The 144,179-nt window shown below is 39.1% G+C and overlaps 2 protein-coding genes across 2 annotated transcripts in view; one reads left to right on the top strand and one right to left on the bottom strand.

Annotated features, from left to right (window-relative positions):
• EMB (embigin) overlaps nt 1-5,953 on the bottom strand; it is a 9,891-nt gene extending 3,938 nt beyond the window's left edge. The window contains exons 1-3 of the mRNA XM_053457949.1: nt 5,743-5,953; nt 977-1,063; nt 29-221 (exon numbers count right to left, since the gene is read on the bottom strand). Of these exons, the coding sequence (XP_053313924.1) occupies nt 29-221; nt 977-1,063; nt 5,743-5,833 (371 nt within the window). The 5' untranslated portion in view covers nt 5,834-5,953. The remainder of the gene's footprint in view (nt 1-28; nt 222-976; nt 1,064-5,742) is intronic.
• A 22,097-nt stretch (nt 5,954-28,050) lies between these two features.
• On the top strand, nt 28,051-119,557 carry PARP8 (poly(ADP-ribose) polymerase family member 8). The gene is made up of 26 exons (XM_053448074.1): nt 28,051-28,235; nt 29,013-29,067; nt 68,235-68,272; nt 69,190-69,276; nt 71,151-71,221; nt 77,671-77,748; nt 80,694-80,788; nt 81,844-81,904; nt 84,726-84,816; nt 85,306-85,372; nt 85,676-85,798; nt 87,041-87,596; nt 90,500-90,553; nt 90,636-90,731; nt 98,631-98,723; nt 100,442-100,567; nt 101,365-101,430; nt 103,698-103,765; nt 104,642-104,690; nt 106,718-106,830; nt 107,856-107,928; nt 108,516-108,585; nt 109,375-109,451; nt 115,431-115,500; nt 117,082-117,166; nt 118,766-119,557. The coding sequence occupies exons 1-26, from the start codon at nt 28,145-28,147 to the stop codon at nt 118,866-118,868; spliced, it is 2,556 nt and encodes an 851-aa protein (XP_053304049.1). The 5' UTR covers nt 28,051-28,144; the 3' UTR covers nt 118,869-119,557.
• Nucleotides 119,558-144,179: the final 24,622 nt, after the last annotated feature.

Genomic DNA, 144,179 nt, shown 5'->3' with positions numbered 1-144,179 from the left:
ATACCAGCAGTATCTCTTATATACCCACTCATAAGAAGTGTGCCATGTATTCTCAGTGTTGTTATAAGTATAACTGTTTCTGCTCAGTGTTCCATTTCCATGCTTCCAGGTCACGTCACCCATCTGGAAATCTTTCAAGTCAACGAGCAAATAACAATCAAGACTCAAACGTACTGGATTGTCAATAGTTATATTTTTCTTTAAGGCTTTCGAAGTCAGATCTGGGGAAATAAGGTAAATAACAAAGGCAAAAGATGACAAGGATGATAAATAACCTGAATAAAATACTAAAGAAGCACAAAAATGGTCATAGCTTTTGTTCTTCTTTATTATTTTTTGTTGTTAAATGGCTCAATTTAAAAAAAAATTTATGATAATACAGAGTTTCTGCTTATCCATGGACAACGGGACAGGGACATGAACTCTTGGTGAACTTCCGCAAAATAGCAGAGCTTTCGTGTACATCCTCTCCCCTGATTGGAGGAACGGGGAAGTGGGTGAACCCGGAGGCTCTGCCCTTTAGCCTGAGGTAACTTCCCTGCTAAATGGAAGAGCTTCCGGGCACACACTCTCCCCCTTACTCTAATTCCCAGAAAGTGCGGGTGAAAGAGTGTGAGAAACCATGAATGAGAGTGAATGAGGGTGAATGATGACAAATTTCATTTCTGAATGTAAAAAGCCCCCAATTTAGGTCCAAAAAGAAATGGGCAGGAAATGGAATTTGTTGTCCGAAAACAAATTGACCAAAACTAAATGAAAAACTGGGGGACGCTTTGCCCATCTCTACGTTTATTTTATGCAAATATTTTTTACACAGTATTTAGAGAGGCAAGGAACTTTAAATGAAAAACAATGTGAACAAAAGGAAAAAAATACAAAATACACCTCCTGCTATCAACAAAAAAAACAATATAGACTAGTTCTAACCGATGACTGATTGCCATCAATAGCATCGATGGATGTATATTCAATTTACCAGGTATCAATATACTGTGTTTCTCTTCTATGATGTTTGAAACGTGTTCAATGTTGTTCTGTGAAGCATGTATATCTAAATCCGGACCTAAGGAGTAAGATACATAAATTATTAATTTGAACTTTTTTTTGAAACCATGTTTTTATTACAATTGCTTAGAGAAGATCACAGCACATCTCAGGAGCTCGCAGATGCACAATCTGAATTTTTTTTTTTTACATTAGTCTCAAAACGTAATCCAATATTTGTGATTGAAACCAACAAACACATTTTGAAACTTTATTAATAGTTACACTTCATAAATCAATTAAAAAATATATCAAAGCAGACATGTGTGCCCTATTTGTTCTAACAAACCTAATTGCTATTACAACCCACTTAATAAGACTTTTCACTAATAAGAACACACATATACATATAGATATACATTGTGACACCAGTTTGTATACACCCTAAAGGCTTAATCATTTTTATTCAATAAGATTGTAATCTCCCTTTCATTGGTAATATCCGTTCATTCATTTTCTATAGTCTTGTTCTGTTATGACTGAAATGGTTGCCCTTGTACCTAAATCTATACATAGCTTCTTGTTATTTGTTGTTTCTTTAACCCCTTTGTGACAATAGCTGATTTTATTTTTTGTACCCTTCGTGACAATGGCTGTTCTGCTGTGCTCATGTTTAGCTGTAATTTTCTTCTTTCTCATTTACTGAACCTACAAAAGTTTATATAAATATATATATATGTATATATATATATTTGCCATATCCTGAGTATAGTGATACCACCCATGCATAGGTTTGTCAGGTTGTTTGGGGGCTAAAAGGCCACATTTGGGAAGTGTGCATTTTTCAAATTGGAATTTTGACATGTGGTCATCCTTCTGCCATGTGTTATTTGGGACAGCTTTGAAGCTGGCCAATTCAACTTACAACATAAAACCATATATATACCCAGGGTGGTTCAAATCCTGTTATTTTAACCCTTTTCCATGCAATAATTTTACCACCAGCCTTTGTGTGTTTTTTTCCACACACATTGTACTTCAGGTATGAATTTACCTCTCAGTAATATGTCACTGTCAAACAACACCCTAGTATTTGTTCAGCAACATCTCTTCAGTACAGTGATACATGAATTTGTCGGTTTATTTGGGAGGTAAATGGTTATGTGTGCATTTTTTTGGAACTTGGACATCTGGACAGTCCAAAGACATCCCATTGGCATTCAAAATGCCAGTATTTGAACTCTGTCCATGCAAGAATTTTTGTGAAGATATAGCATAATTTTTACGACTTGCTCATAAAAATACACTTTTTATATATATTTTGTTGGAACTGGATGGTGGGAAATTAGTTTTACATGTTACCGTTGTTTTAAAAAAAACTTTTTTTTTTTTTAATTTATTTTACTAATCACATTGTTATTAGAAAGCTGGGCTCCATTGACTTGCATGGTTGAATGCAGTACCTGTATTCAATCTAAAGGAGGAGCCCAGAGTTCTCAGGAGGGTCTGGAGAGACCCTCTTGGAAACCGGTTTATTTTTTTAAAAGACCCCTCCATCTTGCAAGAGGCAAAATGTCTTGCGGTGGTGCTTGTGACCCCTCCTGGAGCAGTCACAGTGCGTCCTGGGGTGGGTTTTTGGTGTCGCTGTATGCAAGACATTTCAGCGACACCGTTGATCGCCTCCTAATCTCTTTTAAATCAGGCATCCACTGCCATACAATATATGCCAGATGTTGACATTTGGGGGAGGGGCCGCACAGGGCCCCTGCTTCCGATCTCGCTGTTGCTGAATGCTTTGACATTTAGGGATTACAGCAGCACCATTTGGGTAAAGAAAGTGATCGTAGTTCGCTTTCTACACCTGTTTAAAGTCATGACGTGCCACGTCAATTGTCGCCAACCGGATGTTTTTCCATGATGTGGCTGGCATGTCAATTGTTGTGAAGGGGTTAAGTTATTTTTAATGTCTGACTGATAGGCCTTCTTAACATGATCATGTTTGCAACACTTCTAATATTTTGCTTCATTAAAATGACATGTAGCAGCATTGCGAAACCACCTAGACGGAAACGCTGCTCATATTGCGTTAAAACACTGCTGCTTTTGTAATATCTTGTTTAAAAAATAAATAAAAATCACAAATTAAAAAAACAAATAATAGAGATAAAAAAATACCCTATACAATCATATTTTATAAATATATATATACAGTATAAATTTAGAAATAGGCTAACACTCTGGATTATTAACAGTGATGGGACTTGTGGTCCACAAACGCAGGTGCACCACAAAAGCAAAAGGCATTTTTGTGAAAATGTATCCTTTTTTTTTTATCTAAACAGTGTTTCTATAGTGTATTATCATTTAACCCATTATTTTCTGTGAGCTTACCCTGCCCTATTCTGTGCGCTGTTGCTAAAAAAAAGCAACAAAAATTAACATTAACGGCTCCCTTTACAAGGGATTGGTGACCAAATAGTTGCATGATAAGCGTCTAAATGCTGCTAGTGAAAGTGGCTTGTCTTTTATCACAAAATTTGTAAATTTCAAGTTTCAAAAAGAGAATGGGCTTGAAGTGCCCTGTGACTTCCAAAAAAACTTCAACATGCTTACAATAATATATTTTGTAGTATTTTTGTCTACTGAGCTGGTTTGAGGTCAATTATCATAGGACCATAGTACAATATGTACTATGTAATATGGGCTATACATCTATTCCTGAAAAAACAATATATGAAACTTAGGGCATGGGAAGTCACCTTGTCATGACCTTAGTGGTGGATTTATGTGGGGAGGTCTCCTAGGCACGTGAAGTGGGGTCTGTATCACGGCACATCCTCATGACATCACACCCCAGCAGCCCATCTTACAAGGACGAACTGAGGAAGAGATACTTTGGAGGCCGTGCTAGCTAAGGCGGATTACGAGACAGATATCTGATCACCCCAGCCTGTCCATTCCACAGTTGTGGAGAATGGAGCCCAATTGCCACTTTATACTACTGCTCTGGGCCTATTGAACCTTCAGTAGAATAACCTGATTCATCGCTTATATTGTTAATACTCCAAGGTGTGCCCAATGAAAGCCCACAAGACTTACCCATTTTTTTAAATGACTGTCTGCTTCCTCATGGTGTGCAACTTTTAACAATGGCCCCTGATATTTCTTCAGAGCCCCAGTTCCCCCTTATGAATGTGGCATGAATGTGAGAATACACCAGTGTGAGATTTATGGCTACTGGACCCTGTACATCTGTATTGGCTGCATCCAATTTCGATTCCTCTGAAAATGTGGATGGCTACCAAATGCCCGAGTAGGGAGTCATAACTTTTCAGTTACGAACAAATATGAAATTCACATATTTATATTTTAGGGTACATTGCTCTTTATGCGTGTAAACACCTTCCCTTAAAATACTAACGTTCTACAAACATTTCAAGTCCTACAAAGGTGTTCTCAAAGGCACTCTCTACCTATAGTGTGTTCTCAAAAGCACTCTCTAACGTTAGTGTGTTCTCAAAGGCACAACAATACATTATAGGTACTGTTTTTAATTTGATTTTTAGAGATTAGCATACCGGGACGCACACCCAGAGACTATGAAATAGGGAGGAATGTTTAATCATGCCAAATCTCCACTCTCACACACCCACTGCCCCATCGCTCCACCCACTCTGCCCAACCCAGATAATTAGCATAATTTAGCACCACCTAGTTATTATGGTGCAGATTATATTACCAAATCACTTACCAGTTACTTGCCATTGAACTCGAAGGCCTTGCCTCTGCACACCCACGGGACTTGCCATTGCCATGTCTGTGCTCAACAGGCTAATGTGCCATCAGGGGCAGGCCCAGGTCAAGAGACTCTTTTAATTAAATTTAATGGTGCCAAAGGCTAGTCCTCGGCCAAGTGGCACCCAGGCAAGAATTTTCTCTTGCACCCCCCATTCTTTTACATAGATGGCAATATTTTTTATACCTAGCAGGATTGAGCAGTGAAGAAGCTGTATAGAGAAGGGTGCAGAGCAATGACCTTTGCCACCCCCCCCCACACACGCACTTATTCTAACCCAGTATACGACACACATATTTTAACCCTATACACTGACATCCACAGTCACACACTCATCTTGCGCTCCCTTAATTTTGGGTTGATTAGAGGGAGATCCGTAATCTCCCCAAACAGTCCTACGTCTGCAACTGACGATTTCCCGTACCTGGACAAGCTCCCAATTCCTGGGAATGTCCCAGAACAAATGGAGACAGTTGGCAAGTATGTTTAAGGATCTCTCAATCAACTATCATATGCATTAAGGTGCAAATGATGGCTGGAGAGAAGCAACATCCATATGCCCTTAATCAGGGGAAAGATGTCATCCAGAATACAAACTGCAAGGAGGCTCCATTCTCCAGGCACATTGAAGGGAGGACATCCTACATAATGTAGGTCACTGGGTGCATGAATGAAACACATAACCCCTGCAATATGTATAACAGATAACTGTTATTATGATGCATAAAATGCATGTGATAAACACATCCATCTGTGACACACACACCACATACATGTCATGTTACCTGCATGTTTCATTGAAAGTTAAAGTATGTTTTCTTAGTAAAATCACCGTCTCCTATATAATTCATATGCATTTTACACGTTCCGCTGCATCATCCACCTTCCAGCGGCATTTCAAGGGCAGAGATAGGACGGGCGATCAGGGAGGGAGCTTGCGGGACAGCAACGGGATCGCTTACCGGGTTTACTGCCTGTCGTTCCTGGGGAAGCCATAGACAAAAGCCCGCAGAATAAGGATACCATAACGGGGCGCACGGGAGACGGCACCATGTTCACAGTCCTGAGAACGGCAGCGGCAAAAAGAGTCGGCACCGGGCAGCAGCGAGGGGCCGCAGTGTGACTCCCCACTGCAATGGATGCGCACAGAGCGATCCACAAACCACGAAACCTCGGTGACTCATCTCTGACGTCACACGCTTCCTTATTGCAAAACGCACCGTGTTTTATTGGGTCACTTTTGCCCTGTACAGCAGTCCGTTTTAATAGCTATTTATTACATGTTTGTTCTTCATGCATGGGTCAATTTCAAAAAATGAATGGGGATTTTTCTTTGTCAGGTTACAGATCAGGCTTGATCTTGGCCAAAAGTGTATATGAACAGCAGGGAATCTGTTGAATTGTGGAATGAATTGTGTGATAAAATATGTAGATTATTATACATCTAAATCTCTTAGACAATGAGATAAATAGCCATGAAGGGGTCCAAATTTAAATGAAATATTATGCTAAAGCCCTGCCCCCTAGCCTCTTGAGCCCCATGTCCCCTTTTGGTCATTTTGGAAAGTATGCACGTTATAGAGAAGTAATCTGTCACTCTAGCGCCCCGTGCACCCTTGCCGATGAAGACTGCATATTAAGGTACTTTGTGAGTACTGCAATATGTATTTTTCAAAATATTAAATATTAAGCATTTACCTTTAGGAGAAGTTGCAGCTCCTGAAGCAGCCAATCAGTGCCAGGAAATCGCCTTAAAGGGGGCGCTTTCTGCACATGCATACAAGGGGGATCTTGGCAACTACTGCAGAGCCAGTGTTGGAAGCTATATATCAGTGAGTATAGCAAGTGGTCCATAGTGTGTTAAAGGGTGGGGGACGAGGCAAATGCATATGGTGGGATTTTTTTAAAAAAATAACTCACATTAACTATTCACTTCTCGGTGAAAAAAATGACGCTTTCAATGTATATATGCACCAATGGAAAAATACACATGTTGAATTTCACAGCACCTGCAATCTAAGAAGCATGCCTACAGTCCACGCTAATACTTGATTTAGTTGTTTTACAGTTTTTTTTAAAAAAGAATTTAGATAACATGTATTGACGTTCATGATAAAGCTGTGGACACCCAAGAGGAAAAACACAATGCTTTCAATCACCTTACTAACCTTTCCAAGCAATTATTCATGGGCAGTCATACATAATTCATGCACCCTTGTTGGCGTGACAATAAAGGTTATACGGGACATCTCATATATATGTTACAATGACCTAAAAACACTTTCTAGTAAGATTATATAATATAAATAATGTTATTTATACAGTGCCTTGCAAAATTATTCACCCCTATTCATCCCTGGCATTTTCCCTATTTTGTTGCATTAAAACCTGTAATGCAAATAGATTTTTGGGGAGTTTGTATCATTTCATATAGACACTTTGAAGATGCTAAATATTTTTAATTGTGAAACAAACAAGAATTTGATGGCGCTATATAAAACAATAAATAATAATAAATAAGAAAAAACAACAGAAAACCTGAGCATGTATGACTATTCAGTTCTCTTGGGGTATATCTCTGTAAGCTCGGCACATCTAACCACTGGGATTTATGCCCATTCTTCAAGGCAAAAGTTCTCCAGCTCCTTCAAGTTGGATGAGCTCCACTGCTGTACAGCAATCTTAAAGCCATACCACAGATTCTCAATTGGATTGAGGTCTGGGCTAGGCCATTCCAAGGCATTTAAACCACTCGAGTGTTGTTTTAGCAGTATGCTTAGGGTCATTGTCCTGCTGGAAGGTGAACCTCCGTCACAGTCTCAAATCTCTGGAAGAGGTTTCACTGAAGACTTTCCCTGTATTTAGTGCCATCCATCATTCCTTCAATAAAGACTCATGGAAGGGAACCAATTAGTTAGATATACATCCCACATACTGCCGGACAGCATTTTATCTGGGTTGGTCCGCAATATGTAAAAATTTTATGTGGAAAACATGGCCGATGCGGTCACCCTTTTGGTGGGCTGGTGGCCAATAGCGACACACTCTTAACTTTACTGCCGCTCCAGCATGAGTGTAGCTCATCACTAGATTTTACTTTAAGTAGATTCATTATTTAAAATACCCATATATCCTGTGTTTTGTTTGTTATTCTTTGTAGTTTAAATGTTCATCTTCAGGTAGCAGAGTTCAATGTCAGTCTGTTGTAGATCCAGCATTATCTAATCTAATGTCCAGTCCTGAAGCTCTCTTCCTTCTTCTCCTTTCACCCTTGCAAAGGCTACCTGGACCAATCAACAACAATTAGTAATTTAACAGCAGGCTAAATATAAGGCAACGGGGAGGAACAATCCGGTAGCTCTTGTAAAAAATAAGTAAATATAACCCCCATGGTATACATATAAGGTGTAATTTTAAGCTATGTACTACTTTATTGTGTAAATATCATTACATAGGATTACATAATTTACCCAGAGATGTATTTGCAGTACCTCTAGCCCCCACTCCACATTCTCCATTATCTAACGAAGACCTGGGATATAATACAGTCTATGGAGTGTAACAGGCCTGATCAGGGAGGTCTGTCCTGTCTCTGTGTCCATTGGCACACCAGGGGGTCTGTTTGCCCAAGAGGACAATCTACCCCAAGTTGCTGCTGTAGTCCTAGGCATTGTCAGCCTACTCCAGAATACGTCACTGAGTGTACCTAACTGTAAAATGTAAAGATTTGGCAAAAGAGACAGGCTCACTTTAACCCCTTCACTTTCCAAACCACTCTCAGTCTAGGTTGACTTATCCCCACACACAGAACACTCTGTGGCAACACAATTTGTGTCGCTTGACTACTCTTATATTTCTACATTATTGCATCACACAGATGGCTACCATTCTTCATATGTCTGATCTTGTTAAGAACAATATTGTCTTATGCATCTTATCAGTGTCATGGCCTAAAACTGGAGAAATGCTCCATCCACCATATCTCTAATATTTACTAATGACACAGTTGGTAGAACGAACAATTTCACCTTCCAGGTAATATTTTTTCAAGAGATCCTTTAATTTCATTGAATGAGCTACGTGTGAACAGAAAGGAAATGTATTTTTGTGCTTATTGAATGAAATCAAATTGATTTAAAGAATAAGACAATAAACTGCCAAGCTGGACTTGCAGACAATTCAATTGAACAAACGTAACACTGTTTTTGGTAAATGTTCTCATGATAAAAGGGTAACTCACACTCTGGGTAAAGAAAGGGAAATGCAGTTTAAGATTTAAAGGAAAACCAACAGGTTTTTTTAATGTGAAAAGGTTTTTCAAACATCCAGGTAAACCTTGTTCATCTTGAAATGGAATGGTTGTTCTTAAGTATAGTATAGTATTGCATGTGACTTTAAATTCCAAAGTTTTAATTTTAAAGTTGAATACTTGAATGTCATCTCCTGAAACACACACAATTACTACCCCTCCAGCCCTTAACCCCTTCGCGACCTTTGCCGGTTCAGGACCGTCATGACATGCAGGTCACTAAATGACCTTTGACGGTCCTGAACCGTCAAAAAGTTAAATAAGCTTAGAAAGTGATCAACGATCACTTTCTTCGCTTAAACGGCGTTACTGTAATGCCTTGATGTCGAGGCATTCAGCAAGGCCGGGATCGGCATCGGGGGCCATGTCTGGCCCCTCCCCGGGGCGTCAACAGGATCAGGAGGCATCCAGCGACACCAAACACTTACCTCTGGGTGGGCTGTGACCGCTCCGGAGAGCGGTCACAGCTGCAGCTGCCGGTGTTCTTCGCCATCAGCAAGATGGCGGTCGCCCTGTAAAAGAAACAAACAAGTTTTAAAAGTTCGCTAGATGGTTTAGAGAACTCTGGCTCCACTTGCAGGTTGAATACAGGTACTGCATTCAACCATGCAAGTCAATGGAGCCCAGCTTTCTAATCACAATGTGATTAGTAAAATATTCAAAAAAAAAAATGGAAAAAAAAAAAGTGCTAACATTTAAAAATAATTATGCAGTGATGTCACTAGATGAACCATCCAGTACCAGCAAAATGTGTAAAAAAATATAAAAAAATAACAAAAAGTATTAAAAAAATAAAATAAAAAAATAAAGTTTATTATTTTGAGCAAGTGCTAAAATTTCTCAAAAATCTCAACAAAGAGTTAAAATAAAAGCACTTCAAATACCCAAGGGGTGTCTAATATATAAAAAAAAAATGGCTGATGGGGTAAATTGGAGTGGCTGAGCTCAAAGATAGGGCATAGGTACAGACTGACCAAAATGGAGAAAAAAAGCGCACTTCCCAAATGTGGCATTTTAAATCTCAAACAACCCGACAAACCCATGCATGTCGGGTATCACTGCACTCAGGAGATGTTCCTGAACACACATTGGGGGGTTGTTTGACAGTGACATATACCAGGACCTGTATATCTATAACTAAAATACAATTTGTGTGAAAAAAAAATAAAAAAAAATTACTATTACAAAGTTTGACAAAGTGTAGTTGTATAATTGGTGCATGGAAAGGGTTAAAATAACAGCATTTGGAATACCCTGGGGTGTCTAGTTTTCAAAAATATATGGTTTAAATGGGTTAAATTGAGTTAACCGGCTTCAAAGATATTCCAAAGAGGAGATGGAGGCAGAATGACCAAATGACCACCTGAATTACGCATGCCCCAAAAGTAGCCTTTTACCAGCCAAACAATCTGACAAACCCATGCATGTGGGGTATCGCTGTACTCAGGAGATGTTCCTGAACACACATTGGGGTGTTGTTAGACAGTGGCATATACCAGGACCTGTATATCTATAATTAAAGTACAATTTGTGTGGAAAAAAAAATAAAAATAAATACTATTACAAAGTTTGGCAAAGTGTAGTTGTATAATTGGTGCATGGAAAGGGTTAAAATAACAGCATTTGGAATACCCTGGGGTGTCTAGTTTTCAAAAATATATGGTTTGAATGGGTTAAATTGAGTTAACCGGCTTCAAAGATGTTCCAAAGAGGAGATGGAGGCAGACTGACCAGATTTGTTAAAAAAGATTTGGAAATCATAAAACGCTTCTTGTACTTATTGCCCTATAACTTACAAAAAACAGCAAAAAAACATAAAAACATTGGGTATTTTTAAACTCAGGACAAGTAGTAGAATCTATTTAGCTAGTTTTTTTACTTGCTTTTTTAGGCGAGTAAAAGATTTTTCAAATAAAAGTCATAAAATTTGTTTTTTTTTCAATTTTTCACCATGTTTTTTTTATTTTTTTATAGTAAATAAGATGATACGATCAAAATAATGGTATCTGAAGAAAGCCCATCCTGAAAAAAACAATATATAACTTATGTGGGTACACTAAATGGGTGAGGAGAAAATTACAGCTGAACACAAGCACCACAAAAGTGTCAAAACAGCCTCGGTCCCACAGGGTACAAAACGAAAAATGAGCCCGGTCCTTAAGGGGTTAATATACATTAAAAAATATGTAAATAAAAAAACCAAAAAGTATTTTGCCTGTCGGAGGCACAGAACTCTCCTTGTGCCTGCCTCCTTTTGTCCTGCCTCCATTCCTGTCGTGTTGGGTGAAGTGGGTAGTGTATGAATGAAACCCTACCAACTTCCCAAATCTAATGTCCAAGAGAAAAGAGAAGAGGTCCAAGTACGATCCAGGGGTGCAACCTGTATGAGACATACAATTACTTACCTCTTAGAGGCCATCCATCGTAGTCAAGCGATGTCCTCAAGTTCTCTTCTTTGGCCTAGGAAACAGGGCCACCCAAACAATAAAAAAAGATTAAAAGGTTTTAAAAAGAACCAAAATGAAAAAAAAATCTGTGAACGACTTGCATTTTAATGATTACACAAGCTGTGTTGTGAGAGCTAGCATGCAAGAGCACGAAACCTCAGTCGAGTCTGGTCAGTTTACTGTTTACGCAACTTACTGCTCAACTTCTTAGTCAATAGAGCCAATAGCCTTTCAATATGTGTGCAATTCATAGTATGACATTTAAACTGTAACTGGTTTGCAGTGCAAGGAGTCAGGGTGGCAAGGTGGTCTTTGAAGTCATTTATATTAATCACCAGTTTTCCCTTTGATTGTATATATACATTTTTTCTGTATGAGGCCCTGATTTCAGTTGAATGCATGAATTAGGCACTTGTGGGACCCCATTCCCATTTGGTGACTTTATTCAACTTTGTTCGACTTGCGGTCAAGTTCATGATTAGATTAGACTGGTATAGGATATTTACTGTTTACTCCAGTCCTCATATGCACAATATTTCTCCCAAATCCATAGACGGATTCATTGATATCCTCTCAATACATTTGGGATATTTCGCTTGCTCCCCTTTGTCTTGCTGAAGATGTGTTTCACTGAAACCATTTCCTACTGAGCAGGGCACCAGGGTGCGCTAATTATCTCTGGACGACTCTAGTGCTGGCTTGCGCGAGATCTCCAGGGGATCTAATGAGCTCTCTGATGCACATATTTGATTGAATACTGTCAGCCATCAAAAAGAATTGCCAGGATTGGGGTGAAAGTGGAGGGTGTGTTTACGTGCCAGAAGCTGCAGTGTTTTTTTTATAAAGAAATATATTAAAATTGTTACTAAGTACTTTAATGTCTACTCGTGTTAGTGATACTGTTGAGCAGAAAACCCTTAAATTATCCCAGATTAGTCGCTTATTACATTTAAACTTGTTGCTCTATCTCAGGCATCACTGTATATCTTGTGTGTGTGTGTGAATGATCCCAATGCCGGGGTACAATTATATTTAAGTGTGTAGCCAGACATGGCCAACATACGTGTTGTGGACCTCTGTTCTCAATTCACTTACTTAGGGAAGAACTTGGGATGCATGCTGGATACGTACAGTCATATTGTAAAGTCATATTTCTGACCTCGTTTCCACTCAGCCGGTGCTTAATTCTCTTGCATCCCACAGTTATTCCCACTCAGCCACCGTCTTTGTGTCATTGGCTCAATCTTCAGTTTTCATGCCCACTGCCAGCTCCAACCTTTAGGCCTTTTTTTTGTCTCAGCCCTCATATCGGTCATCATCAAGTGATGCCACACTAGTGATAATCATGAACATTCCCCTATGTACACGGTTTGAATTTACAATGAGACTGCTTGGTAGGATTTGATGAAAGAAATGATCTCAGAAAGCAGTTGTATCAAGTAAAACACACACAAACCCACTTTTATCTGACTTCTTTAAGTGTATAATCAGTTTCTCCTTCCTGAAAAAAAACATACTTTAACATGTCTGTGACAAGGTAATATCAAACAGCATGTGGCTAAACTTGTTGGGGGCTAAATCCTTCCCAGGATAAGTTCGTTCATCATGTAAAATTTTGCCTTGTGAATATTTTTTTCAGGGAATTTTTCATTGTCATGTGTCACTAAAACAGGCAGCAATTGGCTGTTGCCATGGACACTGTAAAGATTTGACAAAGGTTTGTTTTTGATGACATCTTTAGGTAAAATAATAAAGTGATGGATCTGTTTAAAGACCCGTTTTTAAACGGTCTCTTCTTTTAGGAAGCAGAGGCGAAGATGTATAAATATGGATGCCGTTCTCCATGTCTCTGTGGATTTTTTGCCACTGGGATTGTATGCTTTGTTTAAAGCTATTTGATAAACTCTACACATTGAAACACTCTGTTGTAACAAAAACTATATTTTAAAAATATTAACGAAAACAATTAATACAAAAAGCTCTAAAATATATAAAAAAAAACATTAGTCGCTCAACTGAAATACATTTTTCCGTGACTTTCCCATTACATGTAAATAATTATATATACACCCTGTAACTGTAATTAATGCAAAGCCGCAGAAACCTAGCAGGTTGGTATTTTGGAATACGATCGGTCTTATGCTGCCACCTTGTGACAAAATCTGCATCATAATTTTCTTTAGTAATACAAATCCAAAGTGTGGACTGGCTATCAGGTAAAATGGGCAAATGCAACATTCCTGTGATTTATTGGCCATTGCCTTAAAGTGACAGGCCCAGTTTTTAATCCCAGTCTGATCCTAGCGAGACTGGCCTGGAGAGAGCCCTGACCTAAACCCCATCTGAACACCTTTGGGATAAACTGGAACTGAGATTGCGAGCCAGGCCTTCTAGTCCAACATCAGTGCCTGAACCTCACAAACGCTCTACTGGATGAATGGGCAAAGAACTGCAAAGATGTTCCGCAAACAGAACTGCAAAATGCAATTTCTAAGGGGAGTGGATTGTTAACTCATAACAGTACTTTGCGGTTGGCGCCACCTAGTGATAACTTGGGAAAGGTACCACCTAAAAACTTCAACATACAACCATAGAATATAAAGACAGATCCAAATGATTTGGTCCATTCAGTCTGCTCATTATTTCTGCTTTAACCGTTATTCGGTCCTGGCTTTATGCCTATCCCATGCATGTCTAAATTCCCTCATTGTATTAAACTCTTCTGATGGCAACTGGTTATGTGCGTAATGAACAGTGGTGTATTCTTGTCTAGGCCTAGGGTAGTAGTTCTAGTGTGGGGGAGTCTTCCTTGTTACTGGCACAAATACACTATAGAGTCCTATGCCTAAACGGCATAGGATCCATAGTGATCTTACTCCGCACCTCACATGCATCGCTCTGGGATATGACTTCATAACTATAGCATGGTAGATGGTGGCCATGGAGGAAAAAGTCAAGATATATACTGTATGGTAAAGCTCATCAGATTTAACAACGTGTTATACAGTGGGAATTTAGGCCGTTTTAAGAAATGTCCTTCATGATGGTGGGATTAATGATGCATTACGCAGGATGCTTTTATTCTTTATCATATAATAAACTTGCCTTGTTTGTCCCAGGGCCATCTTTATCTAATGGGGCTAGGGTAAGCTCGCCATGCCCCCAGTCTAATTATGCACCTTTGCATTTTGCGTACTTCTAATGTTGGGGTTCCAGGATATGATGTCCACCAGGAGGGGTTGATTTTTGCAGACACCTTCACTTTCACACTATAGTGATTGTTGAGGGGGGCACGATTTTAACAGTCCTGTAAAGGAGGTGCGTATTATAAACTGCCCTTAATATTGAAAAATAAAGGGGGGAAAAAAAACATTTCTCCTTTGACCCCTTCAGGACCGGCGCCCTCGTACTGCGTCTTCCCATGAAGACCGCGGTTTAATTTCAATACTTTAATTCCGTGTTCAAATCGATCACGTGCACAGAATTGAGGGGGAGTGGCTGCTACGGATACTTATGTTACTAGTAAGCCACATGGGTTTTAATTTGCCTCTTCTGCATTTATTTCCCAAAGGTATACATTGATTCCAATCTATATCTCGGTAATTAAAAGTCTGCACGAGTGACTCTGTTGGTCGCTCGTGCAGACTTTTAAAACCCCAATGCTGCAACTTACCCGGCACATCCCACTGGTCTCCCTCCCTGTTCAATTAATTAAATGTCCGTACGAGCGAACAATAAAGTCGCTCGTACGGACATTTAACTAATTGAACAGGGAGGGAGACCAGTGGCATCGGCAGGGTAAATTGCAGCATTGGGGTTTTAAAACCCCAATGCTGCAACTTGCCCTGCAGATGCCACTGGTCTTTAACTAATTGAACAGGGAGGGAGACCAGTAGCATCTGCAGGGTAAGTTGCAGCATTGGGGTTTTAAAACCCCAATGCTGCAACTTACCCGGCACATCCCACTGGTCTCCCTCCCTGTACGCTCGTACGGACATTTAACTAATTGAACAGGGAGGGAGATCAGTGGCATCGGCAGGGTAAGTTGCAGCATTGGGGTTTTAAAACCCCAATGCTGCAACTTACCCTGCAGATGCCACTGGTCTCCCTCCCTGTTCAATTAGTTAGTATGTGCCGGGTTAAATGTCCGTACGAGCGACCAATAAAGTCGCTTGTACGGACATTTAACTAATTGAACAGGGAGGGAGATCAGTGGCATTGGCAGGGTAAGTTGCAGCATTGGGGTTTTAAAACCTCAATGCTGCAACTTACCCGGCAGATCCCACTGGTCTCCCTCCCTGTTCAATTAGTTAGGGGTTAACTTTGTTTTTTTAAAGGGTTAAGGGGCCGTGCAAGTGAGCCTATTGGTCGCTTGCACGGCCCTTTAACCTATGGATTTCCGCTCCCGTTAACCCCTTCGATGCTGTGTTAGATAACGCAGCATCGAAGGGGTTAACGGGAGTGGAAATCCATAGGTTCGCTGTCAGGGGTTACAAAGACCGTGCGAGTGAGCCTATTGGTCACCTGCAGGGTCTTCCTCTGGCATCAACCAATTGGTTGATGCCAGAGGAGGTCCCTGTAAGGGACCAATAGGCTCATTCGCACTGCCCTGTAACCCGTGACGGCGAACCTGCGGATTTCCACTTCCGGGAACTGCCGCGAAGCCGCAAAGACAAGGTAAGTTAGAAGAGGGGGGGGAATGGTAGACAAAGACGAAGACAATCACGAAGATCTTCGTGGTGTGTGTCTTCGTCTTCGCCTACGTTTTACCGCCGCCGTCTTCTCTTTGGCGTGTCTTCAGAACGAACACGAAAACGCACTCTTCGTGTTCGTTTCCATGTTCGCCCGAAGACGAATGCACAAGTCTAGTCATTATCCTGTCGCATTACACAACCTCTACTGAGCTTCAGCTGATGGACAGCCACCCTGACATTATCCTATATCATACCTTGATAAATTTGGGAATTCATTGTCTCCTTGGTTATGGCACGTTGTTGGGCCCTGAGGCAGCCAGCAGCCCTATATCATGATGCTCCCTCCATCATATTTCACCAATGGGATGAACTATCCATGTGGATATGTTTCCTTTTTACACTATGCATAGTGCTGTGTGTCTTTCCCAAACAACAAAGCCTTAGTTTCATCAGTCCACAAAATATTTTCCCAGTAGAGTTGTGAAGGGTCAGGGTGATTTTTGGCAAAGTTCAGGGTAACAGTGATGTAAAATTGGAAAGTATTGGTTTCCACTGTGTTGTCTTGCCATGGACTCCATGCCTGTTCAATGTTTTGCATATGGAAGACAGAGATGTTGACCAGTAATTCCAATGATTCCTTCAAGGTTCTGTTACTCTTTTTCACCTCATTGAGCATTCTGCGTTGTGCCCTTGGAGTCATCTTGGCTGGGCACCCGTTTCTAGCAGTCACAGTACAATATCATCTCTTTTTGTAAACAATTTGTCTAACTGCGGACTGATTAATATGTAAACTCTTTGAGTTTTCTTTTTTGTGAGGCATGGTTTACATCAGCAGATGTTTCTTGAGCAAACTCCATATGTTTGATTTTTTTTTTTATGTTAAAGTAGCTCTACAACACATATCCAATCCTGTTTCATGGATAGGGCTCCAGGTTTGCTAACTTCTGACTTCAATTAACCTTTGTTGAAATTATTGGCCTAGAGGTTTAAATACTTTTTCCAATCCAAACTGTGAATGTTTGAATGATGTATTCAATATGGGCAAGAACAATACAATAACGTGTGTGTTATTAGTTACGTCAGGTTGTGTTTGTTCATTGTTGTAACTTAGATGAAGATCATACCATATTTTAAGACAAGTTTATAGATAAATACTGGTAATTCCAAAGGGTTCACATACTTTTTCTTGCCACGGCATTGACACATTATTTTCTATACCATTACCAATGTACATAAACACCACAGAATAAAGGAAGCTGCTAACTGGTCCAAGGTATTTTATTTGGGATAAAGTCTACACAATACAGCCCATTGCTAGGAAAGTACCGGCAGAATAAATTGCACTTGTTAGTGAATAATATTACAATAGCTATTGAAAAATAAGTCACCTAACCATTATAGAATGTTTTGCCCCCCCAGGTTCCGCCAACAGTCAGGAGTTGTTAGGGAAGTCCTTGAAGCAGGATCTGTGTCTCTACTGCAACCTGGCTGACCAATGTCCCAATCAATGGGGCTGTTGGTAACTATGCATGCACCCGAGGGAGGTATTTAGGTGGAGCATGACATGAGGCGGGTGTCCCAAAGGTGCGACACAAAGGCAAACTATGCTTTTGCATATTAACAATCATCTTTTTAACTTCTGCTCAGATTCAGGTCTGTTGTGTCTCTAATGCTAGTATCCTTGGGCAAGTAGGTGATAACATATAAGAGCCCAATCAATATGCAACCCTTCAAAGTATATTGTGGAGCAAATGCTAGATTTGGAGCAACCACTACAAAAACTAATAGGAGGCTTGATGATTACTAAAATAACACTCCCAAACTGCCCTTGCTTGATTTAACTGCTCTGTACATTTATACTCTATACTCTAGCCAGTACCAAAAAATGTAAACTAGATTAAAAGTCACTATAAATTCATTTTGCCAGATATCTTGACTGCTTAGATAATTAGAGCTTAAAAGTGATTTCTTTTATAACTTGTATAACATTTTTTCTTGTCATGCTTAACGAACATCAATTTTTATATATTAAGAACCATCTCTTCCAAGTGATACCTAGATACTGTTATATGAGAAGCTACTGGAAGTCTGAGGTCATATAATGAATTATTCTTCTTATTGTCTCTTTTTAGTGAGCAGTTCATCTTTTTCACTTTCAAAGTACAATAAGGTCACACCATTCATCTTCATTGCCTTCGTAAATTTATCACTCAAGATGTTCTAATCTCTCGTCCCTGTAATAAGTTTGGGGAGCTATACATGGCTTCCAGAGGATGTAATTAAGATAAATCTTTCAAAAGGTGATGAAGATTCCATTAGGAAATGTGAGGTCTTTTAAATATACTGCGTTTCAATGAGTGTTTCCATGATACTTTATACAGTTCACAAGGGAGATATTTTAAGGTGTTTTGTTATTAAGAAAGTTAGGGTCATTCATGGTAATTAGTGACACAGGAATGTGATTACCGTGTGTTACACACAGGGCTGGCCGACAATGGAGCCGAGTGGGGCAACCGCTCCAGGCGGCACTTTTGAAGGGGAGGCACTTTGGGGGGGCGGCAGGGACGGAGGGAGAGCAGATAAGGGGGGGAGGAGGAAAGGTAGATAATGGGGGGGTGGCGGGGGGGAGGGTAGATAAGGGGGGGGCTGCATTTTAAAATTCGCCCCAGGTGGCATTTTGCCTTGGGCCGGCCCTGGTTACACATGTGTTAAATTAATTACAGTGTATATGTAAGAAAGCAGTATGTTCAGAAAATATGTTATGTGCTAACCCTATTCTACAGACCAGAAGCAGAAATTAAGTTTACTGCATAAAAAGTGTGGTTCAGATGGAATGTTGGGGGTATGTGAATACGATAGAGTTCCCGTGACCCAAAGGTTCTTTGTGGTGATTGGAGGATCGGAAGAGGATGTAATTGGAAGCTCAACCATCTGATGACCGGGGCAAGTCAACGGAAGCTCCGCCATTTTTTGCTGGGAGCATATGTCTGCGGAGATGTGGATGAAGAATAGAGAAGAAAGAAGAGAGAAAATGGAATTTAGGGAGCCAGAGCACAGAGTGAGAGAGAGAGAGAGAGAGAACAAAATCTCTAACATCCACAAGCTCTGGGATGTCATCATGGAGGAGTGGAAGCTGGGTGGGTTGCTGCTGGCTTGCCCTGTTACCCAAATTGTCGAAATCATGTCCAGGATCCAAAAGCAGAGCTGTGGAAAAGAAGACAGGAACACAGGGCCAGTAGACAAAGAGGTTAGGGAGACAATGAGAGAGAGAAAGTCTGAGAGAGAGTGAGTAAGAGTATGAAAAAGTGTGAAAGTGTGAGATACAGTGAGTTAATGAATTGCAAACTAAAATTCTGCACACTCCGTTTCTCTTTTGTTTGTTTCGCTGGGGGGGGTCCCTCCTCAGTTTTTGACATTTCTACTAATTAACACAATTGGTAAATTTTATTATAATTAGAATTCCTGCGAATCCGAATGCACAAGTCTAAGTAAATCTACTGCAAATCTAGTATAGTATATAAGCCAATGAAAATGGTCGTGACAGTACATGGGCTACTTCACGTGCAGATTCTTAATACCAAATGTTGCCTTTCACAAGTACACATATGGCTATATTTAATTAAGGTGTTGCCACTGTAAGAAATTAAATCTGGTTGTCATAAACTGAAGAACATGGACCTTCTAAGTAATGGAATCTCAGGTGAGTGCACTACTACAGCATAAACCAGAAAAACATATACTTGTGGCTGTAAATATAATCATAGCTGCAGAAACCTAGCATTAAAGGGAATCATCTATGATGTTATGCCCAAATATGTTATAGAAAACAAAATTATTAGTACAAATCATCCCTGTTTATGGAACATAAATCTCAACCAATTAATCTCTTGAGAACCAAGGAAGAGCTAAATAGAGATTTATATCAACACAATAGAGCGGAGGAACTCTATTTAGATTATGTAGTGGCATTGGATTCACTACTACCTCGAAGGTTGGCAAATAAAATAGGATAACTAGACCTTGGGGAAATCATTTACATTTGGAAAGAAAATTGGATAAAACTATAAAGCAGAGAGTTGGAGCTTTCGCTGATACTTTTTACTGGACAAAGTGGAATTTCTTAAGGATTAGTTTGTGATCTTCTACAGAGCAACAGCATATCTGATACTGATTTCGATGTGTAAGTAGTTTATTAAATTAGTGGAATAGAAGCAAGATGAATACAATTGTACGGGAGTACAACTAATCTGAGGGGTACGATATGAGCAGAGTTGAGAACAGACTAGAATAAAACCAAGAAATTCAATAGCAGGTGATAAACTACAGCTCAAGACAGAATATCAGTACAAATCCAATATTCTAGAGCCAAAGAGGTAATCCAGGAGCAAGTCCACAAGAGAGAGAGTTGGCTAAAATGGAGTTAAGGGAAAATAATTGGTTAGAACAATCCAGGAGCAACAGAGTAAGGGCAACAGGACAGCTGATCACTTTCTGAGGATGCTGGGATAGGTTTTATACCTAAACCAGCTAAGTCACACCCCTGACGAACACCTCTAGCCTCTTCTAGTGCATTAGAGTGCTGTTGAAGATAGCTGCAGAGTATATATTTTATATAGTTATATATATATATATATTTATATATATATATATATATATATATATATATATATATATATATAAACAACGCTGCAACTGTAATGTTAATTTCTTACAATTATTTCATTTCAGTTTTTGTAATTGCAAATTGTATTTGACTGCTTTCTGTGCTGTTAAATTCCTTGCCTTTTAGTATAGGCTTGATGACTTTTTAGCAAAGAAGAATATACAGGGATATAATTGGTTATAAGGACAGGATTGGTTATAGATTATTGATCCAGTGAGAAATCACATTGTCATTTTGGAATCAAGAAGGATTGTTTCCCCTTCTTGATGCACAATTGAAAATTGCTTCAAAGAGGGGTTTCCCTTCTTCGTGATCAACAGCAACTCTCATACACTAAGAAACAGGGCATGTGAGTGAAAAGGAGTTAAAGAAAATCACATCTATTTTTTAAATCAGTTGCATATGAGTCATTTGTGTGTGTCATAGCTCTGTTATTATTACCCAATCTACTAGAAAAACATTGTGGCTTCTTATTACACTGCCTGTGGTAAACATGAGAATGGCTCAGTCTTAATCACTCAGACAGTGACACTCTGACCAATGAAGATATATGGAGGAATGGACTTCCTTGGCATTGCCATAGAGAATCAATTCAATGTGGTGTTTGAGCACAGATAAACTCCCCGAAAATATAACATGACTGGCAACAATGGCAGCCTCTAGGCCTGTGGGTAAAGAAAGTTATTGGGGCAAAATTAGATAAGACCATTTTTTGGGTGGATGATACCCTACATAACTGTATTTTATAGTCGAGGAGCAAAATATTTTTCCAGGAGTCTTCCAGTTTGAGTAGAATCATATAATCCTTTTTTAATTATCTGATGAAGTAGTATATTTTTCATTAATCTACCTGGGCACAAGTCAATATTATGTTGGTACTAAATGCTTAGCATACACAATTTTACATTATTAAACTGTAATAAAGAGAACTGTCTGTAGCAGCCTGGTGATTGTCCTACTTGTGTTCTATTCCCTGCATATTATGTACCGACAAAGCCCATGATTGTTCTGTTTAGTACAATGCCAATGTATTTGGAATGTGTACTATCTGTGAATCCCAAATAAAAGGTGTAAAGTGTGTCATTTATTATGTTTTCTAGTCCAGGGATAGAAGAATCCATTTTTCAGCTGATTTTTCTTGAGACTCAAATCTTAAATTCTTGGTTTTGTCTAAAGATTTAGGACAGATCTCTTGCATGTTTAAATTCCTGTTTTAGCCCCTATCATTTCTACTGGGTGGCTGCTCCACTTATCTACTGCCCTCTCAGTAAGGCAAAATAAAATCAAACATTTTGCAGGATTTTATATTCAAGGCCATTTAGGCATTAGGTCTGTTGGAGCCTCAATGCTTTAAAAAATAACAATAAAAGTTTTGCATGGCATCATATCTACTTTGGCTTTTTGGCAATTACAATATGGTAGGGTCTACAAGGACCGCTGTACAGCAGAATATGCAGTAATAAGAACTGGAGCACAGAAACGCTGATAATCCCTATTATGTCCTAAGTATCTTGAAGCCTGGAGTCTCCCCTGTCAGCAGGAGCTCACGTGACTGGCTCCCTGCTTACAGATGAAGTACTGTATAAAGACACACTGCATTATCTTCCGGCAGTGTCGATTCTGACTGCACCGGAAACAAAATAAAAATAATTTACATTGGGTCCATTTAGACCCTACTGGAATCAATGATGACCATTCTACAACAGCAATCAAGAATGCAGTACCTGATCACGGTGAGGTCAACATGACCAGGGAGTAGCGTTTTTTTTCCTCTTTAAAATAATATAAAACATATATTGTTAAAAAATGTACTAAAATGTAAAATAAAAAATACAATTCAATGAAAAAAATAAATATTTATACGGACTCCAGTAATTTCCCCATGACATCATAAGGGTACCCTTCTCTGTTTCCAACCAATATGTTTTAGGAATATTAAAAGATAGTGTAGTATGTGAAGTAGGATTCTGCCCCCAAGAGCATTAAAAGAATGTTGAGTATAACCAGAGCCACAAAACTCCCCTTTCTCACTATTTATCCCCATTTCTCACTATCTACTACTTCTGCCCCTTCTCACTGCCTCCCCCTGCCCCTTCTCACTGCCTACCCTCCGCCCCTTCTCACTGCCTCCCCCTCTGCCCCTCTCCCTACTTCTCATTATCCTTACTTACCTTGTTGAGTCCTGCGGTGGGAGCGGGAGGCACCCGTCTTCCCGCTCTGCCGCGGTGCACACTTCACAGCTGAGCGCCGGAATATGACATCATATTTCGGTGCTCAGCATGAAACAACGGCACCTCAACGAAGTCACGGAGAGCGAGGGGCGCCGATCGGTTGCTGAAAACTTCACGAGCGACCGCTCGGCGCCCCTGCCCGGGACTTAAATTAAAACTTTGGGGTTTTTTTTTGTTGTTTTAACTTTATTTAACATCCTACATGTTAAATAAAGTTAAAAAAACTTTATTTAACATGGAGGATGTTAAATAAAGTTAAAAACAAACAAAAAAAAAAACAAACAATGTTTTAATTTAAGTCCCGGGCAGGCGCCCCTGTTGCCATGGCGCCCTGTGCGACCGCACAGGTCGCCCACCCCTAAGGCTGGCCCTGAGTAGGTCTATTCACTAAAAAAGTCAAGCAGTTAGTTTGACTGACTGCTTAACTCTTTCAGCTATACAACCCAGCACCCTGCTTGATTTATTTTGCTGCTTTGATATGTTGCCCGGCTACTTTTAAGTTCTCAGAAATAACTATTCCCAGGTTCCTTTGAATATTTATGTCCCAAGTGCATTGTTTTACATCTATTAGCACTGAACTGCCATACTCTCGACTATTCTCCTAATTTACGCATTAGTTGTTTGGCTTATTCCACCAGGAATGTCGACTTTGTTGTATTGTCTGCAAAAATATATACCTTGCGTATGGGTCCCAGGACAGATCACTGAGGTTCCACACATGTAACAAGACCTGCCTTTAATTATACATAATTAAATTTAACTGTCTCCTGTGACTCAACTATTACCTTATCCATTTTAACTATTTTAACCTCCAATTTAACACTACAATTTACTTATGCATACTTTATGAGGGATGGTGTTAAATGCCTTATTGAAATAGAGCTAAGCTATATCTACTAGACTTGGGCGCTCGTCAAGCCTTCGTGTTTGTCTTCGGGAAAAAAGTCTTTGTATTCTACAAATATTTGCCCGCTCCCGTGTTCGTTTTTCTCTTCTTTTCTGATGGTTTTCTAACAGGGGTTAATACGGGGTTAACACTGTAACAGATAGCAGCAGCTTTGGCTCCAGGATTTAAAGGTCTGTAATAGGGACTGTATTGGTGGCCTGCAGGTGGCTCCTCTGACATCAACCAATAAGGGCAGCTGCTCTTCGTTGCTTGATGCTAGACAAGCTCCCTACAGGCCACCAATATAGACGCCCTTATGGATCTTTAACTCCTGGCGCCGAAGCCATTGGTCTCCCCAGGCCAAGTTGCTCCTAGGTGTACCTTGCCCTGCCTTTTGCCAGGGGGACTAAAATCTCTGTTCCAACTTGGCCAGGGAGGAATGAGGATTTTAGAGGACTGTGAAATTCGTTAAACTGTGCCTTCCCTGTTTTGTTCCTGTTATGTGGGATTTAACCCCTTGACAACATGTCACAGAAATACATCCCCTTAACGGATTTAATGACTTGATGACAACATGTCACAGAAATACATCCCCTTAAGACAATTGATGTGCCTGGCATGTCATGGGGCTAAAAAATAAATAAATTAAAAAAATAATACAAAATAAAAATAAATATTAAATATTATTTTACAGTCCTAAAATTGGCTCTGGATCATCCCAAAACTGCTGGCATGGAAAGAGTTAAAATACCAGCATTTGAAATTCCCTGGGGTGTCTAGTTTTCAAAAATATATGATTTTATGGGGTAAATTAAATTAACCGGCTTCAATGATGTCTCAAATAACCCATGGAGGCAAGATGACCAGATGTCAAAATTCCAAATTGAAACCTATGCATTAGATGTGCAAATGGGCCAAAAACCATTCTGACAAATTTTTTGATTTGTTTTTGGCCCGAATATTGTTCCCTGTACATTTGTTTGTATTTTTATTTTGTGAACAAAATGTGTTGCCCGTTGCCCACGTCGGGACCTTGAGCGACAGCATTAGAAACGTACCCGGGAATAGTCCGTGCGGTAGCCAGGCCCGAGTTCCATAGTCGCAGCTGGGTAAACCCCGGTCCTAAAGATGGATAATAAAATCAGGGTTCCCAAATGAACTCCCTCTCCATAACCCCCTTTGAGTGTGGCCCACCATGAGCATAGTGTAACCCCAAAAGAGCGACATGGTGGGACAACAGGTGTCCATAGCGATGCAGTTCCAATTGTCGGTGGGCATCGCCACGGTTCCTAGATGCTGAACAATTTATTGGATTTGCAGCTAGGTCTCGGTCAGGTGCATGAAGGGTTTCCGGCCATCTAGAGCCCCCATAGCCGGCTAGTCCATGGGAGTCTGCTTAGGGCAGATCAGATGGGGTTTTCCAGTCACCCAATGCGACTTAGATATAAGAGGGGACTGGGCAGGCAGACTGGAGTTTCCCCAGGAATCCATCAGTGCCTTCCTCCCAAACTTAAACCTACCCCCATGTGTCCTCAGCCTCAGAGGGCGTTACCTTGGCACCTCCCGATCCTTCAATCGAGGAAGAGGACGTCACCACAATCGCCGTCATTTTACCCACACATGATCTGAGGGCAATAGGATGGCTCTTGCGGTGACATCATCTCCTCACCATATAGGAGGTGTTTATTCATACCTGAAGCACAATGTGTGTGAAAAAAACACAAAAATACTATCACAAAGTTTGACAAAAGCTGGTAGTAGAATTAGTGCATAGAACTAATTAAAATACTATCATCTGAAATACCCTGATATACTGACCGGCTTCAAATATGTCCCAAATAGCACATGGTCACAGAATGGCCAGTTTTAATAAAAAAAGGTTTTGAGAAAGCAATATGCTACTTGTACTATTGCCCTATCACTTACAAAAAAAAGCAAAATAATGTGAAGCATTGGGTATTTCTAAACACAGGACAAATAGTAGAATTTATTTAGCATGTGTTTCATTAGCTTTTGTAGATGAGTAAGAGATTTTCCAAATAAAAGTGAGAACAAGTGATAGATGATATGATCAAAATAATGGTTTGTAAAGAAACGTGTGGGTTATAAAATATATGTGTGGGTTCAGTAAATAAGAGAGAAGAAAATTACAGCAAAACACAAGCACTGCAGAAATGTTAAAAAATAATGATTTCACTTGCCGGAACACAGAATGCAGTTGAGTGGCAGATTATGCACATTGCAACTTCAAAGGCATTCATGTGGTTCAGAGGGTCACCTAAGGGTTCAAGGCCACAAGCTAGCACTAATGGTTAAAATACCTGCAAGGTTCTCAGGACAGGCTACTGGGTTCTCTCCCTCTTCTGAGGAAGTAGTTTCAGGAGGGAGCAGGGAAGCAGCCCTTCACCAGAAGACTCTGATTCAAACCAAGAGTATTCCTCACCATGATGATATATTACTTTACTTATAAGCAGGCATATGGAAGTTGTTTATCATATTAACAGCCCAGTTTGTGGAAAACTGGCACATTTCAAGATGCAGCAAAACATGATGCATAAACAAAGAGGCTTGCAAGGAAATTGTTGCACCAATGCAAATGCAATGTTCCACATTACAAGTTGCAGAAACACACGTTACAGCCTGACAATCCAGTATTCCAAGAGTTCTTGTTATCAGCATCCTTATAGGGCCAAGCTCTGTAGAATGTTCCCAGAATAACAGTATTATTTCGGTGTGTGCAAATACATTTGCAAAACTGGCTTCTTCTGTGTCAGTGAGTCGGTGTGCCTACACTCCATATTCCCACTAATACCACTGCTCTCTGCCTGTCTCTCTCTCTGTCGATGTGACTCACAGGGACGCTGTGGGTAAGTATGTGTTGGTGTGTGCGTGTATGGGTGTGTATGTCAGTGTATGTGTATATTGTATGTGTGTGTTGTATAGGTGTGTGTATGTATGTGTGTTGTATATGCGTGTCTATGTGTGTGTTGTATAGGTGTGTGTCTGTGTTATATGTGTGCGTGTATGTATGTGTTGTACGTGTGTGTGCGTATGTATGTGTGTGTTTGTATGTATGCGTGTGTCTGTGTTGTATGTGTATCTGTGTAGTACGTGTGTGGTTATGTTTGTGTATGTTTTATGTGTGTATGTATGTGCGTGAATGTGTGTTGTATGTATGTGTGTGAATGTGTGTTGTATGTATGTGTGTGAATGTGTTGCATGTATGTGTATGAATGTGTGTTGTATGTGTGTGAATGTGTGTTGTATGTATGTGTGTGTGTGAATGTGTGTTGTATGTATGTGTGTGAATGTGTGTATGTATGTGTATGTGTGTGAATGTGTGTTGTATGTATGTGTGTGTGTATGTGTGTTGTATGTATGTGCGTGAATGTGTGTTGTATGTATGTGTGTGAATGTGTGTTGTTTGTATGTGTGTGAATGTGTGTATGTATGTGTGTGAATGTGTGTTGTATGTATGTGTGTGTGAATGTGTGTTGTATGTGTGTGAATGTGTGTATGTATGTGTGTGAATGTGTGTTGTATGTATGTGTGTGAATGTGTGTTGTATGTATGTGAATGTGTGTTGTATGTGTGTGAATGTGTGTTGTATGTGTGTGAATGTGTGTTGTTTGTATGTGTGTGAATGTGTGGTGTATTTATGTGTGTGAATGTGTGTTGTATGTATGTGTGAGTGAATGTGTGTTGTGGGGAGAGCTCCAGTGTCTGCGGCTGTACGTCCAGGAGCTGCAGTTCCAGCGTCAGCTCTCCTCCTCCTCCTCTCTCTGCTGCCTGGTGCTGCCTCTCTACCTCTCCTTCCGTGTGTCTAGAGCTCTCTCTCTCGCCCTCTTACTGTGAGCCGCTGATTATTGTTATTATTCTCTCTCTTTTTTCTCTGCTCCTGACAAGCGTTTGCCTGCGGGGGAGGTTTTCATCAACTCAGTCTATTGTCAGGGTAGGAAATTGCAATCTAAAGACAGCAGCAGCAGCAGCAGAAGCTTCGTCCTCCTTCGGCAGCAGCGACGTCTCGGATCAGCCTCTGCTGCCCGAACGGAACCTGGGGAGCTATTTTTATTCCATCGAATCCTGAAGTGAGGTGTTGGGGGGGATAAGGCTGCTTTCCCAGGGATTTATTTCATGGGGATGTGTTCACGGCAAGAGAGGATTCAGAAGGATATAGACATCGTCATCCAAAAGTGCAAGGCGGAGAGGGACTGCCTGTTTTCAGGTGAGTTAGCCCAGGATGATGGGGTCATTCGGGTCTCTGGCAGCTGCGTGGAGGCTGGGGGTGAAGTGATGGCCATCTCTGATCCTGTGGCTGATCACAGAAGCATCTGCTGACAGTATACTTGGCTGTGATGAGGGGCACGTTGTGTGTCACATCAGCTGTAAATGGGGATTTGCATTGTGTATTTTACAGATCAGCTGACAATATGCCGGCTTCAATAAGAGCATGTACTTGGATTTTATGGTGACAGCTGGACATACACTTGGCTTTAAGGGCCACACACTCTCCACCTCAGCTTCCAATGTACCTGGCTGTAGTGAGGCCATACATTGACAGCTGCTGACAGTGTACTTGGTGTATACAGGGCTGCTGCAAAAATGCACTTACATGTCCCCGACAGCTGTGCATAATCCATACATCTCCCCCCCTGCCCACCCTATATATGTTTTTCTCTCCAGATGCCATCATGGTGGTATCTGCTTATGCGTTGCTGCCTCAGAGGGTTAGATCGGCCCTCACGGTGCTAGATGCATATGTACTAAGCTTGCTGGGGTGCTGTGCAGTTGCATTCACTGACAGATGAATTCCTCCAGTTGCCATAGTATCCTCGCACTTGTTGAAACAGGGGGTTTCCTGCATCTCTAGTGTCCATAACCTGCTGCTTACGTCATCACCGGGTGGGGGCGGATGGGGGGTACCGGGAGCACCGTCACCGGGGAGGGGGGGAGCTGCGCCCGCCAATACATCACCGCTCTGTACTTGTCTTCTCTCTTCCAGATTTCAGATACTCGGATTCCACCTTCACATTCACCTACCTAGGCGGCTCCAAAAGGTACTTCCTGTGACACCAGTTGCTCTGTGTAATGCTCTAGGTCTGGGTTGCCATGACAGCAGCACTTCTCTGGTTACATTTCGAAAGCAAACAATGTATGTAAAGGGTCAGGGAGGAGGAAGCAATACCTGTTTGTGAATACAAACTCCACCTATTTTACCTGAACATATACATCAATCAATAAAATATATAATAAAATATATAATAATAAAATATATAATATATAAAAATAATATGATATATAAAATATATAATAATAATGTAATGATAATAATAGAAACATCTGCCATAGGGTAATAGAGCTATGCTATGATTGCAGTACAGTACATGACTCTTAAAACACACATATACCGTACATACATTTTTCCAGTATATTGTGTATATATATATATATATATATATATATATACAGATATATATACAGTATATTATATATATATTTTTTTATTTGTACTTTTTGTTTGCTCCCACCATTCATCCCATGGTTTGAATGGCATTTTGCTATGCATATGGTAACCGTATGTATTGGCTGATTGTTGTGTAATGCATTTCACTCAGTTCCAATACTGTCTATGATTAATAGTCCTATATACGTTACATTCACAGTTATCATGTAACATTCACAATGTTTTTGGAAATTAATAGCTGGCTGTAGGGTTCTGCTGTATAAGGTGATGCTATGGTGGTGTCTGCATGGGTTAAAATGGACAGAATAACTTTGGATATCATGTTGGATATTATAATACCTATATATATATATATATATATATATATATATATATATATATATACAGTATAAGGATGAGAAGAGAATTTTATATACAACAATACATCTATTAGTTCAAAAAAACTTTGGTAAATGCAGCATAAGCTGATATAGTTTAGATGACGTATACAGATTTTTTAAAAACCTTTAAAAACAATGCACGGGTTACTAATTGGGTTTTCATGCTGTCTTTCAAAAAAAAAAATCACCTTTGGAAAATGCATTACTTATGTTTCACTTAATGTAACATTGAAACAAAACAAGATTGTTTCTTGTTTTGTTTCACATACAAGTAATGAAACATTTGAGAATAATTGCAGTACTAGCCTACAGCTACAATGTGAAATATACATTTGTTAAAGGGACACACTAGCCATCATTTGTACTTTACTGCGCATGATAGCTATGTGGTCCCTTTAAATTCTGATGTTGGTCATGTGACTCTTTTCTATGTTGGTCCAATAAAAGGTATCAAAAAGCCCATATTTTCTAGGACCGATTCGTCTACATCCATTTTCGTTAGGAGAGAGAAAGAAAGACATTTAGCAATAAATTAGATTTATAGGATTTCTGACAAAATTCTGTACATTAATAATTCTATATTTGACTTACATAACCACTTTAACACTGAACACTGATGAAAGAAGAAATGCTTTGAAGGTCCATAATGCCCATTTTATTTTCTGTGTAAATTCCTCTTAATATGTTTGGTTAGTGCAAATATGTTCTGTAGCTGTTGCTAAATAATACTATATACTGCTAAGGAAGATTACTTTACCAAACAGAATGTGACGTCAAACTACTGATCTGCTGGCTAGATCAGGGCTTTTTAAAATGAATCCTTCCTGAACTCCAAACATACCTTCAGTTATTCTATGCAATGCTACGCTTATAATATGTAGATAATGTGCATACTTCACATGAAACCTATACAGCATCCCCGCATGAAAGAATAGTGAAACGAGGGCATGACTATTAAAGACTCAAATAGTGTTTCGCCCTTGGCATTCTTTATAGCATAGGGTTTGCTAATTCTTGTGCACATAAATGTTCCTGTAAAGAGGCCTACAAGTAGTTTCAGCATAGGCAAAGGAGAACTAGCTCACAGCTTTACCCACAAGGCGTTATTAGGTAGACCAGGGAGCCAGTTTCACCTATGCACCCAGTGCCATATTACTCTTGTGTATGTGTGAATGAATGAGTATGTGTGAATCAGTATGTGTGAATGAATATCTGTGAATGAGTTGCTGAATGAGTATATATGAATGAATATGTGTGAATAAGTATATATATATAAATGTGAGATAACATAGATGTGGATGTGTAGGTGGGGCAAAAGATGGCACATGCAGGTTGTTTAGGGGCAAAAATGTCACAGAGCAGCTGTTGGGGGAAAATATTGTACATACATGCTGAAAAGGGATGGCATCTGGTTCCTGGGCAGGTCTATATATACAATCTGGGTGCTGGGGCAAGTCCTGTGGATGAAATCTGTGTGCTGAGGTGGGTCCTACGTGTGTAATCTAGATTTCAGGGCTGTCCTTTAGGATGTGAGACCTATGGTCTATGCCTGCCATTTAAGGTTTCCATGCATTATTCAATTGATCTATACATTCAGTGCTGAGTTTACTTGTGATTTTCAGTTGATCTATACCTGCAAGGATGGGTTTGTTTGTTATTTAGTTGCTCTATTCATGCAATGCTATGATTCATGTGTTATTTATTTACTCTATACCTGCAGATACAAGGTTTATATGTCTTACTCAGTTGATTTATACTTGCAATGCTGTGTTCATGTGATGTTTATTTGATCTTTACCTGAACTACACGAGGGAGGAAAAGAGATGTGTAGCACAGTAAATGAGAGGACAAAGTGACTCTGGGGGTGATGACGGGGGACAGGGCACCAGCAGGGTGTCCCACAAAGGGCTCCTGAACATCTTAGGCCGACCCTGATCACGACTTGCACGTCAGGTCACTCAGAAGACCCTCACCATTCATTTGCTATGCTATCCCCTGAGCAGAGATCTGTAAAAGTTATCCTTCAAGCAATGTTTTAACATAAAAGGCAACCCCTTCTACTTTGTTGACATCTCTGTCCTTTTCTATATAACATCTATCCTGGTATGGTAATATCTATGATGTAAAATATACTTAAAATATACATTTCTGGCAACTAAAAGTCCCAATCATTTCAGTGAAAAAAACCCTTAGGTGTTATTGCCCCTTTAAACGTATATTATATATAAATCACTAGATTATTGTGTCTATAAATAACATACATATACAAGCCAAAAAGTAGATTTTTAACCAATATTTAGAGTTATGGATGCAAGTATTGTTTTAAGTGCTTCCTGTCTCAACTGGTTGCACAGTGTAACCTGAGCCTACGCTGAAGACATGTCACAAGATAATTTAATACCAAGGTACACAGCGTTTCTAGCACTCCTGTTGAAACTTCTACATCGGATTTAATATTCAGAGCATTTTAAAGTGAAACTGTTCAAAATATCACAGATGGTAATTTTTACACCTACATACTACATATTAACGGTTATTTTCTTTTCACTTAAAGGGGCAGTTTAAAGTTTTAGGAAGCCGTAGCGTATTTTGTAATTACTTGAATATGCATTCTACCCCAAAAATGCACATTATGGCAAGTCTGCAGCTGCAGGAGAATGCCTCCTCTATGGTCTGACCACACTATTTGCACCATTTATATCAATGGGAGCATTTTCCATACATGGGGAACACCTTGTTAGACTCCATCGAATGCTTACTGACCCTAAGCTGACTTTGCTCAGCCAAATATATCTCCTGCCTGGCAATTAGTTGGAGGCGGGGAAAGGGGCAAATGCTTATGGGGGATTCTACAGAATTTGCATTTGCAAAGGGTCCACTCAGTTATCATATTAATTAAAGTGGATATAATGGCTGGAGTGTCCCTTTAAATATTGTTATAAAAATTGCCTGTGATACTTGCACTTCACATACGAGCTGCTATCTTGCTTCTGCATCGTATTTTAAACTTCTACTTTGCCCTAAAGGTATTTGTCACAGTAGCTTTACTAAGGGACACCGTAGATATGAATAATGTAGCACCATGGGCTCATATGCTAAATCTCTTGATTGATATGATTTCAGGATTCCAATGCAATATACACAAATGGATCATGGTAAAAAAACAGAAAATGTGCATGCTTTGGTTTCATAACTGGATTGAATTAATACATTTACCCCTTAAATAATGCAATTAATGTAATCTAAACCTTTAGTGTGAGATATTTATGCAATGCTTTACCCACATGTCTTAGTACAGTATGGCTATACTTCCTTTTAGTCTTAGTTTTATGTTATTAGCTCTGCAGTCAATGCATAAAGTTTGAATGTACTCGAGGCTGGTCATATCATTCAAAATGATATGGTCTTATACATGGTGGATGCTACACTGCTAGAAAATGTAATGATAAAAAATATATCCTGTTGTAAAGGTTTATACTGCTATAACACAAAACTATAGCTATGAGATGTAAAAGAAAACAATAAAAGTATAATATATTAGAGTTGTGCATGTGTGTAAATGTTTCTGGTTCTTTCACTCACGCTGTCTCACTCTCTTTCATACTCCCATTCACATTCTCTCATTCACTCTCTGTCATGCTCTCTCTGACTGTCTCCCTGTCTTCTCTTTTGATCGCTTCTGTGTCCCTGTCTCCTTGTTGTGCAGCTCCACTTTTTCTCTTCCATTTTGTTCTTCTGTCTTCTTTCATCATCCACTGCTCCTTGTGTCTTCTTTCTTTGTCCACTTATCCGTGGACATGGCCTCCCGGTGGACATTTGTAAAATGTCACCGAGAGTCCAGCATTGATAGATTCACTGAGAAAGAGATGTACAGAAACACTTTCTCATCACATCTATGTTCATTATTGTGGCACAGCTTCTGAGCCTTCCCTCTCCCCCTGAAGGAATACATTATACACACACTATATACTATATACACCAGATGAATTATACATTTATTATTTAGCAGTTATGGTGTCAAGACTTTGAAGTGTTTTTTTTTTTTTTTTTTTACAAGATTTTATTGAGTTTTCAGAGTATAAACATGATAAAGTACATCAACATCCAATATCATACTTTGACCTTAAGCCTCCCTGGATTTTTTTCAGGGGGTCTGGGTGCATATGTCAACTTGTTACATACAGGATGGAGATTTTAACATATTACACATTTTTGCAGTACTAACATTCAATTATATTTACAGCCATATATTTTATCTATGAATCTATGAATGTCGTACCTCGTGTTATACTCCTCTTTTTATTTTAAATGTACTTTGTATGTTTAGATTCAAACATTGCTGAGCCATGTTGAGTAACTCTTTGGTTGTCTTGTTGCATACTAACGTACTAACATTTAAACATAAACGTCATAACCGAGTTAGCACTACTTATTGTTTGTCTTTAACCTTTAAGGTGCGATACCTCCATTATAACTTGAATCATCTTGGTGCTCACATGAGTTCCTGCAAGCCGGTGTAGTAATGTCCATTATTTTGCGAAGTGGCCAATGAGTTGAAATTGAGGAATTTACGAGTTGTTCAATTTTGTCCAACGCATGCAATTTTGCCTTGAAAACTCAACTCTACTGCTAACTCATAAACACTCAACACCTTTCTCAAATATACCCGATTACACCAAAAATTACATTGGCAATCAAGAAGCACAGTAAACAAACTGAATTTACATATGTTAAAAGTTCCAATTAAGCCAATCATATGTTGTATAGTATCAAATGCTAGGGCTATGCTGTGCGTCTTGGAGCCTGTTTCGGTAGTTAATGACGTGAACAATTTGTGGATGTGTTGGTGATATATTATTTAAGTGAATTTTAGAATAGTACATTTGAATTTTTATTCTACAAGAGACATCCATTATTACATTTTTACTTTCAGTTTCTTCTTTATACTTCCCCTAAACAAAGCCTGCTTGGTTTACAAAACAATCAAAGTGTTTCAAGCTGGTACGTGTTGTTCTACATGATTAACCAAAAGTGCTCCAAGCCTCTTGCATATTATGCAACGAGAAGGGAAAGAAAAGGAAAAGAGGGAGGGAGGGAGGAAGGGAAAAATATATATAAAAAAACAGACAATAAATATAAAAGAATTGTGATAAAAAAAGAAAGGAAAAAATGTGTTTTCTCTATTTTTCATACTAAATGATGGTCCATACATATAAAAATGCTATCACATGGAAGCCCTTTCTGTCCTTAAATAAACAATATGTAATATACATGGGTAAACTAAACATGAAAAAGAGAATTACGGTAAAGCAAGCATACAGCAAAATAGCACAAAAGCTCCTGCCATTATCGTATGGAATACCCGTGTTATAGAAAGAAAATTCCAAATAAACTAGACCAAAAATGATCTATACATTGTGCTAGACAAATTCAGAGATCTGTAGGTAAATATATTTTAGTTACTCACTTTCTGCCACTTCCATCCCCTTCAGCTTTTTGCAAATATCTTGTTTAGGCTAACTCTTTGGCTTCTGCTGGACGTTTTGCTATATAAACAGTGTTCTAATGAACTGAAATCCGTATTTTTCAGTATAACTGTGCTCATTACCAAAAAACACGGGATTTAGTAGATGAAAGCTGCTTGATCTGTTATTGAACTAAGTCTAATGATGTGATATGTATTGGAAGCCCAAATAGCTTTCAAAGTATAGCACAGTATAACAAAAAAAAATCATAACTAGGACAACTAGGCATAGGGGGACAGGTCTAAGGGGACGGAAGCCCCTCTGTCGCATAATAGGGAGCCAATGGCCTGGTTTGGTGAAAACTGGGCTGGTTAAAAGGTAGATGATTTCCCCAACTGGCCCACTAAAGCTATAGAGAACTTGTGTTGTGATTTCCAGGCCAGACATCCTTAAAAAGGTGAAGTGCTGGGTTATGATGTCATATCCCAGTGCTCAACAGTATGGATGGTGTAGCAGAGGGGAGGCTGGAGGGCCTGCCCTAGGTTATTCCTTGGGCAGTGCAAAGGTAAATATGCCATTGCCCGTATGCTAGGATATGGAATACTAGATGCAGGAATCACTGCAGTTTGTGAGCTCGGATATAAGTTGTAGCAGGCGAGAGGTTAACAATTGGTGACCATAGGGACAGTTAGATTATTCTGTTGTGTGGAGGGCACCTTTCACAACCCTTATGTCAAATGCTTGACTGCTTGTCTTGTGTCTTGGTTTCTAGTTAATGTAATAAATGGACCATTTTGGCTAAATTATTCTTTGCTAACTTTGGAACCCAGATCGAAATGTCATTGGCATTGCATGTCTCGGAGTGTCGTGATTATGCATCGTTTCTAGGACCACATTGTGTCTTCATTTATAACATTGCTGTTTTTACATATCCAGAATTTCTGATAGTCTCTGGTTCTCCCTTTTCATAGTCAGCTCCAGAAATGCATTATCCTACCCAACAGATATGACTGCAGAGTATTTAAATGGCAATTTACTTTAGCTGTGCTGCAGTATAACTTGTAAAGCACTTCTGAGCTTTTTATTATGTATTACATTTGCTTTGTGAAATCAGTTGGACAACACTTCTTTTCTTATTTGACATTAACACGTACATACATACAGTTAAAATATAACCAGGAGTGGAGTGACAAGTTGTAAAGTGAAAACAGCCTTAAAGCGAAGCAAGACCCTTTTTTGTTTAGCACAGTATAACATATTCATGTTTTATACAGTACTACTAACAAAACATAAAAAGAGAAACTTGGAACCACAGAAACACACACACATAAATGATAATATTTGTGTGAGGGGCAAACGAATAGGATTAGTGGAACGGAGAACCAAAGACCCAGAGAGGGTCCATTCGGTCTGAGGTGTGCCATGACCGACGTACCAGGTAGGCCTATAGAGGGCCACCGCGTAAATAGAAATGAAAGAAAGGATAGAGAAGAAAAGAGGAAATAAAAGGAAGGAAATTAATAGGGGGGGCAAGGGAGGGCAACGTTAGGAGCTGTAACGTAGCTGTGGAAGGGAGAGGCGTTGGTTAAATAACCATAGCCCCTCCCACAACTACAGGCTAATATACATCAGCCTTCACATTTGTGTGAGGGGCAAACGAATAGGATTAGTGGAACGGAGAACCAAAGACCCAGAGAGGGTCCATTCGGTCTGAGGTGTGCCATGACCGACGTACCAGGTAGGCTTATAGAGGGCAAAAAGAAGAAGACAAAGTTAGTCGCACCATAACATGACAATATGAATGACCAAGCTTATTAAGAGAGTGACGTGAAGGCATTACGCATTCCCGAGTGGTTGTGAGATATAAAGAAGGAAACACGAGGAGTTCCATCTGCCTAGCTTTTAATCACCTGGGCTGGAACTTATTCTTAGACGCTGCTGAGGCTGCCCTGATTATGCGAGCGGGTTAAGGCCAATCCTGGTACGTAATAACCTAACATATCTGATAAACATGACTGACGACAACGGCTCCCTGGGGAAGGGCAAAAGAAGACTGGCTTTCGGTTTCTCAGTCAAAAACCAACAACAAGGCTCCCAGGACTGCAACTGGGCACCAAACTGAGTCGGTAAGAAAAAACGTAATTCGTGTACTTGGCCGGACCGATTCGTTGTCGTACGACCGAGGGACAGAACGAAATGATCAGCAACAGAACACAAGTCCGAGACTTCGGAGATGGCGAAGAATAAGCGTAATGGCCAGTACCTTCGGTCGCATGAACCAACGAAGGCTGACTTACCGTCCCAGTAAAATAAGGACTGCAACTGGGCACCCGGGGACATTGGTAGGAAGAAACAGTGTACTCGGACCGGATTGATTCGTTTCGTGTGACAGCTCGTAATGATCAGAAGAACCGAAGCTAAAAATAATACTAAAAGTATACTAAAATAAAAAAAAAATTGGCAATATCTCTTGATAACAGGAATACCCTACACACATATTTTTCATGTTGTATCCCTTACATATTACCATTTTAATACTGCTGGCTTAAGGGGTTAAGGGGTAATGATTCACCTGGGTCAGTTTGAGCCCAGTTCCAGCCTATGTGTCAGGTTTATACTCCAACCCGCATGCAAAGTCTACAGATGGCTTGTCAGGTAAAGCCTGGCACAGGACCTCAAAGCTACACGCAGGTTCCCTTTCTTCCTTCCCCTTGTCAATCTGTGTTTCTGAACCATTGTATTGCAGTTAACTACCTGCTCTGCTATTTTTTATCTGCACTTAGGGTATTTTCACCTGTGGACACTGAGTGCTGATCACCTGTTACCTGTTTCGTGGGCTATTTAAACCTGGTTCTAGCCTGTATTCCTTGCTCAGTGATACTTTGCCTGTTGAGCCTTTGCTGTGGCCTGTTATATAGTATCTGACTTCTTACCTGTTTACTTAACTATTAATCTTTGCTGCCTGCCGTTGCCATCTGGACAGTCTGTGTAGGCTTCAGGTTGTCCTTCTGTATTGTGCTACTGGCCCCATCTCTTTGACCAATTTCACTTTCATGCAGCTGGACTCCACTATTGTGATTGTGTCCCTGTGTGGGAACCAGACACTATGACTTAGATCCCAAGATCTAAATCTAAACTTGACAGAGCATGTAAACTTGACATTCAGCTTATTCTGCTTATGGTGTTTTAGGCTTCAGAAATATACAAAATAGTTTTTTCTAAAGGAGAGCCCTTTGTGATACAGAGATATGCCACATCTTATATTGTGACATTCCTTTCAATAAGTGTTATCTCTTAAAATAGGATTATCTCTTGCAGTAGGACTGGACTACACTCTGGACATTTTGATGTATTAAGTACATTAATCTATAGTTAGATCAATCTACCATGATATTCTCCAATTTTGTTTCTCAAAGGCCCCCCAACGGTGCAGAATTTCAGGATATATCCAGGTTGTGTTGTTAAAGCAAGACTGCGATGATTAATTGAGATGCCTGTGTGCTGGTGTGAGGAGAATTTTTAATCAGCAGATATCAAGGGAGGAATGTTTTCTTTTCTTTTTGTCATAATGTGGAAATCCATGCTATATATTGAGTTTTGCTGATCACTTATTTTCTCTAAATCTCTTTTTTTATCATCTTTTATTAGTATTCAGATTGGTTAATGGGTGAGTGCAGAATAAAAATCATGAAAGCCTACATGTCGTATCGGATTGGCCAAGTCTCAGCGGTGAAAAGCCGAGTTGTGATATGAAAAAAAAAAAATGTCTCACTGGATTAACAATGCAGTATAAATGACAGAAAATGTTTAATACTAGAATTTGATGTATAGACTGTGATAAGAGGTGGCAAAATCGGGCTTATCTTAAGTAGAGAGCTTACTGTGGGATGTACTAGTAGTTACTACCGTGGTGGCTTGATTCTGTAGACCCTTGCTGCTGACATCAGTAGGCACTCTTTCCTACTCAATGTGAAAGGCCAGTTGTTTTTTTCCTGTAGCTGGGTTATTCGCATTGACTGAATTTATAGAAGTAAAAAATGGCCTTTTAGTAAACTTATGTTACGGTTTTCTGTGTTGTATTTATGCTTTGGAACTTTAGAGGAATGCCTCCCCAGAGCTTCTTCTCTCCACCTACGGGAGCTTGGAGAAGAAGCCAATCTTATTAGGGTTTGTGCCAGCCGTAGGTGGGTTTAATGTAAGTGACATTGCTATACAGTGATACGGTGTGACCTAGCTAGCCAAAGTGCCTTGCCTAGAAGTCAAAAAGCCAGATACCCTGCTGAATTTATAGCGATAAACAAATTAAATAATATTTTTATGGGACACTGCTACCCTGGAATCATGTCAAGCAGAGTCTTCTGTATTAGCTTCTGCAATTTCACTATTTTAAATGATTTCATATTATGTATATATCTTTTGGTTTATATTTTTTTTGACCTGATCATTCTGAACTGTATAACCATTGCCCTTCACAGGCTGTTGATTAATAAGTTGCGAAACTGCCCGCTGCTAAAATTAATAGCAGCCGTGTTAAACGTTAAGGAAGCTAAATGATCCGTCTGATTAACAATGCGCAAGAGCGGGCATGTTGGACTGATCCTGTTCTCTTTTATTTACATGATTCTAAGAGTGGCTTGGGGCTAGTTGGCACCGCATGTGAAAACTGATGTTACCACCATCTACTCCTTCTCCAAAAAAATTATATCCTACAAAATCATACAAATATGTTCTTTATTGTTGAATTACTGTAACTGCCAGCACTGTAAGTAAGGTTATCTATATATCTTTAACCTTTGAGTACCAAGGGATTTGCCTAATTTAAAGTCTTTCTGTCATCAGAAATCAGCCCTGTGACACTCAAATGCAGTTATATCCGACCGCATGAAATACATGGGAACCCCCATACAAAGTCTTAGCATCACACTGAAAATGAGTTTTCAAAAATATAGTGTTATTTTTAAGAGAAAAATGTTCCACTTCTTTGCATAATATGTTTCCCAACAGCTGCATATTGTATGTGTTCTAACTCTTTTAAAACTCCTTTGTATCATACCTCGGAGCTTCATCTTCTGTCGGGTGTCTTTGTGTGGGGGGACATGAGGAGGCAGAGCTAGCATAAGATATAAAGGTATAAATTAGAGGGAGTAGTAATGGATGTCCGGAAAAAAAGTGGGCTGGGAGTGAGCGTTAACAAACTCCGTTTCCCTCTAGAGAGAAAGAGGAAGGTGACCCAGAGAATTCTGGTAAAACCCAGGGAGTTCCCAGGTATGCTTATCATACATCGGCACCCTGAGTAATGAAAGTAAATGGCGGAAAGGATTTCATTAGACACGCAGAAATTCTTTAGCATTGCCATAAAGAATCAACTCAGAGTGGCGTTTGAACAGGGAAAGTCCCCAAAATATCACATGACTGCCTATAATGACAGCCTCCAGGTCTGCAAATAAGGAAGTTTATCGGAACAATAGAATTCTATTTAATGCTTAACGGTCCCCCCACTCAACTTTCCCCTTGATTCCGTACTACTTTTTTCATAACTCTCAACGTCCTGATTTAGGTGGGGCAGTCCCGATTTTCAGGCACTGTCCACCAACCTGCCCCACTGTCCCCTAAGCATCTTGTGTCTACTTGTGCCTTAAAGAGAGAGGGGCATTGAAGAGAGGCTTTCCTGTACAAGCGCAGACATTTTGGGCATGCTCACTTACACTCTGCCCAGTTCCAACTTTTAAGTGCTTTTTGTTTAGAATTAGGCCATGTATTTAGAAGTTCTTGAATCATGAGATCAGTTCTGCTAAATAGATGCTTCAGTTGGTCCATTTATTTACCCCACAAATATCCCAAGGATCAAACCGTATGAGGTTAATGTTAGATATTGCTTCTTTATGATATGGTAACAATTGCTTCCAGTACTTTAGAGAATAGGTGTCATAAATCAGTTAATTCAAATGCATTCTCAGTTTAGTGAATTAACCTAAAGTCTCGGCATCTTTACTTAATAGACTCTGAGTTGTGGGTGGGACTAAACAGACCAATCAGGGCAGGAAAAAATGATGTCCTAGTAAATACCACCCTTTCAGAAGAATGAACATTCTTGAAATAATACAAAAAACGAAAACTGTCTGCGCTTCTCACCCTAACAAAGTTGGCAACAAATATATAAACATAATTGGGCAAAGCATAATTAAGCTCACCCGCCACGTCAAGGAACACTCTCAATAGGGTGAGAACCTACTCTCACCTCCTACGTAGTGGGCACACAAAGCAGTTTATACGGCTACCAAAACCGTATTAATGTGTTGGGGGAGGTGCAATTAAAACTCCTCCCATTAACCCCTGGACAGCAAGCTGCAACCAGACTGATGAGGAGCCAACAACCTCACATATGTGCAAACAGGGAAAAGAAAAAATGTTGGTGCGCTGAGCTGTCCAGGGGTTAATGGGGAGGAGGTTTAATTGCACAAACCGAGTAAGCTTGAGAAGATTTAGGTAAGGAGACTGCTATGAAAATCATTGTACAAAGAGGAGTAGTGTAAGTATGGTGATGAGTAAGAAAGATGAACTGGGCAGCAGCATTGATGATGGATTGTACTGGGGCCAAATGGGCATGAGGGAGACCTAAGACAGAGTTGCAGTAGTCAAGATGTTAGCTAAGTAGTAAGCGAAAAGTTGCATCTTGTTAGAAAGGAGCAAATCTGAGCAATGTGGCAGGGTATGGAAAGGCGAATGAGAGGTTGACACTCATGGTGACAACGAGGCAAAAAAATGTCTGGGGTAGGGAAAATGGTTGCGCCATTGAGATTTGATGGAATGTTTGTGATGGAGGAAGGGAAGGTAATATGCTCAGTTTTAGAGAGAGATAGTTTTAGGAACTGTACAGACATCCATTGAGATGCACAGGTAATACAATCAGTGACACCATCAAGGAGAGAATGAGAATGAGAGCGATCAGGTGAAAAGAGGTAAATCTGCATGCCATCAGCATACAGGTGGTGTTGTAAGCCAAGGAACAAAATTAGTTTGCCAAGGGAAGCAGTATAACGAGAGAACAGAGGGGGTTACTTGGCATTAACAAGTATAATTATGCACAATACTTTTATATGAAGTACACATTTTAATCAAAGCCATTTAACATGGAAACGCAAACCATGGGCATTGAAAGCAATAGCAAAAATATACCCTGTTTTGATCTACGGTTGAATTCAACCTCATCAAACATTCCAAATGTTCTCAACTGCATTTATAATCTGTAAGTGAGTTATTGCTTTAAATGTAGGCACTGAACCTACTTGCTTATATACACTGGAATCCCAGTGCCTTTCCATCGGGGAACACATTATTATGATGTAATATACCGAAAAAATACAAAGTGTGATTAACTGACCGGAGCTCTAGAAAGCATATAATAAAAGAAAAATAATAATTGCCAATGGCAAAGCTAGCTTTGTGTGTCCTCAAGTACACCTAAGGGAGACCATTAAGGACAGGCAAATGCAAACAGCATTTTCATCTACTCTGTTTCAATATATAAACACTGGAAATTATTGGGAATCTTTTAATCTATAGAGATTTTTTCCTTTTTCTTCTTATTTTCCTAATTAGTCACACTAAAAGGAAAACATTAAACATATTAAATATTTGTTACTATGTGTATTGACATAAATAAGAACAATTCGCAATGAACAAAGTGCTTCTGTTTTAATTGGCTTTGTTGCATATTAAATACATATATCTAGGGCATTTTTAACACTCAGTTATAAATGTGTCCCTGAAGAGTTTGTGTGCTAGAGATACCTACATTTGAGTGATTTTTTCTGCCTATGTACCCCAAGGATTTTATTTTTTGTAAAATATTTTAACCCGTCACAAGATGTGAGTGAGGAGCAGGCACAGGATGGAGTCTTGGGACTTGGGGTCTATTTCTCAAGGCTTGTTTTATTCCCATGGGCTCCTCGATTAAATTTTTTTTAAGTATTTATCTACATTTATTTTATTCTGTGTTAATTTATTCCTTGTGGAGAGGTTTTTTAACAAAATTTTGCACGTTTCAGGTGAGGACATGCAAGCTGTCATTTAGCTCACATGCCCTCTCCTGCAAATTGTATACTAGTCAACTGACCACAAAACACTAGACAATGACATCAAAAAATGCAGTCTCAGACAGGATTCATTTATTTTGCTGCCTTAAACCTGCACTGATATAATTCACCAAAATAACAGATTTTAAGGTTGTCTCCAATATATAACATTTTGATTTTTTTCTTTTCCAACTTCCATTTTTTAGGTTGATGCAAAGCCACACTGCCCCATTTTATCACTGTCACTAGTCAAGCTTCCAGCAACTTTGTAAAAACAATATGTCCTTAGTGTTCCCCTAAATGAATTATGCTACTTCCAAAGATCTCTGCCTGTAGTTTTTTATTTCAAGGCTTAAGCATATTGAACGGGCTCTGTTGTACTTTTTAAATAATAGCCATTCCCTGATATAAATCACACGTAGTTTAGAAATGTGAGCTTTAAACATTTTGGAGATTAAAACATTTTATATACTTTGAGATGGCCCTCCATGTCTTGTATTACAGCACATGTTATATATAAAGTGCCAGCAGATTCTGTAGTACTATCACAATGGGAAGAGGATACAACATTCACAATAATAAAAGTAACAATTACATGAACACACATTAGGAAATACCGATACAGAAGGAGAAGAGGGCCCTGATCTTGTGAGGTTACAAATTATTAGGAGGTTGACACGGAAAGTAAATGACAACTTTTGGGCGAAAATAGTCTGATTGTAGGCAGGTTCCATTTACAGTCGGTGGTCTGGAGAACTTAAAGAGAAAGGGGAACAGATGGCTCTTAATTGTAGTGGCATTGGTGTGAAGAGCAGGGAAATGGAGAAGAAGGCCGATGACAGTTGAATGGGATGGAGAACAGAAAAAATAAATTAGAATACCAAAGGATGCCAAAAGAGGATCCTGTGTATAGAACATGATGCGGGGGTCACAATACCACCATCTAATATGTGCACGAAAGTTGCAATATGGAAAAAACCATAATGTTGGAAAGTATGGAACTCAACACAGGCAAAAAATTATATGTTTGGCCACAGCATTGAAAACATCACCGTAACTGTGTGACCACAACACAGATGGAACTGGGTTTGATAAAACCAGAGTGCATATTTTCCAAGTGTAAATCTACACAAGGAATGCAATCCAGAAAGGCAATGGACAGGTGGCTTGTCCTAATATTTATAACTGTATGAAGTTAAGGGGCGTGAGAGAGAAAAGCATAGGAGGTAATACCTTGGGTATTCTGTAAACTGGGAGACATATACCAGGAGCTATTGGGTTAAAGATGGAAATTCTGAAGAGTCAATGAATTCTCTGCTAATCGAAGGTTATATGGCTGGAACATCATGAAGTGGGGCACCAACCAAGCATAATTCACGTGAATAAACCGACTCCATGCCTTTCATGGTAGTAATCCCTCCAACGTGCATACTTAAGCCAGTGAAATTGTCCAGACCGCCTGCAACTCATGGTTTAGCAGACAAACCATACTACGTATATACAGAAATATGTTTATAGCTGGACAAGCCAGAGTGGGCTTGAATTAGTGCCTGATAAGCTAGGCTGATCAGGAGACAGGGAGGAGTATGTTCCATCCTTGTGGATGACAGCAAGGACCTTCTGTATTTAGTGATTAAGCCTAGTTAGTCCATGCACAGTTTAAGGCAAGCCAGACCTGGGGTTTCAGAGTTTCAGAGCATACATACACTTTGCACATGTTTCTGACAGATGGATTAATAATGAAGCAAGGAACCCCATTTACTGTTCAGTTCCAGCTATGTTCCAGAGTGTTTGTTTTGTTGGGTGATATGGGGATTAGGTTATCGTACTCGCCCTGTTTTCCAGCACATATTAAATTCTTACACATTGTTGAAAACCACCTAAAGTTAAGTAAAAAATCCCTGCATTAGAGGTGTGTATACATTTGATTCTTTCAGTTTCTCTTGTTAGTTTATGCATCCCTTTATTGGTATTGGTCAGCCTAGAATACATAATAGTCCTGTTTGGTAGGCTGTTCGGTACCTCTGCTCCCCGGCCCACTAACTTTGTCTGTGACCCCTTCCTGTCCCCTTAAATATGAGGATGCAACAAACAATTATGCCGTGACTATGGCTTTTATGAAAAGGCTTCCTAATTCATTGACACTTGTCACAGTGTTGCCCCACCATAATCTGCCCATAGTTGCTGATGAGCTGATGTAAAGTCCTGCTGTTCACTGTGTGGGGTGTAATATGGAGTAATTAATTCCCTTTTCTGACCATGGTGCAGGGGCTGATCAGCAACATGTAAAATATACATATAGTATATGTGGAAAAACTGGCCGATTTGTCAAGTCTAAGCTTGGCCCTGTCTCATCTTGCATTGCGTCACAGCATTTCAGTGATCAGTAAAGGCACAGTAGCCCCCTTTGTATTCTCCTCTTATTTATCGTGAAACAATACCGGTTACAGGAATCCACAGCCATATTCAAAGACATTTTACTGACATCAAAGAAATTCTACAAATGGAACATTAATCAAAATTATAGTAGCCCAGAGAAAAGGGGGGGGCAGTTAAAGAGAGAAGGCTTTTATTTAATCAATGCCAAAGAATATCAGCAGACAGGGATGGATAGGAAAATACTACAATCTGCCATGTTGCATCCTTCTTAGGTTTACATTCCCAAAAGCACAAATTCAATTGCAGCTGCTGGTATAGAGAGCTAAATTACCAAATCAGAATACAGGAAGCTACGGAAACCGTCGGTTTCAGACCCATGTGGAGATGTGGGGACCTGATATCTGCAGACCGACAGTTTAAACACATGATCGACCAAGTTCTCCTTTAAGGTTTCTTTTCTTTCAACCAAACATTGTTTCCTCCCGTCGTAACATAGAAAAACAATTTCTGTATTTGTGGATAATAGAACAGAAAATATATCTATATACTTCGTGCAAAAAATTACCATTTAAAAAAAAAAAAAAAAAAAAAATCATGTGATACAAGTTACAGCGATCAAATAGAGGGGCCAGTACACTAGTGGGCAAAAAAATGAGTAATGTATCACAGAATATATGTTAAGCCTCATTTATTCTACTGTTCTTGGATATCTAAACCAAGTTTTTTCCCTACAGGGCTATTTTTAGTTTTAAAATTTTCTTCCAGCTCACATATAGTATATCCAAACAGCCACAATATAGATTAGAAATTCAAAGTCTTGGAACAGGATGGTTTTGTTTGTTCACAGTCTCCTACCAGGGAAGATTTAGCTGTGGGGGGGGTAGAATACTTAACATCTCTAACAAGAACAAGAGGTCAGAATCTAAAACTAGAGAGTCAGCTACATACCTGAGAACTTGTGGGTCCCGGCTACACGGAGCCTACCCTTGTGGGTCACGGCCAGGACTGCACACTGATATCAGTGGTAGTTCCCGCCGACATCGCAGGCATTCCCGCTGATGACAAGGGTATTCCCGATGCTGTCAGTGGGCGTTCTGACTGATATCACTGGAAAAATAACACCTTTTAAAGGAGAAATGGGCAGGGAGTGGGGCATGTCAGGACTCCACAACCATGAGGATTCAGTTGTTGATCCGGAGAACTTGAGAAGTGATGCTTCTTCTGGAGCGTTCCCAGGTGGTACAGGCTAATACATTAAGGGAATTTAAACAATCATAAACATAAACATTTCAGCAATCTAAGACAAGACCAAGAGCTGATTATGGTTTAAGAACTTAAAGCAGGAGAAATGGCAGACTAAATGGGCCAAATGGTTCTTATGTGCTGTTAAACTCTATGTTTCTAGTACTGATGGGGTTAGATGAATAATGCTTGTCCTGTTTATCCATTGTACATCGCTAAGGAATATGATTTTATATAAAACAATGAATAATAATAAAAGTCCCAATCATTCAACTGCCAGACAAGACCATATTTTCTTGTGTCTTTGATAAAAGTATTATTTGAGGTTTTATTTTGCCTTTTCTTGGATCAGCATATATGGCTACTTGGAAGGAATGACCCTCATGTAACATTGCATTATTAAGATATTACATTTTGATTCTGTTTTCCCATACTTTACACAATTAGAGTTTTTCATCTTCATAGTTTGAGTATTAAATCACAAACCTTTTCCTTTTTTGTATTGGCCAAAATAGTCAACTTTTCCCTAAACTCTTTACTTGCCCTTAATAATCAGGTAAACGTAAAACACAGTGGAGAAAAATGTAAAAAGCCATCATAAAATCCACATTGTAGGGTTTAGTTGTCCGGAAGATTTAGTATACATTTAGCACAAAGCTTGAGGTTCAACAGTAGACCAATAGATGTACACATTAGCAAGGACCTTTTCACTATAGTTCTCTTCTTCTTTAGCTATTATAATAACTGACTTGACCTAAAGCTAGGGGCATTTGTGTTCTGTAAAATGTTCATGTTCTCTTAACTCCTTCCCAACAGTCTAGCTTTTGCAGGACAGTCTCGATTTTCAGGCACAGTCCCCCTGTCTTGGACAGCTGCCCTACTGTCTTATTTTTGTGAGCAGTGTGGATCAAGAGCTGGTTAAGGAGATTCTCTGATCTCCCTGTCCATCACATAGAGCTGTAAAATCAATGGTGGTCTGTGATGTTGCAGTACAGACCTCCTTCGCAGCTCCCATGTGGCCTCCTTGAGATGCTCTGAAGCTAAGAGCTACTGGAGTGCTTGTCAGGTAAGGTGGGTGGCTGAACACACCAATGGCCATATTTGCTCCTGCATATGACCAGGCCCATTTCCTTCCTCTACCCCCACCCTTTATCATAGCTGTCCTGATTTGGACACCTCAAACATTGAGAGGCATGTAAATCCCTTACTTATTGAGTGAAGTTTGGTAGAAACGTATGCAAAGATAAGAATTATTACAATCGGATATGTCTAAAGCCTAATTTCCTGTGGTGTGTAACCATGTGTACAACTACCCTGTAGCTCATCTCCTCTATCCATTACAGTCTCCTCCACATGATGCGGGCTTCTCAATCTCTCAAGTCTATAGGAATTCATACATCCCATGATGTTCCTCTTTTCTAGGAAATCAGGAAGTGTGCGGGTTATGAGTGTATCACGGTGTACTATGGTCCTAAAAGTCAAGATAATGTGTGTATAAAAACAGTAAAAAAAAGGTGTTAAGTAATCATTCTTCTTCTAAATTCTTTAATTAGGAATGCACTACTTATGAAGATTGTGACCAAGGCTCCTGCGGTGTTGTTTGACAATTAATTGTGTTTATGGCAAACATGGGGTACATACCATTGTTTAAAAGTCAAGTACTGTAGGTAGAACTTGATGGAACCTATCTTTATTTAAAGCTTGCTATGTAAAAATGTATAAACCACTAGTTCTGTTTTCCAAGTCACAAACAAGAAATCATGTGGCCTCAAGCTGTCTTTCTGCACCCTTGCTAGTTTCTAACGCCCCCAAATGTATTATTTTAAATTTATTTTAATGGTACTTGAAGTCAGAGGCCTAATATTCATACTTTTAGATGTAAAAAAATTTCATAATAACGCAGCATATGCCAAACAGCTGTATAAAGAATTATATGCACCAATACAGGAATCATGTTACTGTCCTAGTGGTTTAATTAAACCTGTTACAGTTATGTTGCCTGTGCTCATTTTCTATGCATTTACCCGTGATTTCGGTAAAAATTATTTACTGCAGTCAATAAATCTGCTGTTTGTCGGACGACGGCACATTTTTGTATACGTGCAGTTAAGGCATGTTGGTTTATGATTTGGGAGTACATTCTAGTTTTTTGGCCCTGAACAGAATATCTTCTGTAGGTTTGTATGGGGATGGCATTCATCTTTTTTTCTCCTGCAAGAAGAACTTGGGTGGTATGTATATTGAAATTCTTTAGTCTTTTCTAATAGGTGGACCCGTCATCTAAGTATATAAATTAATATGTTAGGTCATTTTATAGTGAAGTTTTGCCTTCATGAGCATGTTAAAGATTGTATTGAAACCCCTATCCACAGTATTATAGCTGCCACGTTCAATTAGAAGCTTGCACAATGTTATTATTCTGTAAAATCCCCTCGACAAACTCTGTGATTTGGGATTATGGCCCTAAGCGGAGTTTCTGAAACGTGTTTGGTTTGCTCTTCGTACATGTTGCTTCTAAATCATCAGCTGGCAGTACTGATGTTTGGGAAGGACGGTAAACCCTAAGCGGTAAACAGTTATTTCTGTATACAGAGCAAATATGTTTAACTTCCTCTTTATGCAGATTAGCGTTCGGCTAAGAAGAAAAGTGATAATTAGAAAATAAAATATTCTTCTTTGATAATCCTAATTGGCTTTTTACAGCGCTGCAGTGAGATCTACACAGTGATACATATCAGGCTAAAAATAAGCTGTGAAGCCATTCTAGGATCTCATCGTGCATTATCCAGACGTTGTCTATCCTGGCTCCGCACATTTCATATAAAAAGAGGACACCGTCTTGAAACATATCCACAGCTAGTATGTAGCTCAGCCATTTATTGTATTAACACAAATTACATTCAGAGTATATTCGGATGCCCACATGGGTCAGAAGTCGAAATAGGCCCTGGCAGGGATGCTGAGTAGGGCGATGCCTGGCGACATTTTTTAAAAGTGGGGGATGGAGTTACTTGGAGGATATTTAAGGACGAGTGCTGCTAAGGTAGGGGCCATTTGGTTGGCACCTTACCTAGTGTTGTTTGTCCCTCCTGCCCTCCCTGTTTGTTTCGCCGGATTCTGGCGGCGTTATGTCTCGTCCTAGTCGTGGGGTGGAAGCTTGCCATGTATCTAGAAGGTTAATGCTGTGGTGAGAGCATTTGGTGGGACACTTGGTGGGAGTACATATTTTTCTAATTTTAGGGGAAATTCAGTGTCCTGTATGGTGGGGCTGGATATGTGCCAACGTCAACCTATGCCCAGTGCCCTGGTACTACTGCTACTGGCAAATAACCTTTCTTACTCTGAGGGATCAATTATTTAAACTGGTCCAATTTTTGCAAAAACTGAGTCCCATAGCATGCTGCTTGATGTATGTGCATTGGTGCAGTGCTGCTATTGCTCGTGGTCCTGTGGTGCAAAACCAAGTGTGGATCTCTTCCTTAACCTTGCTTAACCTGCCATAGGTAAAAGGTGAGTCCAGAAGGTGTCAGGGACCTCCACCTTTAGAAACACTCACCCAAATATAATTTCCGTATCAAAAAAGCCTCACAATTTAATCCGATCCGAACGGCCGGGAAACAAAATTTATTGCCTGAAAATGAATGCGGCGAATATTAAATGAAAAGTGATTGCACAAGTCTACTTACAACCAAATATTTCCAGATTTGTTCTGTAGATCTCCACAATGATATTACTTTGCACCGCACAAGTATAGTTCACATAGGGCACTGAAGTGTGACAATATAGACCAGTGCCCTACTGTATGTAGGATGTAGGGAGGCTGTGAGATCTAGGCAGGCGTAGGCACAGATCCGCTCGTCCTTTGTGATGAATCATTATCTCCCTGTGTAGCCTTCTGAATCACATTGATAGCCAGTGGGGTGATTGTAAAACGTGTTTAGGGTTGGCTGTCTGTTTCTCCACTAGAGCAGAAGAAGATTTCTGATTTCCCCTGGCCTACCCAATACACCCCATGTGATTTGCATCATAACTATACTTTCAATATCTATGGAACATAACTATAGGAACCAAACCTATAAAATAACAAATAAAGTCATGCCGTTACCTATCTTAATATCTGAATAAATATTCAACGTTGTCCCTTTCAGACCGTACATCCTCACTGCTATTCTCCTGCTTCCAGACTTCATGTGCGTCCTATAATAAAATTTAGGCACAGAGGGTTTGTGCAATCCCTAGATGTTTGTACAAGGATGCTATCACAAGCTTATTGTATATTTTGATTAGTACAGAGATTATTGAAACACTTTATGTAGCAGATTTCTGCTCCAGATAACTCAGTTAAGTACACTTGGGAAGTGAAGGCAAGGAACTCAAATGTCATCAATTAAGTTATTTCTATTTGTTATTTAACATGTTCTTTATTTATTTAAAATGGTATTAGCCAAATACTTGCTATTTTATGTGTTCTTTGTGTTGACAGGATAACTTGTGCACAATTTTTTTATGCTCCATTATTACACCTGATAACTTTCTGGGTTTCATCCTCCTCCACCAGTGATTATAGTGATTACTGGACCTCTGGTAATGCTTTATTCTACAGATGGGTAGATGTAGGTGTTTGGTCCACTCCTCATCAAGGTCTACATGCCTCCTTCATCTCTGCAATGTGGCCAACCCCTCTAACCCATTCAAGGATCCCATATAGAGCAGGTGGAGGAGAACGTTGGGTTGCTAGCCTGAGGTGTCCACTGGTAGGCTGATAATCTTTTACCGGTTTATCGTGGTGGGAGACCTGCGTATGGATTATGCTTTGTAAATTTAATCTAAACAGTGATTTCTACAGACATAACAACATAGTGAAGGACTTGAACTAAAATTATACAGTAAGCGGTAGACATTTCTTAGTGGGTTAGACAGAAGCCGGGCTATGTGTTTTGGGTGGAATGCAGCTGGTGCCAAGCTACAACTAAATAAACTCTCTTCACCCTCTGGCATCCATCTGCCATGTGTGGGGAATTCTTTTTAGTGAGAGGGATTTAGCTCAGTTTGCACGCATGACTGTTTCTTTAAAGCGGAGATAGGCTGTAAACTATAGCTAAAGTAACGTTAACATCTTCAAAATACCAAATGCTGGCGCATTAAAGTGCCTGATAACTCTACATGGTCCACATTAAGATAAACGAATTCTCCATTGTTTTAAGGCAGTGTCCCTGTCGTTAACAACAATAAAAATTAAGAATGGGCTAACCTGATTGATAAATAATGGGGTTGTAGCAATATTTTAGGATATTTTCATACAATAGTTCAGCAGCATAATCTTCTTACCACAGAGAAGGCATTCTGCTGCAGCTCTGGAGTTGCAGTTTCTCCTAAAGGTAATTCATGTATTCTTTACTTCCTTGCAGGTTTAATGGGTGCATATTAAAGTGCTTACAAAGTACCTAAATAATATACATTCATTGTTCAGGAGGCTGCCTGGGACACTGGAGTGTCCCTTTAACATATTTTGAGAGTCACCTTATTTGAAGTAGCCTTATATGTCATTCTAACAATACTGAGCACAGTAGAATTGTGAGCGCTATTGATCATCTGACTGTATGTGACTGTAGCGTTATTCCCTGAAATATATAAACTGCTTATGTCACATTGTCAACACTATATGGCAGTTGTGACAAGTGCACATATGTCCCAGTTTTAAGGCTGTTGGAAGCTGCACGTGTACAATGCCCAAATGCCATGACATCCTAGCAACACACAAATGATGTGGGTGGGCAAATTATGTGTTGTGTCATAAGGTCTTGAGTGTCTCGTTGAAGGGAAACTAAAAAGTAGGTTAGTATTTAAGGCATACAGCACTTCAAACAGAATATTGCATGATTACAGAAATTTAGTTTCACATGATGCAGAAAGAATATGCCAAGGGTAGCCTGCCAGTATGTAGGGTGCATATGCACTCAAACACAATCCAATGCATTACTCAGGGAGGAGGTCTCATGGGCATACCTGGGAACTTCTGGGCTCCTGCTACCCAGAGCCTTCCCTTGCGGTACGCGACCAGGACTGCCCACTGACGTCAGTGGGAGGTCCCGCTGCTGTCAGGGGCGTTCCAGCTGTCGACGGGGGCGTTCCTGACGATGGCAGCAGGAAACACCCCCATTTAAAGGAAAAATGGGCGGGGAGCGGGGCGTGTCAAGACCCCACAAGCCAGAGGATTTGGGTCTTGACCAGGAGAACCGGAGAAGCGTTGCTTCACTCGGCAATCCCCGGGCAAACCTGGAGAGTTCCCAGGTATGCGCATAGGAAGTGCCAGGCAGCACAGGGACATTATTGGAGGCATTTCTGGCACAATCTATTTTGCGAGTACCTGACATATTTGAATAGAAATAGACTTATCATTTGATACACTATCATTTCTGTATTGCTGATTTGCTTCTGTTGTTTCATCTGATGTGAATAGAAACGTTTGATGGGAATAAAATTCTCAGGTTTTTGGGCACAAAACACCCTCAGGGTTAATAACTATAGGACAGACTTGTAATACAATGTTACTGGTGCAATATATGACTTATCTCACTCTAATTATGATTACAATATTAAACTATGGATTATCTGTTACTGGATTTATTATTATTGACATCATCTCCATCATCTTTAAAAATTGAAAGGTTTTCACGTTCAGATAATATTGAATGCTGACTTGTATATTACAAAAAGACTTTCACATAGAGGAATCGATTGTCTAATGATTTGCAAGCTTAACAAAATAGCACCCAATAAAAAAAAAAGCAGACTTTTTTAAAAGTTTTCGAACGTCCTCCAGACATTACCTCTGCACGACGTTACGTATGGGACACAGCCAATGCAAATAGTTTGGGTTGACTCAGCAAACGTGTTTTTCCGAAAAATAGAATAGACATTTCAGGGCATGTTGAACATCTGGCACTCCTTTCAGCGGTGGTTAACTATCATAGAGACCTGAGGTCTCTCGAAATATATATATATATCTATAACAATGATATATTAAATATATGTATATATATATATATATAGATATATATATATAAATATATACATGCTGGATATATCACACTGTAACTGCTCTTGCAGCCTCATTCTGTAAATAGAATTTCTGATGTTCTGCACTAGAACTTTGCAAGGCAACAGCCGGGAAGGCAGAAGAATTGTCTCATGGACCAAAATATTCTTCAGCAGGTTTCAGCAATGACTATGTCTCAGCATTATCTAAGTCAGTGTTATCTATGACAATGAATAGTAATTAGACTTGTGCATTCGTCTTCGGGCGAACATGAAAACGAGCACGAAGAGGCCGTTTTTTTGTTCGTTCCGAAGGAACGTAGAACAGAATACAGTGCCGGCAAACCGTAGGCGAAGACGAAGACTCACAATCACGAAGAATCGAAGATTCTTCGTGATCGTCTTCGTTTTTGCCGCGCAACCGCCAAAATTTCAAACAGGAGTGAGCTGATCCTCGTCTGTCCAATCAGCTCACTCTTGTGACGTAACGCTAAGGGTCTCGTCCAATGCCTGTGCTGCTGTTTTTTGAATTCTGAAGGCGCCTTTATAAGACCAGAGCTTGCCTGAGAGATCCATTCATTTTTCGCTGTGACTGCTTTGGCAACACTGCTGTGCTGCATCCGAGCGTTACAGAGAGATTGTTCTGTTCTGTGTGAGACTGGTAAGCCTTAGCCTGCCATTTCTCACAGTGTACTTCATCCTCACTTCAGTGCTACTTAATTAATATATTTAATAATAATAATTTGATTAATTTAATTTTTTTAAAATTAATTTGTCATCAACTTTAGTGTAAGTGCTGTTGAGTTGACAGTGCACCCAGTGCCTCAGTGGCACTGGGGTGCCCTTGCCCTGGGCTGGCACTAGTGCCTATTGCCTGTCCTGCTTAAATAAATTAAATAGAATTTATAAATTACAATTTAATAGAATCTATAATTTAATAGTTCATTATAATATTATATATATATATATATTTGTCAGTCATATATATATATATACTATAGTATACTAGTGTAGAGTGTACTGTAGACATTCATCTACTAGTGTCTAATTTAAAATCAGTAATATTAATTAATATAATTAATAATTGAATTCATTATAAAATATATATATTTGTCAGTTATAGTTAGTAATAGTATACTAGTGTAGAGTGTACTGTAGACATTCAGAACATCTACTAGTGTCTAATCTAAAATCAGTAATATCAATAATTCTCTAATTCTTTCTTATCTTAATAGTTAATTAAATTAGCTATAAATAAAAGTAATAATATTAATTAATTACTACTAGCGTATAGTTCAGCTAATCTTATTAGTACTGGTGCTGCAGCTCTATAGTTTGTGCTTTGTTTTAGCAACAGTAAGAGACCAAGTCAATTTTTCTTAATTAATCTTTCATTTTATTTCATTTGTTTTGCTCACCTCAGTCCATCAGTGAAGTGAACTTGTTGGGCTAGTGAGTGCAGCCGCATAAGTGCTGTGTTTTTTTTTGATCAGCAAGCAGTGACGTTAACTGTTTTGCAAAGATTTTCTCATTTATTTTACATTTTATTTCAATTTTATTAAAAGTACCCTTAGTGTTTTGCTCACCTCAGTCCATCAGTGAAGTGAACTTGTTGGGCTAGTGAGTGCAGCAAGCAGTGAAGATAACTGTTTTGCTGTGACATTTTATTTTATTTCTAATTCTTTTCAAGAAAAATTGACTGTGACGAGCTGTACTAAGCAAAGCTTCAAGCTACTAGCTGTAGTACTAAAATAATTCTAATCTTCTTTAATCTTAATCTATAATATATTATAAATAATAATATTCTAATTCATAATCTATAATATAAGTAATTCTAATTCTAAATTCTAATTCATAATCTATATTCTTCTATCTATAATACATAATATATAAGTAAATTAGTTCTAATCTATTAATATTATATAACTTAATATTAATTAATAAATCATATACTGAATCTGATTTAACCTCACTTTAGCTTAGTGGGTTTGAGAGCGTCTGCCTAGAGGTAGACTTATAGTAAGGAAATATAGCTTTAGGCTAGCATAGTAGTAGGCTAAGCTCTTAGGCCCGTGTAAATTCAAATTAAAAATAAAATACTGCTAGTTATTAAATAGTTAATCTTGAGTTAATAATTTAAATAACTTTAGGATTTTGGCAGATTGCACACAGCACAGTGCAGTAGTGCATAGTTTTACTTTTTAAGCAGTAGCACTGAAGAGAACTTCCTCTAATTTTTTTGTCTTTAATTCGTTTTTCCTTTTTTTTATTTTTATTTTTTTATTTTATTTTTATAGTTTTTTAAACACTACACTACACTACACTACACTACACTACACTACACACACAACACAAAATTTGAAATGGATCCTCCTTTTGGGACTAAGGAGGGACAAGCTCCATCTACCACCACCACCACCACCACCACCAGCACCACCACCAGCACCACCACCAGTTCTAAGATGCAGCCTTTGCGTCAGTCTAGTCGGCCAAGTAGGCCAAGCTCTCGCTTATCATTTGGGGAAGCATTGCTTGAAGGATCATCAAGTAAAGGAAAGGCACCAAAAGCAGGCAGTAGTAGTGCGGCTAGGCCCACAAGCTCTATGGTTTTTTACGGAAAGCCTAAAGCACCAGAAGCACGTTCAAAGTTAAAGGGTAGCACAAGTAGTACCAGCCCAGTGACTAAAAAGAAGTGCCTTTTGCCCCAAGCAGCATCTTCCCCATCCACCAGCAGCATGCAAGGTACCAAGCAGAGCCAAATTAGCAGCAAGACTCAGAGGGGTCCCAAACCAAAGCGATCTCATTCCTTTGTAGGGAAAACCACCACCACCACCACCCCCACCTCTACCGCCTCTACCACCACTAGTGCTGCGCCTACTGTTCCCACTGGTACCGCCACGCCATGTCCTCCTAGTACCTCTAGCAAGCCACCAAGTCCTTACAAAATTTTTGTAAAGACAGTTAGAGAGAGGGCTACACATAGTGGAACTCCACCTAGCGAGGTAGCAGAGGAGCCTGAGACTGAGAGGCCAAGTGCAGAGTCTATTCTTCCTGCTCGCACTACTACTAGTCACGAGTCTCACGACGATATCAGTCTTAGCTCCAGCCTAGCAGGAATTCCATTCGATCTGGCTAATGAAGAGCTAGACTATGAGCCAGAGGAAGTAGAGGAGATGAGTGGTCAGGAATCAGATTCCTCAGGGAGCAGTGTCCAAATGACTAGTGCACAATTTTCCCCTGAGCCTCCACCTTCTCCGCTACGATCATCACCATCACCACCACCAGCAGCAGCAGCAAAACCTAGCAAATCTAAAGCAATTAGCAGTCCCACTATGGCCAGTACTGTTACCACCAGTCCCACCACCACTAGTTCTGCCTCTGTTCATCCACCCCGAGCAGTAAGAGCAGCACCCAAGGCACACTCCAAGGCTATGCGCGCCCCAATTTGGGAGCACTTTGAAAATGTTGAAGAAGGGCGCTATGGAAAGTGCAAACATTGTGGGAAGCTAATAAGCAGAGGGAAAGTGTCTGGCCATTTTACCAGTGCTAGCATGAAGCATCACCTCAGCACTCAACACAACGCTGTGCTATTGGGGAAAGATGCAGAGGTAAAACTTAGTGCAGGCAGCATAGCTGGTGGCCGTGGAAAAACCCCAACAGCTTCTTCTTCTGAGCCAATAGCAGCAGCAGCAGCAGCAACTAGTGCTGGCAGCCAGAGACCAAGGCAGGTTGGAGCACTGCATGCCCAGCCCACCCTGGAAGAATTTGGGGCATTCCACTCCAAGAGAACGATGCCCAAACAGCAGGCCAATAAAGTAACGCGACTTATTGGTCAGTTCATTGCTGTTGGAGGGGCATCCTTCTCCATGATTGAAGGGGAGCCTTTCAAACAATTGATGGCGGCTGTGGCTCCACAATACACAGTTCCGTCACGTTCCACTTTCAGCAGGAACATTGTCCCCTCGCTGTATCGGTCCTGTGTTGCAGCAGTGAAAGAGGAGCTTTCCAAGGCTGCTGGTCAGTGTGTTCATTTCACTACAGATTTGTGGAGTGCACCTAGCGCCCAGCATGCCTTTCTTTCTTTGACAGCACACTGGTGGCAGCCCGGTGTGTCTAAGGAAGTTGCTGCAGCAGGCTACCGATCATTCCTTCTCCATGCAGAAGTGATGGATGAAAAGCACACTTCCCAAAATATTCTGCATGCGATTAGGAAAATGTTTAGCCTTTGGGTGGGAGCAGAGGCGGGCACCAATGTTGAAGTTGGTTTTGTGGTAACTGACGGAGGTGCCAATATGGTGAAAGCGCTGCGAGATGGTCATATTGTTGGTGTGCGCTGTGCAGCCCACATCATCCATCTTGTAGTGAAGGCAGCAATGTCAGAAGGAACTAATGTGGCAGCAGTAGTTCTGTCCCGCTGCAGAAAGATCGCTGGGCACTTTCACCATAGTGTTAAGGCTAGCCAACTTTTGAGGGAAGAGCAAGAGAGGTCAGGTCTTCCCGTACACTGCCTACGTCAGGATGTCAGTACACGGTGGAACTCCACGTTAGACATGCTAGAGAGGATTTTGGAGCAGCAGAGGGCAATCCATAATCTTGCCTCAGAGCACAATATTGGGATTACCTCTCCATTGAATAGGGAGGATTGGACAGTGATCGCCCAGCTAGTGGCAGTCCTTAAACCATTCAGGGATGCCACAGAAAATTTAAGCTCAAACACTGCCAGTCTGGCCCAGGTAATCCCAGTGTTCTCCCATCTAGGCAGCAAGATGGATGTGTTCCTTGGAAACCGTGAGGCTGTTCAAGGTGGCACTCTACATCCTGACGTAGCAGCCATAGTCAGGAAGCTGAAGGATCTGCTAAAAGTACACCTTCGCAAGCGAATGGAAGAGAGTCCCGAAATGATGCTAGCGTGCCTTTGTGATCCAAGAATTAAGGGAAAGCTAGCTTTGAAATTCAATGTTCTCAGTAGCTACCGGGAGCAATTGGTCAACAAGGTGCGTGACTGGCAGCGTAAAATGGGAATGCTGTCCGAGGAGGGTGAGGTGCAGGAGGAGGAAGAGATGATGTGGTCTGCTACCCCTAGCAGCAGCATCAGCAGCAGTGCCACAAGCAGCACAACACAGCTGAGTGGAGCAGCTGCGTTTTGGGAAGAGGCACTTGGCAGTATAGTTGGACCATCTGACAGAGCTAGCAGCAGAAAGGAGAGTAGTGCTGCTGAAATGGTCAAACTTTACCTCTGTGAAGTTCCTTCTGCTCCTAATGTTGATCCTCTTAGCTACTGGGATGAAAAGAAGAGTGTGTGGCCTGCACTCTCATGGGTTGCGCAGCAGCTTCTATCATGTCCGCCAACCACTGTTCAAAGTGAGCGCGTGTTTTCTATGACTGGAAACATACTGAGTCCACAGCGCTCACGCATGGCACCTCATCTCATGGAGCAGATTGCCTTTCTTAAATTCAATCTGCCCAAATTGGGTTACCCAGCTCTTAGCTTGGAAAGTTAAATTTTTTCTCTCTAATGTTTAAGGTAGTTTCTCCCCCTGGTTGCACTTGCTGCGGTGTGGCAATGCCTGCTACCTCCGCTGGTGTAGCCAATTTACGCTAGGGCCTAGTGTCTGAGCTCTGTAAGTCCGCTCCCAAACGCCTAGGACTGACAGTCTTTGGATGCTTTGCCCTGGGGTGAAACAGGTGAGTGGGTCGTCAATTGCCCACTCATTCACCTTTTTCCGTTTCCAACGCTGCTGCTGGTGGTGGTGCCAGTATCTTTTGCCAGTTCGCTTCCTGGCTGAAATCATGCCTCAGATGTCCCTAATGGAAAGGGTAGTTTCTCCCCCCTGGTTGCACTTGCTGCGGTGTGGCAACGCCTGCTACCTCCGCCGGTGTAGCCAGCTTACGCTAGGGCCTTGTGTCTGAGTTCTGTAGGTCTGCTCCCAAACGCCAAGGACTGACAGTGCTTGGATGCTTTGCCCTGGGGTGAAACAGGTGAGCGGGTCGTCAATTGCCCACTCATTCGCCTTTCCCAATTCTGCTGCTGCTGGTGGTGGTGCCAGTGTCTCTCTTCAATGCCAGTTCGCTTCCTGGCTAGTGTCATGCCTCGAATGTCCCTGATGGTAAGGGTAGTTTCTCCCCCCTGGTTGCACTTGCTGCGGTGTGGCAACGCCTGCTACCTCCGCCGGTGTAGCCAGCTTACGCTAGGGCCTTGTGTCTGAGTTCTGTAGGTCTGCTCCCAAACGCCAAGGACTGACAGTGCTTGGATGCTTTGCCCTGGGGTGAAACAGGTGAGCGGGTCGTCAATTGCCCACTCATTCGCCTTTCCCAATTCTGCTGCTGCTGGTGGTGGTGCCAGTGTCTCTCTTCAATGCCAGTTCGCTTCCTGGCTAGTGTCATGCCTCGAATGTCCCTGATGGTAAGGGTAGTTTCTCCCCCCTGGTTGCACTTGCTGCGGTGTGGCAACGCCTGCTACCTCCGCCGGTGTAGCCAGCTTATGCTAGGGCCTTGTGTCTGAGTTCTGTAGGTCTGCTCCCAAACGCCAAGGACTGACAGTGCTTGGATGCTTTGCCCTGGGGTGAAACAGGTGAGCGGGTCGTCAATTGCCCACTCATTCGCCTTTCCCAATGCTGCTGCTGCTGGTGGTGGTGCCAGTGTCTCTCTTCTCTGCCAGTTCGCTTCCTGGCTAGTGTCATGCCTTAAATGTCCCTAATGGAGAGGGTAGTTTCTCCCCCCTGGTTGCACTTGCTGCGGTGTGGCAACGCCTGCTACCTCCGCCAATGTAGCCAGCTTACGCTAGGGCCTTGTGTCTGAGTTCTGGAAGTCCGCTCCCAAACGCCAAGGACTGACAGTCTTTGGATGCTTTGCCCTGGGGTGAAACAGGTGAGCGGGTCGTCAATTGCCCACTCATTCGCCTTTCCCAATGCTGCTGCTGCTGGTGGTGGTGCCAGTGTCTCTCTTTGCCAGTTCGCTTCCTGGCTAGTGTCATGCCTTAAATGTCCCTAATGGAGAGGGTAGTTTCTCCCCCCTGGTTGCACTTGCTGCGGTGTGGCAACGCCTGCTACCTCCGCCAATGTAGCCAGCTTACGCTAGGGCCTTGTGTCTGAGTTCTGGAAGTCCGCTCCCAAACGCCAAGGACTGACAGTCTTTGGATGCTTTGCCCTGGGGTGAAACAGGTGAGCGGGTCGTCAATTGCCCACTCATTCGCCTTTTCCAATGCTGCTGCTGCTGCTGCTGGTGGTGGTGCCAGTGTCTCTTCTCTGCCAGTTCGCTTCCTGGCTAGTGTCATGCCTCAAATGTCCCTTATGGTAAGGGCAGTTTCTCCCCCCTGGTTGCACTTGCTGCGGTGTGGCAATGCCTGCTACCTCCGCTGGTGTAGCCAATTTACGCTAGGGCCTAGTGTCTGAGCTCTGTAAGTCCGCTCCCAAACGCCAAGGACTGACAGTCTTTGGATGCTTTGCCCTGGGGTGAAACAGGTGAGCGGGTCGTCAATTGCCCACTCATTCGCCTTTTCCAATGCTGCTGCTGCTGCTGCTGGTGGTGGTGCCAGTGTCTCTTCTCTGCCAGTTCGCTTCCTGGCTAGTGTCATGCCTCAAATGTCCCTTATGGTAAGGGCAGTTTCTCCCCCCTGGTTGCACTTGCTGCGGTGTGGCAATGCCTGCTACCTCCGCTGGTGTAGCCAATTTACGCTAGGGCCTAGTGTCTGAGCTCTGTAAGTCCGCTCCCAAACGCCAAGGACTGACAGTCTTTGGATGCTTTGCCCTGGGGTGAAACAGGTGAGCGGGTCGTCAATTGCCCACTCATTCGCCTTTTCCAATGCTGCTGCTGCTGCTGCTGGTGGTGGTGCCAGTGTCTCTTCTCTGCCAGTTCGCTTCCTGGCTAGTGTCATGCCTCAAATGTCCCTTATGGTAAGGGCAGTTTCTCCCCCCTGGTTGCACTTGCTGCGGTGTGGCAATGCCTGCTACCTCCGCCAATGTAGCCAGCTTACGCTAGGGCCTTGTGTCTGAGTTCTGGAAGTCCGCTCCCAAACGCCAAGGACTGACAGTCTTTGGATGCTTTGCCCTGGGGTGAAACAGGTGAGCGGGTCGTCAATTGCCCACTCATTTGCCTTTTCCAATGCTGCTGCTGCTGCTGCTGGTGGTGCCAGCATCTCTTCTCTGCCAGTTCGCTTCCTGGCTAGTGTCATGCCTTAATTGTCCCTTATGGTAAGGGCAGTTTCTCCCCCCTGGTTGCACTTGCTGCGGTGTGGCAACGCCTGCTACCTCCGCCAATGTAGCCAGCTTACGCTAGGGCCTTGTGTCTGAGCTCTGGAAGTCCGCTCCCAAACGCCAAGGACTGACAGTGTTTGGATGCTTTGCTCTGGGGTGAAACAGGTGAGTGGGTCGCCAATTGCCCACTCATTCGCCTTTCCCAATTCTGCTGCTGCTGCTGGTGGTGCCAGTGTCTCTTCGATGCCAGTTCGCTTCCTGGCTAGTGTCATGAATCAAATGTCCCTAATGGTAAGGGCAGTTTCTCCCCCCTGGCTGCCTCTGTTTGCGGTGTGGCAACGCCTGCTACCTCCGCCGGAGTGGCCAGCTTACGCTAGGGCCTTGTGTCTGAGCTCTGGAAGTCTGCTGCCAAACGTCTAAGACTGACAGTGTTTGGGTGCTTTGCCCTGGGGTGAAACAGGTGAGTGGGTCGCCAATTGCCCACTCATTCGCCTTTCCCATTTTTCAATGCTGCTGCTGGTGGTGGTGCCAGCATCTCTTCTCTGCCAGTTCGCTTCCTGGCTAGAGTCATGCCCAAAATGTCCCTAATGGTAAGGGCAGTTTCTCCCCCCTGGCTGCCTCTGTTTGCGGTGTGGCAACGCCTGCTACCTCCGCCGGAGTGGCCAGCTTACGCTAGGGCCTTGTGTCTGAGCTCTGGAAGTCTGCTGCCAAACGTCTAAGACTGACAGTGTTTGGGTGCTTTGCCCTGGGGTGAAACAGGTGAGCGGGTCGCCAATTGCCCACTCATTCGCCTTTTCAATGCTGCTGCTGGTGGTGGTGCCAGCATCTCTTCTCTGCCAGTTCGCTTCCTGGCTAGAGTCATGCCCAAAATGTCCCTAATTGTAAGGGCAGTTTCTCCCCCCTGGCTGCCTCTGTCTGCGGTGTGGCAACGCCTGCTACCTCCGCCGGAGTGGCCAGCTTACGCTAGGGCCTTGTGTCTGAGCTCTGGAAGTCTGCTGCCAAACGTCTAAGACTGACAGTGTTTGGGTGCTTTGCCCTGGGGTGAAACAGGTGAGTGGGTCGCCAATTGCCCACTCATTCGCCTTTTCAATGCTGCTGCTGGTGGTGGTGCCAGCATCTCTTCTCTGCCAGTTCGCTTCCTGGCTAGAGTCATGCCCAAAATGTCCCTAATTGTAAGGGCAGTTTCTCCCCCCTGGCTGCCTCTGTCTGCGGTGTGGCAACGCCTGCTACCTCCGCCGGAGTGGCCAGCTTACGCTAGGGCCTTGTGTCTGAGTTCTGGAAGTCTGCTGCCAAACGTCTAAGACTGACAGTGTTTGGGTGCTTTGCCCTGGGGTGAAACAGGTGAGTGGGTCGCCAATTGCCCACTCATTCGCCTTTCCCATTTTTCAATGCTGCTGCTGGTGGTGGTGCCAGCATCTCTTCTCTGCCAGTTCGCTTCCTGGCTAGAGTCATGCCCAAAATGTCCCTAATGGTAAGGGCAGTTTCTCCCCCCTGGCTGCCTCTGTTTGCGGTGTGGCAACGCCTGCTACCTCCGCCGGAGTGGCCAGCTTACGCTAGGGCCTTGTGTCTGAGCTCTGGAAGTCTGCTGCCAAACGTCTAAGACTGACAGTGTTTGGGTGCTTTGCCCTGGGGTGAAACAGGTGAGCGGGTCGCCAATTGCCCACTCATTCGCCTTTTCAATGCTGCTGCTGGTGGTGGTGCCAGCATCTCTTCTCTGCCAGTTCGCTTCCTGGCTAGAGTCATGCCCAAAATGTCCCTAATTGTAAGGGCAGTTTCTCCCCCCTGGCTGCCTCTGTCTGCGGTGTGGCAACGCCTGCTACCTCCGCCGGAGTGGCCAGCTTACGCTAGGGCCTTGTGTCTGAGCTCTGGAAGTCTGCTGCCAAACGTCTAAGACTGACAGTGTTTGGGTGCTTTGCCCTGGGGTGAAACAGGTGAGTGGGTCGCCAATTGCCCACTCATTCGCCTTTTCAATGCTGCTGCTGGTGGTGGTGCCAGCATCTCTTCTCTGCCAGTTCGCTTCCTGGCTAGAGTCATGCCCAAAATGTCCCTAATTGTAAGGGCAGTTTCTCCCCCCTGGCTGCCTCTGTCTGCGGTGTGGCAACGCCTGCTACCTCCGCCGGAGTGGCCAGCTTACGCTAGGGCCTTGTGTCTGAGTTCTGGAAGTCTGCTGCCAAACGTCTAAGACTGACAGTGTTTGGGTGCTTTGCCCTGGGGTGAAACAGGTGAGTGGGTCGCCAATTGCCCACTCATTCGCCTTTTCAATGCTGCTGCTGGTGGTGGTGCCAGCATCTCTTCTCTGCCAGTTCGCTTCCTGGCTAGAGTCATGCCCAAAATGTCCCTAATTGTAAGGGCAGTTTCTCCCCCCTGGCTGCGTCTGTCTGCGGTGTGGCAACGCCTGCTACCTCCGCCGGAGTGGCCAGCTTACGCTAGGGCCTTGTGTCTGAGTTCTGGAAGTCTGCTGCCAAACGTCTAAGACTGACAGTGTTTGGGTGCTTTGCCCTGGGGTGAAACAGGTGAGTGGGTCGCCAATTGCCCACTCATTCGCCTTTTCAATGCTGCTGCTGGTGGTGGTGCCAGCATCTCTTCTCTGCCAGTTCGCTTCCTGGCTAGAGTCATGCCCAAAATGTCCCTAATGGTAAGGGCAGTTTCTCCCCCCTGGCTGCCTCTGTTTGCGGTGTGGCAACGCCTGCTACCTCCGCCGGAGTGGCCAGCTTACGCTAGGGCCTTGTGTCTGAGCTCTGGAAGTCTGCTGCCAAACGTCTAAGACTGACAGTGTTTGGGTGCTTTGCCCTGGGGTGAAACAGGTGAGCGGGTCGCCAATTGCCCACTCATTTGCCTTTCCCATTTCCTTTTCCATTTCATTATTTTCCTTCTGATACACAACCAACCAAACATAACACACACAATAACACATATAACACATATAACACACAGTGACATCACACATAACACACATACACACACACTTACAATGCACAAAACACAAGGACCTTTTCCTTGTTATTTGCCCTGGCCTTCACTCACTAATAGCATTACATTAACACTATAACTCACACTTCACCCTATAACATTTTTCCATCCACATACCTGCCAACAGACCCAACTTTTTCAGGGACAGTCCTGCTTTTTTCCAGTCCTGTCCCATCTAATTTAGCTAAACTAGGTATGCAAAATGCAAATACACATAGGTAGGTATAGCTCGGTAGGTAACGCTACTATAAACATTTAATAAATATAATCAAGTACTAAATAATAAATCTAACTTTAAAATACATTTAAATAAACCCCTATTTTTTTTTAAAAAAAACATTAAAATTAAATTATTATTATTTAGACATAATCCATCTTTAACCAAACCAGTGCACTGCTACTAATCTTAAACATAACCGTACATTAACCCTAAGCTATTTTTTAGTTCTTGTCCAACATTTTTCCATCAGCATACCTGCCAACACACCCAAGATTTTGGTGGACAGTCCTGCTATTTTCCAGTCCTGTCCAATAAGTAAGTTGGGTTGTTGCAAAGTATGCCATTGTAAATAGGTAGCAAATGTTAGGCATGTAAAGTGGTCCAAAATCAATTTAAAAATGTAAAATATTCCCTATTCTTTTATTAAACATCTATGGACAGTACACCTCGGTATGTGTGTGCAACTCTATTGGTCGTTTCGGCAGGGGGCTCGCCTGCCATCAACGAATGAAGTGCATTCTGCAGTTCTGCAATTCACTCGTTGATGCCAGACCAGCCCCCTGCCGAAACGACCAATAGAGCTGCACACACGTACCTTCACGGCAGCTGCTGCTGCTGTGATGTGTTATTAACCCCGTATTAACCCCTGCTAGGCAACCAGGAGGAAAACGAAGATTAAACGAGCACGAAGAATGTCCGCGAATATTCGCCCGAAGAGAAGACAGGAACGGGCGAATATTCGCGGAATACGAAGATTTTTTTTTCCCCGAAGACGAGCACGAAGACGAACACGAAGAGCCCCCTGGTGCCCAAGTCTAATAGTAATTAGGGTGCCAGTTTTTTTTTGATGCCGTGTTTTACTGTTTCTTAAATATTGCAGTAAAGTGCAACGAAATTTTGTAAAGAACATAAAAAATGCGTACTTTTTAGTAGAGATGATGGATCACATTTAAAGTACTGAAAGGGCTCCACAGGGGGTATAAACTCTTTAACTTGAGGGTAAAAAGATTTTTCACCTTGACTGCCTTTTCAGCTTTAGCTCTAGAAAAATTGACATTTAATTGTCCCGGACTAAATACGGGTCAGGACAAATATATTCCAACCTTAAAGTCTGACCCTGACTTTTGTTTCTGCTCATAGCGAAACTTAACATACTAGAAATTGCCTTTGTTTCAAAATCACTATCTGTTCCGTATGATTTTGATTACCTGACATTTGCAACAATGCACGGTACTTACAACCAGTCATTTTTTTTTAGCCTAAAGGGGTAATCGTGGTCAATTGCTAGTAAAATTAGCTCAAGGACATAAGAGTAAAATTGGCTCTAGGGCCTGACACTGGTTATCAATCAATTACACCCAACAGTGTATTTTACTTTGTAGGTACGTGGGTGTTTTACCGTTAATTTAGCTTTAAAAAAATGTTAAAACCGTTATTGAGCTAAAGTTAAAGTTTCAAAAATATGATATATATATATATATATCTATACAGCAAAAGTAAAACTGTTGTTTTACTTTTGACCAACCATGCAAAATGAGACTTTTTTAAGCCACAAATGCTTATATGAGAAGGGGGTAAATAAACCACAATCTTATTCAAATTGTGCAGCTGTCTGAAGCCGTATTTATCCTTCCCACCTACACGATCCTGTGTGCTTAACCTTCTACTCTATATAACACAAATATTATATAAATCATATTATTAACAATATTTATTTATTCATTTACAAATTTACTGTCCTTTAAACAGAATATACTAACCGATCTGATTATGGAGAAACACAAAGACCATTGTACTATTTGTCAGTTGTTGTGTGCTTTTATTATGTTTTCAGAATGCAGAAGTTATTACTATCTGTTTTATATAGTGCCAAAAACGTGCGCAATTGTTCTACACAAATGTGAATCTTCCAATGTTATAGTGTACGTTTTTTTTACGTGTCTCAAGCACTGCCACCAGACCAGCCTTAAGTGGCCACCAGTCTCACTGTGGCAGTTTGTGGCATCCCTGGATAACGCTAGCCTATCACATGGCAAGATGTGTGTGCTTGTAATCAGAATAGGGCTATGACCACCGAGGTGGCCACCAGAAGACGCCACATTGCCAGCTGCGGAATAAAACTCTCCAAGAACCACTGGTCTCGAGGAACTGAGGGATATGCCCAAAACATAAAATATGGAATATATACCAGGAGAGACAGTTGGTTTAAGTGTATGTTAATTGAAAAATTAACGGTATGTTTCCTAATTTAGAAGGTGGGAGAGGTCTGGAGGTTATGTAGGAATATGGAGTAGAATATACTGTGAATATTGTTAGTCATATGTGTATTTATATGTGATCGTATGAAACCTGTTTGTAGCCTTAGTCACGGTTTTGGCAGAACATCTGAAATCGAGAACCGATTGTACAGAACATTCGGAGAGAGACAGACTATATTGTGACAGTACATCTGATGAAGTGTTATGACATCGCACAAGGTTTAGGACAGCCATATCAATCAATGTACTCGTATAAATGATTTTGCTGTCGTAGCGTCACATTACCCTACTGATGGTATAGGAGACGATGACATACAATATAAACTGCTTTTGGAGATGGAGATTCCTCACGAACCCAAAATAACTCATAAATGGTAGTTTTTTCAAGGATATTTTCCTTGGAAATTTGATTCTGCTTAAATACATGAAACCTTACTGCTGGACTATATTTCAGAAATAAGGAAATAGTAGTATTGTGGAACGCTGGACTGAAATAAATCAATTTCTAAATAATATATTGTTTTTCTTTTCTACTTTACAGTGTTGCATATTCAGTTCATGTCTCTGAGGATTATCCAGGTACAGTGAAACTTTATATATATTTTTTTTGTTAAAAAATACATAAAAAGATGTGTGTCCTTTTGAGATGCTGTGAAATTTACTAGAAGGCAACTTACTCGTGGGCTGCTGGTTCCCGCATGAGGCCAGTGGCTGGAAAGTAAATGGCGACTCCGGGGCTAAATACTCCGGTCTTGAGTTTATATGAGTTTTTCATTTCTTTTTTTTTTCTTTTTTCTTTTAAGTGCATTGGAATTTTCGAGATTTCCCAAAAGATCATGTAAAATAATACTTTGAAAAAGCCGGTTTTGTGCCTTTCTAGCAAATATAGGCATGAGTTGTGTAGCTTGAACTCAAGTTGCAAAAAGTTCCAAGCACATGCGTCAAATCACAAGCGAGACATATGTTAATTCATATATGAGTTTCTTAGTGAGTTGTGACAAGTGATGTCAAGTTATATCAGTTTAGTTAACCCTTAACTGACAAAGTTAAGATTCTAAAATAGAATCTTTGTGAATGACTATTAGTTAACAGTTTAGTTTATTACATAAGGGTTAACATTTATAAATGTTCCCAGTATGCTCATTGGCTTCCTTAGGGTCCATGCTTTCTAATGGTATAGAAGTGTCCATCTTCAAGGGTTATTAAAAGCTACATGAGCTGAATCAGTCGTAAGTGTCTGGGGTATGGTAGAAGACATGTATGCATCGGTAATCTTATTTACGGTAATACAGTCATTTAGTAAGGCTTTTCCATCCTTGTGCCCATATCTGTGGGATTTCAAACTTATTAAAGGGCAATAAGGCTGGTGCATCATATGTTTAAGGAATGTTTAAGGAATTACCATCAATTGGGCCACCAAGTATTTACATTTATAAGATTTTATTTTCAGAAATCCTTATAATTGTCTAACGGAAATTTGAAATCCATGTCTACAGATAACACTTATGTATCAAGTTCTGAAAATGAAGAAGATGTGTTAGTAACAACAGAACCAATCCCTGTCATTTTTCATAGAATTAATGGTAAGTTGAGAATACAAGATAAATAATATCACTGTCAATTTGATTTCCTTTCAAGGAAATAGTATCTGTTAGTGTTCTTTTAGTGAAATGTTAATAGGGGTCCTGTGGATATCAGACTGGTGTATGAAAAATATAATTTTCTTATGTGTTTTTTTTTTTAATTTGTAATTATTTATTCATGCAAGGACATCCACATTGTGATTCAACTTGTAGGTTTGAAACTCAACATTTACAGTTACATGCACTTGCAATCAAGTCATTTATTAGTGTTAGCATGTGAGGGCATGCGACTAACGTTGAGTTAAACCTTATCTGACCCGACAACTTCTTGGTGAAGGGACCCATGAGAGATGTCTATAAGTTAATTGGTTTTGCCCTCAAGATTGCAACTTAGGCTACATATTGATCAGTATGAAACGACCTCACCTACAGTAAATGACGCAATGTTACTCAGAATTCTAGCACATCTTAAATTGATGTAAGAATTTCTAGACAAAGGTTAAACAAACACATAGCACATATAAAGAGGAGTCTAAAAACAGTTTAACACCGACAATTCAACCCTTTCTAAGTCATTACACTATAAACCAGCATTTTAAACTGCATTTTCCCAGTGCGTTCCCACGGTGTTTGAATCAGTTACCCCATGGTAATTTCTGGCAATTGTACCAAGGTTCAATTGAACTTACCACATCAAAGTGATTTAATTGAACAGCTGGCTACAAATGTAACAATTTTAAGGAAAGAGAGTTTTTCCCAGTTAGCAGCATTTACTTGCCTGGCTTCATGCTAGAAATCTTTCATTAGTGAAAACCTACTGTACATATCTCCAAAATATTCCATTTGCAAATGTAAGTTACGTTAGGTTTGTTGTTGCTTTCTTTAAAGAGACAGTTTACTGTCTCTAACAGCCTTACCAAAGAAGAATGCATATTAAAGTACTTTATTAGTACTTTAATATATTTTCTCCAGAAACGAAGAGAAAAAAATGTACCTGGGGTAGAAGCTGCAGCTCTGTAGAATCCTCCAATGGATTTGCAAAGGGGACACCGTGAAAATTTAAAGGGACCACACATTTATATTTGATGTGCACATGATGGCTCCAGTGTGCTTTTAATGTTTGCATTATTTCTTATATGATTTACTTTTAGTGGGAATTGCAAGTTAAACTAACTACAGTCCTCTTGTCATTTTGTTTAGCTACTTGCAGCTCCTACCCTGCTGGATCTTGGCGGTTGATTGTAAATCTGTGACATCTTCTTTTTTATTAATTAATTAAGCAAATAGAAATAGTAGCATTAGAGAAGCTGGAGCCTTCAGTCAAAGGTGATACCTTTTATTGAGCCAACATATGTTATTAAAAGCTCTGAGGTCCTAAAAGCATACGGGACGCTACATTTCTATGTTGGCTCAGTAAAATGTATCACATTCAGATAAAACTTTGCTTTTTGTAACTTGCAACACGAACCTGCAGAATTAAATCAGAACATTAAAAAAAAGTAGGCAAGCAATATGCCGAACAAAAAAACAAACGACATTGACATTTATTCCTTCTCAACATGTTGTTTTGCCTAAGGGTGAAATAAAGTGTTCTAGATGTGGGGAGGGTGCTGCACGTCCTTGTGGTTAAGTAAACCTAGGACATCCTCCTGGGCACTGTTTAAACAATATAAGTAGGAACATTAGTTCTGTTATTCTGCACAAATATAATCTAATTGTGTAAGCTTGTTCTACAGTAATATTATTTCTGTACCTAAAGATGCTGTTGTTGTTTTTTTTTAAATTTAATTCTGTTTTTTTTTTTAATGCACTGCGGAAACTCTTGAATTGTTGAGATACCAAAAGTCTAAACCTTTGGCAAACTTTGTTTCCAGAGTTGAGAAAGTCCAACGATGTCAGCAACTGCTTATCCATAAAGTCAAAACTGCAGAAAGAGAATGGAGAGGTAATGTATGGTAACATATCTCAAACAGAAACTGTCACCCTAACAGCTTAAACTAATTATTATTATTATGACTACCTTTTTTGGGGTTTCTCAATGTAATTGGCCTGAATATATTTTAAAGGTTCCCCTCATGACACCTGAGACTGGTGGCAGCCTGTGGCAGAGCCAGCATTATCTAATCAATATCCCTACTCGTTATAGAAGCTAGGGCAGGGGTATGATAATAGAGAAAAATATTCATGTAGGCCCTAAGAAATGGAGGTTAAGATACACATCTACACATACAAAGTGGCCTTTTAATAGGTATGTGTTCCTTATTCTAATATGTATGGATCCATTGGATGGATTAATTTAACGTATAGAAGGACAGATCCGCTTTACTTTCAGGTTATAGCTTAAATGTTATAAAGCTGTTCACGTAGGTATATGTGTGGGTACCAAAGTATATCCTCTGCATCAATCTTACTGATGTCCTTAGTTCTTCATTAAAGGGGTAGTCTAGTCTTGTTAATCAGTGAATGCATTATTTTTTATTATAGTTATTTTATTGTACGGCACTGCAGGATAAAACAATAAATAATGATAATAATAATAATAATAGTTATAAAATGACACTTCTGTCCGTGTATTTAAGTACACTTCCTGCACATGTGCTTTCCTCATCCCACTGATGACAAGGAAACCGAGCTGCTATTACAAAATGAATATAAGCATGTAAGCATGATGAACGGTGCGTGAATGGAATGTAACGTTAGAGAGCAGCCGCCATGCCATTTATTAAATCAAAATCGTATTTAAATCCACCACTGAATACCCTCTATCAATTGTGTTATTTTTATATATATATGGTCCATTCCTAAAACATACATTTACTTTCCTTCATTTCCAATGATCGCTCACTGCAGATTGTTCATAATTGCATATTTTCTAGGAGGGATCCCACAATATTTTTTTCACACCGGACATGCGCCTTTATGAATTGAGGCCTACTTTGTAAGCATGTGTAGGACGGCCTGTTCAAGGTCTCCAACAAATCAGTGGATACAAATTCATTAATAAAAAACAAAAGAGAAAAACTGGCTTAAAGAGACTTCTGCTTCAAGCCAATTTGGAATGTGACAATATTTGAAACTATCCATGAAATGCTCAGGTGCAGCACGGCAGGCCCGGGAACATGCTTTGTACATGCTTGTGTGCAGGCGAGCCTGTCACTGTGGCGTCACTCATGCAGAGAATGATTTCCCGTCACATCGTGTTAACCACACATGTATCTGTTTTTAGAAACCACGCTGGAAACCTTCAGAGACAGGAAGGTTTGCACATACATATCTATGCATTAAGTGTGCGGATGTTACAGGCGCCCTGAATTCAGTAACCAGTGATTTCTTTGTATTAAATTCAGAACTCTAGTACTTGCTGTTCGATATTAGCCTGTATAGTACGATTGTAGCAAAGCATGCTGGGACACAAAATTAATTGGGTCAAAAATCAACGTACAAGATATTCAGATTGATTCATTTTAAGGTAGCGTGCCATCTATTAAAGAAAAAAAAGTTTGAGTGTTAAAAGACAGAAGTGAGGCAGTCATGGTCAGTTATGTCTGTCTTCAAGCTTCACAATTACATGAAATCCACTGTTGCTCTTTTAACCATTTTTTCCTGTTTTTATGGTCTCGTTCTTAGCTACTGAAGTGTGACACAAGTATCTTTCTTCTGCTCACAATATAATTTTTAAAGATTTATCGTGAATGTCCAGATGACCATCTATGTCATCCCCATCGAACCGCTGACCTGTGTGCTTCCTAATGGGGCAAATTAATTCACGGTCGCTAATAAAAACGCAGACGAGGGTCAGCTGGATTTTGAATAAGCCACAGTATTTATTCAAAACTGCAACACGAGTACAACTTTTATTAATAACGTAAACCTCAACATAAATCAAAAATGCCTAATTTAACATCCTGTCTATAAAAGTGCATCTTATAATAATAAAACATTTAAATGGGTCCCGTCGCAGAAGCTCTGGGAATATTTAATCAAGTTTAAATTGCCCTGGCTACAATAAAAACCCTAATGTGCTGGGTTGGAAATGTTTTTTTTCAGTTGGTAATGACCAAAGAGATAACATCTAGCCATCTCGAAATTGTAGTTAAGGGTTGAAAGTACCTGAACAAATTAAGCCCCTAATCTTAAATCCTTCCAAAAAAATGGACCCTTGGACAAGAACATAAACAATTAACTTTGAAAACCAGCATAATCAAAGTTGGGTGACTATAATCTGTTGACAATGCAGCTAAAAGAGAGCCTAATACTAAGCCATTCGCTAACACATAAAGTTATGCCCTGGACACCTATGGGTAGGGGTCTTGGCACATATACACATTGTGACAAACCCTATAGCATGAGGGCTATACATGTCACTTTTAGGGGTCCTAAGCACAGTCCTCTAGGAAAATCAGAGTCAGGAACAGGTTTATTTTAACCGCTTAAACCCCAAAAACCAAATCATAAAAAGAAAACCTAGCTCCCAATTGGAGCCCTCTCTAACTGAACTATACTGGTCCAGACTGACCAGCCTAATCACCCACTAACTCAACCTCCCAGCCAGATCCAGCTATGCCAGGCTCTGGAAAACCTCCCCCAGACAGCACACTCAGGTACAGGCAGGTATTGCCTAACTTGGCTCAGGGATGGTCTTCTTGTGCAGGGCCTCTCCTTGCCCTGGGAGCTCAGGGAACTTCCTCTTCCCCCAACAGTCTCCCTGAGTATCAGGCTCCAGGGGTTTTAATGCCCAGCACCTGTGCCTGATGCCGGCCTCATAGAAATCCCGGACCGGATCCCGCGGACTTCTTGCCTTCTGGAAAACCCAGCATGGAATTTCCACAGCATGGGGAAACGGAGCATTGGCCCACCCTGCTCTCCAATTGCTCCACCCCAGGGACCCATATTTACATTCTGGATAGCACCTGTACCCAAATGCCAAAATAAGCATCTCCCTGGGGTTTACACTGTCACAACATATACTCAAACACATAGATGCTTCGAGTAATCCATCTAACCCTACTCCTTAAATAACCATGTACTGTTTTCCCCTAAAACTTAATTTCAAGCCGTCCATAAGGCTATAATAATAATCATTTCTCTTAAAAAGGAATTAATGTGAGGCTTTTTCGGGCCATGTGTATTAAATGCCTGTTGGTACGGACGCTGTAGGATTTTTTTACATTCATGTTTTGTTTTACGTTGGAAACACAAGAGACAGAAGATAATTTGTATTGCCGAAGCACTACACCTGAGCAAATGTGACATTTCCAGGGCAGAGAACAAAAAAAGCCAATTGAACACATAAATAAACAATGAACATGGACTATGTTGACTATTTGTAAAAGCCTATCAATTATGTATTGTCATCATTTTTAAATGTATCAAACATCGATTACAGTAAAACTCATCTAGTTGGCATTTCTCTAAGTCATCAACAACCCATTCCCACCTCCTTCCTTTTACCATTTGTATTGCTTTTTCATGCTTACTCAAACATGACTGCAAATTTGTTTAGCGCCTTCAAAACCCTTTAGCCGTTTGAAAGCCACAGAGGTATATAACACAAATAACAAGCCTTGTGAAATATAAGCCTCCCCAGTGCTATGCAGGGTTTGGAAACTAGCCATGGCCGACATCGGCCGACACAGACCAAAAGCAAAATGATTTACCTATAACTATTTCTAACACCCAGTGTCCCATATGGACAACAGGGCATGAGTAATGTAATGATTTCATTATACCCGAGCATCCCAATTGGTGGTTTTCTTATTGATATATCATAATTGAAATCCCTTCTTAAAAGGGAAGGCCCATGGACAAAAAACCTCTTCAACTTGAGTATTAAATCCAGTGCTGTACACAGTAATGTAGGCTGGAATTGACAAAAAAACCCTGGTTTAATCCCATTTTGTTACAATAAACTTGGGTGAGTTTCCCTGCTTAATCACCACACTGAGCTAATTCTTTATGGCAATGCTACTGAAGTCTGTTCCTCCATAGACGCTCTGTACTCAGAGTGTCTATCTGGGTTATTAACAATGAGCCATTCTATTGTTTACCACTGGGAGTAAAATAAGGAGCCAGGGTGTCTAGTAGATTGCGTTTACAGATCTAGAACATATGACAGACATGAATCTGTCTAAAAAAAAAATCATACTACGCAACTACTAAAAAATAGCACAATTCTTTGGAAAATGTATTTTTAATCCGATACTAAAAAAAAAAGGGAGTTCCCCTTTAAATTCAGGTATCATAATTCAGAATATGTTTTTATCGTTTTGGCATGAAAGTTCAGCGTGCAAATGTATTTTTCGGGGAGCAAACTTACGTGAGTTGACTTTTCTCGCATGCACTCAAGTGCATAAGAGTCGAGGTATTGTGGGTTGAAATAAACATGCTTGCTTGTAACTTGGAAGTTAGTTCAGTGGGAGTTCTTGTTGATCCGAGGGTTACTTTTCATAGCGTGAATTTTCTTATTCCTTTTTTATACAGTATTTCCTATTAAAACCACCGCCGCCGCCTGACATGCATATTTAAGTGGCAAATCACTGTCTAATATGGTGTTAAAGCATTTGGTCCTTGCATGGGGAGATTCCAGCTCAATTCTTTTTAATATTTCATGCGAATGAAATTGAAATCTTCCCGAGGAAGGTGAAGGCTGCATACTGAATAGGATCCTATGAGTGAGCGCTTTAATTACTCCGGCTAGCACGCTTTATCAGTAGGGAATAGCCCCATTATGTCTCAACTTAAGTATAGAGCTGCAAGAAAGATAGCCGAGTTGGCATTTGACTGATTAAAATTGTGCTTGTACCGTTGCATGCTTTTCGTAGCCTTCTCATCTAATGGCTTCATTATGCAGGTTCTGCTAATGAAAGCTGGAGGTTGTTAGAATTCGCTGATTAACAGTCCAGTGAATGCACATTCATCTATCTGTCTCATATATTTATGAAATGTTAACGATAGAACTGATTCCAGTATTCTACATTTGTCCGATACTCAGTCATCACACATTCTTTTATATGGGTTGTTCATTTCTACTGGATGTAAAAAATTCCCAATCAAATACGGCAATAAAACCATAGAATGATAATCATTGCTATTTTTTCATAGTCAGACAGGAAAGTCCAACACATATATGGAACCGCACCATTATCAACTTATGAGGCTCCTAACTATAATAAAAAAACAAACTTCATGTAGTGTTGATTTTAGTGTTCTAGGTATATCTAGGAACTATGAACTGGCCTTGAGGGATACGGGGTGTTACAATCGGTGGAATCATTTAAAGTCACACACAATAACAGACTGGTACAAAGGAGAAGAGGACCTTGCTCTTGTGGGCTTACAATCTAGTCGGTGTTTTTTTGTCTTGTGGTTTGCTATCGTTTTTGACCATGAATCTTGGAAGTTGGAAAACTGTTCTAACTCAGGTTTAGGACATGTAGTCAGCATGGAGGTTAATAAATCCCAGACTCAATTCAACTGTGATGCGGTCAAGTTGATGCAAGTCAAGTTTCTGTTGAGTGTGTAGTCAGTTGGCAGTGCTAAATGCTCAGGTTGGACTTTTAGTTGAACTAAACATGCAACTTGCAGTATCATTAACCCCTGAGTTGCAGTGAGAGACTTTTAGTCCAACCAGGGATTGCCCTACTGTGGGTAGAAGTGTCACTAAGTGAGGGGTGGCATTCGAGGCAGACTTCTATCTAACTCCATCAATCAGTCCCACGTCCAACAGTATGCATGGAGAGACTGACCGATAGAGGTAAGCATGGCCCCAGCAAAGCCATTTCATTGGCACTGAGTCTGTGCCAGATATAACCTAATTTCCCAGCGCTCAGGTGTAGAAAGTGTGTGAAGACTGCAAAGGGTGCAGTAGAGCTGTCAATGGCCAGTGGACTGATCCCGCTTTAGCCAACGAAGGAAGGGGTGTGTGTTTGTGTGAGTATGTTAGTGTGTGTAAGTATTTTAGTATGTAAATTACTGAACACCAGTCCCAGAAAAGTATATGTGCTGTAACATAATAGGAAGAGGGCTTTGGGAATGGGAGCTTTGGGAATGTCCTTTTCTGCTGTAAACTTGCCCTGATTGGCAACGCGATCTATGGTGCTTTGACCCAAATGGCAATGATGGTTAAAGGGTTATACAAATATGTATTTGTTCCATTGGAGTCACTTTGCCTCTCCCTGCCATGTCTTTATTTTTTTTGCATTGTCTTTGCATCTTGACAAGCATACCTAAAACACTATAGTTATAATCTATTTATTGACCAACGTCAATTAGAAGTGTTTGAAAACACCGGCAAGATTTCAGCCTTCTAGGGCTAAGTTGGAAAACACTGACCAAAAATGATTGAAGCGTGACATTTTAGACAAAATGAAGTGATTGTTTCTTACTGTTTGTCAGGAATCCAGACACAGCAGCGCAGTGGAAGAAGATTCTGAAGGGGACAATGACTCTGAAGAATTTTATTACGGAGGGCAGGTGAGGATTGCATTTCTGTGTGCAACACAGAGGTTTGCACTGCCGTTACCACCACATGGCGTGAAAGTCTGCATATGTACAAGAGTTTGTAATTCACACCTTTATGATATTTGCTCATTCATTTTCTGAAATATAATTTTGCACATATGGCTCAATTACTTTCCCAAAGTCATCCAGGTTTAAAATTCATATGAATGGATTCCAGTAGGATTCTTTATGGCAAAGTTCTTAATGCTTCTCACTGATCTATGCAGACAGCAGATGTCTGTTAGCGTCTGCTGCGCTTTACATGTCTCTGGGTCTTCATTTTATTTGTTTTTCATGTTTTAGTTCAGACTCGTAAAATGATGCTGTATCTGTATCCTTGACAAACACATTTGGTGAACTGATATGCAGCAAAATACACTTTTTTCTTCTTTTGTGCTTTGTCCCATTTTCTTTCAGTTGGCATTTGACTGTATGACTTGTATGCCTTTCCTTTTGATATATATTTAATGAATGATATTTACATTTAGACAAATGATAGTGGAGTGGGCTGTACAAATAAGATTTGCACAATTGTAAATTAGACAGCAAAAGGGTTTAATAGTTAAATATGTTTTGCATTCTCGAATCATAGCTGGAATTATAAGACTTTACATGCGCATAGGGTGCCATATTGTCGGGGGTGCAGGGGAAGACAGGTAGACCTGGCCCATCACGCCTATTCTCTGGCCACTAATGCTTATGTTTCACCAGACTCTGGATACTGTTTTTTTTAAAGAGCGTTTGCAGAAGACAATGTCAAATCATTACAATATAATGATTTTTTTTCTGGTACCCATTTCACATTTATATGTCCTTGCGTTGGCTTATTCTACATTATTTTTTTGTAATAAAAATTGTATAGGCTGCATAGGGTTAAATAACTTATGCACTTCTCACCACATGCATTATTTAGTTTGTATTTTTAAAATTAGAATAAAAGCTTTATGTTCCATATGCTTTCGCATACCTTTATTCACTTTAAAATGAATTCCCGTGCCGATCCACTTGAAAAGTCTAAATTATTAATATAGGGACATAAACCACTGTATGGTACACTGTCAAGTTTTAACTATTAATTATTGAGGCAGAAATATTATTTTATAAGAGCGGAGACGGTATCCTAGCTACAGAGAGATTGTAAAATGATGTAGGGGTTCTACATTAAAAAGTTTAAATAATAATACAATAACTGGTATTTTTTTTTTTTTTAGTCAAAATTCACATTAAGGGATGGTGAGAAAAAAAAGCAATTTTTTTCTAAGGCAACAATATATTTCTGAGATAAGTATTAAACTGTAGACAAAGGAATACTGAACTGCTTAATAATATAAGCTGAAAGGTCATCATCAAAGCTTTTAGTAAAATGTGTGGCACCAGGTGACGTAACTAGCATACAAAAGACCCCCAAAGGATATCAAAAATCAAACTTAACTTTTACTAAATCATTAAACTGAAAACACCTATGGGAAAATAGTTGCCATGGCTAATGCAACAGTATCTATATTGTATCACTGCAACAAAACTAGTGGGGAAATTGCGGTCCCTATCAAAGGGACAAATTCTAAATATTATTCAATTCAAACCTCCCTAATCTGCATTCACATAACATATTTCAAATGAAAACCTGTCCCAGTAGACAGACAGAAATAGTGAAAGACTCTCGATGCGCGGTCAGCAGGGTAGATCTGGCACGTAAGGGCCCCAAAACGTAAAAACCAATGGGTGGGACCTGATTGGACAGTATAGGAGGGGATCCACACGGTACTGAGTTGCCATAGTTACCACTCTGGTGTCTTTGTATTTGCGCTTCCGAGAGCTTTCGGATGTTTCTCCAGGACTCTGAGGAATTTCATGCTGAACATCTTAACAATAGGCGAGAGATAACTCATTATTAGTATCAATAAATTATTCATAGATTAGGTTTGTGCTTTCAAAGCCTACTCGTTTATATTCATCTCATAACATATGCTTGCCGTGCGAAATAACGACCACTTTCTTCAAATAGGAACCGATTGGACGGCACAATAATTCGGGGCATCGGGATCTGCTCTACACAATATTCCTTGTTATGGGTAATTACACATTGAGAAATAATGAATTTCCCAATTTGTAATTACCCATTACGAGGACCATTAAAATAAATTCTACTTGCAGAGTATAAAATGTATGGTTAGCTAATGTTTTCTGTATTGATTTAGTTAACCAGAAATGAACTTCATCAAGAACACAATCAATACAATATTGTATATGTTTTGTTGCACATGGAACAATGCTTCCTATAATTCACACCAAAGCTAAAATCACGCTAAACCGTGGAGGTGTCCTTCATGCCAGCTTCTTTGTTAATGTTGCCTATGCCCTGGCAGCTATTCTGGCTAATTCTCGTTGGTTGGGATTCCCGACAGCTTTGCATCCAGTGTACACCGTCATACCTGTACCCAGATAACCGTAAGAGATGGTTCACTTCGCCAAGTTAGTTAATTGAAGTCTTGTTCAAAGCAACCTAAAGTTAGAAAATTAGACTATCGATGAACAAAATTAAAACATACCCGCAAAATTAATTAGAGTAGAGCAGAGAGCATACTGTGTGTGTATATATATATATATATATATATATATATATATATATATATATATATATATATATATATATATATAATGTGTAATGTTAAATAGCACTGTTAGTTTTGTCCCAGGAGAAAGGTGAGATTCACTGTGACAGTCCAATATTAATTATTCCGTATATATTTTTAAAGCACCTAGGAAAAGTCTATAATAATAAAAAACTGTCTGCCGATCCAAACCCAGAGCACTTTCTGTCCCCTTTCTTAAATGCATAGAGATGTTCCTGCTTTTGCCTTTTGGCCGCTGAAGCTGCATGAACCAGTTAAAAGTAAACTGTATATTTTTTCTCACAGGTGAGCTATGATGGAGAACTTCATAAGCACCCACAGCTGGAGGCTGACCTTGCAGCGGTGAGAGAAATCTATGGGTCCAATGCTGTATCTCTCAGGTAAAGGTTTCTATATACGTGGCTATGTAAATACTTCCATTTCAAACATTTCATAGTTTTAAGAGGAACTGACAAATACAAGATACAACTTTCAGCATTGAAACCCATCGCTCTCCTGCGTTGTTTTGACATCCAGGTTCCATTGTATGCTTGAGAGTTGAAGTTATATTTTAAAGCTCAGCCATCTGCTTCCACCAAAGACATAACCAGGACATTCCATACTAATTGCCCATATCCCTAATCCCTCAGAGAAAATGTTGTTTTATATTTAATAGTATGTCGAAGTTGTTTGTTGAAGTGCATAGATGCTCATATGCACAAAAAATTTACATTTGTATAATTTGATTTAATCTGGTATCAGGGGCCTCACAAAAAAACACAGGGCCATGGTGCAAAAATTGCCCCAGGGCCTCCCAACTTCAACAGCTGGTCTGTGCCATCATCTCCCCCAAATAACTTGTCTGTACCTTATTTGCCCCTTGTCCCCTCCAACATATAACATGTAAACACACATACTCACTAACACACACATTCATTCTAACACACACTCCATCTCATCCCACTTACACATCCAGGCTCACACACACACAATTACTTATCCATGCTCACACACATAATTACACACACACACACACAAGTACACATCCATCTCACACACACAAGTACACATCCATGCTCACACACACAAGTACACATCCATGCTCACACACAAAAGTACACATCCATGCTCACACATACAAGTACACATCCATGCTCACACACAAGTACACATCCATGCTCACACACACAACTGCACATCCATGCCGTACCGGTTCAAAATAGTTGAGAAAGAGCCCTTCCGACCTGGACCGCACCTGGGACCACTTTAGTTACGCTTCTGTCTGGTATTATGATCTAGATCATTTTTGCTTTTCTGCTTTAATATAATTACTGGAATAGCTTTACTTATAAGCAGTTAGGGATAGTTGAACCATTTGCTAGAGGATCATCTTTTTTTGTGGTGGCAGCCCCAAATCTTAGATTTTTATGTTAACATTGGTCATTTATCTTTTCAGGGAATATGGAGCAATCGATGATGTGGATATTGATCTACATGTTGATGTTAGCTTCCTTGATGTAAGTTATTTAGTTTTGCTCAGAAATGTTTTCAGCATTAATGTGTTATATGTCTTCTAGTTGGTAAGGCAGACTAGATGGGCCTAATGGTTCTTATCTGCTATCACTTTCTTTGTTTTTTTATGTTTGTTGACAATTAACATGTCAAGGCCTGATTTTAATAAAAGTTTGGGGTCACTTAGCTGTTTTCATGGAAAACAAGGACATTTCTCATTGTGCTAATTGCAAAAGGGTTTTCTAACGATCAACCTAAACCTGGATTAATAAAACACAAAAAGTGCTTTTGGAACACAGGAGTGGTGGTTGCTGATAAACGGGCCTCTATACGGCTATGAAGATATTCCATTAAACATCAGCTGTTTCCCGCTACAATAGTCATTTACAACATTAACGGCCTCTATTACATTGTATTTCTGATTCATGTAAAAAATGTGCTTTTGGTGACCGCAAACCTTTGAACAGTAGTGCATAGTAACATGTCCATTTATAAAACCAACTATAATTAATATCTCATTGGTGAGACCTCAGAATACTTTGTCTAGCTCCGTAGATTATGGCTTCAGAAGGATATAAATCATTTAAAGAGAATTCAAAGACTTTTGCAGGCTCTTATTAAGAAAACACTCCAGGAAACTTGAATATGCTGACCGATGAGTGAGGGGAGGAGAGCGGAATCATGGTAGACACCTTCAGATATGTCCAGAGATTAAAGGCCAATAGAGAAGTATTTTAAATTAAAATGTAAATACCATGAGTGGAAGGCATAATAAGCTATGAAGTCCCAAAAGGTAATGTGAGCAGGGCTGGTGCAAGGATTTTTGCCACCCTAGGCAAAACATAATTTTGCGGCTCCCTGGCTCCACCCCCACAGCCCCCCAACAGGCTTCCACTCCACCCCATAGTGACTGCGAGCCACGCACTGCATGTGCGGCTGCCTGCCTCCCATTAAGTGACGGTGAGCCTTCTAATGAATGACCGCGGCTGGAGGTTCGTGGATGCAGGCTGCGTGGCTGCCGGCGCCTTGCCTACTTTGCCTATAGGTGGCGCTGGCCATGAATGTGAGGATGTTCTACCTGGCAAAAGTAGATACCTTGAATAATCTTCAAGTGGAAGTAGCACAAAAAATTAAGAAAACTTGGGCTGTGAATATAAATATCCCAAAGAATCAATTAGTAAAAGCTGATTATAAAGGGCAGACTGTATGGACCAACTGATTATATTTTGCCCACACTATCTCTATATGTACTGTGCTCTGTGGGTTGTGAATTTATACATAAATCCATAATGTATAATTTTTGAGTTACATTATAACTTGAGAAAATATTCTCGAAGTAACTCAATACAATTATCATTTTAAAAAGGTACTTGAGCTATGAAATCCACTTTGTTGCATATGGCAGCTGAGTGGTCTCTTTATGTTTGAGTGTGGTTCACGAATCACGATGCATGTGGGTATTCTGCACCAAATGCATTTGCCCCTTTTTCCCACCCCCTGAGCTACCAGGACAAAATTTCTGAATGCTAAACAGCCCTCCACATTGAATATTGGACTGCACTGCTATACACCATGGTATATTTGATGTCTTATGGGGGTTTTTTATTGCCGTAGCTCTAAAAACAGAATACAATATTGATTATTTTATACTTCCATAAAAAGAAATGACTTCCAAGAAAAATCACCACCTCAGACATGTAGTAATTATCTTAATCACAATAATTAGCATTGATATTCAGAGCATCGTCACATTCACTGTTTGATCGTCACAAGGGAAAGAACGGCACATAACTATTATATTTAATTCCAATTTAAAACTCAGGCGATAATGTTTCGTTAAGTGTTTTGTTTAGGCACAAATCATTTTAATACATCATTATTTTTATGAAGGTGGACCTGCCACATTCCTAGATCCCCTATTTTAAAGGACAGTACACTAAAATAGTATTTAATTTAAATTAAAAAAAATATATAATAATAATATTAATAATAATAATAATTAAATAATAAATAATAAGTGACTTGAAATTTAAAATGTATGATTACAAGAAATAGTGCCAGAATTCCTTGTTTAGGGAATAACCTACCAGAGTCTAATCTTCAATTAACAATTCAGACAAAAGATAAATTTTTCCTCCCCTTTGTGTTGAAATTCTTTAGTTCTGTTAGGCTTTGTTAGGGCAAGATTGAAGGAGATACAATTAAGGACATTTGGATATAGTCCTAGATTTCAAAATCAAATATATTCGAAACACAAGCTCTAGGAATAAATGTATTTAATAAAATACATTTTTTAGAACGGATAACATTTATAAAATTAGCAGGAGGGGAGTTAACTGCTCTTGGGTAATAAGGTTTCTCATCCTGACACAAGGGTCTGATTAAATAGTAATATTTAATATTTTACTTTTGGCATACAGCATGAACGCTGCCTGTACAGCCTTTCACGTATCCAGTGTTGATGACCGAGTTCGCAGTCAATACATACCTTGATATATCAAATGGCAGCAGTGTGCCAGGCGATTCCTCATCAGATTGCTCCGATAGTTTCTTTCCAAGCGGCTCAATGATCCGTGCAGTGAAGCAATGATCCATCCTCAGACGCTAAAACAAATACTATCGTTCATTTGACGCGCTTGATAGATGCCCTCCAGCATCCTGCTCTGTATTTACCTTCACATCTGATCATAGTCATGTACAGTTTTCTTCAAGTTGCTGAACTTTTATAACTGAGGATAAAGTACTACCCCGCGTTTAAAATGATTATAACAATTGAAAATAAAGTACAGATTAATGTGTTATACATTATACATTATCCTCCAACAGGAAGAGATTGCTGTGGCGTGGGATGTGATCCGTACAGAGCCTATTGTGGTGCGTCTGCATTGTTCTCTAACACAGTATTTAAATGGCCCAGGTGAGTGCTCTGTGTAAAGTTTTTGTAAGGTTGTAACTTTCCGTAAAAAAAAAATTATGGTTTTATGTGGTTTTGTTCCTATAAAACGCCCTTTATCTGTAGACCTGGAGGCCACTATTGATATTTTATTGACGTCAGTCCTGTGATATTTTGGGTGACTCTTCTGCTCGATAACCACACCGAGCTGATTCTTTATGGAAATGCTAATCTGGTACTGTTAGTTCCTCTGTAAATGATCTCTGTAATTCATCTGACAACTCGGTGTTTGTGAAATATGAGCCCCATTAACCAGGACTGTGTAGGTGATGCGTTTAAGTAATTAGCACAAAAAACATAAAATTCTTTAAATTGAATGCCTTTCTATATGTAGGAAGCTATTGTTTACCAGTTTATTGGTGTCAATATTTTAGTAAGTTCAGGAACTTTAGTTTGGAAGTTTTCAAGAATGCTTCAAAATCCTTCAAATTTCCAATTTGATTTTTCTTCCAGTGCCAACAGTTGACGTGTTTCAGATTTCCACTAAGGAAAAATTTGGGTTGGGGCATCAATTGAAAAAGTAAGCGCAAACCATGTTTTATATTTCAATGTAATTTTGAGTCACTATTTTGTGGAGTAAATGCAATTTCCTCATTGACATTACCAATGAAAAGATCAATAAACTTACCTTTAATGAAAGAGATTCATACCGTCAAGTTGTCCTGTGCCATTGCTTCCCAATGCACCGTCATCGTCTGCTACCTCCATTCTGTGACATCACATTCTTTTTTGGACCTCTTTATTAAAGTAACTCGAATACATGTAAATGTTTTCTTTTTCTTTTCTCCAACCTAGTAAATTGTTGATTTTGATCTCTAAATAGAATAATGCAGACATTTGTGACACAGCAATGGAAGCAGAGCAAGGAAAAATCAAATTGTTCGCACAAGAAAGTGTCAGATAAGAAGGTGAAATCCCCTCTGCACATTTTTTCTACGCTGCGCAGGTAATGTCGCGTTTAGCGGTTTTACAAATTTTCTCAGTGGGATAAAATAATATTTTCGAAGAACGACTGCTCACACACACCAGTGCATCGTATTTCATGGATATGAAAGTGTTAGGTTCTCCATAGACGTAACGCAAACGCTAATGAAAGTGATTTTTCAGCTAACCCAAGCACTCGTTCCCATAACAAGAGCTAAAGTGTGGCGAGATGTAATTAGTTTATTTCATGCCAAAATTCACAATTTGTATACAATATTTAGTAACTAGCTAAATACAGAAATGGCTTTCTGGGTTGTGTGAAAGATGCACAGAGAACCATACTTATTAACCAGCTGAAATTTAAATGAAATTCATAAATGAATAAATAAATCGCATCTCTGGTGAAACAGTATGTAATGCTGCTTTTAGCAACGGAATATTCTCCTAGATAAAGATATAAATGCATCTTAAAGAGACATTATGTAGTAAGAAACACTCATTTTCCTCCTAGATTGACGGAGATGGGATATCATTAATACTCTATAGATTTTGAGTGAAAGGGAAAGCCAGGTTCCAAATAAACAAGTGAAGCTTAATTATAGTGTTGGCTCATTATCTTGTACTCATTACCAACACCCCACCCAAATAATGTTGTATGGATAGAGTTGCATAAGGCGAAGTTCATAGAATTTAATATCTGTTGGCATTAAACATCATGGACCATGTGTAAAGCTTAAGATTTAACTTGCGCTTAACATTCCACAAGCAGTCCATACTTCATTTAATTAATAGCTTAATATCCTAATGTGTTTTTGGGCGCCTTGTAGAACAGAGTCCCCCCAAGTGCAATGTCGGCAGCCCTTATCAACAGCTCACTACTTTTTAGAACACACATCTTTCCTTGCGCCTATGGTTTCCAGCAATTACAAAATACATAGAAAAGATACGTTGAAACACTAGTCGCTAAGCGGGATAATGGGGTTAGGTGCATGCTAAGAAAATTGTAATTATCAAATGTCTTAATATAAAGCAACTGTAATAGTCTAACAAAGCCAAAGGAGTGACGTTTCTGGAATAGATGGAGACGAGGTTGGGTTAATGCAGAAAAGCAGATTCCAAATTGACAGGCGATATGTGCCAACTGGAGAAATATCTGATTGCGTGTGATAAGAGATGGATGTCTAGATAGTCCAATGACTTGGGAAAAGTGGATTACGTGCCTGCATCAAGCATTGCTTTAATTGTTTTTATTTGATTTTTGAAGGTCGCCAAGCTATCCCCCTCCTGGATGTGGGAAAAGCAAAGTAAAACTAAAATCTGAGCAAGATGGCATCTCAAAAACCCATAAATTGTTGAGGAGAACTTGCTCTAGCACAGTGAAGGCTGAAGACATGTGTAACACAAAATCTCACAGGAACTTTGGCCGTTCTTTGTCTAGTGACCCTAGGGCTGAACAAACTATGAGTTTGAAATCACACAAACTCTTGAATCGTCAATGCTCCACAGCCATTAAGCAAGATGACTGCATATCACTAAAGCAACATAAACTGCTAAGTCGTTCTTGTTCTGGAGATCCCAGATGTGAGCACAACAGCACCTTGAAGCCCCATAAACTTTTAAGCAGGTCTTACTCTAGTAACCTTCGTATGGAGGAATTAGATGGACTCAAGAACCACAAACTACTCAGCAAAACCTATTCCAGTGTCCCCAAATCATCAAAAATGGACCTTTTGAAAGAACCTATAGCAGAGGGCAGGAGGCTCTCTCTTACCTCAGGGCTGATTGGTATCTTAACGCCAGCTACGTCTTCACAACCCACTGTGCGTATACACATCCAACGTAAAGAATTATTTTCACACTGTTCATTAAGAAATTAAATGTGTATCTGTAAGGTCATTACTATATCCAGGGACAGAATTCCCAAAAGGCAAATAATATGCCTGGACTGACATTTTTAGGGGAGTCAAGTGTATGTGGAGCCCAGTCAATGTGGCTTAACAAGAGCTCCGTCTCTGCCTATTTTTTCTTTATGTTCTACCTAAAAAACATATTTTACTACTTTTCAGTTTGTAGACGGTGCCAGCATTTGAGATGTACCGTATGTCCAGCTTTGATTATGGGTTTAACTAATACTGAAGTAACCCATCTGATGGCTAAATATTTCTTACTAGTAGGGTATGTTTACAGACGGAAACCTTTTTATGCTGCTCTAAATATATAATGCTTCAAAAATTGAGTGAGGAGGACAAGAAGGTTTAATGTTTTTTGTTTTTTTAGCAAAAACAAACCAAAAAGGCCTAAGTCGATGGAGTTAGTTATGTCATCTCTATGGCAGCAGGTGTTTGATCGTTGACCTATTTTATAACCATAAAGATAGGAGTAAACACATTCAGGCTAATTTTGCATTTGTGCAAAATCCACATTTCGCTTTTCCACGTAAGTTAAAAATACTAATATGTTAAGAAGAGACAAACTACTGTTTATCACACATGTACAGTTAAATCCATACAGTTCATTATGTATTTCTTACTCTCCAGTCTCCACATTGTATAAATAAATGCCTATATATTAACATAATACTTTTTGTGTAGATGTTTATTAACACACTTTAATATACTTTGGAACAAGAGCTAAATGTCCTCCAGCCCATAGTCTACATTTTAAACAATTGTTTTGTTTGTCTTATAGTAGCTAGCCTCTTCTTAACATTTTTGGTATTTTAACTCTCAAAACAATTTCACACCAATTACCCTATACATTTAGGCTTAACTGATTTACTTGTTTTATCATTATTATGTAATAGTTCACATATTTTAGGTTTATAGAGTCAGTCCTCCCAGTATCTGGGAACCTCTCTGGGTTGGCTACCCAGAAGCTGGGATTTGTTTCAGAAACATGGAAATCTGCATGTAGGGCACTTTATCCTCAGTCAAAGTTTAATGGGGCGTAGACAGGAAGTTGGTGGTAGTGAATCGGGAGCAGACAGGAAGTGAGTGGAACCTGGGCAGGGAATGAGCATGACTAAACACCAGTCCCCTATATGGAGATAGAGGAAGGTGAGTGGGAATCAACAGGGAAGAAGGAAGTTCACAGGTGTGCACATCACCAGGACATGTTTTTAGATCTCCCAACATTAGAACAGATGGGGCATTTGGTTGTTATTCATTTACTTGCAAATAAAAGAACTACCTGTCACCTTGTAAAGGGATAATGAAAGCATTGACTGTTTTTAGATACTGATTATTCCTACATGTCAGTAAGCTGACGAACTTCCGCAAAATGGCGGAGCTTCATGGCACACCCTCTCCCCCATTGGGGGGCCAGCATAATGAAGACAGATTTGCTGAGAAAGAGAAGCGTTGCACAAATCTATGTGCATTATTCTGGCCTCTCTGTTCAGAGGGGGTATGCCAGGAGGCCCCCGCCCCTTTTGCAGAAGCTCACCAGGTGACCATGTCTACAAAGAAGGGGTCGAAGACAGAAAAAACACAAAAACGCACTCCTTGTAGAGGTCTGTATATTGATAGAAAGCCAGCATAAATATATTTATACATTTATGGACTGAGCTGGAACATTGTTAATTAGACGAAGAACAAGAAGATGCAAGAGAAGAAGTGGTGCTGTGTCGCAAGGACACAGGGAGACAGAATTGGTCGGCGGAGAAGGTAGGAAGACATTCAGAGAGTGAATGAAAGTGTGAGAACGCATGAGTGAGAGTGTGAAAGAACACGAGAGAGTGAATAAGGATGAGTGACAACGAATTTCATTTCAGAATGTAAACTGCCCTCAGATTTATTTCAGAACCTAAAGGGCAGGAAATGAAATTAGTTATCCGAAAACGGATGGAAAAAACTGAACTAAAAATTGTCCAAATCATTTCTGGTTCATTAGCACAAGTCTAATCATTACGGTTTGCCGAATGTCACGTGATACATACATTTTTGGCCATAAAGCAGATTAGGTTGTTGACTAGAGATGCCAAGGCTTTGGCTTGGTGTTTCCACATTAAGCAGTGCAAACGTTGGGCATCACAACAGTGATATACATGGAAGCCTGCAACAAATAGTCCAGAATGGCTCGCTGCCAATATGAAAGGATCCTACATTTTCACATTAGTAGTTAGTGGAACACGGTGTTCATTTGAGGTTGTGGTAGAGTTGATTTAAAGAAACAGTAAAAGGTATCTCTCAGCGTGCAGAACATGCCCTCAATGGTAGATGTATATGTTTTGATGACTTTTAAAAGCTTTGAAACCAGCTCCCAGTCACAGGGAGATTAGTTGCATTGCAAGAAATACATTCTCAGTAGGGGTAGCAAATGAAAATGCATATGTAAGATAAGTTTGTTTTAATACATAGCAATTTGTTATTGTCTATCAATTGATGTTTTTTTTTTTCTGAATGTGACATGTCTTATGTTCCTATGCCGACTTCACTTTTACACTATGTTTTTATTGCCATCAACCACTACTATTGATGGGAAATGATTTGTTGTAGTGAAGACACATAAATAATTATGCACACAGATAAATATTCTAAGTGTTTTCTCATAAGGTATGCCCTAAGGGTTTTAGAACTTACAGTTTTCTTTGGTAGCTTTATACGAACATCATGAAATTGCCCGTTGCTTTGTTATATTATTGGTCTTATTAACATTAATTTGTTTTTAAAATGTTGTGGAAACATAATACTAAATTTGCTGTATGTATGCTGATTCTTTTTAGCCAAACAATGGTGCAAAAATTGTTCCAGCACGAGGTCATGGATTTCTTGTCCAGGTATGATAATATTAGATGATATATGATAATAAGTTTGGATAGATTTTTGCAGACGGATACTGAGAAGTGGTTTCTGTTTCAGACCATTGAGTTTGCTGAACAGAGAATCCCTGTGCTGAATGAATACTGTGTGGTTTGTGATGAACCCCATGTCTTTCAAAACGGACCAATGCTGAGGGTGAGTGTTTCCTTCATCAGTACTGTTCTTTTGTGTTTTCTAGAAGTAATTAGGGTTGCCGGCTTTTGCCAAGCCATTTCCGGGACAATGTTTGCGAGTCTGCATCTGAAGGTGTGGATGGAGCATGGCCATAGGTGTGGGTTTTACCAGTGACCAATGTTTGGTTTAGTAAACAAATGGACAGAAGAGAAAGAAGGAAGATAGAGAAAGGAGAGGAAAGATTATTAAGAAAAGAGAGAAGAGATAAGAAAGAAAAGAGTGAAAATGCGTGATTCTTTTAGACACACTCACCTGGACTGTCGCACAAACTTACATTAATTTACACCTGCTCACAGATACACCACATCTGTTTTTACATTTTATTTTCAAATTCAACCTCTGGCGTCCATGTATTTTCCTAAAAAATTAAAAAAAAAAAACACCTTCACATGACACCTTCACAGGACACATTTAGTAATTGCCATGGTTCCAGCATCAAATTAATTTACTGCAGAAAAGCGGCAACCACGGCTGGCCCAAGATATTGTGCTGGCTGGGTCCAATGATGAAATGCTGCCCCTCCTTTCCTGCAGCTCCACTTTTTCTTTTGCCTCTTCTTGTTCTTCTGTCTTCTTTCTTTGACTGCTTCTCCCCTGTCACTTCTTTCTTCATCTGCTTCCCTGTGAACCTGGCCTTCCGGTCAAGGGCGTGCCTGGTGTATTTGGCACCTGGGGCAGATCCCATATATGGTACCCCCGCTCCCCCTAATCAGCTCACATATGCACTGGCACACATTTATACATACAAAAGACATTTAGACAGACTTACACACTCACACCAACACACATGCAAACGCACATACTTACTAACACACACTTACACCCTACACACTCATGATAACACATACTCCTCACCCACACACATACACATTCATGCTCAAATACACTTACATCAATATCCATCCTTACACACAAACACTTACACATCATACCCACACACACTTATACAGATACTTCTATGCCCAAACATAGACATCCGTGCTTACACCTAATCGGGGTGAGGGTATGCCCAGAAGCTCTCCCCTTTTGAGTTACTGGGGGGAAAGGCAAGGGGCCAATTGGGGATGCCAAAAGTAGCATCTGCCCCAGGTGCTAAATGGCCGGGAGACCAGGTTCATGGAGAAGCAGACAAAAAAAGAAGACACAGGGGAGAAGCGGACAAAAAAAAAAGACGCACAAGAAGAGAAGAAGTGGAGCTGCGTAAAAGGAAACGGGCACGGCATCCAATTTTAAAATAAATGCCCTTTAAGAAAGAACTAAGAACTCTTGCCCCCACTGCTGAAACATTTCCAGCTGCCCCTAATGACTTTCCCAGTGCTAATCATATTATAGCCAGCATACAGAGACAGCAGTAGCTTTTGGCGAAAGTTAAAAACACTGAAAGAATACTAATTAATTTAAAAAAATCATAAATAAGGTTATGGTATCTCTTATGTATGACATCTCAATAAATTGACATTCTCACCTCCCGTCGTTTAATCTCATAGATCACCTTTCAGTTTTCGGATATGTAGTGATTTGCATTCTGCGAAAGAAATGATTTGTGTTACATAATCATTTGCTAATTAGCAGTCTTTGATTTGTTCTTTTGTAGCTCATTTAAGAATAAACTGTTAATTTATTGTATGATGTAATTTCATGTCTTTGGTTTAATAGGATCATTTTTAGGTTGAAAGAATGAATCTAAGCATATCTCAGTTAATTGGATGCTGATTGCCAAATTGAAATTCTAGCCTTGCATCTCTTATGTTTTTTTTATGTGGGTTTTTATTGAAGATGCTGAGTCGTCAGGTTTCATAGCATCTGTGTATTGTATATCATCCGAAGGCTGCATATAAGCCAAAGGCATGAATATAGTGACGGTATCTCTGATCAGCGAGCCAGACATTTGGTAATGTTCCTTTGTTTTGCAACACTTTGTAAAAAGGGGAATTTGGAGATAAAGATTGCAGACACATAGCAAATGTATGTGTAATTCAAAGTACGCATTGGTTAGGAACAGAGATGGTTAATGTGATAACTTTGTACATGAGACAGGAAGTTGTGGCTTTGTTTATACGCACAACTGTGAATGCGCAGCGGCTGCAGAGGGCTGACAATATACAGCCCGAGGAGGAACTCCAGCCAAATACTCAGTAATAACGCCATCAGAAAAATATTTAGCAGAAAACACACTGAGTATGACCACCAAATCCTGTTCAAAACACATTTACAGAAAGAGATTGCAGAAAAGGGTGCACAGAAAGCATTCGGTCATTTTGTGAATACCTTGTTTCCCTGGACCCTGGTGGCTATGTGTGGTATTACAATTAAAAAAAACTAAATTGCCTTCCATGGCCCCCTTGTCAGGTGGATCACTATAACTGTGGAATCCAAGATTATTATTTTTTAAAGAAAAGCATTTTTCTATATTCTAAATGTTACCAAATATATGCAAATTAGAGATATTTCCATTACAGCAGCCAAGTTGGATAGGAATGATGTCATTATGCTTGATGCAGGATATTTCCAAACTGCCGTATCTGAGAGCTTCCCAATGATCCCACAATAAGGTTCATGAACATTTCATGTCCTATCATAAAGATGCTATTCAGCCATAGCACTAGTACTAATGGCAGTACATACTGGCATTCGTGGGAAAGAAAATATCAAATTCAAGGTGGATAATAACAGGTATTCCTATAATGGTTTCTTAAATTAGATATTCATAAGAAAACTGTGATAATTGCCTAATTAAATGATTGTATGGAGGAATGGACCAGGAATTAAAATGTACCCTGGCACTTTAGATAATAATGAAACCTGTAACGGGTTCACCAAGAGGGCTGTAGTAACTCCCAGAGATCACCCACATGTATCCTCCTGTTATCCCCGGAATCACTTCCAGCACCAGTCAGCATGCGCACCTTGGAACCCTGCTATGTGTACCCAATAAGTAGACACACAACTACCTTGAACTGAGTACAGCAGGAATGAACAGTTTATTGGTGTAAACCATAGACTCATATATCCACAGAACTTCATTAACATAAATTAACAGATACATGTATTCAACCCAACCTTTAATCCCCAGTCAACAATCCTATTGATGGGATTAATTAAACAATGGAGTTCCTGCCTGTTTGGCAGCCAGGCTCTGACTACCTTGGGCCCCTGTATGACAGGTCATTCTGTCACACAACCTATTGGAGACATCTGGCCACACACCATGCTCTTACACTTTTGTAGCATGCTGCCATGTGTATTGACCCATTGGTTCCACACTAGGATGGGATTTGCCAAGAGATGATAAGGGTATGTGGGAGGAATTTGATGGGTCCTTACACTGACATTGATGGGTCCATTAAAAAGGTGAGTGGTCAGTAAAGTTCAGGACCAAGCTGTACTATAGTTGCTTGTCCTCGCATGCCAATAATTGCAGAACTACTTTTATATTCTCAAATAAAACAAGTTGTTTGCTAGTGCATACAGCTTTCAATTTTGTGAATTGCAGAGGCAAATGTTTTTCAAACCCTTTTAAAAAATAAATAAATTTAAATGAAAAATAAATACATTTTTAAACAGAAACAAGGCCCAGGAGCCCTATTAACCAAGGGTATTAACAATCATCCTCTTCTCTCCTCTTACAAAGGCATGGACCCCATTTAAATCAGTGGGGTTCATTCACGTCAATAGAGGAAGCAATGCATTGTATAACTTGGGGCTACGGGCACATAGGAGTACATATATACAACAAACAGCACCTCTCCATCCCATGGGACATGAAGGAAGGGGGAGGTGTGCTGAGATGGGGTTTGTGCCTTTATTTTAATTATTTTATTACATTTATTTTAATTATTTAGTCTTTGTTTTTTGCAAGTGTGAGTTGGCTTTAGTGAATTTGCGAGTTGTAAATTGGTCAAACTCATGCAAGTTTGCTGCTGCATTTTTTGCCAACTTGAATGCGCTTGCTATTTAGTGAATAGATCCCTACAAATGCAGTAAAAAAAAAAAAAAAAAAAAACTAAAAACCACCCAATGTAATGAAGTTGCATTTCTTTAGCATAATGACTGTATTAAGTTGTGGAATTTCAGCTCTGGTTGCATTTAAAACACTATGTATTCCCAATGACTTAGCTGTGAACTTAGATTTACTCAAGGAAATGAGTAATCACTTCCTTCTTCTGTGCTAGAGCAATGAAGCAAGGCCAATTCTCTTCTGTTTTACTGCACTGAATTGACATCTAATTTAACATTTGCTGAACAGCAACTCAAAAGTATTCCATGAATTAAAGGGGGGAGAGAGTCTGCAGAGAGCTGTGTTAATCAAGACGAATAGCTTCTATTCACTGTGTTGCAAAGACGCCATCGTGTGGTCAAACAAGATATTGCTTAACGACGGCTACAAATTATCTCCATAAAGTTACTACTATTATACAGTTTATATAATTTTATGTATTTGGTAATTCATTTAGCAAGGTGTGCAGTTATTTTTCCTTATATACTTTTCCCCCATACTTTACATATTATTTATTTTAGATACCTTTTTAGAGACCAATAGTTTGTTTTAAGGCTGTGATGATTTCATAGTGTTTCTTTTCTGTGCCATAATAAACATTCATTGGTATGGCTTTCCAAATGTCAAGAACGAGTGAGTGATGCTTCATTTATTGTTCTGTTACTGATCTGAGGAGTAAATGAGCCACATGTGTTTTTTTGCATATATTTGCAACTACAGTTTGTAGTTTGGAATATTGTATGCATTGGAAGGTGACTAAATAGGGAAAAACAACAGCAGACTTTACTTTGCTTAGCTATAATATATAGTACAAGACCAGTGCTTGTTTAATCCATCTAATTTGTGCTGCTTATAAAAGATACCTGCAGTATGGATCATATCATACATAAACATCTTGACTACACAATGATATATGACTTTCCTAAATATGGCAGGGGGCTGTATCACTGAAGAATAGTTTTCCTATTTGTTTATAGCTAGTGTTTATATATATAGTTATTATAGCTCCTCATTGCATGTTATCGCATGATAAACAGATTAAGTAGTTAGTTATTGTTCCTTTTGGTGTGACATGCCCTCTCAGAGAATCTGAAAGTGGTGAAGCACAGATTTATTACCCCCCTATAATGTATTGCTTAAGTGGGATTTTCAGTATTTTGTTCTGTTTTATTCATTTTTTTTTAATTACAGACAGGGCCTCCTGAATCTTTGGGTCCTGAGAAACCTAGAGCAGTCCCTGCTATTTAAATTTTTATCTATGTAGTGCTAACAGATGTACTCAGTGCTTTACAGTTTACGGTATAATAAAGGGAAGATATAAGTGGAGTCCAACAAGGAATACGGTATTCATAGAAACATTATGCAATATTTATGCATACATTAGGGAGGTGCTAGTGCATGGTGTATGTAAGTGTATGGTGTTAGCTTGTGTGTGTGTCAGCATATGTGTTATTGTGTATGTTAGTGTATGGTGTTAGCATGATCTTGTTTGTTTTGGTATTTGGTGTAAGCATGTGTAGATGGGTGTTAGTAGTTGGTGTTAGAGTAATTGAGTGTGTTAGTTTGTGTGTCAGGTTATGGTGTTAGAGTGCCAGGGATGAGTCTAGGGTTAGTGGCACCCGTGAGGGAGAAATAGGAGAGGAATGGAGTGAAGTGTGTGTATGTAACTATGTATGTGTAATTGAATGTTAAGTTACATGGTACTTTGTATGTGTGTTAGTTATGGGGGAGGCTCACAGGTTTATTTCACAACTCTGTATTGGTCTGCAGAGTTGTAGACTCTATTATTTACAGTAATATATATATATATATATATATATATATATATATATATATATATATATATATATATATATATGCTAATGTAATACGTATGTAACACATAAAACATTGTACTGTCTTAGTTCTTAGACATACAATTATGTCACACATTTAAGAATAATGCTTTTGTGTTGTGTTTTAAAAGTAGACTCCACATTCGTCTGTGCCTGTTGACCCAAATCATTATTTAAAGAATAGGTCCCTAAAAGACTATTTAGAGATTTTATATGTAAAAGACTGTGCAACAATAATGTTTGAATAAGGCAGTAAAAACGTGGGATTAGTGGAAAACTGACACCCCCAAAGAAACAAAAACGGACAGTGCACTAAACGTTTGTTTTACTTTTGCCTGCCAAAGCATAGACATTATATAAATACACAATGTTTGCTTCTAGTTGGCGAAATCTTTTGGTTTTTTTGTCCTTAATTGAACTTTTCAGCTGTGCTGTTTTAATTCACTGTGCTGCATCCAGCAATACGCTTGAATGTGTGCCAGCGAGAGAAAAAACACTCAAAGCATTTATGAATCACCAGTTTAGAAATCATCCAGTTGTGTTCCGACTAGAGTTATAGGAAATAGTTCACTTTAACAATAAGTGAAACCTATAAATAAGGGAAACTACCATCATTTGTGGTGCTACCATATAGACAGATTGCCCCCCCCCCCGGTTTAAAATGCCCCAAGAGGACATGAGAGGCGTGAGGCAAATATTCATAATGTCGCAGAATTATATATTTTGTTCTTATGGAAACAAATTGTGATATCAGTGTTGTGTTTTTTAATTGATGTATACTTCTACATATACATCTCGTTTATATAAGTGCCATTTTTATTTGTAACGAAATAAACGCTACCATAACACATTCATCCCATGTATTTAAATATATTTTAAGGAGTATGGAGGCACCTGGCATTTTATTCTTTTTTATATCATTTGCCTATTATCTATGGCCGTAGTGCCCAAACCCACCCAATATGCAGTAGGATTCCATTTAAGTAAAAGTATAACCCTGTGCTGGGTTTAATACATCAATTAAGCTTTTAGGGAACCCATCCATGCATCCCCATCCCTTATGGTGTGGTAAGAGGGGGTTAAAATAACGGGTAACCCTTTAGGGTCACATAATATCCATCCATGCTTCCCACCATTCCCTATGCTTTATGAGGGCGGGGGGTGTAAAATTGACAGTTAACCCTTTATGGAGGCAAGGTGCTCACCCATACCTCATCCACTATTCTGTGGGATAGGGTTTAGAAATAACACTTAACCCTTTGGGTAGACATGGCACCATATCCATACAGCCTCCCATCCCCTATGCTGTGGGGGTTATAAACGGCAGTTAACTTTCCCGAGAGGCATGGTGCTTAACCTGAAGACTAAAGAATACTTCTATTTCTTCTATTTGTTATGTGGGTGACTGGGTGAAACCACCATTGTGGATGGTTCTTGGTGAGAGATCAAAGCTTTATTTCTATGCATTGTCTATTACTGCTTTCCTATTTTCTGGATTACTTCCAAGTTCTATATTTATAATGCAACGATTACACCTTGCTGGCACATATTACACTAGGTTGCTGTTTATCAGAAATATATACTTATGTATTCACAAATATATACATAGATCTATAGAATAAATATGTCCACGAAATGTCAAATAAGTACACAGTAATTGTGAAAGAACCAGCTGGCCCATCTAGTTTTCCCTTTTGAATCACCTTTTTGCTTATTAATTCTTAAGGATAGCTTTATGCACATCCCAAGCCTTACCGTGTTTACCTGTACTACTTCTACTAGACATATGTTCCAGGTAACTACTACCTGTTCTGTAAAGTATAAAGGATTAAAGAATATGCATGTCATGTTGGATATGTCATTTGATGTAAAACTATTTTATACTATTTTATAATGCTCATTATTGCATTATGACGGATCAGGTGTCGCATATGTAAAATTTGAAGATTAGGTTTAAAAAGACAGACAGCGTTATAAGTGTCATGAAGATAAATTCCAAACTCATGTGTTACTATGTTTCCTTTGACAGCCCACCGTGTGTGAACGGGAACTGTGTGTATTTGCTTTCCAGACGCTGGGTGTCATGAATGAAGCTGCAGATGAAATAGCAACTGGAGCTCAGGTATGCCTAAAATATTTGGATAAAGTCAGTAAGGTCCTGTACCATACGTTTATAATCAGCATCTTATTACTATTGCATTGCTAAGGATCTAGATAGTATAGCTTCTAAAAAATTATCAACTTGTTATACTTAACATACTACATTTACCACATGGCATAGGGTTTGAATCCAAGATACGTTGCCCACTTCTGAATTTGCTGTGTGTGGACCACCTGGAGACTCAATAATTTGTGTAGCGAATACCCCAAAAATATCACAAAAGCCACGCTATTAAAAAACAAATGAAAATAGACCTGCACACCCTAGTACAATACAATACTTCTGCTACATCCTATTACAATAAGATAAATCTACTACATCCTATCACAATAAGATACTTCTACTACATCCTAGTATGATACATCTACTACATCCTAATACAATAAGATAAATCTACTACATCCTATTACAATAAGATACATCTACTATATCCTAATACAATCCGATACATCTACTACATCCTAGTACAATCAGATACATCTACTACATCCTAATACAATAAGATACTTCTACTACAGCCTAGTACAATACGATACATCTACTACATCCTAATACAATCAGATACATCTACTACATCCTATAACAATACGATACTTCTACTACATCCTATTACAATGCGATAAATCTACTACATCCTATTACAATGCGATAAATCTACTACATCCTATAACAATACAATACTTCTACTACATCCTAGTATGATACATCTACTACATCCTATTACAATGCGATAAATCTACTACATCCTATTACAATGCGATAAATCTACTACATCCTATTACAATGCGATAAATCTACTACATCCTATAACAATACAATACTTCTACTACATCCTAGTATGATACATCTACTACATCCTATTACAATGCAATAAATCTACTACATCCTATTACAATAAGATAAATCTACTACATCCTAATACAATCAGATACATCTACTAGATCCTAATACAATCCGATACATCTACTACATCCTAATACAATCCGATACATCTACTACATCCTAGTACAATGCGATAAATCTACTACATCCTATTACAATCAGATACATCTACTACATCCTAATACAATCGGATACATCTACTACATCCTAATACAATCCGATACATCTACTACATCATAATACAATCAGATACATCTACTACATCCTATAACAATAAGATACTTCTACTACATCCTAGTACAATAAGATACATCTACTACATCCTAGTATGATACATCTACTACATCCTAATACAATCAGATACATCTACTACATCCTATTACAATAAGATACATCTACTACATCCTAGTACAATGCAATAAATCTACTACATCCTATTAGAATAAGATACTTCTACTACATCCTAATATGATGCATCTACTACATCCAAGTACAATGCGATAAATCTACTACGTAACAGTATAATACAATATTTCTTCACCATCCTAGTACAATACGATACATCTACAACACCCTAGTACAATACAATCCTTTTACTAAAGCCTAATATGATACGTCTACTACATCATAGTACAATATGTCTCTACATCCTTGTACAATACGATACTTCTACTACATCCTAGTACGATAAGATACTTCTACTACATCCTAGTACAATACAATGTTCTATAGGTCTCCGGTATAGTTTTTGTTACTCATAATGAATTAGATCATTGATTTACATCTACTATTTCCAGGTGGTAGATCTCCTTGTTTCGATGTGTCGATCTGCTTTGGAATCTCCAAGGAAGGTTGTCATTTTTGAGCCATATCCTTCGGTGGTGGACCCCAATGACCCTCAGACCCTGGCCTTTAATCCAAGAGTGTGTATTGTATTCTTATTAAATGTTATATACATACTTGTGTATTTTTTATTTATTTTATAACATTTATGTTACAAATGTTGGTAATTGTGTCCTGTTTTACCACAGATATGTATTCATTTCACATACTAAATGTTGAGTAAATGTCGGTTAGCATATTCACTACCCCAAACTCACCTGGACACCCACCTTAAACTACACTCGGTTTGCATCAGCTTGACTTCAGTACAGGCAAGATGACATGGGTTTGGGATTGTAAATCTAAATTAGAACTGGTGTCAAAACAAAACCAGGTGAAAAACCACACACCTTGAATATACATAAAAAAAGAAATATTAAAAACAAAAGTCCTCATGATCCCCTATAAACCAAGGTGTTTAATTAGTACCCACCCTTCTCCTGCTATGTGTGCCCATAATGTGCTCTGTGGGTGGTGTGGTGCCAATCCTTCTCCCCCTTTCCCTATATAGTGTGATGAGCTTTAACTATGATGAATAAACCTTATGGGGAGGTGTGATGCCCACTCACACAGCCATCACTTGTGCTGCATAACTGAGTGTTTAAGAATGCATAGTAACCCTTTGGATGGAGGGATTTATCCCAAGTTAATATTGAGCCCCCCCCCCCACACACACAATGGGTTTTGAGAAGGCAGCATTTGCTTGCCATACTTTATTACTTTAAGAGACATTTATCAATAATAAACAATGCACAGTGACATTCCTAAATATTCCAGTTTTCCCTTATAATCATCAGTTTACAGGTCATTAATATTTTTTGTGTGTGTTGTTTCACAGAAGAAGAATTACGACAGAGTTATGAAAGCACTGGATAGTATCACATCCATCAGAGAGATGACTCAAGTGAGCAGATGCATCTAGATTTATGATTGATTCTTCTTGATATTTTGCATTGTACCATACACTGTCTATATAATTTGTTATCTATTGTGTTAAGCTATATAAAACATCCACCACAACAAAATAGATAGAATAGATTATTGCCCCAATACTGTGGTCAGAAACTGATACTAACTGCAAAAGTAACACTGCCTGAGTGTTCACTATGCACAGCTTAGCTCTAACACTGTTCTGGAATCTGCAGTATTAGTACTTCTCCACATTAATTGACAACATAGGACATTGGTGGGCCTGAAGTATTTGACCTCTTGGCTTTAGGTAGGAAGTCCCTCTGCTTATATGATAACTTTCATATTAGATTTAGGATGAAGCTCTTCTAATAATAGTCGGTTCATCCATGCTTATGGGACCTGGCTCATTGCTAAGATATGCCCATATTTTTCCTTCCATGTCACAGAGGGTTGTAGGGCTATTAAACTCATTTTGGCCTTATAATTTTGCAACAAATCAATTTTCTGCTGATAAGAGATTGACAAGTCCCAGGTAGGCTCTTGTAGGTGTTACACATCTTCACACCAAATGTCACACAACATGCCAATGTTATGCGGATCTGAGCTCGACTGTCTGTAAAGCAATCTTATTTTCTTCAAATGGAGTCTATGCTAGAAGCTACCACCTTGATATTTATATACATGCACTTACAACCAAAATGGATTTCCATTGAGCCTTCACTGGGCTCTGTCCTTTGAGTGTTAGCAAGTAAGAAGCAATCATTATAGAGAACAAGAGATAATTGTAGTTCTTCTGTTGATCTGAACGGTTAGCTGTGATTAAGTTGTGAGATAAAACATTTTATCGCACTTTATTAATGTATATCAGGAGGAGACTTCTTCCAAAGTTCTGAGTTGACCATGTTGAAGCCAAATGTAAGTGACTGTTTCATTAATAGACAGTAAAAAGAAAGAAAAGGAGATATAGAGAGACATAGCGCATTTTTACGCAATATAAAGCCCAGTGGATTTTGTGGTCAATTACATTTTACTTAACAGCAATCAAAGGGTGATAATTTACCCAATTATATTCTAGTGTGGTCTCATATATCCAACATATAAGGACATAAACATAAAAAAAGAAACAAACAAATATAGTATAATATTGCAAACATTTGAGTTTGAAAGGGTAGATCTCTCCAGCAAAGGTTAACAGGTGGTTTTAATCAATCATAAATCTTACTTGTACCATCCACAACTACAAATGTGTAACCAAATGTATGTACACACAGGATGGTCAAGAGAAAGAAAAACAATAAAAAACAATAATAAATCACTTAACTCAACACCTTTTGCTCTTAAATATGAGCTTCCTCCAGACGTATTTGGTAGTTTTGATAATGTCCTTTATATTGTGTTCCAACCCCAGTCCAAGTTGCTTCTAACTGTCTCAAATCGCTTCCACCAACAAAAATCAGAGTAATGATTGTAATGGAACAAGGGACCTGAGCACAGATAAACATGGGTTTTACTCATCATATGTAAACCCCATATATAACTCTGCCCTTATATCTTGGATATATGAGACCACACTACAGTATATCATTTGGTAACTTATTATTTTTCCGGCTGATTAATATGGAGACGATTAATATCTATGGAGACAGACATATTGGATGACGTCACAAAGTCCTGCGAGACCTGGAACAGATTGTCAATGCCCCAAACAGCTTTTCTGTGTCATCTTTTTCTAATAACAGCTTGTCAGTGCCCCCAAACTGCTTGCCTGTGCCATCTTTTCACCCAAATAGCCTGTCTGTTCAAGCCATGCCCTTATATAGCCTGCCTGCACCATCCTTGCTCCCAAACATCTTGTCAATGCTCCCAAAATAGCCTGCCTGTGCCATCTGTGCCCCCAAATAGCCTGCATGTGCCATCTTTGCTCCCAAACAACTTGTCAGTGCCTTAAAACAGCCTACCTGTGCCATCTTTGCACTCAAAGAGCCTGCCTGTCTATTAGATAATCCCTAAACTCCCTGTGCAGCTGGCTGCGGGTATTACCTGCACCTCATGGCTTTAAAGGGGCAGGAAAGTGTTCACAGGGGTCCCTGGGGGTAGCCCAGTTGCATTTGCGACCCCTGTGACCATGATTGTTACACCCCCATTTAAGGTATTATACTTGCAAGCGTTTACTCCTGTTTTTCTACTAATACCTGTTTATGTGCATGGACTTTTATTTCTGCTTTTAAGGAACGTTATTATTTTTGCAATTCTTCCTAGGCACCTTATTTGGAAATTAAGAAACAAATGGACAAGCAAGATCCCTTAGCCCATCCGTTGCTGCAATGGTTTGTGTTCCTGTTTGTAATGTTGATTGTAGATAAATATAATGTAAAGTTTTAAATATATTTCTCAGCTGTTTGGGAATACACAGCAAAAAGGCAAAGGTTTAGGATTAGTCTCCTTGTATTTCTCCTTGAGCTCTTATTTCAGTTGAGACCTGAAGAGTTATTACATAGGATGTCCACTTGGTGGCAGGCTGGTAGAGGCATTCTCTTCATATTGCTTGTTTTTCCAGCCAGACACACCTTGTTCTAAGCTAGCACAGAAAATCCTTAAGGAAAGGAGATGGGAAATAATCAAAGCTCACATAAGAAAGGATTCAAGAACTTATACTGGATTTAGTATCCTAGCCTGGGATCCCTTAGGTACCTCCTTCTGGTGGCCTCTGTCAGCATCCCCACACCATGTGAATCTAAATGTCCCTTTGATGGATTTGGAGAAAGACAGATCAATTAATTTATTTAATTTAAAAACTCAGTGAAGTGTGATACTATCTGTACATTTAAAAACGTCTCATAATTCCTTTAAAGACTGACTGAGCCCCTAATTTTCTTCAGTATGCAAGATTAGAACCAGTAACAGTAACTTATTGCCAAAATGTTGCAATTAGTGATGGGCAACCATCTAAATGTAGTGCTGCAGAGGCACATGAAGCCTCCCACCTTTGCCCCAGTGGACTTTGAGGCAATGACATTTTATTGCCTATGAAGGTCTGCTTTCTGTGGCCTGTGGCCCTTGATTTGGTAACATCAGTTCAGCTCAAACACAGGTCTCTGCCAAATTTCTTTTCAGGTGGTAAGTGGTAAAAATGAACCATACATATACTGTACATTTCCTGTGCACAGAACATTAAACAAAAACATCTCTCCATCTTTTTCCAGGGTAATTTCAAGTAATAGATCACACATAGTGAAACTGCCAGTTAACAGGGTAAGTATGTATTGTGTTTTGTTAACTATGTATGTTTTCTCAGCTAGAACACATGGGCTTGAATGCACAAGCGGTGTTACTGATGTTATATAAATCTCTAGGGTTTTGAAGCTCCAGCTGTTTGTTTGTACCGCTCCATGGTATTTAACAATACGTGGGTTTTGAGGAGCAGTGTATATACATAAATTTCATGGGCCCTTAGCAGTGGGTGAAAACCTTTTATCTTATCATGATGCTTGAGGCTGACAAGTCTCATGATCTTATGTTATAAAAAAATATTTTTAATAATATTTTATTACCCCCAACCCACTGCACACAGGTTGGGTTAAGATCATTGGTGGTCAGCAGTGTGTCCTGGGGGTTACTAACAAGGTGTAAGAACTCTAATTTGCAAGTCCCAGCATGTGGTGCTGCAATCTTGCATTTTTTCCAACTTATATGTCTATTGAATAGACCCAAAGTCATGGAAAGTTTGCTGTTCTATGGTAGACTGTAGACTTCCAGTGAACTGTAGTTAAAGGGTTAATGTCCGTAAAGCTCTCCGCTGCTTTAGAAGGTTCACAGGAATATTCTACATATCCAACAAATACATCACTTTGGTATCCAGCGATGTCCCTACATTGATGTATTATTTCTCACTATATTACAATGCTGCTTCTCTACTTCAAAGTTGATTCAAAATTTTCAGCAGCCATTAAAATCACTGTTCCTGACTTTATTCTCCTGATTTACTGCTGTTTTAAAACGCACACACTAGAAACAGGGATTTCATGATCCCCGAGTGGCTATTCCCAGCCGTACCATAGGAGCTCTGCATAGTTCCAGCCATTTACACTGATAGCTTTTCACAGTCTAAACTTCACACAATAAAATCAATAGTGTCACAAGTCTGGGGCTTTTTATTTTTGATGTGTTTTTTTTCTTCTATCACATTTAACTGATGACATGGAACCCTAACTCCTTCTGTGCCAGCACTTTGTTAATACGCAGTTTTTTCATAGTCATGTGTATTATTTGTATAATGAAAATCGACCACAAAATGTGAATTTCATACATAGTGACTTTAGGCAAAGTCACGTTTCTCATTTAAATAGCAAATTGTATTCTTAACCATATTTAGATCTAGGCAATGTTTCTATATAGCTATTTTTATTAACGGTATAATATATATAACTAGTTTTGTACTTGTCTTGTATCTTAAGTCAAACATAATCAAATGGCTACTAGTATCAGATAGTTAATAATAATATAATGTGTATTATCATTATTATTATTATAAGTAGTAGTAGTAGTAGTAGTAGTAGTAGTAGCTGTATCAGATTATTTAAAATATAATTTATTATATCATTATTTGTATTACTTGTATCAGATAGTAAAAATATTGTGATAGTTTTTTTTAAAGCATTTCTAATCTTTGCATAATATAATGTTTTCAGGCCTATTAACCATTTGTATGGTCACTGCTCTATTATTGGAGCTCAATCTACTAGAGAAACACCCTGACTCCTTTTCAAACTGCCTGACTCTAGTAAACAATGAACGTCTATGGAGGAAGACACAACATGGCATTGCCATAAAAATAAAATAAATGAATTTTATTGAAACAACATAAGCTGAAACCATTTGTCTTTTGTCAATACTAACCTCATTTACAGTATTATTTTTTATGTTCAAGTTTTAAATATTTTTCCCTGGGAATTCACCTTTAATGTTGAGGCACTCAGATATGATTAGTTCTAGATTTCTTCAGAACATTTACTAATTTATTTAAATTTTTATGTAATTTAAATATAAAGTAAACAAATAATAATTTTTTATGTTTAAGATTAAATTTATTCAAAATTGCACACCCTTAATGTAAAAATGTGAATTACTCTTGTCATATTTTATATAAGCATAACTCAACTTTGAGTCAAAGGAGTCTATGTGACTGCTTATTGAATAATATCACTTTCTGTGTTATATCAAACCCATAGCTCAGTTTGATCGGCTGTTCTGTGCTTTAAATCCATCCTTTTCTCTTGTAGCAACTGAAATTTATGCACACCCCGCACCAGTTCCTACTTCTCAGCAGTCCACCAGCCAAAGAATCCAATTTTAGAGCTGCTAAGAAACTTTTTGGGAGCACATTTGCATTTCAGTAAGTTTGATCTTCAGAAAACATGATTTGTTTCTGTAGATGGGGTTTTCCTTTAAAAGAAATGATATCAGCATGGCAAATATAAGTGACGCTTGTTCAGGGAAGTGTTATTTACTGAATACCTGCTCATCACTCAGTATCCCAATACATTAGGTATTTCTAATGATGCGTAAATAAATTTCAGTTTTTATGAATATACAGTCAGGTTACCGATAAATCTATTTCATCCAATACTAGATTTTTACTGACTGTGATTGTATGGAAGGATGAGTCTTCTGATGAGTCGTCAGAGGAATGACTAAGTAGGATGGTCCGAGTAATTTGTTGCCACTCAACACAGCTTTTTCAGTACCATTATCTCCTCAAGCCACATACTAGTTTTATTTTTTCATGGTAGAGCTGAATATGTACGGTGCATTTATTGTTTGTCTTATAGAAGAGAGAATATGTATCCTTGGATCACACAGATCTTACATCCGCTGTTTGCTAATGACACTTTGGTCCTTCGGCGATATAGAGCATTGAGGTTTGACCATACCTAGAACCGTCCCAGGAACCTCTGCCATTCACTGTCATTTTGGAGCTTGTTTTGTTAGTTTGAAGCAGTGCTCAGATTAGACCATCTTAATTACTTGACATTTAACAGTTTTTATAAAGGCGTTTGTTAGAACCCGCAGGTTGCCACCATTATCAAGTCCATGCAATAGACTCTTTGTAATGGATGATTACTTAGTTTTTGGAAGATCAACAAATTAAGAATGTTATGAGAAATTATGGAATATCCAAAAACTGTATATATATATATATATATATATATATATATATATATATGCAAGTTGGAGATCTAAAAATAATAAGTAGAAATGATGAAATAATAATAAAAGGAAAAACCAATTCATAGTTCTGCAGGTATCATAATATCACAATATTATGTTTATATATATACATGTTTGCATTAGACATTGCAGATTTTGCAATGAGCAGCTTGTAAAAGTACTGAAAACCTTTCCTAATTACTGTTTTAGTGGCTCGCACATTGAAAACTGGCACTCGATACTGAGGAACGGCTTAGTCGTTGCTTCCAATACAAGACTGCAGGTAACACAACTGTTTATTTTGATTTATGCATGTTTTTCAAAAGTGTATTTTTTTACATTTTCAGTAATTGTTGATATAAGTATTTTCATTAGCAACTATACCCTCTTTTTTATATTTTTTTTTCAAATAACGGTCTCTTTTTACATTAGTGGCCTTGCTTAACATTCCTTTATACCACATGTGTAGCTGTACTATGAAGGTCTGTTAACTGGAATATCTGAGCAGATCAGGGAAATGTTTCATTTTGGCCCCAAGAAAGATTTCCTAGTAGACATAGCCCCAAGATTTGTATGGACCAAAAAATCTGAACCACTCTAACCACCCACCTCACCTGAATAATGGACATGTACAACTAACCTGAGGTGAAGTGGAAACTGAACCCCCTCCATTGGACTCCATCCCCATCAAAACTTTGCTGCCAGTGATGTTACTCATGCACCCACCCATGCCAAAGACTACTAAATTACTTTATTATTATTGTTTACATATAGAATATATTGAGATCTTTTGCAGACATGATAAAAGCAGTAGAAAAATACGTTGTTTTTCATTACTGAAACCTTTCAATATTAATTATGTGTGTACAGCTTCATGGTGCCATGTACGGAAGTGGAATATATCTTAGTCCTTTATCAAGCATATCATTTGGTTACTCAGGTAAGTCTATGGTAATTATTGGTAAACCCCTTTCAAGTGGTCACAGCTTTCTTCAGTGTTTTACAGTCTATGTAGATTCTATGATTGGCAGTAAAATTAACCCTGGTGGTTAAAAAATGTAATTTAATGTCAAATAAAATCTTGCAAGACGTCGGTCTGTTATGGGTTAACTCAACTGACCAGACTGAACTTGCAGACTCAGAGCCTTGCATGCTAACATTCACCACACAATTCATAAAGCGAGCGCCCACAACTTTAAATTTTATGTATTTTAGACGTGTGAACTCAATGGGAACTCACATGTCCTCACCAAATTCTCACAAAATTACAACCACCCATCCACTACATAAAAATTACTTAAAAATAAATAAATGTTAAAATAACAAAGCAGTGGTCCAAGGACCACCCCCTGCAAGATAGGATACATAATATTTTTAAAACCCTCTAAAAGGCATATACCCCCAGCCATGGTCCTTTCCTCTTTTCCTATGAAGGTCTATTTACAAAAAACAATGAGACTTTTAAAAAGCTTTTTCAGCGTCTATGGCAACAATCTATAAGTCCCTGCTTTCTGATCACCTGACAAATGTTCCAGGCTAAATGAACAAGGCCACATTTTACACGATTAAATAATTATCTCTGGAATGGATTCAGAGTTTCAACAATATTAAATACCAGTGTTTAGTATGCGGGATGGAATGTTTAATCACAGTTATTATGTGTAATGAGCGCTGGAGATGGGTGAGATTGAAGCATGCGATACAGTTTCATGAAATTACTATATTACAGGGATGAATAAGAAGCAGCAGAAAGTATCGGCTAAGGACGATCCTCCATCAAGTAGTAAGAGCAGCAGTACCATACAGGTAGTGTTATGCTTAATATATATTTAGGCTTTTACATAATGTATATGGAAGAAGAAAGCAAAATAAAAGGGTGCCTGAGCAGGTGTATTATAATAATATATATATAGAATGAACAATAAAAATGAAACATTACACAAACATTACACAAACATAGTGATTGTGTTATGATTTATATAGACAATGATAAAATAGAGTTGGCATCCCCATTATTATTTTATATATATATATACATATTACTTAATGCAGAATCTGTACCTTCCCCTACTATACCCTCTGACGCAGTTCACCTGTAGTAGTATAGTGTCCGTATATGGTTTTGCTTCCCCGGGACAAACCCAGTATACCAGTGCCTAGTATAACAGTACCCAGTATACCAACACCCAGTATACCAACAGACTCTACTTGAAGGGGGTATTGTCAACACTAGAATTGCAAAGTGCACCACTAACCTGTCGCTTGGGGCCATCAGCGCAAGGAGTGTCATTATGTGACTATGTATCATTAAAAAGTGTCCTGTCATAGGCCTGACTGGAATGAGGCGTGTACATACGCATGTGTATTATGAATGTATGTGTGTATGCATGTGTGAGGGTCAGTATGTGTACACATATGCGTATGTGTGGAAACTGAAATATGTGCCCCAAAGTGGTAGGGCCTGCATTATCTATCCAATCCTTGTTTTCGTGTACTCATGTACTCTCCTTTCCTCAACCACCCCTTACAAGGGCTGCCAGAAAGTTAACAATTTTGCTTTTTCAAGAGTGTTCCAAAAATATTGCTTAACATCAGTGTAAATATTGTACATTTTCACATATAATGGTAATGTTCCACCTTTTAGGACACAGGGACTACATATTAAATATATTTACAAAGTAATATGATCAGTAAATAAACATTTATTTTCTGCAACTTTGCTTTTAAATGGCTACCTTTAACCCGTGTACTACACCAGGGCCGGCCTTAGGGGTGTGCGACCTGTGCGGCCGCACAGGGCGCCATGGTAACAGGGGCGCCTGCCCGGGACTTAAATTAACCCCTTCGCGACCTTTGCCGGTTCAGGACCGTCATAACAAGAAGGTCACTAAATGACCTTTGACGGTCCTGAACCGTCAAAAAATTAAATAAGCTTAGAAAGTGATCAAGGATCACTTTCTTCGCTTAAACGGCCTTGCTGCAATGCCTCGATGTCGAGGCATTCAGCAAGGCCGAGATCGGCATCGGGGGCCATGTCTGGCCCCTCCCCGGGGCGTCAACAGCCGCCATACATTGTATGGCGGCGGACGCCCGTTTTAAAAGCGTTTAGGAGGCGATCAACGATCGCCTCCTAAACTTAAATGGTGTCGCTGGAATGCCTCGATGAGGAGGCATCCAGCGACACCAAACACTTACCTCTGGGTGGGCTGTGACCGCTCCGGAGAGCGGTCACAGCCGCCGCTGCCGGTGATCTTCGCCATCAAGCAAGATGGCGGCGGCCCGGGAAATAAAACCATAAAGACGAAAAAGTTCGCTAGAAGGTCTCCAGACCCTCTAGAGAACTGGCTCCACTTGCTGGTTGAATACAGGTACTGCATTCAACCATGCAAGTCAATGGAGCCCAGCTTTCTAATCACTATGTGATTAGTAAAATATTCAAAAAAAAATAAAAAAAAAAAAAATGGAAAAAAAATAAAAAAAAATGTGCTAACATTTAAAAATAATTATGCAGTGATGTCACTAGATGAACCATCCAGTACCAGCAAAATGTGTAAAAAAAAATATAAAAAAAGTATTAAAAAAATAAAATAAAATTAAAAAATAAAGTTTATTATTTTGAGCAAGTGCTAAAATTTCTCAAAAATCTCAACAAAGAGTTAAAATAAAAGCACTTCAAATACCCAAGGGGTGTCTAATATAAAAAAATGGCTGAAGGGGTAAATTGGAGTGGCCTAGCTCAAAGATAGGGCATAGGTACAGACTGACCAAAATGGAGAAAAAAAGCGCACTTCCCAAATGTGGCATTTTAAATCTCAAACAACCCGACAAACCCATGCATGTCGGGTATCACTGCACTCAGGAGATGTTCCTGAACACACATTGGGGTGTTGTTTGACAGTGGCATATACCAGGACCTGTATATCTATAACTAAAATACAATTTGTGTGAAAAAAAATAAAAAAATTACTATTACAAAGTTTGACAAAGTGTAGTTCTATAATTGGTGCATGGAAAGGGTTAAAATAACAGCATTTGGAATACCCTGGGGTGTCTAGTTTTCAAAAATATATGGTTTGAATGGGTTAAATTGAGTTAACCGGCTTCAAAGATATTCCAAAGAGGAGATGGAGGCACAATGACCAAATGACCACCTGGATTACGCATGCCCCAAAAGTAGCCTTTTACCAGCCAAACAATCTGACAAACCCATGCATGTGGGGTATCGCTGTACTCAGGAGATGTTCCTGAACACATATTGGGGGGTTGTTTGACAGTGACATATACCAGGACCTGTATATTTATAACTAAATTACAATTTGTGTGGAAAAAAAAATAAAAAAAATTACTATTACAAAGTTTGACAAAGTGTAGTTGTATAATTGGTGCATGGAAAAGGTTAAAATAACAGCATTTGGAATACCCTGGGGTGTCTAGTTTTCAAAAATATATGGTTTGAATGGGTTAAATTGAGTTAACCGGCTTCAAAGATGTTCCAAAGAGGAGATGGAGGCAGACTGAGCAGATTTGTTAAAAAAGATTTGGAAATCATAAAACGCTGCTTGTACTTATTGCCCTATAACTTACAAAAAACAGCAAAAAAACATAAAAACATTGGGTATTTGTAAACTCAGGACAAGTAGTAGAATCTATTTAGCTAGTTTTTTTACTTGCTTTTTTAGGTGAGTAAAAGATTTTTCAAATAAAAGTCATAAAATGTGTTTTTTTTTCAATTTTTCACCATGTTTTTTTATTTTTTTTATAGTAAATAAGATGATACGATCAAAATAATGGTATCTGAAGAAAGCCCATCTTGTCCTGAAAAAAACAATATATAACTTATGTGGGTACACTAAATGGGTGAGGAGAAAATTACAGCTGAACACAAGCACCACAAAAGTGTCAAAACAGCCCCGGTCCCACAGGGTACAAAACGAAAAATGAGCCCGGTCCTTAAGGGGTTAAAGCACGGTTTTTTTGTTTTGTTTTGTTTTTTTAACTTTATTTAACATCCTCCATATTAAATAAAGTTTTATTGTTTTATAAGATGTTAAATAAAGTTAAAACAAACTAAAAAAAAACGATGCAGGCTGGGCGTCCCGGGCAGGCTGGGCGTCGTGAAGTTTTCAGCGACCGCTCGCTGCCCCTCCCTCTCCGTGACTCTGAATTATTCCGGTGCTCAGCTGTGAAGCGTGCACCGCGGCAGATCGGGAAGACAGACGCCTCCCGCTCCCACTGCAGGACTCCGGCAACGAGGTAAGTAAGGATAGGGAGAAGGGGCAGGGGGGGCAGTGAGAAGGGGCAGAGGGAGGGGGGCAGTGAGAAGGGGTGGCAGTGAGAAGGGGATGGGGTGGGGGGGCACCAGAGGAGTAGTCCGCACAGGGCGCCAGAACACTTAAGGCCGGCTCTGTACTACATATTAGTAGGTACCATACCCCGAGAGTTTACAGTCCAAGTAATAACACTACTTTGTTTCTTATATTTTTTTATTATTATTTTTAGTGCTGTGTGTTTTTTGGGGATGCCTGAGACTTTAAAGCCGATAATAAGACCAGACGGGTTGCTTTTATTAAGATCTAAAGTAAAAGGGTAAATTCTACAATATTGTTTAAACTATTTTACAAGAATATAAATGGCTCATTGGAATATCTATTACTTATTTGCTACAATTCCTAATATTATCACAATATCCTCTGCAATTGAATTCTCTGCCTTAAATATAGTGCAGAAATAGGACATCGCCACCTTGACACGACAAGTTTGAGTCCTGTAGGTCATTATGCATGACTGATTCTAGAAACACTTCTTTCGACAGGGGACACATATAGATATTGTTAGTTGTACATTTTTACACCCTAGAGCCCGGGGAAAACGTCTATATGGACAGGATGACTTTTAAATGATTTTAATATTCTAAGGAACGTACATTGGGACCTTTAGAAGTTTTCTTGGTTTTAAAAAATGGAAAACAAAATGCAAGAGAGCTCAAGTTAATGAACACCAAAGTTTATTTGGTGTAAGTTGGGCACATTAATTGATTTTGTCGATGTATTTCTCACAGGTTAGTTTTAAATTAAAAGTGGCCGTACACACCAACGATTAGCCTCTTTCCTGCACAGAATGCGTACAATTATACAGCGCTTTCACCAGCAGCACAACATATCAATGTGTTTCCTTCAATCACATTTAAACAAAAAGAAGAGTGATACGTGCGCTTTAATACCCAATAAATTAAAAAAAGTAAAAAATAAAATTTTTCTCGTACAACCTTTCAGCAGGATATAGATATTAGATGTACTGGACCACTTCACTATTCTCTGAATAGCTTCAACTCTCAAAAATGAAGAAATGTGGATGTAAACAAGCAGAAATGTAGATACAAATTTCGATAAATAAATAACCTTCCATTAAGGCCTTGAATGTTCCGCAAACATCCAATATATATGGGGTTAAATCCCAAACTTTGATAGGAAGTTTGGGTTTTAATAGAAAACCAGCAGTTTAAAAACCAAAAAAATAAAATAAAGTCCACAAGTAAGTCACAATCGCCTCCACGCTATTCGTTTTGCTCTCTTTCTGAGCTTCTTCCAGGCATGTCAATAGATTTAGATTCTTTCCTTAAACATCCTGTGATTTACGATATTTTCCTGTACAAATTTCTTCCGCATCTTATCTATCGCAGATTCTTCTCATTATTCGTTTGGTTTCAATATTTTATTCAATAAAGCAACATAACACAACTGATATCTTAAAGACACGATGTTATGTTATGTTGCTTTATTGATTCTTTTGTTTTTGGTAATTTTATGAAACCAAACAAGTTGGGAATAATGAGGAGAAACCGCTCCGGTGTGGAGGTTTGGTTAAGACCATGGTGCAACGTCATGAAGGAATGACGCAAAGTTACCATGATAGATAAGATGATAAGAAATTTGCATAGATAAATATTGGAAATTGTAGGATATTTAAGGGAAGAATCTCAATCTAGTGACATGCCTGGAAGAAGTGCAGAAAGTGCGGGAAACGCGTAGCGTGGAGACGGTTGCAACTTATGGACTTTATTTTGTTTTCATTTTTTGTTTTGCTGGTTTTATTACTGTGAATGTTGCTATGAAAGTCTGGGATTTAACCCTATATATACCGGATGTTTGCTGAAGATTCAAGACCTTAATTTAAGTTTATTTATTAAAATGTGTAACTACAATCATACTTGTTTCCATCCATGTTTCTGATTGAAGCTGATTCAGAGAATATTGAAGTGGTCAGGTGCATTTAATTCTCTAAAGAAAATTCAGTTTGTGCTTTATTATTAACTGTGAAGTGGCCCCAAAAAAGCAACGGTAACTAGGATTTTTTATTAAGTCTAGTAATAAAATAATATAAATATTATTTACTCTTAGGCTGTAACCATCAACCATCATTCATAGCCCTTCATTCCTTCAAATGTTGATGTCCTGATGTACCCTGCATTTTATTATTTAATATGATGTAATGATATAATTTTATCATTTTAGACCAAAAGAGGTACAGTTTTGTCTTCTTTCACCTTATCCTCAAACATTAATAAATGTATGGAAAAAAAAAAATACCCATCTTGAGTTAGATTCACTGTTTATTGTGAATACCACACATTAGTGTGAACATTTATATCAAATATTGTCGATGAAAATACTTTTGAATCCTATTTGATATGATTATGGATTTTTAATGCTAATTCTTACATTTCAGGTTAAAACACTTGTCATTACATTTTCTTTGGATGTAACTTGTACTTTTCTTGACTTTTAGTCACAGAAAAAAGGACAACAATCCCAATTTTTGCAAAGCCGTAACTTGAAATGTATAGCCTTATGTGAAGGTGAGATCTGTTGACCTTGAAAAGAGGAATCTATATCTGTCATTTCTAAAGTCCTAGGCATCCATGTGCAGACCAGTAAGCCGTAGGACCTGTTGGCTTCAGCTAGACACTGGCATTAGCAGCAGAGCAACAAGGGGAACAAGGCGTGCAGATGCAACCAGTCCCCGAGTCCTGAGGCAATAAAATACTTGGCTCCCCGCAGTAATCTAATCACTTCAATCCTCTCAGGCTCCATACACAAGAACCAGTGTGTTAACCCATGACAGAATAAGCTAGCGTGGAAAGGTTTGAGGGTATAGAGAGGACAATTTCACTCAATGGATTAAATCATCCATATAGTTTAATATTAATCAAATTGTGATACATCCATAATAACCAGCTAAACGAAGAATAGCACAGATTTTGCTGATGCCCCTTCCCGCCCTTCTTTACAGTGACAGACAGGCTGCAGGGCTGCAGGCACCATACACTGATCCATGGCAGAGTCTTGTCATTGCATGTATCCTTTAGTAGTACATGACCTTCCATGTAATTATCTGTCTATATGCTCATAAATCATGTATTTAGTTACAAACAAGATCCTCATGCTGTAGTCCCTATCATATCAATGTCCCGAGATCCCAGGTTCAAGGACATGTTCAGCTCTTTTCAAATGCACTAGAACATTCTACAGGAATAGCATTTTGAGTTAAAGTTCCTGGCACACTATTTATGCAGAGAATAACTGAAAACAGCTTTTCCTCAACAATTTATCCTTTCACTGACATGTCTTCATCACCCGTCACAATAACCCTTTTGCTTCACAATTCTCTCCCGGCATTACAAACAGTAAGGGAGTGGAGAAGAGATTTGTGGAGAAAGGAGTCCAGATCTTCTCCTTCCCATACCAAGGATGGTAATTTTCCCACATGCACCCGGGAAAGAGTGAAAAGCTGCAGGCAAAGGCTGTTGGTAGCACAAATATATTTTCTATGTGTATGTGTAAACTCAATTTCTCGGAAAGATTTCCTTGTGTACCTTAAGTACATTTAATTAAAGGAGAGTTGAGTAAAGTGGCATAATACTTGACTGGTAGTATTTTTTTCTTATGTAATGCTGGATACTCTCATTAAGTAGGATCAAAAGAAAAATCTACAAACCCCCCTTCCCCTTTACAATGTTTAGAGAGGCTCTGCGACTTCTTTCACCATATTCAGCATAATTACCCAATATGGAGCCATTTCATGGTCCCCTGCTCCATCTACACACCCCTTAGCCTGGGGGGGAATAATGAAAAACAGGATGGCCAAATAGACCCCAAAAAATCGACTTCCTAGTCATCTAATGATCTAAGGAACCAGAGAATAGTCTGTGTTCTCTAAGGGCTATGCAGTGCCCAACCCACATAATGTAGGGGAAACCCATCTCAAATAACTTTTGTACATTTTGTCTATGAAATGTGCCCTATTGTTATGTTTCATAATGTTCATAGATTTGTTAAACTGCGTGCTACTTATTTACGATGTATATATATATATTTACTGGCATGCTTCAAAAATGCACTGCACAAACGTCTCAGTATTTTATGTATTTTCTCTACAGTGATCACTTCACCAGAACTGCACAAACATGGGGAGATCTGGGTTGTTCCCAATACTGATCACGTCTGTACAAGGTTCTTTTTTGTGTAAGTACTCTACATTATGTCGCTAAGAGGCGACAAACTGTCCATTGTGAAAGAATAACAAATCTGTAGATGTTGAACAACTGTTATGTTAGCGTACAGTTAGCGTAATGCCATTTTGATTCACAATTCTTCATAGATGTCTACATCATTTGAGTGGAAATTCACACTGAGGTGAGTGCAACCTCTGTGGAAGTTTTACCTACATTGTAAGAGGCTGTATATAAGTTTACTGGATACACTGAAAAATCCATTTGGTTTTCTTAAATTTACCTTTTCTTTATTACTTCTAGAACTTATTAAAGAAAATATCTTGAGCAAGATATACATTTTCACTCATGATTTAAACAAAAAATGCTGAGCTTACCAATTCCTAAACACATATATGTGGCTGATCATTCTTCATACATGTATGTAGATCATTATGAGGTCCATACACTAATGCATTGCGCAACTGCACCCTCTATAGAAAAAAAGCAGGAAAATGAATACCAAAGAATCCTTTTTTATCCATTTGGTACTCTATATGGGACATGTAAAAGTCTATTGCACAATTACTAGTACATGTTATAGTATTATATGATGATTAGAATACATGACAAGAAGATTATGCAGATCCTTAGGTCATTTTTGGCACAATATTCAATTGTTTTTCTTGCTTTAAAGTCCTGCTCTAGAATTTTGACACTATAATTTAATTTCTTGCTTTAGAATTCTCCTGACACAGTTTTTTTTGTTACTTTCTCTTGAGTTTTCCTGACACAACATCTCATTGCTTATCTTGACCTTAAATTCTACAGACATGATGTGTAATTGCCTCTAGAATTCCATGACGGTATCATTTCTTATCTTGTCTGTGTAATTGGTTGTTTTGCTGTAGAGTTCTCCTGACATAGCATACAATTGGTCGTCTTGCTCTAGAATTCTCCTGAGTGGGGTCTGTTCACCAAAAAAAAAAAAAAAGTAATCAACTTAAAGGTTAACAAGACTGAAGCGACTCAAAATGTAACATGCACTGCTGGGATTTATGGAGCAAATTGTGTATTCATTAATATATGATTGGTGCCTGTGACAGTAGCTGTGATTTTAAATTACCTGTTGCAGTTGGGTTCATGGGAGTTGGATTTGTAACTTCCAAACCTTCAAGACTTAAAAAAAAAACCAGTACAAATCTAATGGCTGGTACAATGGGGTTCCAAGGACCCCTCCCCAGCAAGTGGCCCCTCTTCCCCCCCACACCATGTGCAGGTGGAAGCTTAAATTTTGTCATTGGGGGGCATAAACCCTATTTATAAGTCATTTTTATCCCGTGGTGCTGTTGAGTTGATTTAAGAAGAACGTAGTCAAGTGTAGATGTGAGCCAGCAATAGTGCGACAGACACTCACGCTTTAATCAAGAGTAGCAGAAGAATAACTGGTTTTCTCGCTCTGCGAAATTTGATATCATACTCCAGCATTCTGCTACCAAAATGTCTAGTGTTGGTTATCTTACTCTAGAAATCTTCTGACAATTCTAGATTTTTTTCATACATAAAGTAAAGGTTGGTTATCCTTCTGTGAAACACAATAACACAACAGGAACATTCATATTTTTGTCTTTAGATACGAAGACGGACAAGTGGGTGACACAAGTATTAACACACAGGAGCCAAGCATCCATAAAGAAATTCTTCGAGTCATTGGCAACCAGACAGCGACTGGTTAACTATTGGAAATTGGTGTGATGTGGGGGGGCCTTTATTATCAGTCTCAAAGCTGGACTTTGTACTGAAAAAAGAACAGACTCCACGAAATTTTAAAAGGCCGATCACACTTCAAACCATTTTTAATTCATATCTTCAGTGTTTTACTTAAACAAGACATATGAATATGTCATTGCAACAGAACTAGCATAAACGTGTTGTGTTAAGAAAAAAACACGACAAAAAGGGGTGAAATAAAAGAAGTAAGAGGTTTGTGATCAGAAATTAGATTCTGTTCCAGTTCCTAACTTCGGGCTAGTACTTTCTACTGATATAACTATGGTTTTCCTTGCAATAAATACAATTATCAAGTGTTTTATGGGCTTTTTATGTTAAAGTTATTTGGAATATGGAAACATTATTGTATTGTGTGCTGTGTTTATCTGGAGGTTAGATACACATGTTCAGCATTGGTATTGATTTTAGAATTTTCTAAACACGAATCTTTTTTTTTCTTATAAAGCAAATAGCAGAAGACAAAAAAAAAATGTAATAATAAATCTCTATGGAAATTGATACCTAAAGAACGCTGGATCTTTTAATCAAACTTTTCTATTTTTTTTAAATCCTTATCTAGTATGTGACATGGAAAATCCAGAAACGATTTCCAATGCGAATTTAGGAACATTATAGAAATTGGAATTTTTCTTTCTTTTTTAATTAACTTTAACCATCAGACTTCCGGAAGAGTGTCCTACAGACTCCAGACAAATGTATCTGTCGTAGTCAGACTTGCTACGAGAAAAAAAGGATGTCCTCTGTAAACGGTACTTTTATTAGTTTGAGACGTTTGAAGGAATCGGCTGTATGCATCCATTATTGTAAGCAAAATGTTCCTATGCACACTTCTTACTAACAATGAGTAACAAATACAAGGATTCTGTGCTTTATTGTATTTTGCCAAACTCTTCTTGAGCATGTAACAAATATTTTTTTAGCTTTTCTGTTTCTGAAGATAAATCCTTTCGAAATACTCTTCGAATTTAGCATTTTTATCTTTAACAAGGCTGGGCTTTCTAACCTTTAAGAAATGGATTATGGTTTACAGCACAATTCATACCGACCTAGGAAATAAGAAGAATATGTTTAAGTTAAATACGTTCTTGCCAAATTAACTCTTTTTGCCAGTATAAATACTATAAATTAAAAAAAAATCAATGTACGTATTGCTTTTGGATATGGAAAGAGAATAGCATTCTTGTGATGAAATACCTACTTCATGTTTATCATGGCAGTCTAAGTGAGTTGTGGAACAATCATCTGTATTGGCGTGCATCGGAAGAAGGAACATCCGAGTGGCCCTACATCTTATTCTGTGAATACGCATTCCAGCTAAAGGATATTACAAATGTCTATGGACTCTATCAGAGTTTTTGAATTCTTGAAATCTTTCCAGTGTTTGAATGATTAGTAAATTACCCTGGATGTTGAGAATATATGCACTAATAATAAAAATGTTTACCAAGAAAAAGTAGTAGTTATTTATTTTTAGGTCTCGCTGAGAAATAAATTTTTCTTTACATATTTTCTCGCTTCTGAAACAAAAAAATTTTGACTTTTTCAACTACTGCGAAAAAGGCGTGTGCGCTGAAAAAATGGCCCCAAGAAGGTGCAATTGGGCTACTCCTTTAGTAGTGCATTCGCATTTGTACAAATTTGAATTACAATTAATTAAAACAAATTAATTAAGCTATATTTAATATTGATAAAGCCAGGAAAAGATATTTCTTTGCACACAGAGTTGGATGACGGCATTTCATACTGAAAAATGTGTATACTATTAGAATTTTTTCTTTATTATTTTTGATTTTTAACTGTAGAACTCTATCATCAAATTAAGATTTACTAAGAAGTGAAATGTTAAGGAGCTCAGACCTATTTTCATCTTATGCAGACAGTGTGACTATATAATCATATTCAAATAAAGCATTGAGTCACACTTGTATTCTGAATAACGAGTCACATGACACCGGGAGGGAAAAGGGCCCAATTTGGACATTTCCACATAGGGGTGCACTCACTTTTGTTGCCAAGGTATAGACATTAATGGCTGTGTGTTGAGTTATATTTGAGGGGACAGTAAATTTACACTGTAATACAGACTGTACACTCACTACTTTACATTGTAGCAGAGTCATTTCTTCAGTGTTGTCACATGAACAGATATAATAAAATATTTACAAAAATGTGAGGGGAGATACTGTGTATATATATATATTTTTTTTATAATCACGTAATTGTGTTTAGAAATTGAGGCTAGTGACACATTGTATTAGTCTCCAAGACTTGGTGAATAAGTATAATTATTATTATTTTTAACCAATAACTATATTTAGAATATCTACCTAATAAAGCAAAATTATAAAAAAGGGTAGTTCTATAATAGTGAAAAAACATTTGCATATCTATTTTTTGAATAGCACAAAATGTTCTTTTTCATGAAGAACAATGAAGGATCAGAGGGAACACACAATCATAGGTCTCTAGCACAATAAGTAACAACAGTAAAGATTAAATGGACATTTACCAACCCATACTGTGATTAAAGTGTAAAAATGGAACATGGTACCTACCTCACAAAATATTAAACAATCTAATATGAATTGGGGCAAACACTATTCTAAACCCTTTGGCACATGTCAACAATAAATTATCGTTCCAACCCGAAACCAAAACTATTTGTAGGCTATTGTAGACGCATGTGTTTCTTAATTTTTTTTTAAATGTTACGTTCAGAGGATATTGAACATATTGATATTAATACAGCAATAACTCAAGGGGATAAAAATTGGGCTGGAAATTTTTATTTTTTTTGCTTAACCCCTTAATGACAAAGCCCGTACATGTACGGGCTCAAAATGCATTGTTTTTAATGGGTTTATGGGACCGCCCATTGTCCTTAAGGGGTTAAATTTGGTGGATCGGAGGCTATGAAAAGGATTCCTGGTTCATCACAGCTGTATGGGTTTAAAGTCTTGATTTCAGCCACATCGCTGCCTTCAAAATCATATAAATTTATGGTCCTTTATAAGATTGTTTTCTCTTTCTGGATATTCCTAAGGCCACATTTCTCACTCGGGTCGTAAAATCCTGAAAGGTATAGTAGTGACTTCCTTGCACCTTATTGTTGACATGCGTCTGAGATGAAGAGTTCATGTAATTTCCTGCAGCTGTGAATCACGCCAACACACACCACGGATGCCTTAATACTATCACTAGCCAATATAACATACAGAACACATAGACTTATTTGGGAATAATGCTTATTTTGGGGAAGAAATTTTGTTCAAACAAAAACTGGAATGCTTGTTAGGAAGGAGCCTGACTTTAATCCTCTAGATTGTAAGCATGTGAGCTGGGCCTGCTTTACCTAATGTATCGGTTTGTCTTAGTCTGTCAATATCTATTGTATAAAGTGTTAATACAAGTTTATAACTTGGGTATTGGAAGTTATAGATATCCCACTATTTTCACACACCTTACACGAGTATACAATATTTGACGTTTTATTGTTCATTTTATCACCAGTGCACTGCTACACTAATTGTGGACACATTAAATGAAGGCCTAAAATATTTTTACATTGTAGATAGTGATAAAAGAGATATGTACTGGCTGTTTTCTTCAAGGGACCAGCAGTACGACAGAGACTGGCGGTTATTCTGAACAATTTGTTTTTTCCCTAATATCCCTACTGTTTTTGTGTGGAACCAAGCATCTCTCATAGTCAATGAGAAAAGACTAAGAAAAAAGGGAGGTAGTAGCGCACATCAATAAAGATAGAAGGGTAACACAATTCTTCCCCTTATTGTTGTGATAATTCCAGTTCTTCAATTATGGTCAATTCTAGAGCTCAATAACCCAGCAGAAAAAAGGTGTGAACAAATAATAGAGATTATTAGACATTATGGAGCATCGTTTGATCATCTGACAGCATCAGAGATCAGCTGACACAGTAATCCCTCTACTTAGAAAAAAGTCCAGTTTCTGTTGATCTGCATTTGTCAGCTGTTGGGTCGAACTAGACTGTTGTCCAGTTGATGCCCAGAGTTTCTCAAAACAATTGGTTTTGGTCAAGTTTGGTCTGTCATGCAAGTCAATCCGCCAAGTTGGACGGTGGGTTTGGTAGTCTTAGTGGTTTCGCGCAAGTTCTTTATCAACATGCCTCCTCCGTAAAGAGTAAGGATGATTTGGTCAATTTGAAGACACTTTTTCAACCTCAATGCCAGCTTGACATAAATCTCTGCAAATAAAAGAGATGCAAAACATTTCACTGCAACTTTCAGCAAATTCAGTCATCTTAAACTCTACTGAATAGACATCACTACATTTCAGCCAATTTAGTTGAGTTAGCCTGGACAGCGTGATGTAACTGATTACTTGTGAATAGATCACATAATCACCAAAGGCTATTTCAATTAGGAACAAATTCAACATTTTCCCCCTAATAAATTTGAATTTACGGATGCAGAAGTACATTTTCATCACTTTCACATATTTTGGTATCGTATACTGTATGCTGCACATTACAATCCAAAATGATAAACCATACGTTTATGAGCGGTCATCTGTGTTCGTAATGGTATTACAATACTCCACGGCAAATAGCACCCCCGAATCTGAATGATACATAAGAGCTAAGAGACAAAAAACATAAAAAGCAAGTATAACTCGTATGGGTGAACTCCACTGTCAAACTGGATTTATGTGACTTTTATAACCTCAAGTGGATAAAGTATTTCATCAGCCTAGAAGATGGCTTGGCTCTGGTAGTAGAACCGTATTTAGGGAGGCTACAGGTTGACCAGATGTTTCTAATATCAATAATACCGCATTTGAGGCATATTCTATATTATTATCATGTCTTTTGTGATTTTAGTACTTTATTATAAAAGTTCTTTTGAGTTATTGTAGTCATATTACCTGGAGTTAGTCTGTAGAACCCTGGAGTGTATTAACCCCTTAAGGACAATGGGCGGTCCCTAAACCCATTGAAAAGAATGCATTTTGAGCCTGTGCATGTATGGGCTTTGTCATTAAGGGGTTAATTTATCTGGAAGCGTGACGACTGAACATTTAAACTCCAACTTCTTTACTATATATTACGAGAGGCGATTACTCCTGAAAAAGGTTGGGAGAGTCCATGTTATATAGTGAAGTTTGTGAGATAGTTTCCATAAATCTTCTCCTATTAGCGATATAAAAACCCGAACATAGCTGGGGGGTGGGGGGGGGGGTTATAAATATACCAGAAACTCTTGATACGATGCAAGAGACAAATCTCTTTCTATTAAGTATAAGGTTCATCAAGTGGCTCAAACTTCAGCTGAGAGGGTGGTATATAAATGGAACAGTCTCCCAGAAGAAGTGGTGGAGGCTAATACAGTGAGGGAGTTTAAACACACATGAGATAAGGCATATGGTTTTAAGACGAGATCAAGGACTAATTAAGGTTTGAGTCTTTACTTCATGAAAAATGGGCAAACTAGATGGGCTGAGTGTATGTATGTATGTGTGTATGTGTGTATGTGTGTATAAATGTATGTATGTGTAAGTGTACAATGTTAGAGTATATATGTTTATGAAGGGAGTTTTATCTATTTTTAAAATAAAAATTAAGTTTTATATAGAGATTACACAATTTAGTTTCCAAAATGAGTTCTACTTCTGGAGGGTTATCCCTTGGTGTATCTCTTTATATCAGACAATGATGGTTATTAAACACTAGAGAGCAGCAGAAACCAATGGAGGCTTTGACCAAATCTGAGATTGGCATTTCTTATAAAATGAGCAGAAAAACATAAAAAATATATTAAAATTTTTAAAAAAATATCCAGGGGATGACTTTTAAGAATTTAACATATATGTATAACATAATACTCTGTACCCAAAAGGGTTAAAATCTACATTTCCTTCTTAAATGTCCCCGAGAACACTCTGAAATGTCACAAATCACCTGTACTGGAAGATTTTAAATGGTACGTTGGACAAGCTGTCCACCTGTGACTCACGCTGCAGACATAATACCTGCTCCACCACTACTGGGTTAATAACTGATCTCATTTAGACGTTTTTTTGACATGTGTTTTATACATTTGTGACTGTCAGAGTTAAGTGTTCTTAGGGGCAAAGGACACATATCAGAGGAGGTCAAAAATGAATTTTCCAACTCAGTGTGCGCCGCGATAATTATTATAATAGAGCTCTGGGCGATCGTAAGCCGGTGTTATAATATACAAGAGAAAATCATACGGTTTAATACTCATCACAATGTAAAATAATGGAATAGACGTTGAGGGACAAGCGAAAATAGATCATTATAGTGTTAAACAGCAAGTACACCTTGTTGAGATTGAGAATGTCAATTCATACAACATAGTTTATCCTGATTTTGATAAGCCTATGGCAAAGTGCTTTAAGTACAGGCATTTCATGCTAGCGCGGAAAGCGGCAGGGTGCTGATAGCAGAGGAAGGAATGAAGTGCGCTCCTTTCTTTCAGTGCAACTGAATCATGATACCCTCCTGCTGCTGCCAAACCCTCATTCTGTTACCACCAACCACATGCATTTCCAAAGGCAATAATTGCATGTGGAATATGATCAATAGTGTCTGTCTGTGCCGGGAAAATTGGCCAGCGCATGTCTGAGTTGATGTCTAGTTTGACCAAGGTGCTGTTTGAGAATGTTATGTGTGCCTCCCCGAAATGGCCCATCCAGTCGGTCTATCTAGTTATCATCTGTCTAATCTATCTTTTTTTATCTATTTATCAACCTAAATTGTGTCCAAAACAAAGGCAGACCAAGATCAGTGCTATCCAGAGGCGTATCTACTGAAAATAGCGCTTATGGCAAGCACTGCAATTGCGCCCCTGTCCAAATATCTAAAACCCATTTACTAGCCCCTGCTGCTCATATATATATATATATATATATATATATATATATATAAATATTAGTCCCTGCTGCCGATAGCGGGTATAGATCAACACACAAACCCAGATCAATTGAAATTCACTTGTGATCTCAGCACTGAAGGAATATATACCCTCTCCCCCCCAGCCACTATATATCCTCCCCCAGCCACTATATATCCTCCCCCCCCCTAGCCACTATATACCCCCTCCCACCCTAGCCACTATATACCCCCTCCCACCCTAGCCACTATATACCCCCTCCCCCCCTAGCCACTATATATCACCTTGAAGTCCAGCGACGGGAGCACGATGCTGCTGTCATCCTGCACCGCTCGCTGGTGCCCGCTGCTTCACTGCTGAGCGCCGTAATATGACGTCATATTTCTGCGCCCAGCAGTGAAGCAGCGGGCACCAGCGAGCGGCTTTTAAACGCTGTCTTCTTTTTTTTGATGCGGAGGAGAACGAGGGGCGCCGAGCGGTTGCTAGGCGCCCCTCTCTCTCCTCCGCATAAAAAAAAAAAAAGACAGCGTTTAAAAGCCGCTTGCTGGTGCCCGCATGAAATGCCGGCGCCGGGACCGGGACGGAGGTAGAGGCCTCGTGGAGGAGAACGAGCCATAGGTGCCATACCCTAGATACGCCTCTGGTGCTACCGATGATGGCGCTATATAAAACGCGATAGAGAAGTTTACTGTTTCTGTACTTGTGCTGCTCTGCTGATATAAATAGACACAAGAATGACATAACGCACATAGGCCCAAGCATGCATATAGAGATATCCGCACATGAACACACACGGACCGCCATAAACACAGATCAAAGCTCTAACTGGCATTCGGAGTATCTCTTTTCCTGTAGCTGGAGGCTGGGAATCCCGACAGTAACTCTGAGCCTTGTCTTTTCTTTACCGTGCAGCTTCCATGGATTGCAACATGTGAGTGCAAAATGAACTTCTTCCTGACAGATCCTATCACTCAGCCAACGCTGCTCCTTGTGTCTCTGCAAACACTTTCTGCTGCTGCTCATTCCCCTCATTCTGTTAACACAAACCGCTTGCATTTTCAATGGCGTGTTGCAGGAGAAGGACTTCATGGACCAAGTGTGACCTCACCTGAGGCTTAGATCACCCAGAACAAGAAGTACTGCATTTCTGCTGTGCAGCGCAGGCAAATACACAAAATCAATAAGCTTTAGCCATGAGGTTCAATGTATATTTCTTTTGTTCTTCTTCGATGTGAATGTATTTGTTGAGTTGATTGGGGGATCCTAAAAAGGGAACAAATGACCAAAATCCCCCCTGGGCCAGACTGGGGATGACTAAGCAGCCCTGGCACCTTTTAATACTCTTGCAGCTAGTGGCTGTGCATATATATATATATATATATATATATATATATATATATATATATATATATATATATATATATATATATATATATAGGCATATATAGGCACTGGAACGGCAGTATACGTTTGAGCATGGAAGCATAAAATACCAACTATCATATGCATGATCGGCTCCTGACATTGTATAACGTAAGCCTTGTGTGAAAAACATAAAAACTCTAATAAACTGAAATAGACAAATCTTCAACAACTTAGTGCTATGAGAACGAAATGATATATGCCTCTGAATGGGTTAAACATTTTGGTGAGGTCTTTTTTTTTCTAATTGGGCCATGAGTGAAATGGAGGTTACGATATTCACTATCAAGAGGTCCGGTTCCAAATACAAAACGATGAAAGTTCTTTTTTAACCAGACAAAGACAAAGTGTGGTGCAAGACAAGAAAGTTGAGTTGCTCCATTCATGAAGAATTCATGTCACGTCCCTTCTGTATTTCTGTCTGAAGATTTGGTTCTCGTGGCTTTTCTATTTTTCCATCTATGTGACCATGATGAAATAATCTATAAGAATAGGTAGATGATGAAGCTGAATAGAGCGGCTCAGTGATTGACCATCGCAGTGGTCAAAATTTAGAGTATCAATCAACTAACTGCGGTGCGGATTAGCGCACTATCACACTGTTGATTGATGAGCACTTCCTAACCTTAGCATCTAACACAACAGGAACATCCTTCAGCCGGTGCAATTGAAATAAGGAATTTTAGGATGAATCGTTTATAAAATTAAGGTGCTCTCCTGAGATAAGGCAAAATTAGTAAGAGAAAGACTTGATTATAAGTGTGATTTAAGGTGCGGATTTAGCGATGTGAATGCGTCAGGGGTGACGTTTTCTTCGGATCCTTTAAAGACAAAGTAACAATGAATATTGGATTTTACAAAAAAAAATGAGTCAAAAAACATAAATGATACATAAATTCAAAAGAAAATCGAATTTTAATTGAACAATGGTACCAATTCCTCACTAAAGAATGAGTAAAGGACCAAGTAACAACGGTGAAAATGGTAGTGTAAAGTGCAGCAGGGGCATGAACGGAGGCATCAATCTTCCTCTCCTAATATTTTGACCAGTTACCTGTTCTTTTTTTCCCCATTTGTAATTCAGATCCCCTTATACTGTCTAAATTTGGCAAAACTTTATAAATTGCTGTTTCGATTAATATAGACAGCATATAAGGAATAATTGAAAGGAGACCTGTATTTTTTAACCCTTTTGTTTAATAGGCGTTTGGAATTTTTCTCTCCATCCGATGCTTCTTAGGAATATTCTAATAAAAGTTACCTTTTAATTGTTTGATTCAAGATTTACAAAACCGCATGAATATCCATACTATGTTTGGTTCAAAGTATTTGAAACATGGGAGACAGGACAATTTGCAGCATTTTTTTATTTTATTTATAATACTTGATTTTTTTTCTGATCACAAAGTCGAAAGTCTGAAACATCAAAGAATTTAAGCCTTGACACAGTAACTCTCTCAATGGGGTGTGTAATGAAGAAGACAGTGTCTGATTTTGTGGTCCTTTAATAACATAACTCATGATGTAATAGAATTCAGCTAATTCATTGGGGAGGTTTACTCAATATGAAATTATTGAAGGCAACATGTTGATTTCTATCAACAAGTGTGGTAACAATGTAACACCAACAGCATTAAAAATCTACATTTGATACCTAAGAGCAAAAACAGCTCTGGGTCAATATCCCTTTCCCCAACTGCCAAGACACCATGTCAAAATACACAACGTGACCTTTCCAGCCTCTTTTTAACCTCCATCTGATCAGGCTGTTCTTAGTCTCCATGCGCCACAACTGTTATTCTTATACTGACAAATGTCATTCCTTTACTGGTGGACAAGGTTCAAGAACCTTTCATTGATATGTGAAAGACATTTGACCTTGTGAACCAGCAATGGCTCCTGGGAAGCATAACACCTAATGAGTGACCATGATATAGGATAGCTTGTGGCCACCTAGGTCACAAAACACAAGAGAGTGAAGGAGCAAAGATCATTAACTGCATGAAGCCAGTAGTAAGATCTTTTGTGTCCTCTTTCCTCCTATTCAGCCCCGCAGAACATAATTCACCTTTGTCAATACACTGATTCTAGCTTGTTAGCTTTTGTCTAGGTAGCTCAATAGGACGGGGTTTTTAGGGACTTTTTATAATTGGGTGTCCATGCATTACGGGAAAATTAGCGCAATTGTGTGTGTGTGGAGGTACCTGTCTATTTTGTTGTTTGAATAGTACCTGAACTAGGGATGGCCTGCTTCTATATGCACTCGATTTTAAAGCTATGTAGATGCAGGATGCAAACAACAGTCAGCCAGTTTCTCCAAAGTTATTTTTATATACAGATAACATACCCCCCCCCCCCGGAGAAACTCGTGCAGGAAATCCCTAGTTCCCAGTTTTTGCCAGTGCTCAGTGTAATGGCATATGCTTCATCTGACCATTGGTCATAACATACATACTACTTGACCATAAGGTGACAAGCACAGGTACATAGTATTTGTGCATGCCATATATATTGCCAACTATTAGATCAGCGGTTCTACCTGTCTATACCAAAGTTTATATACATATCTTAGAAAAGAAAACTCTTTCCATGTGGAATATCTCAATTAATTAAATACTTTTCAACCGAGAAGAAAGATTGTACATTTATATTGGGTAACCAATTCCCTAGAAAAAATACCCTTTTTTATAAAAAAAAATTAAAATCCTGTTCATTACATTCCATGTCCAATTTTTTTGTTTGTTTATTGATGAGTAGGGTGGTAAGTTTCAGCGTGTCTGCATGCCACAATCACCAGCGTGTTCAGCTTCACAATTACTTGCACCTCACTTCCACCGAAAGAGTTGCGTCCTTCAGGACATCATGGTGAGAACTGAATGGTGCGGTTTTAAGGATATGTCTACGCCGTTCTGACCACACTCCTGGTTACAGAAGCTTTGCAGCAGCCCGGGGATCACTACGGCATCTTTGGCCCTTTTTGGAATTTGAAACCTCAGTTTTATGAGCTACTTTTTAAGGGGGGCTGTAAGGAGAAGAATATAGGAAGGGTGTATGCTAGATCAAATCCTGGAAGCAGTCATTGAGAAGGTGTGAAGTCAAGAGAAGTTTCTTCTTGTGAATAGTGTAGCTTGAGAAGTACCTTGATCAGGATACAAGCGTGGAGCGAGGATAACTTGAAATATAAAAGCATAAATATTTGGTGCCACGGAACCAGATGGAGAGGAGGAGATATTGCGTAGAACATTCACGCAGAATTTTGTTGCTATGTTGTTAAAACACATCATATGAATCGTATACATTACACGTCTTCTCCCATAATTCAGCTAAATATTTAAGAAGAAAATAAACATGGTTATAATCGCTTAGTTATTTTGCTGTGTGTCTGTATATACACTTGTGTTTGCATATAAACAGATTCCATGCAATATACTCTATATTACCCATGCATTGTACTATATGTCTAATGGTTTCAAGCAATGGAGGAAAGTTTTATTTCAATAAAAAAAAAAAATGCTTCTCATATGACGTTATGGTTTTATGTTGGTTTTCTCCTATGGGAATTTCTGCAATCAAAAGGTAGAAGAACCGTGGCCCCCAACTGTAATAGGAACCTTGTGTTATCTGCAATGTCTGAGAGGGGACAATTCCCATGAGAAGGCCTTATACAAATAAAAAAACAAATAAATGTTTGTACACTGTACTACCATACCCTTTCCAATTAAAACACATGGCGCTTATGAATCAGTTCCCATGTCATGACTTTATATAGCGCCACTATATTCTGCAGCTTGGTACGATGGTACTATATAAATAAAATAATAGCAATCAGCATCATAGTAAGAGATGTGGTTTTACAGTCACAAGTTGCTTGTTGCCCAGCCCAGGTATAAAGCATCCCTGCTTAGGCCAACAATTAAAAAGGCTTATTTCTCTAGAAATTCTTCTAGTATCAACAATAAGTTTATTGCACTATTGTCTCGGCTTTAGTGCACCAGTCCATGTTGCAGGGGCTATAACATTAAAATGACATTAAAAATCTTTAATGGGGAAAGTATTGTACCTTTCAAAAACTATTCTGGGGGTGTTGGTGGGAGGAATGCCTTTCTAATGTAGTCAGTTCCAAATATTGAAGGCTCTTGGCTACAGGGTATTGTTGATTTTACGGTAGGACCTTCAACCCAACTGGATATATCATTTGGTCACATCTTATGGGTGCATTTACTCCAAATTCTTCTGGTTTGCAAGCGGTGACACATTCATCCTCATTTCATAGGACCTAGAACCGGCAGAGTCGGCTGGTCAGAGACACCTAACTAATTAAATTGGTTGAAGAAACAATTATATAGCCCACTGCCAAGGAAGATGGTTGAATGTGTCCTCCATGGAATGGAAATTGAAAATGTTTTATTCTTGGAAGTTGGATGTGATTTTGAAAGTTTTGGAATAGCCCTAATTATTAGAAACCATAGAGACATTGCTTAGATGTAACGTAAGGAAGTTTTTCTTTATGGAGAGGGTTGCAGATGGTTGGAACAGCGTCCCAGCAGAGGTGGCAGAGGCTAATGAAATGAGGGATAAGCATAAAACTATTGTCAATATAAGAAGAAGTCAAGGGTTGATTTAAATCTGAGTATTTACATTGGACGCACTAGATGGCCGAACGGTTATTATTTGCACTCAAAAGTCTATGACGTCTGACCTAGCAATCATGGTTTGGGTCGGTAACCGAATGTCTCCACTAGGTGGCGCTCTCGTACTGAGCAATTAACATTGAGAAGTCAGAGTAAAATTGACCAGGGAGGCGAGCTTAGCGAGGCACACAATAAATGCTTTAACGCAACCGGCATCCTAATAACGAACATGAAGGAGGCAAAGGCGGCTAGACTCGTTACAACGATACTTCCTTTGTTGCATTATTCACTTATTGTTGTTCTCATTCTAGTTCTCTATTAAAATTAAAAATCTGCCACAATTCTGCTCAAGCAATCCTCATTCCCAAAGGGATTTTAAAGCAGGGGGGGTTGAGGTTTGGCATTTACCTTGTAGGTCTGATTTCTGGCACTTAAATAGTGTTACAGTAGGTTCTAACTATATATATATATATATATATATATATATATATATATATATATATATATATATATATATAAGGGATGTTAAGGTATAGCACTTTGGATGAGTTCTTCAGAATTAATTATGGTAATTCTTTCTCAAAGAAATGCTTTCCAGTGACAGAACTGGGATATTATGCTCACATATGGAATTTGGATTTTTTTGCACAATTAATTCTGAGGATCAGAAGAATAATAAAACAAATCCTGATTAAATAAACTTTAATAAGCACAAGAGGACATTTTCTGCAGTCATCTTTTCCAGTTACAGCTATAGTGTTTGTCATTTTAACAATCACTACAAGGAAGGCTGTATGTAAATGTGCTATTCTCCTTCTCTGCTGCTCTCTCTTCCTGAAGCTGTTTTGGATTCCACTTTTTTTTAATGATATGGTGCACAGGGTAACTTAAAAGTAATTACAAGGTTCTTCACTAACAAGGGGGGAGGCAGTGCTATTAAAAGTGGTTAGTATTCAAGGAGCCACCTGCTCTTGGCACTGCTTTCTTTTTTAAATGGCAGACTGCATCATGTAGGCTTCTCATGTCTAAGGGATGATACAGTAAGTACTTCTTACTGCCCCAGGCACATTGGAACTAGAATATTCTGTATGAAGAACTGTATGGAGAAGACCAGGCACGTTCATGAACAGAGAAATGGTCTCCTTCACAGGCCATCAGAAGGTACAGTATCCCTGCCACTTCTACAGTAGGGGAGGACCAAAAAGAGGGTGAAGGTTTTGTATTTTTTGTCTATATTGCCCATAGACCACATTGACTATGAATTTTTTAATTACGTAGTGGGATCAAGAAAGCAAAATATATTAAATTAATTCCAAATAACAATTTTGCATTGTGTTAAATGAATACAATAATGTATCTTAATGATGTGAATTAGATAAGCTTCCTAACTTGAGGACTTTTCACATTTAAGGATCCACTTAAAATGTTATATTTCTAGTTCTATTTATTATTAGTATTGATTTATTTTGTTATTTATTTTAAGCTTCTTGGATTTGGGAGAACAGAAATACCTTTGTACTAGTTTATTAGATTTAAAGATTCTTTCTTTAAACCCAACTAGCCCCATTGCCTAACATATTTGACTGTTGCTGTCCTACAGATAATTAATTATTTTCAATAATTGACAAAAGCACTTTAAAATTACTGACATGTATAAACAGAAATATTCATTTTTTAAAGTTGAAGTGGAATTGGTTTACTCTCCTGCTAGTTCATTTAAACAGTATCTATCTGCCTAGATAGTTGCTATGTGTATCTATACTGTTGAGTTTGAAAGTTGTAACAAGGCATATGATTTATAGGTTTATTATCAGTGATTAATGCTTCTTAATTAGCTAATCTAAAATGTATTATTTACAGCACAGCTAGACAAAAGGGGTTCCTGAATATTCGACTCTTAGGTCCTTAGATTGCAAAAAATGTGAACAAATCTATAGATGTGTATATTTCGATGTGTTAATAAATTATAAAAAAAATACAAAAATGTATTGCTTTTTTTAAAAAAAAAATATAAATACGAAAAAACACATTTTATATACTTAAACCGTTTCAAGGCATTTATGACCTTCTTGTTTGATATATTTTTTGCAGGTACCCAGTTACATTAATATTGTTAGCAAAAGAATTGTTTTCTATTTTTTAACCATAGAATTCTAATTATATAATTCATATTTGCTTGTTGCTTTTTTAACTCGAGGTTATTATTTTTTTTTTAAAAGTCATTTTTATTCTATAGTTAATTGGAGCTCTGATATAAAGCTGATATAAAGCTATATAAATAAAATATCGCTCGTTGATATTTAACACGGGAATTTCTACTACTTAGTCATATTTCCATCGGTTAACTTATTTTTGGTGGAATGTCCACATTCATATAAAATCCGTAACTCCCTTTTTGTATTTTTATTAATAACAAGAAAAAAATCAGATTTATTACCCACTTCACGATTTTAAAACATGCGTTAAAAGAGTTTGTAAATTATACGGTCGCGTATCCACACGGAATAAAGCAAAGAAAAATTAGGTGTAAAAAAAATCTGTTTAATTCCTGTATTTTTTTAATTAACTGATATGTGAAATATTAATTAGATAAGCACAATTGAGTAAGAAAAATAGCAAAATAAAGCAGCGATAATTGCGGTGTTTAATCGCACTTAAAGACACGTAAATATGAAATTAAAAAAACCCAATCTCTGCATCTTTCTTGCAAACTAATTGTTTCTGCTTCACACGCAGCTACATAAAAGCTTAATTCACCCCCCTCATCCTCCTCCAACACCCACCGCAAACAGACCCCATGCAGGGGCAATACTTCACCCTTTGACTGCCCTATTAGCGACTTGTTACCACCTTGCTGTTCATTATACACTATGATGTCAAAAATACATGATCTAATATTTTGTTATATTTTTTAGATTTATATATATTCTATAGAACGTATCTATATATATAATATATATATATAGAATATATATTCTTACATATATATATATATATATATATATATATGAAATAGTATTATAAAAATAATAACAATATTTAAACTTTTTTTGCATCAGTTAAATCTAAGTAACAAATATGCCGGATCTTTGCTTGTTTTTGGGTCCCATATCTAAAGAATATTAATCTCTGCTCCATTTCCATAGTAAAGAAATGGATTAGGACCTGTATCAAGGATTATGCTGTTATGTCAGACAGATGGAGCTGTACTGTACAACAGGGCAAATCAAAATGTGGGCTAGGGGGGCTTTTATTGTAGGGTTTGGGGGCTGGCTATTCTAATATGTACTTAATTATCATGGAAATATTTATGTTATTTTGTGTCCAAAAATCCAAACGTTTGAAGCTTAAACATATAGTTTAAATAATAAAATGTTACATTTAAGGAGAGACTCAAATCGTTCTGGATCATGTATATAAATATATATATATTTATATACATAGTTTAAAAAATAACATTTAAATTTAGGTAGATTTTGAAAGCATTCTTACCTGGATCCAATCTATTGATTTTATGTAAATGTATTTATTTATTTATTTATAATGTATCAAGCAAATTATTGACACAGTCACATACTGTATATGAATGCTTTGTTTATACGAAGAGGAATCCTAAACACACCAAAACACAGACTACATCAGATGTTGTGCATAAAAATGGTTTATCGATTGAAATAATAGAAGCATTATTTTGATTTGTCCTGACATGATGGTTGATTTATAGATCCCCTCCTCATTGATTTCTGCTTGTTGTCCAGTCACATGGAAATGATAAAATCTCACCAAAATGCACTCTTGTGTTAATCAGGAATGGTAGATACACATTAGAATGGTAGATACACATTATTTATGGCTTCTGCCAGGCATGGGGGTTACTCAAGGTATTGTGTGTGCCTTGGATTGGATTTTTGATACATGTGTTTTCACTTTACACTTTCAAGTGACTGCAGCAGACACTAGTGTGAGAGACATTTGGAAATATAAGGAGACAGAACTGCATATGTGTTTCATTTCTCTGGGTTAGAGTTAGAAAGAAAACAGCATAAGATCTGTAAGGATGTACGCAGAAACCTTCAAGTTCATGGTTTGGATGGAGACAAAAGAAAGGGGGAAACCACATCTCAGAACATAGTGATGGATATATTCATTTTTATATCAATTCATTTTACATTTTTATACAGGTAGATAAAAGTCAAAAGCACAGACCTGATAAAGGAGACCAGTGGTGAAGGAATGGGTTAAGAATATTTAAACAGGTCCTGTGGATATATCACGTGACTTGGTTTATTTACGTCTTCAATAATGTGCCAGGGTAGGTGGCTATGTTTGGGACTGGGAACATGTATGGACCATACCATGCCTTCTGATTGCAGGGGTGCGTCACACGCGGCTGGTGATGGAAGTAAAAACATCAAGCAGGTAAGTGGCTTATTTAGCTTTTCATTATATTCTGATTCTCTCTGCTTTGTCTTTCTTTGTAACCCAATAAATGCCTAATTTAGGAGGTCAAATGATGGGCTTTTTCATTCCTAGTTTATTTAATAATAGTGCAAATTTTTCAAGGGCATGCTGTCTGGGTCATGGAAAGCACAAAATGTGTCCTGCTCTAGTAGATTGTACAAAAAAAAAAGTAAAAGGGTGGCTGTGGATTTAATGGCAGTGAAAGTATTAAAGGGGATCAGATTGAGAGACACTGGGAGATGCTGAACATCTGTCTAATGCAGCCAATACAAATGACATTAGTGATATTGGAGAGAGCAAGCCTGCTGCACACAGAGCTGGGATTACAGGGGCACCTACAATCCGATTAGGAGCTGCTCCTCTCATGCCAGATCCTAAACTGGGACCTACTAGGACTGGAGGAGATAATAACAGGCGAGAGAAAAGGGGGCAGTCATATGCATTTAACCCGTTGGCTGCCAAATAATGCTTAAAACAGATTTCTACCTTTTATATGAAAATGTGAACAATCTATCTATCTATCTATCTATCTATCTATCTATCTATCTATCTATCTATCTATCTATCTATCTATCTATCTATCATCTATCCTTTATATTGTATCTCTTATTTTTCTTCCTTTCTATTATCTATCTGTCTATCTATCTATCTATCTATCTATCTATCTATCTATCTATCTATCTATCTATCTATCTATCATTTTTTTTATATATGGAGCATTGCATTGTATTTTGTGTTTTGCAGTGAATTGCAGTGAGTTGTCTGTGCTCAGTCTCTTTGCTGTCTCTTTGCTGTCTATGCTGTCCCTGCCCCCATTGATTACATTTATTGGCAGGTAACCCGGTTGCAGTTAAAGGGCTTGCTGTCTGACACACATTTTATTGCGAGATTCCAGGCAGAATGCGGTACAACCGGTGTGTGATCACATGGTCGGTGTGGCGTGTCTCCCAGTATCTGCGTGTTGCCAGCAAATTGACCATTCACCCGCTGGGAGTTACTGGAGGCCGGCTGTGATGGGTTAATAGACATTACTGAGGCTTCTGCTGGGAGGTAACATATTTACCTGGGTTGATGAATAATCATAACAAGGAAGATCTTGGATACCTAATAAACTCTGTCTCTTGGTCTCTGTTCACTCTCTGCTCTTTCGCCCCCTCACAGTTGTGTATTTGCCCCTGTCAATATCTGTAGATTTTATTTCTTTCCCTTCCAACATCTCTCACCCTCAATTTCGGGTCTCTCCTTCTCTCGCCTTCTCTCTCTCTCCCCTTCTCTCTCTTTCTCTCTCTCACCCCTATTTTTCTCGTGCCCCATCCCTATATTTACCCTCAATCTCTTCCATCCATTACTGTATATTCTATCTTTCTTACCAAACCCTCTTATTATCAATTTCCCCCTTCATTGGGGAAGATACCTCTATGTCAGGGTATCCCCCCTTCTCTACCATAAATCTCATATGTCATCATTATACTTTTTCATCGAGAAATCCGGTCCTTTTGCCTCTTTTGCCATTTGTAAAGGCCCATACACAGGCCCTGTTATTGGAACGGCGGTCTTCTCCAAAATTTTGCACATGTGATACACAGTATGACGTAGGAACCTTAATAAACTTTTTTTATGAAACATTTCTGTGATTTTTAAAGGCCGTGGTCTTTATTATGGTTTCTACAAACAGATAGCTTCATTTTAAACCAAATTCATGATTCCAAACCTTACTCTGACCCAAGCCTGGAGGTACATTATAGAAACCTCCATATGGCCAGGATCCTCCAGATCATGAAACCCTATCCACCAAGTGAAAAGTAGATGATTTGCCTTAACATAAGGGCACGACAATAGAATTAAAAGATTAATAAGGAGGGAGTGAGAGAGATGCAGCTTCCAGGAAAAGTTCCCACCATTAGCTGCCCTGAGGACACCCCATTAACCAAATAAAACTTTATGCTCTTTTTGTTTCCTTGGATTTCATAATAATGCACAGTTCCCATAAATAAAGTGCATTCTTACTTAAACTTGTTTATAGATGTCTAACTTCATGAGAAAGGGGACCAAAATGCCTTATTTCATAGCAGGCCTGGGCTTTCAGGGTACGTGAGCATAAAAATTCAGGGTGGGCCGGGAAGCAGATATCCAGCCGTTGGCGGCACTCACGTCACCAGGCGGCCACTGGCATTAAATTGCCAGGTCCGCCTTGACAGGCCCAGTCCGGAAACGTAGAATTTGTCGTCTGATAAGAACCATGCGGCCCATCTAGTCTGCCCATTTTTCCTGATGTAAAAACTCCCACCTAAATCAGTACTTGGTCCCTTCTTAGATCCAGGCTAGCTTTATGCCTATCCCATACATGTTTATATTCCCTTGTATTAGCCTCTACCAGTTCTGCTGGGAGGAGCTTCCATCCAACTTCCACCCTCGCAGTAAAAAGTTTCAATGTCTTTAATACTGTACTTTAATCCTATGGCGCAATCAACAATATGTTCTATTAGTATATAACATATGAAGGAAGCTCACTGTTCAGCAACCTCACACGAATAGCTGCATTCTGCAGAATTCACAAAAGTTCTGAATTATGAAATGTGTGAAGGGCCAGTATATGTGAATTTGATGCCTTTAAACATTTACACTTTTTTGTATTATTTTAAAAAATTGAAATAGGATTATTTAAACATACGGTATTCAGAATAAAGCTCTGAGACACAGGCTTACCTTGAACCCTTTAACATATGTGTAATACATGGACACCCTTTATTAAATAATGATAGCGTGTAAACTATATATATATATATATATATATATATATATATATATAATTCTAGAAAAGTCAGCCTTTTTTAAAGCATAAAAATATATTTTAATAGAGCAAATTTCTAGTTAGTTATTTATGTTTATTCTTTACTGTGAATTATTACGCCCATGTTCCTTAATAAATTATACGTTTGTCTCAGTTTGTCTCTGTTGTGTGCTCTTTTTGTTTCCTAGAAATAAATGATAATGATTATAATTATGAAGGATATATTATAATTATTGTACATTCAGATTTTTTTTATTGTGAACATTTAATTAATAAAATAATTCATTCATTCATTAATACAGGACCCATACGTACTCCAAAGTGAATAAACAATATATATATATAGTGTGTGGGGCAATAATTTTCTGAGCATAGGTGTCAATATTATTGATGGATGCATTATGTGATGTGGAGACGTTATCCGATTCTGGAAGAGACTGAAAAAGTATTGGTCATCGGTGACGACCCTATTTGCCTAATATTGATTTGTAAAATTTATGGGATGTGAGATCATTTGCTATAATTAGCGCTGTTAATGATTTATGCATTTTTTTTTGTCAGCGTTGAGTACATGCAAATGAACTCCAGATGATGCCTTGCGGACGTTTTACTTCTAACAGGACAAAATTCATTAATTAAAACAGAAATTTAATTGGTACATTTTGCATTTAATAGTGGTTGAGATTGGTGGCAGCCAGTGGCAGATCCAGCATTAACTAATCCGTTTCTTAAACCTCTTCTCTACTCCCACTCATACAAAGGCTGCCTGAAACAATCAACTACAAGTTAACCACAGGGGAAACATAATGCAATGGGGAGGAATAATCATGCAGATTCTGAGAACAAGAAGTTAAGATACCTCTCCCCATGGTATACACATTGTATTGGGGTTAAATGTGACATTTTCAACCTAATTTACCGTGTTACTATGTTACACATGAGATAGGTTTATCTCTCTATTTTTTTTCCCAACTGCATTTATACCGTAATTGCAAGAATAGAAATTATTTTGACAAATGTAAATAAGACAAAGGAAATAATCTTTAATTAATGGATTTGTCATTGTAGAAGATGTATTTTGATTACATTTCCATACACAAATTACTTGTATAATTATACAGCACTGTGGATTATGATGGCGCGACATAAAACAATAACTAAAACAATAAAAAATAATAATGGAAATGTGTCTGGCTCTTTAAAAGTTAAAGATATTATCACATAACACAGGAAACTGGGAAATTACCTAAAACACTTTGGTTTCAGTGTACTTGTCTTCTGTTTAAAATCTTCCTTCAGTTCAGTAAATATACTCTTTTCCGGATCATTTTTGACATTTTGGCAATATAGATTTAATTATGAAATGTTCCCAGACCCATACAAGTCCCGGAGGCTTACATTCATATCAGCGTCAAAAGAACCTTCATTATTAACACACATGAACAGAATGTATTCACATTCAGCTTCCAGACTTCATGATGCATTAGGATGGACCAACTCTACTGTTGGTCCATCATAATGCAAAAAAAAGGACAGCAGCTTCTACAACACTCCAAGTGGAAAGTGAAGGAGCTTAAAGGGTTAAAGTAATGCTCAAGTTTGTAGACATTTTTTGGCCAATTTAGGGAACGTTATTGGCTATGCATAGGCAGAGTCCTAGGGTGAAACCAGGGGCGTAACTAGAAACCTCAGGGCCCCGGTGCGAGAATCTGTTAAGGGCCCCCCCACCCCCAACCCCCAACCCATCTATCCCTTTCTCACAATCTCCCCTCTCCCTCCCTACCCCCCTTCTCACAATCTGCCCTCTCCCTCCCTAACCTCCCTTCTCACAATCTACCCTCTCCCTACCCCCCTTCTCACAATCTACCCTCTCCCTCCCTACCCCCTTCTTACGATCTACCCTCTCCTTCCCTACCCCCCCCTTTCTCACGATCTACCCTCTCCCTCCCTACCCCCCTTTCTCACGATCTACCCTCTCCCTCCCTACCCCCCTTCTCACGATCTACCCTCTCCCTCCCTACCCCCTTCTCACGATCTACCCACTCTCCCCCTACCCCCCTTCTCACGATCTACCCACTCCCCCCTACCCCCCTTCTCACGATCTACCCACTCCTCCCCTACCCCCTTCTCACGATCTACTCACGATCTAACACACACTCCCTCTAACACACATATATACACTCACTCTAATGTAGATGCATACATACCACGGGGTCACATAACATCATATTACATGACCCTGCTGTGTTCCCATCTCTGCTTACCTGCAAAAAGGTGCACCTCCAGACAGGGCCGGCCTTTGGGGTGTGCGACCTGTGCGACCGCACAGGGCGCCACACTCTAGGGGGAGCCGGCGCGGGGTCCGCCGCCGCCGCGCGGTCCGCCGCCGCCGCGGGATCCGACGCCACCGTAGCGTACCGCTGCCGCCAGTAGCGTACCTAGAGAGGGGGGCGGCGGTCCGCACCGGGTGCCGCTCATCAGGGGGGCACCCGGCACCCCTCCAGAGACGGACAGTAATGTCCGCCGCTGGAGGATCTCCCTTGAACCCGGCTTAAAATCACTCAAGGGAGCCGGAGGTCTGTTAAAGACCTCCGATACCGCTCCCTTGTGATCCGCGCGGCAACAGCTGCTGTGCGCCGGGGTTTGTTGTCAGATCCCGGCGCACAACACTGAAGCCGCGGCCACCGCTGTCCGTGCCCTCTGACCCGGAAGAAGACAGAAGAACTAAAGAAGAGGAGCGAAGAGAAGAAAAAGGAGCTGTAAGGAGAAATGAGGAAAGGTAGGAAAGCATTCAGTGAGAGTGGATTGGTATATGTGTGGATTAGTGTTTGTGTGGATTGGTATGTGTGTGGATTGGTATGTGTGTGGATTGGTATATATGTGTGGATTGATATATATGTGTGGATTGGTATATGTGTGGATTGGTATATATGTGTGGATTGGTATGCGTGTGGATTGGTATATATGTGTCAATTGGTATATGTGTGGATTAGTAAGTGTGTGAGAGTGATGGGTGTTATGCTGTACCATTTCCAATGTCTTTTTCATGATCTAATTATGCTCTAAAAGTACATCATAACTCCCATCACTCTATACTGTTCCATACAGTGGCATAGCTGGGAGGCAGAGGCCTCGCACCCCCACTGCAGGACTCCTGAAAGGTAAGTGAACTTCAAAGAGGGAAAGGGTAGATAGATGGGGGTAGATAGGGAGAAGGGAGTGAGAAGGGGTAGATAGGGCAATCATACTCCTATCATGCCAAGTCTGCGAGTACATCCTGGAATCTGGGTATGCCTGGGCATGATAGGAATGTGATTGCTGTTAATTATATATATATATATATATATATATATATATATATATATATATATATAATATTGTTATTTAATAGTTTTGTCCTATTTTGGTGTTTTACTTACTTTAAATAAAAGTGTTAGATTTTTTTATGGTGTGTGGGGGGGTCATATTCGGTTTATGGCCAGGTAAATGCTGCACTTTCGGTTTCAGTCCAGAATTCGTTTCGGTGCATCCCTACTACTAAGCCAGACAATGAAGTGGTACGCCTATACCACATCAATGTTTGGCGTAGTATATAGTGATTGGGGTTTTGTTACAAGATTTGTTACAAGTTTTTATTCCTTTCTTTTTTTGGGATGGGGGGGCGCCAGAGGAGTAGTCCACACAGGGCGCCAGAACACCTAAGGCCGGCTCTGCCTCCAGAGCCTGAAGCAACCAACCGCCAATCACCATTAAAATCAGTGGGAGTACTTTCTGCAAACGTGCATCGAGGGTCTTGATAGACCCCCTGGAACGTTTTGTGGTTCATGCATGCTTGGAGTGGGTATAGCGTGCCTGCAAAGTGGTAAACAGTGCAAAATGAATAGACTCATTCTAATGAATCCTTCTATGTATTTTCATGGGAAAATGTTTGTTAAATTATTAATGATGATTTGGCCTCTTCGAAATGTGTCAAAAGTGTTTGATTGGAATTCGATTTCTTGCTTTTTTCCAAGGAACGCTCTTTTCTTTATCACCTGCTTCAGGAAGGGTGGTATTATACAGAACAGTTTACAGCCTTGTCTTCTGGGTTCGATGAGAGAACCAAGATATCCGCAACCACTAAGATGTCTACGAACAAAATATACTAAGTTGCTATTATTATTTATTTATATATTGCCAACAATTTAAACAGCACTTCATACAATACATATATCAAAAGGAATGACAAAGCTAGAACTGGCAGACAAAGGACAAACCAAAACATTATGTTTAGCAAATAAAGGACCCATGTAATCTGCATAAGAATAAGAAGGTACATAAACGTTTTTAAGTAAATCCCATGGACGCTGTGTTTGCTCACACTAGAATACAAATGTCTAGAAAAGGAAGGATCTGATGACCTTATATAAATACTTCCAAGGTCAACAAAGTATCTGGGGACTGCCTTGAGAAAATGAAATTTTACATTTCTACTGCAGAAAGTGTTTTTTTTTTTTTGCCTTTTTTTCCCTTCAAAGCAAATGTGAAAGGAGCCGTACAGAGAATTTATGTTAGCAGGATGCTTTTTAAAGGGCAACTCCCACTAATTTTCTTTTATTAGTAGTATCATATTCAACATTCATTTTTAAAACTTCTGACTAATGAAAGTCCATGGAGGAAAATATATGGTTGGATAAACAAGACTCCAATAGCATTGTCATAAGCGGTCACCTCAGTGTGGTGTTTGAGGAGGGAAAGCCACCCCAAATATCAGATGACCGAGAAAAATGGCCGCCTCCAAGTCTGCAGATAAAGGGAGTTTACAAGAACTCAAGTATTCTTCATTGCTAAACTAAGTTACTGTAGTTAATGCTCAAAGGAAAATGTTTATTTTTCCAAGGGACTTCTACTTGAAAGATGTTTTCTTGCTTTTTGTGTGTGTCTTATTTTTTAGACATGTCCATATTATTTATTTTATTTTGCTTGCTAAGCAAAGCAGGAAATGAAAGGTTACAAACATATAAAAACATGCTTCTTTGAGGTTTTTTTGTCACTGTATGACATTAACAATGGAAA

This window comes from Spea bombifrons, chromosome 1 (genome assembly GCF_027358695.1).
Source record: "Spea bombifrons isolate aSpeBom1 chromosome 1, aSpeBom1.2.pri, whole genome shotgun sequence".
Classification (NCBI taxonomy): Eukaryota; Metazoa; Chordata; class Amphibia; order Anura; family Pelobatidae; genus Spea; species Spea bombifrons.
The sequence above is the reverse complement of the archived record's forward strand: the minus strand, read 5'-3'. Positions and strand labels throughout refer to the sequence as shown.

Excerpts from the sequence above, each read along its gene's own strand:
- PARP8 (XM_053448074.1), top strand. The coding sequence starts at position 28,145 with ATGGGGATGTGTTCACGGCAAGAGAGGATTCAGAAGGATATAGACATC. Across the intron at positions 81,905-84,725 it reads TTGATGTTAGCTTCCTTGAT|GAAGAGATTGCTGTGGCGTG; the intron begins GTAAGTTATTTA and ends ATCCTCCAACAG. Across the intron at positions 108,586-109,374 it reads CATATCATTTGGTTACTCAG|GGATGAATAAGAAGCAGCAG; the intron begins GTAAGTCTATGG and ends ACTATATTACAG.